Source organism: Hibiscus syriacus, unplaced genomic scaffold (genome assembly GCF_006381635.1).
Source record: "Hibiscus syriacus cultivar Baekdansim isolate YM2019G1 unplaced genomic scaffold, ASM638163v2 tig00110597_pilon, whole genome shotgun sequence".
Lineage (NCBI taxonomy): Eukaryota > Viridiplantae > Streptophyta > Magnoliopsida > Malvales > Malvaceae > Hibiscus > Hibiscus syriacus.
In genome coordinates, this window is record NW_024062795.1 from 3,471,497 (window position 1) to 3,592,279 (window position 120,783).

The following is a 120,783-nucleotide window of genomic DNA, read 5'->3' on the forward strand; positions in this document are numbered from 1 at the left end:
ATATCATATTTAGTAGTACAAATTAGGATTATAAAATTACTTAAATTTAAAATTTTAAATAATATCAATCATAAAATTAAAAAATATAATTATTCGCGTAATTGCACAAATACTCATCTCTTCAAAATTTTGAGAATATAATTGAAAGTCTCTGATCTCATCTAATTTAATGTGATTCACAAATTACAATAATTATTTAAACATGTCACCCATGTATAATCGCACTCAAATCTTTATCTTAGATACTCTTAAGGTTTAAAAATGATTGAAAAATAAAAGAACTAAATCCATAGTTTACACATGATACAGGGACTAGTAGAAGAATTTGACATTTCCAAACGTGAAAAGCGAGGCAGTAGGTACCCGTGCACTGTACTTTGTCTATTTCCTCTAACTAATGTTTAGTTTAGATACTCTTATGGTTCTATACTTTCCTTTATTTATGCTTTTACACCCTCTGCTTTTCCTTATTTGCATTTTATATTTATCTTGGATTGAACTTTTATTATAATTCAGACTATTCACATCTATAAATAATCTCTTAATATTGAAAATTATTTATTACAAAAACATAAAATATAAATAAAATTATATAAATATCACACGAACCAAGCGATCTCATTAGTTAAGAGATTTGTTTTTATCCCTTAAATACGCAGGAGTATGACTCTTCATTATTAAATGATTGACAGTCTTTGAACAAATATTATCTTGTGTTCATCCAGATTTATCAAACAAAATTATATAAGAATCGAATCGTACTTTATGTATTCATGTTGAATTAAACTTGTTTTATGACTTAAACTATTGTTTCTATTATTACATTACAACTAAATAAACTTTTTGAATAGATACAATTTGATGAACATTGAATCAGATTTCGTATTCATCTTGAATTGAATTTAAACTAATTAAATATAGGTAGATAATATCTTATTATCTAAATTATTTCTGACTTAAACATAAAAAATGTTATAATTACATTTGGTGGTGCAATTTATAACGCTACACATAAAGTTTGAGTGGTCAGCTTTTATTGTATTCAAAATTCATACAATAAATGAAATTCAAGAAGTAAACTCATATGAATAGAAGATTCAAGGACTTGAATTAGTCAAATACGTAGGATATATTTATGCTTGTTGTTGTTGTTGTAGGCCATAAGTAGATTATTTTTCAAACAAGATTGCCAACCAATGAAAATACATATAATATATTATTTTTGTCATATACAATATTTGAGTGTGTTGAAGTATTTTTGCGAAACATTCTATAATAAATTACTGGTAATAAAATATTAGAGAGCCCACACAGATTGTTTTTGCACCTAAGAAATGGCAGATAATTAATTAGTAAATGTAAGAGAAGATCATCAAATTCTAAGTTAAAAAATTTCCCCTTCAAATGTCAAAATTTTGATTTAATAATTTTAAAAATCGTGGTAGTATAAATTAATACAACAATAAAGTTACATTTTAATTTCTATTAAAATTTAAAGTTAAATTTTTGTCTCTCAAGAAATTTATAACTTTATACTGAGAATATTCAAAAACCTTGGATCTCCCTTATCAAGTGTACCAATATCTTATTGGCATAATTTTTTAATTAGAAAAATTAAAACTATCACGGATCTTATGTATTCATTTTATATAATTGGAAAATCTATATATATATAGAGAGAGAGGGGGGGAGAGGGGTGGCATGGTTCTCAAGCTTTTGAAGAAACAAAACCAATTAAATTTTTAAACAGTTTTTTTATCAAATTAAACTCTTAAATCAAAAATTTATATTAATTTAAATTGAATAATGAAAAAAAATGAAGTCCTTCGATCAAATTTCACCATCAAGTCTTAATACTTTTATTGAAATATTATTGTCACACGAAACAACGCCGCTATGTCATGTTAAATTTGTAGACATAGACGAAAGTAAGATTTCATGTTAGATGACGAATTTCTAAAATTTTAAGTTAAGAAAAACTTATAAGATTTTAGGGGGTAAAAATATATTTTCAATAGAAAATACAAAAAATATCTAAAATATACAGGAATTTAAAATTTTTAGGAGTAAACACCCTACTTGTTCTCTTTTAAATTTATCCATGATTTTAGATTTTTAAAGAAAATTTCTAAAAATATTATTAAAATTGTAGAATAGTCTAAATATTTTTAAATATTAATGAAGTTTTTAAAATTTCATTTGGTAGAATTGTGATGTGATTTATAATATTAATTGATTAAAAGTATTAGATTCAACAGTTAACCTTAATGAAAAATGATGAATCGATGAAACTTCAAAATATAAAACTTAATTGAATGTAAAGATAATGGAAAGATTTAATTAATTTTGTTAAAGCTTGAGGATTTTTCTTAAATCTAATTTTTAGGTTAAATTATTAAAATAATAATATTTTATTTTTTTTTATTAAAGGCGTGCTTATATCCCAACATCTTTTTAAAAAATTGTCTTTAAGGAAGCGCTTTTACTTCTGTGACAGGTTCAAGATGAGATTAGCATTTAGAGAAACAATTTATGTGACATGCTACGTAAGAAAAGACGTTGTCACGTAAATGTGTCTTCATTTTATGTGACATAAATGAACACTATTATGAGGATAAAAAAAATGGAAAAATAACTTCAGTGATCGAAAATATTTTATAATATACGATTGTAACCAATTTTTTATTTATTTGTAAAAATGACCAACAAATTCGTAACGCGATCTCAAATTCGCAACGCGAATTTGTAAATCGCAACACAGAAGTCAAATTCGCAAAGCGCGTTTATTTTTGCAACGCGAATTTTATTTTTGAATTCAAAACACAATATTAATTGAGAAACACAAATGTAAACATTATTATCGCAAATCATAACCTAAAACTCTAAATCACAACTCAATCTCATCTCCATCTCTCACTCTCTACGGCGACAACCGTCCCCATCTCCGACGAAATCCGTCCTCATCTCCGGCGAAATCCGTCTATCTCCATCTCTCAGAGCAACCCTCACAACCATTCACGATCATAAATGGAAAATCAACCACCGAGGGTTAGTTTAATCTCTTATTTTTATTTTGAAATTGTTGTATTATTATTAGATTTTTCTGATATTGATGATAAAATTTACTGGTAATTTCAATATATAATCTATAACCATTTCACTTAGATTGCTTAGTAAATTTATTCGGCTGCTGCTAATACTGCCCTGTGAAGTTATTATTTGTCTTTGTTTTGTCTTTTTGTTGAAGAAATGCAATTCATTCAAGTTTCAATTTGCAGAAGAATAGTTTTTGAAACTTAAATTCGCAACACGAAAATGAAAATCGCAACGCGATTTTAGTTTCGCGTTGCGATTTTTATTTTCGCGTTGCGATATTTGTGTTGCGATTTTCTAGTTTCGCGTTGCGATTTTAATTTTTTCGTTGAGATTTTCATTTTCGCGTTACGATTTTCATTTTCAGAAACTACTCTTATTCTGCAAATTGAAACTTGAATGAATTGCATTACTTTAACCAAAAAACGAAGACAAATACTAACTTCACAGTGTTGTGAATTTAAGTTTCAAGAAGAAACTACTACTCTTTATGTTGTCCTTGAACCTGCACTAAACTTATATGTTGTCCTTTTAAATGTTTATATAAGTGCTTACTTCTGGAATGTTATATGATGTTTTGTGAACTATGATGGAATAATGACTTGGGTGAATACCATGCTAGTTTGAAACATATTTGGCTTTGTTTCCACTGTTTAATATCATGTCTGTTTATTGTGTATAATTTGTAGTTTTTGGTATATCTAACTTTGTATATTTATTGTTTTTGTAGAATTTTTTTTCAGCTGCATTGACCTTAAGGAATAAATTAAGCATAGCCACTAAAATTGCGTCGACGCTTACACCTCTACAAAGATAATTGTTTGAGGATACTTGCTTCGGGCCATAGCTGAAAGTACAACATCCGGGTGGAGATGATATGTTGACACATTTGTTTCTTCAGACCATGACTAACGATCTACCCGAGATGATACAACGTGGTGATAAAGAGATATGGTTTTATTTTCCTCCGGCATATACTTGTTTTGGGCGGGAGGGGTTTTGCTTAATCACTGGTCTACGCTTCGGACACGATGATGTAACCCGGTACACTAGTCATATCTCCCGCCCATCATGGTTATCTCGGGTTTTTCCTGAGCTGGCAAAGTCGAAGCCGAGTTTACACGTCGACGACTTGAAGAGATTATTTGTTAAAGATGATTTTACTCGGATTGATGACCTTGATGTTGTCCGAGTATGCCATTTATTACTTTTGCATGTCAGCTTTTTAGGCAAAGAGGGCAAACAATCTATCTCTGATGACCTAATATTATTGGTAGAGTACCTAAATGAATGGAACCTGTTTCCGTGAGGTTCATATCTATGGAAAGTTACCTGGAAGAAGTTGTCGTCTACCTTTGAGGACCGAAAAAGTTTACGGGGCGATGGTTCTAAATATACTTTGACAGGATTTACTTGGGCCTTTAAGGTAATAATTTCTATATAATGTTTCCAAAATTATAATTAATTATTTAACAATTAATAATGTTTGTGTATTATATTATTGTTTGTAGATTTGGATATTTGAGGCTTTCCCCAGCATTCAGACATATGCGATAAAAAAAGTCAAATGATATTCCTAGGGCTATTACCTGGAAGAGGATCCGCATGTTAGATTGGGAAGAGTTACTCCCACATACGACGATGAATGATGTAAGTTAACACACAAATAATACAATATATAAACAAGTGATTACTAGTACACGTTTAACTTTGTTTGAGCTTTTATATTGTTAGGAGGCCAACTGTCCATTACAGAGGCTGACACCCACAGAGGCTGAGCTTGCCACTGATTGGTGGCAAGCTAGTAAGCGGTTTTTTGATGGGACAGATGATGAACACCCCCCACTTCGAGAGCCATCACCTGATCGGGCCGATTCTACAGCTCGACACCCGGAGCCATCACCTGATCGAGCCTCTTCTCCACCTCCACCATCACCTCATGATAGACGACCAGCAAAGAGACCACGGCATTTATCTCCCTATTCTCCATCTCCACGGGATGAGTTAGGGGAGTTACGTGATGAGGTCGGTACTTTGCGTCATGAGGTCGGTACTTTACGCGAAGACAATGGTGTATGGCGTGATGAGGTTCGGTCTTTACATGGGGAGGTGGATTTTTTACGCGATGACAATGGTGCGGTACGTGGTGAGGTATCTACTTTACGTGATGAGGTTGCCGCTCTACGCGAGATTATTTTATCTTTACAGAATGAGGTTCATACTCTACGCAATGAGGTAAATTTGTTTAATACTGTACTAAAAATACAAATAACCTTTTTTCGACATTATTTATTTATTTATTTACTGATTTATGTATTAATTTATTTTCAGCGGCCCGATAAGGTAGATGTTTTACGTCGAGTTTTTCTTGCACGACGGGGTTCACGCATTAGACGTCGTGCATGTGCCATTACGTCTCCGTTCACCCCACTAGTGCCAAGACTCCGTAAGAAGAAGCCCGATGCACCTATCATCGTTCAAAAGGTGACTCCTATCATTCAATATGCCCCTCTCATCATTGAAGAGGCCCCTCCCACCGTTCAAGAGGCCTCTGTCATCGTTCAAGAGGTCTCGCCCACCGTTCAAGAGCCCGATTCACATGGCGTCATATGTCGACATATTGATAAACCCCCTCCCGTGCCCGATATGATGGATGTGAGTTGGTTTTCGTATGTGTTACCGGCCAGTACCATTCCTCAGCATGAGAGGGAAACACTACCAGACACAATTACGGATAATACCCTTTGGGCTAAGACCGCAGTTGATTTTTATCTATATGAGCGGAGCAAGGGGTGTTATTATGACCTATGCAAACTCGATGATGTTATGCATTTGTTTCTTGATCAGTCTTGGTGGGGTATTTTATTAGGGGTTGAAGATAATGGCTATCTCGAAGGGGTGGTAAGTTTTATATTCTTCTTATATTGCATTTTGATTATTTTTTTAAATTATTAATAAATTCACTAATATATGTATATTTTTATAAAACATCATATTGATGCATGGGTGTCACATCTTCTAAAAATAAGGAAATTGAGGAAAATAAGAAATACTCGATTGACTATTATGCCGACGTCTTTTCACGTAGCTCACTTGAAAGATCCGAGAGATGCTTCATATATGTTGGGTAATGGAAAAGCTAAACTTTATCCTGCGTGGTGAGAGGTCGATAAGGTTAGTATTTATTTTTGAATATTTTAAAGGTTTTCATAAATTTTATTTGATGTGCGCAATTATTTATGATTGCAGGTGTTTATCCCTGTTTTGGAACGTCGTCATTGGCTTCTCGTCGAGCTTCAGCTCCCATCCCTGAAGACAATGGTATATGACAACATGTTGAATTACATACCATTGTCTGATTTGAGAGATATTATTTGTAAGGGATGGAGCGCTCATTTGGCGAAATACTTGGACGCGATTGATTATTGGACTAATCCTGGAAATAAGAAGCCAAAAAAGTTTAAAGTTACAATGATCAGAGACGATACCGCGCCACAACAAACGGAGGGAGCTAGAGGGGATTGTGGTCCTCTTGTATGCATGTGCTTGGAGCGTTTGACGACAGAAAGTAAACACCTTCTACCTCCCACATATAGAGATAGAGTTGCAGTAGGCTTATGGTTTCGGCATTTTATGGCTCGAGCGATATATGCGAGACGTTGCCTACCTACATCCGCGTACTGAAAGTTTGCATGAACAATTGGTAAGTTTTGAGCAAGTGTTGTTAACATATATACTCTTTGTTGGTTTGAAAATGTTTGGTTAAGTACCTAGAATTCAATAATTTGTTGTTTGTTGGTTTTAGATGTGTAGAAAGTATTGTTTGAGCAAATGTTTGGTTTCTGTAGGTTATTCCTGACGTGAGCTGCGTGAAATTGATATATTTGTGCATAAACAACTGTCTGGGGTACACTTTTTTTTCCTTGTTTAATTGAATTTTACATTGATTTGTTCTCTTTGTAAAAGTTGATTTGTTGAGGAAATAAGAATTATTTTTTGCTTGTTGATTTGTAAAAGTTGATTTGTTTAATTGATGTGTAAATAAGAATTATTTTTTACTTGTTTCATTGATTTGTAAAAGTTGATTTGTTTAAATTCAATCTGCATTATGTTGAAGGCAAAAAAGACTGTTGAAGGTACACTTTCGCAACACGAAAGTCAAATTCGCATTGCGATAGTCAAATTCACAACCTTAAAGTTAAATTCGCAACGCGAAAGTCAAATTCTCGTTGCGATTTTCGGTTTGCAATTTTGATTTTCGCGTTGCAAATTTAACTTTCGCAACAATCGCGACAAAAAAATCGCAACGTGAATTTGACTTTCGCGTTGCGAATTCAAGGAAAACACCTTCAAAAAGATAACAGACAACAATCTGATAAGTGATAACAACTGAACAAATCATAGCAATGTTCAAACTCAAGTTACTAATGAATGTCTAACTGAAAATGTATGCATTCACACATAAAATACACATAATACAAAGTTTGCATTTAAAAATCACCTAAGTTAATAAGTCCCAAAATGTGAAGCCGGTTGTGATTGGGATTTTGATTTTGATTGTAATTTTGAATTCCTTTTGCTTGGCACTATATGAGCTTTGGATTTTTATGAGGATCCATATTTTGGTAGAGGAAAAGATGATTGTGATGGCACTGGTGATCCACAGGTCAACCTTGTATGACCACTTTCCTTTTACCGACTACATGTCGATATCCTCTTCTCTTACCCTTAGACGGTATACGATCGTGATTTTTTGGTCGGCCAGGTAGCATGCTGTCCATGACTGGTGGCAAAACTGTTTGTAAGTCATTCGATATGTCACACTTAGAAGGATGTGAAATAGGGTAGACAATCTCGGCATAAGTCTGTCGATATACTTCTGTAGTGTAGAAATCTATAGCGCATGTGCTTGAATCATCTTGGTTTAGATGAAGAGAAACTTTTATAACATGGCCACACGGATAACCAGATGTTTGTCATTTCATACAACTACACGTTTTTGCATTTAGATCGACAAGCCCATTTAAGTTATTATTCAATACTTCAAACAAAGTGTTTGAACATGGTTCAACTCTCCATGACGTTGACTTCACAACACGTTTAGTGATATTTTTTTAGTCCATGGTGTAACACGACGTTCCAATGTTCCTGTAAATTTAAATAAATAATACTTAGTAAAATATATGATAAGTTACGAATTTAAAGAAATAATACATGCATGGTTTCTTTTCTTGTAGTACCACTGTTGAATAGAGGCTCAAAAAAACTCCATTAACATAGTAATGGGTAATTTCCGGGAATGACGACTTAGAGCGTTGATTGATTCTGCACTATTAGACGTCATGAAACCATATCTTGCTCCAAGTTGATCTACTCTTGACCATCTTTCAAACCCGACATCTTCTAGTGTTTGAGCACATTGAGACAAAACACGTCTTAAACAATTTATATGCTTATTAAAATCCACTTCCCGATAAGCTTTTACAGCCTTCCAGTATGTTCATTTGTGATTTTTTATACCAGCAGACCTTGATTTTAGATTTATGTACAAATGAACACCACAAAGTCCATGAAAAGCATCTGAGAAACACCTTCTAACATCGTTGTCAATTGAGTTTGCCCTATTGGATATGATTGTCAGATTGCTAATATGACCTATACAATCCCTAAGATGCCCCATAAACCATGTCCATGAATCAGAGGTTTCAGATTTGCCAACCCCGTAAGCTATTGGTAGCATCCCATTGTTAGCATCCATGGCTACTGCTAATAAGTTTACTCCAAGGTATCGACCTTTCAAATGTGCTCCGCCAACTATAATAACTGGGCGCATGCAAGTAATAAACGAACGAATCTACAAAATAATATACACAAGAAATATAATCATTTAAATGTGAAATGCATGTAACTAACAAAAATGAGTCAACAAAATTATATTGATTTACTAATCGCATCACCAATGGCGATAAACAACAACTCAAAGCGTTCATCTCTATCTGTTTTGATATGAGTTATCGACTCAGGATTTTTCAACTTTAAATTGTGATAATAAGCCGGCAGTTGGGCAAACGATGCTTCTAGAGACCCCCTCAACAATTCCAAGGCATAACATTTGGCTCTCCAAGCTTGAGAATATGAGATATTAATCTTGAACCGAGCATTCATGTCAGTCATAATTTCATGTCCCCGATATACTCTGTCATTCATAAACATTAACTCAGCCAGAAAACCACCAAACACCTTTTTGTTTATCTGTCTATGGTGAGGAAAAACTTGGGTTCTTGGACATGTATGTTTATCAATAAAAGTCCTAACTTGAAACATTTCGCAATCTTTTATCCTCTCTGCAATCATACGCCACGTACAGTTTTTTTCAATCATACACTTTGTTTCGAAACGATCTTTGCTTGATTTGTTAACTTTTAGTTGATAGTCATCTTCCACACATTTCATATATGAATCTATCTTCAAGTCTTCCTTTGTATCAAAACAATCATCTTTCTTGATACGAATAACTTTTGTATAACAATCAACTGCTATCTTTACCAACTCTTTTTCTGGTATCTGAAGTAATTCTGGCATATTCCAGTTATACACCCGTGGCATTTTCTTCTTTTTCTTTTCTTCGGGGACTTCTTATTATTCTTATTCTTCTTTAGGGTTATATGAATTACAGAATGGATGTTCAACATGTTCATTCACAGTTGTAACTTCCTCCTCATTATCATCAACAACATCTTCCTCGGCAGTGGCTGTTTCATCATCAAAATTTGGGTATTGACCAATATCAAAATCATTACACGCAGGGTCTGTTTCTTCTTCTGAAACATCATCAAAATCCGAGTATTGACCAAGATCAAAGTCCGGGTATTGACCAAGATCAAATTTCGAATATTGACTAGTACTCACAATTTTTTCTGTTGGCTCATAATCGTCTAACTGGTCAATACGAAAACCGGAATTTGGTGCTGAAAGTTGATTGGGATTTGGATTAGGAAAAGGTTGTGGGTTTTGAGATTGTGTTTGGTATTGGAAATGTGATGAAATACAATTTTCTTGGTGATGAAATTATGGTGGAACCATTAAATTTTGAGGTTGATAACAACGTTGTACATTGTGAGCACTATAAACTGGGGTTGAAGAACTGAGTTGATTACTACCCGCTACTGACCCAACTTCACTACTTCTAGGTTCAACAACATACAATGTAACATCATCTTGCGAAACACTAATGTAAGCAATGAATATTTCAACATCTTCATTGTCGGTTAACAAATAAACTTTACATTTTTTCTAATAAGATAGTCTAAATCCACTTAGAGACTCTAAATTCAATTTCTTTGCAACACGTAACATTAGAGTTTCATAAGTTAACTTTTTTAATGACAGTTTTAGTTGAAGATTCATGGGTAAAGACACATATTGTAAAACACCATGAACATTCTCCCATGACCCTCCAAAACACAATTTTATCCAAACATGATCAACATTAGATGATTTCATTCTACAAATTGTAAATTAATTTACTAAACAAACGAGCTATAAACTAGATATCAACACTAACTTAGAGAAAAAAACATACCTTTATTAAGTTGATAGTTGATAATTTGGGAGAGAAATCATTGAAAAATTGTATAGAAATAAAATTATGTAAAAAAAAAATTAGAGATGGGGAAGGATGTCGTTGGATATAGGAACGGATGTCGCCGGAGAGAGTGATAGATGGAGATGGAATGAGTTGTGATTTAGGGATTTAGGTTATGAGTTGCTGCTGCTGCGTAGTTATATACCCAAAACATTTGTGTTGCGAAACTAAAACCTGTTGCGAAATTAAATTCGTGTTGCGAATTCGAAAATCGAGTTGCGAATTTGAAATTCAGTGTTGCGAATTTGACTTCTTTGTTGCGATTTACAAATTCGCGTTGCGATTTTCCAAATTCGCAATGCGATTTACATAATCGCGTTGCGAATTTGGAAACTGGGTTGCGAAATAGGAGTTCGCGTTGCGAATTTGTTGGTCATTTTCGTAAATCCAAAAAAAGTTGGTTAAAATCGTATATTATAAGGGATTTTCGGTCACTGAGGTTATTTTCTCTAAAAAATTAGTGTTATTTTTTATATAAAAAAGAATAAAAGAGTGTTATTTTAATAATGTTGACCTAATTTTTATAACTAATTGTTATAATATTTATTTTTTATAAAATATTTGGGAACCAACATCCAATTAACAACTCCCACGTTTTTCATTATCGTCATCAGTGCAAAAGGGCCTAATTAAACACATTGTTTAGCTTAGAAGGCATAGCAAAAAGGCAATAATTGTGGCTTATAAACAATGATGAACCACGTACCACAAAACCAAACCTTATATGGGATTGGGACATTTTATAGTTATATTGTGGTTTTGATCCCCCTATCATGTACAAATTCGCAATTCCATCCCTGTATTTTAATTTGCCCATATCATTTTGTCAATACAAATAATTAACTATATTAATTCTCTCCATGTGCTTTAGTTTGTCTAAATCATTTAATCATGTTCGAAACTAATATTATTTTTTTAATAATATGAGATGATTACAAAGTAATATATGTTCATAATATTCTTTACCAATTGATAGAGTGCACATCCTGAAGACGCATCTGCTCGATCTCAATACCTTTAGAGAGAATAACATTCTTTTTTATCATTGAGATCACTTGATGAACTCGAAACTCATATTACTTTATATATTATAATATAATAATAGTATCGATTGAATTAAGTATATATTAATTATAACTATATACGTTATTGTAACTATAAATTCAAAAAAGTTAAACTTTTTCTCATCTCACGTTTTCTTTGATTAAATAAAAAAAATATGATATTTTTGTTGTAAGGTATGGCCATCAGCTTCAAGCATCTTTGCTTTGTTAATGAACCTTTTCGCCCTACCCGTAATTTGCATGATATATTAATATATTTTTGTAATTAGATTTAAATTAGATTATTTACAACATTGAAAACTCTGATTTTAAATTACACTATTTTCCTTTAAATTCTCTAATATTATATATCCTAAAATGAATTTCGTCATGGAAAATGAGGGCTTTGGAATATTCTCATATTTTTTTAATGGTGGTTATTGGTTAAGCTCTTTTTGGTACCTAACATTGATTAATAAATCTTTGGGGAGCAACAAGCAAATTTCCACGGCTGGCATGCAGCAATTATTCTAATCTTTAATCCAAAATATAATCCACCTTCGCCTAACAACTTTATTTTTAATTATATAATTCTAAATTAATTAGTCAAATTTTGATATTATTCAACTAATCCAAAATCATAGAACGAATTTTATAAGAAATTGCCAACCGACAATTCTAATCATATATTATATATATTATTTTTAAGTAAATACATATATTATTGTATTAAAAATTTAAATATCATACCTAAATATTTTAGGTGATTTATTGGTCTATATTTTATTTTGATTCACACTTTTTTTATAATACATGTATCTTATTCATCGTTAAATATATATATGTATATATATGCGTGTAATATTTAGATTTATTCTGATATAAAAAATCATACTCTAATTATTAGTCTCGTTGGAAGTGTACATTATTTGCATTTACAATTGTGATTATAATTATAAATGTTAAAATAAGCATAAATATCACTTCCAAATAAATAATAATAACTATAGATATTCTCATAATTATTTTTGAAGTTATAAATATATTATAGAATTATAGTTTGATCCTAGTGTTTTTTAAAAATGTTATTTTTTATTTTTGTTCATTACAAATTTATGTATGGTGAGATTTAAAATGATATAAAAACAAAAAATAATTTATATATATTGAAAGTCAAATTTAAATATTTAATGATTCCAAATTTTTACTTTTTGTTACCTTCATATATATAACATATTGAATACATATAATATATGTTGACGTTGATTCAATCAACTTAACAAGTGTAAACCACAACTTAATTTATCTTATTTTGAGAAGCAGGCAAACCATATAATCGACACGTTCAAGGTTTGATTGCATGGTTGGAGAGTAATCAACGATTAATAATTTAGTTTACTTTAATTTGGATAGATAATCATCAACGACGACCGGGGGAAGTGACCCTAAAGATCATGCTGGTGGGCCTCACAATAGACCCAAAGTCATAAATTGAATATGAGGTACTATATTGCATTTCTGATTATTTCTTTTTTACTGCTACTAAAACTCTTGGTTAAGAATTTGACATATATTTTTAATATTTTATTTATAAAATGTATATTTTGAAATATTTATAACTTAATAAATATACATTTAAATATTTAAAAGAAAACACTACTAGTTCTGCATGGATCACACTATGGGTTTCTTTAAAGTGTCATGGGAAGGCTCTTCACTATGAATATTAGTTGAGGGCTTGGTAGCCAATGGGACCTTTATTTAGGTTTAGAAAAAGTTTAATATATAAATTATCTCTTAATATATATATATATATATATATATATATATATATATATATATATATATATATATATATAATATAAATATATTACTTTACATATTTAAATTTAAAGGTTATTACAGATTTAACAAACACAAATCGTGGTTTCTTAATACACATCTTAATTTAATTTTGATAGAACTTATTAAGTGACAGAAGTGATAAAAGTAAATGTTGTTCTTTCTAGAGGACCCAAATTTGAACTGTTAGGTGTGTAGATTGTGTTTTTATTGTTAATAAAGTAAAAAATTATGAATATATGTTATCTTATAATTATATCAAACTATTAAAAAGTAATTTACTTTTAATAAAAATTTAAAAAATATATCCAAAATCAAACTAGAAATTTAACATAAACTCCGAATACCCTATTTTCATTACAAATGCATTTAAAAGGTTCAAAGGGTTGGACCAAGTCTATAAAAAAATCCGGCGGATCCAAAAGAGGCCAATAAATACATGGATCAAAACATCGTATTTCGGCCTTAAATTCGTACGGAGCCACAATCCTCGAAACCCAATCTAATTTGAGAAAATCGCCTCAGTGACCAAAAAAAAGTTATAATATACGATTTTAACCAACTTTTTTTGGATTTGCCAAAATGACCAACAAAATCGCAACGCGAAATAAAAATCGCAACGCGATCCCCAGAATCGCAAATCAGTTTCCAGAATCGCAAATCAGTTTCCAAAATCGCAACGCGATTCTTGAAAATCGCGATGCGATAGTACAAATTCGCATTGCGATTTTCCAAAATCGCAACGCGAATATGAAAAATCGCAACGCGAACACATAAATCGCAACGCGTATCCGTAAATCGCAACGTGTATCCGTAAATCGCAACGCGTATGGGTAAATCGCAATGCTTATCCGTATATCGCAACGCGTATCCGTAAATCGCAACGATAATACATAAAATCGCAACGCGTATCCGTAAATCGCAACGCGATATTTAAAGCGCCATTATAATCGCTACGCGTATTTTATTTTCAAATTACAAAAAGAATATTAAGACAAAATCCCGTAATCGCAACTCATAACCTAAAACCTAAAATCACAACTCAGTCCCATCTCCATCTCTCACTCTCTACGGCGAAGAAATCCGTCCCCATCTCCGAAGATTTCCGTCCCCATCTCCGGCGAAATCCCTCACAACCATTCACGGTCAGAAATCCCTCACAATATTCAGAAATGGAAAATCAACCTCCGAGGGTTAGTTTTTTTAATTATTTTTATTTTGAAATGTTTGCATTATTGTAGGTTTTTCATATTGAAACTGATGATAAGTTTACTGGTCATTTCAATAATAGATTAACCATTTCACTTAGATTTCATTTCGCGTTACGATTCTGTCGTTGCGATTTTCATTTCGCGTTGCTATTCTCTCGTTGCGATTTTCAAGTTAGTATTTGTCTTTGTCTTTGTTCTGTCTTTTGGTTGAAGTAATGCAATCCATTCAAGTTTCAATTTGCAGAAGAGTCGCAACGAGATAAATGAAAATCGCAACGAGAGAATGACTGTCGCAACGAGAGAATCGCAACGCGAAATGGAAATCGCAACGAGAGAATCGCAACGCGAAACCAAAATCGCATTGCGATTTTCATTTCGCGTTGCGATTCTCTCGTTGCGATTTTCATTTCGCGTTGCGATTCTCTCGTTGCGATTGTCATCTCGCGTTGCGATTCTCTCGTTGCGATTTTCATTTCAACCAAAAGACAAAACAGTGTTGCAAATTTTAGTTTAAAGAATAAACTACTACTTTTTATGTTTATTGTTTTTGGTATATCTTCACAGTGTAGTTTTTGGTATATCTAACTTGGTATGTTTATTGTTTTTGTAGAAATTTTTTTCGGCTCAATTGACCTTGAGAAATAAAGTCAGCCTGGCCACTACAATTGCAAAGAAGCTTTCACCTGCTCAAAGACAATTGTTTGAGGAAACCTGCTTCGGGCCATGGCTGAGAGTACAGCATCCGGGTGGAGATGCTAATTTGACCCATTTGTGGCTTCAGACCATGACATCAAATCTACCCGACAGTATACAACGTGGTGAGGAAGAGATATGGTTTCATTTTCCACCAGCGTATACTTGCTTTGGGCGGAAGGAGTTCTGCTTAATCACTGGTCTACGATTCGGACACGATGATGTAGGCCGGTACACTCGTCATATCGCCCGCCCATCATGGTTATCCCGGGTTTTTCCGGATGAGTCAATGGAGAAGCCGAACCTACATGTCGACGACCTGAAGAAATTATTTAATAAGAAAGCTGGTTTCACTCGGATGGAAGACGTCGATGTTGTCCGAGTATGCCTTCTACTACTTGTGTATGCCGGCTTTTTAGGCAGAGAGGCCAGACAACCTATTCATCGGGAGCTAATAATATTGGTAGAGGACCTGAATGCATGGAATCTGTTTCCGTGGGGTTCGTATATATGGAAAGCTACCTGGACTAAGTTGTCGTCTGCCTTTGATGACCGCAAAAGTTTGCGGGGCGATGGGTCCAAATACACTTTGTCAGGCTTTGTTTGGGCCTTTAAGGTAAGAATTTCTATATAATGTTTCTAAAATTATAATTAATTATTTAACAATTACTAATTTTGTTATTATATTGTTTGTAGATTTGGATATTCGAGGCTTTCCCCAGCATGCGTACATATGCAATAAAAACGTCAAATGATATTCCCAGGGCTATTTCCTGGAAGAGGAAAACTCTGTTGGATTGGGAAGACTTAATACCATATGCCACAATAAATAATGTAAGTTAACACAAATACTTTCATATAATATATAAACAAGTTATTAATAGTAGACGTTTAACTTTGTTTGAGTTTTTATATTTTAGGAGGCCAACATTCCATTACAAAGACTGACACCCACGGAGGAAGAGCTTGCCACTGATTGGTGGCAAGCTAGTCAGAATTTTTTTGATGGCACGGATGATGAGCAGCATCCACTTCCTCCAATTCGAGAGCCATCACCTCACCTAGAGCCATCACCCGATCGACCCGACTATACATCTCTAGAACGAGAGCCATCACCTATCCCGTCACATCATCGAGCCTCTTCTCCACCATCACCTCATGATAGGCGACCGGCAAAGATGCCACGACTCCTATCTCCCTGTTCTCCACCTCCACCTCAACGGGATGAGTCAAGGGAGTTACGTGATGAGGTCAATGCCTTGCGTGAGGAGATCGGTACTCTACGCGATAACGATGGTGCATGGCGTGTGGAGGTGTCAACTTTACGTGGTGAGGTTGCCGCTCTACGTGAGATGATAGTATCGTTGCAGAATGAGGTTCATACTCTACGCAACGAGGTAAGTTTAAGATTTTCCATATTTAACTTAATGATAAATTTACTCGTAATTTCACTTAGATTAGCCATTTCACTTAGATTGCTTAGTAAATTTGTTCGGTTGCTGCCAATTCTGCTAAACTGTGTATTTTTAACACTGTGAAATAGTATTTGTCTTTGTTTTGTCTTTTGGTTGAAAGTAAATTTGTTCGGTTGCTGCCAATTCTGCTAAACTGTGTATTCTTTAACACTGTGAAATATATTTGTCTTTGTTTTGTCTTTTGGTTGAAAGTAAATTTGTTCGGTTGCTGCCAATTCTGCTAAACTGTGTATTCTTTAACACTGTGAAATAGTATTTGTCTCTGTTTTGTCTTTTGGTTGAAAGTAAATTTGTTCGGTTGCTGCCAATTCTGCTAAACTGTGTATTCTTTAACACTGTGAAATAGTATTTGTCTTTGTTTTGTCTTTTGGTTGAAAGTAAATTTGTTCGGTTGCTGCCAATTCTGCTAAACTGTGTATTCTTTAACACTGTGAAATAGTATTTGTCTTTGTTTTGTCTTTTGGTTGAAAGTAATTTATCCATTCAAGTTTCAATTTGCAGAAGAAGAAATAGTTTACTTTCGCAACACGAAACTTAAAATCGCAACGCGAAACCAAAATCGCAACGCGAAATGAAAATCGCAACGACAGAATCGCAATGCGAAATGAAAATCGCAACGACAAGATCGCAACGCGAAACCAAAATCGCATTGCGATTTTCATTTCGCGTTGCGATTCTTTCGTTGCGATTTTCATTTCGCATTGCGATTCTGTCGTTGCGATTTTCATTTCGCGTTGCGATTTTGGTTTCGCGTTGCGATTTTAAGTTTCGTGTTGCGAAAGTAAACTATTTCTTCTTCTGCAAATTGAAACTTGAATGGATTGCATTACTTCAACCAATAGACAAATCAAATACTAACTTCAGGGTATTAGTTTGAAACATATTTTTCTTTGTTATCTGATGCATTTTGTGAACTATGATAGAATAATGACTTGGGTGAATACAATGCAAGTTTGAAACATATTTGTCTTTGTTTTCACTGTTTAAATATCATGTCTGTTTATTTACTGATTTTTGTATTTAATTATTTAGCGGCCCGATAGAGTGGATGCTTTACGTCGGGTTATGCTTGCACGACGGAGTTCACGCATCAGACAGCGTGCACGTGCTATTAAGTCTCCGTACACCCCAATAGTGCGAAGACACCGCAAGAAGAAGCCCGACTCGCCTGTCATCCCTCAAGAGTCCACTCCTATCGTTGAAGAGGCCCCCCATATCATTCCTCGAGAGTCCCCTCCCACCGTTCAAGAGGCAACTGTCATCGTTGAAGAGGTCCCTCCCACCATTCCAGAGCCCGATTCACATGGGGTAATATATCGAAGTATTGAGAAACCCCCACCGTTCCGGACATGATGGATGAGAGTTGGCTCTCGTATGAGTTACCGGCCATTACCATACCGGTATCTGAAGAGGAGAGGGAACAACTACCGGACACAATTTGGATAACACCCTTTGGGCTAAGACCGCAGTTGATTTTTATCTACATGAGCGGAGCAAGGGGTGTTTCACTGACATATGCAAGCTCACCGATGATATCTTTTTGTTGCTTGAACGGCCTTGGTGGGGCGTATTATTAGGGGTCGAAGACAATGGCTATTTCGATGGGGGGTAAGTCTTATATTTTTCTTATATTTCAATTTGATTAATTTTTTTTTTAAATTTATGTAAGTCACTAATATATGTCTTTTTTTGTAAAACAGCATATCGATGCGTGGGTGACACGTCTTCTAATAATAAGAAAACTTAAGAAAAATAAAAATATACGATATACAATAATGCCGACGTCTTTTCACGCCGTTCACTTGAAGAATGCACGAGATGAATCATTTGATTTGGGCAATGGACAAACTAAACTTTATCCTGCATGGTGGGAGGTCGATAAGGTTAGTATTTATTTTAGATTGAGTTTAAAGGTTTTATGAAATAAGTGCGCAAATGAATGAATTATTACTTATGATTGCAGGTGTTTATCCCTGTTTTGGAACGTAAACATTGGATTCTCGTCGAGCTTCAGCTCCCATCCCTTAAGACAATAGTGTATGACAGCATGATAAATTACATATCATTGGCTGATTTAAGAGATGTTATTAAGGGATGGAGCTCTCATTTGGCTAAATTCTTGGATGCGATCAATTATTGGACTCGTTCTGGAAACAAGAAGCCAAAGAAGCTCAATATTACAGTTATTAGAGACGAGACCGCGCCACAACAAACGAGCGGAGCCAGAGGAGATTGTGGTCCTCTCGTATGCTTGGCGTTGGAGCGTTTGACGACGGGAAGCATCAAGTATCTACCTCCCACCGATAGAGATAAAGCTGCAGTAGGCTTGTGGTTTCGGCATTATATGGCTAAATCGATATATACGAGACGCTGCCTACCTGCATCCGCGTTATAAAAATGTCCATAAACAATTGGTAAGTTTATATACTTATAAATGAAAATGTTTGGTTAAGTAATTAGAATTCAATAATTTGCGTAGAAAGTGTTGTTTGAACAAATGTTTGGTTTCTGCAGGTTAATCTCAGAAGTGAACTGCGTGAAAATGATGTCGAGCTGCAAAAGTTGATTCAATAGTTTAATTGATTGTTTTTTGATTGTTTAATTGATTTGTAAAAGTTGATTCAATTTTTGATTGTTTAATTGATTTGTAAAAGATGATTTGTAAAAGTTGATTTGTGTAATTGATGCGAACATAATTCTTATTCTTATTTGTGCTTGTTTAATTGATTGAAATGTAATGGTTGATTTTGTTGATTTCAATCTGCATTATGTTGAAGGCAAAAATGACTATCGCAATGCGAAATGAAAATCGCAATGCGAAATGAAAATCGCAACGAGAGAATCGCAATGCGAAATGAAAATCGCAATGCGGAAATGAAAATCGCAATGCGTTTATAATTTCGCATTGCGATTATCTCGTTGCGATTTTCATTTCGCATTGCGATTTTCATTTCGCATTGCGATTCTTTCGTTGCGATTTTCATTTCGCATTGCGATTTTCATTTCGCATTGCGATTTTCATTTCGTATTGCGATTTTAATTTCGCATTGCGATTATGTCTGTTCGATTTTCATTTCGCATTGCGATTTTCATTTCGCATTGCGATTCTCTCGTTGCGATTTTCATTTCGCATTGCGATTTTCATTTCGCATTGCGATTCTCACGTTGCGATTTTCATTTCCGCATTGCGATTTTCATGTTGGGATTTTCATTTCGCGTTGCGATTGTATTTTCCGTGTTGCGATAGTCAAATGCATGCCTAATAGTGATAACAACTGAATAACAAGAGTTGGTTAAGTCAAAATGGTTGGCCTGAGTCATTAATTCAACTGAAAATGTTAAAAGTTCACACATAAAATCCACATAATACAACGTTTGCATATGAGCTTTTGATGGCAACGTTTACATAATACACATAAAATGTTAAATGTTAAAACGTTTACATAATACAACTGAATAACAACGTTTACATAATACAAAGTTCACACCATATGAGCTTTGGATTTTGATGAGGATCCATATTTTGGTAGAGGAAAAGATGATTTTGATGGCACTGGTGATCCACATGTCAACCTTGTATGACCACTTTCCTTGCACCGACTACATGTCGATCTCTTCTTCTCTTCACCCTTAGACGGTATACGATCGTGACTTTTTGGTCGGCCAGGTAGCCTTCTGTCCATGGCTGGTGGCAAAACTGTTTGTAAGTCATCTGGTATGTCCCACTCAGAAGGATGTGGAATAGGGTAGACAATCTCGGCATAAGTCTGTCGATAAACTTCTGTAGTGTAGCAATCCATAGCGTATGCGCTTGAATCATCTTGGTTTAAATGAAGAGCAACTTTTATAACATGGCCACACGGATAACCAGATGTTTGCCATTTCATACAACTACACGTCTTTGCATTTAGATCGACTAGCCCATTTAAGTTATTATCCAGTACTTGAAACAAAGTGTTTGAACATGGTTCAACTCTCCATGACGTTGACTTCACAACACGTTTCGTTATCTTTTTTTCAGTCCATGGTGTAACACGATGTTCCAATGTTCCTGTAAATTTAAATAAACAATACTTAGTAAAATATATAAATATGATAAGTTACGAATTCAAAGAAATAATACCTGCATGGTTTCTTTTCTTGTAGTACCACTGTTGAATAGAGGCTCGAAAAAACTCCATTAACATAGTAATGGGTAATTTCCGGGAATGACGACTTAGAGCGTTGATTGATTCTGCACTATTAGACGTCATGAAACCATATCTTGCTCCAAGTTGATGTACTCTTGACCATCTTTCAAACCCGACATCTTCTAGTGTTTGAGCACACTGAGGCAAAACACGTCTTAAACAATTTATATGCTTATTGAAATCCACTTCCCGATAAGCTTTTACAGCCTTCCAGTATGTCCATTTGTGCTTTTTTATACCAGCAGACCTTGATTTTAGATTTCTATACAAATGAACACCACAAAGTCCATGAAACCATCTGGGAAACACCTTCTAACAGCGTTGTCAATTGAGTTTGCCCTATCGGATATGATTGTCAGATTGCTAATAGGACCTATGCAATCCCTAAGATGCCCCATAAACCATGTCCATGAATCAGAGGTTTCAGATTTGCCAACCCCGTAAGCTATTGGCAATATCCCATTGTTAGCATCCATGGCTACTGCTAATAAGTTTACTCCAAGGTATCGACCTTTCAAATGTGCTCCGTCAACTATAATAACTGGGCGCATGCAAGTAATAAACGAACGAATCTACAAAATAATATACACAAGAAATATAATCATTTAAATGTGAAATGCATGTAACTAACAAAAATGAGTCAACAAAATTATATTGATTTACTAACCGTAGCACCAATGGCGATAAACAGCAACTCAAAGCGTCCATCTCTATCTGTTTTGATATGAGTTACCGACCCAGGATTTTTCAGCTTTAAATTGTGACAATAAGCCGGCAGTTGGGCAAACGATGCTTCTGGCGACCCCCTCAACAATTCCAAGGCATAACATTTGGCTCTCCAAGCTTGAGAATATGATATACTAATCTTGAACCGAGCATTCATGTCAGTCATAATTTCATGTCCCCGATATACCCTGCCATTCAAAAACATTAACTCAGCCAGAAAACCACCCAACACCTTTTTGTTTGCCTGTCTATGGTGAGGAAAAACTTGGGTTCTTGAACATGTATGTTTATCAATAAAAGTCCTAACTTGAAACATTTTGCAATCTTTTATTCTCTTTGCAATCATACGCCACGTACAGTTTTTGTCAATCATACACCTTGTTTCGAAACGATCTTTGCTTGATTTGTTAACTTTTAGTTGATAGCCATCTTCCACACATTTCGTATATAAAGCTATCTTCAAGTCTTCCTTTGTATCAAAACAATCATCTTTCTTGATACGAAAACTTTTGTGTAACAATCAACTGCTTTCTTTATCAACTCTTCTTCCGGTATCTGAAGTAATTCTGGCATATTCCAGTTATACGCCCGTGGCATTTTCTTTTCTTCGGGGACTTTTTCTTCTTCTTTTTCTTCTTCAGGATTATATGAATTACAGAATGGATGTTCAACATGTTCATTCACAGTCGTAACTTCCTCCTCATTATCATCAACATTACATTCTTCGGCAACGGCTGTTTCATCATCAAAATTCGGGTATTGACCAATATCAATATCATTACACGCATGGTCTGTTTCTTCTTCTGAAACATCATCAAAATCCGTGTATTGACCAATATCAAAGTCCGGATATTGACCAAGACCAAATTTCGAATACTGACTAGTACTCACAATTTTTTCTGTTGGCTCATCATCGTCTAACTGGTCAATACGAAAACCGGAATTTGGTGCTGAAAGTTGATTGGGATTTGGATTAGAGAAAGGTTGTGGGTTTTGAGAAAAACTTAGTTGATTACTACCCGCTACTGACCCAACAATACTACTTCTAGGTTCAACAACATACAATGTAACATCATCTTGTGAAACACTAATGTAAGCAATGAATCGTTCAACATCTTCATTGTCGGTTAACAAATAAACTTTACCATTTCTCTGATAAGATAGCCTAAATCCACTTAGGGGCTCTAAATTCAATTTATTTGAAACACGTAGCATTAGAGTTTCATAAGTTAACTTTTGTAAAGACAATTTTAGTTGAAGATTTATGGGTAAAGGCATATATTGTAAAACACCATTAACATTATCCCATGACCCTCCAAAACACAAATCTATCCAAACATGATCAACATTAGATGATTTCATGGTTGTAACTAAACAAACGAGATGCGAAACTAAGACCTGTTGCCGGATGGGGAAGGATGTCGTTGGATATAGGAACGGATGTCGCCGGAGAGAGTGATAGATGGAGATGGAATGAGTTGCGATTTAGGGATTTAGTTTATGATTTCAGTGTTATATACCCAAAATTTCAGTGTTGTGATTTACAGATTCTCGTTGCGATTTACGGATTATCGTTGCGATTTACAGATTCTCGTTGCGATTTACGGATTATCGTTGCGATTTACGGATACGCGTTGCGATTTACGGATTATCGTTGCGATTTACGGATACGCGTTGCGATTTACGGATACGCATTGCGATTTACGGATACGCGTTGCGATTTACGGATACACGTTGCGGTTTACGGATACGCGTTGCGATTTACGGATACGCGTTGCGATATACGGATACGCATTGCGATTTACCCATACGCGTTGCGATTTACCCATACGCGTTGCGATTTACGGATACACGTTGCGATTTACGGATACGCGTTGCGATTTATGTGTTCGCGTTGCGATTTTCATATTCGCGTTGCGATTATGGAAAATCGCAATGCGAATTTGTACTATCGCATCGCGATTTTCAAGAATCGCGTTGCGATTCTGGAAACTGATTTGCGATTCTGGGGATCGCGTTGCGATTTTTATTTCGCGTTGCGATTTTGTTGGTCATTTTGGCAAATCCAAAAAAAGTTGGTTAAAATCGTATATTATAACTTTTTTTTGGTCACTGAGGCGATTTTCTCATCTAATTTTCATTTCAGACGCTTTTTGACCCGACCCGGATAAAATTGTAAACCCCGCACGCTTGTTACTTAGAGGAGAGGCTTACTGGATTTAGGTTGGAGAGTTTTTATTCCACTTCCCTTCGGCAGCCAGAGCGTACATCAATGGGGAAAAACAAGAGATCCGAGGAAAGACTCGAATCGGAACACTCACCTTCCACTGTCATCGTCACGAACTTGCCTTACTCTTTTACCAACTCTCTGGTATTTCCTTCTGGAAATTTAGCTCCACAACCATGTCTTAATAATGTTCATGTTTGTATATATAGAAATTTATGGTAGTAAAAGAGGAATATATTTTGTCCAGCTTGAAGAAACATTTAGCGATGTTGGTCCAATCAGGCGTTGCTTCATGGTTACGAAAAAGGGTACGATTTTGTTTTATTCTTTCATTATGATGTTAATAGTTGGTTCAGAAGTATACTGATATGTTCTTTATATTGTTCATAGGGTCAACTGAGCATCGTGGTTTCGCTTTTGTTCAATTGTAAGTTAATTGATGTTCAATTTTATCATTTTGTGGTGTTATTTTGTGTTGTTTTGGAACTTTAGAGCTTATGTTTGTGCTGAATCTTCTTGCTTCGTTTGGAGTTTAACTTCCTTTTTTTCGTTTTTTCTGCGTGTTTGCATCTCTTTTCGATAGTGCTGTTGCTGAAGATGCTAACTGTGCTATCGATCTGAAGAATGGTTATTCTGTTGGAGGTCGGAAAATTGGAGTTAAACATGCAATGCACCGTTCTCCATTGGAGCAACGACGGTCAAAGGCAACCCAAGGTTTTTTTTTTCAGAATAATTCTTGAATTGGATGCATATGTTATCTGTACTCTACTTACTGGCTGTCTCAGATGATGCGACTAAGTCAAAGAACGACAACGATGGTCTTACCTCAACTGTAGAAGAGCATGGTTCAGGCCAGCCGAAACTAGGTTACTAAAACTCTTGTATTAATCAGCTACGGTCATTTGTTTTTTATTCTCATTAGTGTCTTTTTTTTGTTGATGTTTGAATGCAAATATAGAGAAACCTGTGCAACCAAGAAAGCCAGCAACACTTAGTTCTGATGTAGCTGATAAAGAGAATTGTTCAGAGAAGCAGAGGTACTGAATTTGCTCGCAAATTTTGTAAATTTGGAATTAGATATGGACGTTTGAACATCATCATGGAGTTCTTCAAAGTTTCACCCATATCTTCTTTTTCCTTATAATATTAAGAACATGTTTACTTTTATGCCTGTTTAGTTTAATTCTTTTTTATCTAAATACACTTTTTGGTTTTTACTTGAAAAATATGATGTTCACTGCTTGACACATCAAGGAACGGCTTCTCTTTTCTTTTCTCTATGTTATGAAGGGTTGCTAGGACTGTTATATTTGGTGGTCTTCGTAATGCTGAGATGGCGGAAGATGTTCACCGACGTGCAAAGGAGATTGGCACTGTCTGTGCAGTAAGTTACCCTCTTCCAAAAGAAGAGCTTGAACAACATGGTAAGCAACAAGGTGTTCTTTGCTACAATTTAGTCAAATTATTCATTTTACCCCCTACAAAACCAGAAATAGGGAAAGCTCAGAAATAGAGTAATGTTAAATTTGACGAGCTCCTTGGATAATTTGATAGGGAACTGGAAAATTTCCTACTCTCTACATTGTTAGTAGGCATATTACTAGTTGAAATGGTTTATGATATAAGCAGGCTGGTTGTGACATCGGTTGTACTACACGCTTGCCATTTGTATGTGTATTGACCATTGTTGTAATGCCTCTCTGTGCATACTTTATATCCATTCGTCAAGAATCTATAATATTGCATTATCATGGTGCTTCCAATTTTTTGAGTAGTTGTACTTTGTTCAAAGTTATGACATTTGGTTTCTGAATTGAAATTGACTGATAATTCAAGTCTTTATTTGAGGATTACTTTAATTGTTGCGGAATAATTGCAAGCCATAAAATTAAAAATTCATTAGGTCTTTCACAAGATGGATGCAAAATGGACGCTTCAGCTGTGCTTTTCACAAGTGTCAAATTGGCTCATACTGCTGTGGCAATGTTGCACCAAAAAGAGATACATGGAAGCATTATTTGGGCACGCCAGCTGGGTGGTGAGGTAAAGTAACCATAGCAAAGCTGTTATGTTTTTATTTGTTTATATATAAATGATTGATTGATGATATTATTTATGTTGATCATTTTTTAGTTCATACTTTTTACTATTTATATCTGAGATATAATTATTTCTTTTTGGTACTTGTGACCTAGGGTTCTAAAACTCAAAAGTGGAAGCTAATTATCAGAAATCTTCCTTTCAAGGTTGCTTGATGCTAACAGTGTATTATGATTATCCCTATAATTGATTTTGCTGCCTGCAACCCAAAATCCTTTACTTCTAAAGTAGTTTATTCAACATTGTTGCAGGTTAAATTAAGTGAGATAAAGGACATGTTTTCAGCAGCAGGGTTTGTCTGGGATATCTTTATTCCACATAATTCTGAAACGGGGTATCTTCGCTTCATAGAAAATCATTTAAATTTGTCAATTAATTTTTTTTTTCTTTCATATTCACATAATGGTCCCCCCCTTTTCCAGGTTATCCAAGGGTTTTGCTTTTGTCAAATTCACTTCTAAACAGGACGCAGAAAATGTACTGCTTCTGGTTTATCCTTTTGTCCTAGATGTGAAGCTTTAGAGATTTTTTCTGATACATGTTTTAATTTCTTTTTCATTTTCAGGCCATTCAAAAGTTCAATGGGAATTTTTTTTGTAAAAGACCTATAGCTGTTGATTGGGCTGTTCCGAAGAAACTTTACAGTGCCAATGCTAATTCTGCTGTTGCTTCAGATGATGGTTTGTGTCTTTAACCAAGTTTTGTCTACTCATCAAAGATGTGTATCTTGTTTCTTCTGAGCCATTGGCTGTTTCACCCTGAGCTGAATGAGTGGCCTTAACCTTATGCATCAATCATCCATATCAATTATCAAATAAAGAAGCTATTTCTTATGTTTATAGTAGTCGAGAAGATAACCACATGTGATTAGAGATTTCTCGAAAAGTATTGAAATAGTGTCTTAACTTTTCTAGGAAGTTAACTGCATGCTTGCAATAAGTTTATTCTGCCATGTATGCTTTTATTACAGTTTCTTAATCAGGTAATGTATATTTCTGTTTTTGTATCACATGCAAGCAAGCGCACACACAAGCACGGTATACACAGTAGCAATATTTTATATATTTATGTTTAGCATGTAGTGATGTTCCTCGTATATATGTTATGCCTTTTGCTTCATGGCAATTGATGTGTTTTATTTCACCTCTTCTCATCTGTACTTGGCTTTTTATATGTCTTGTCATTTTCTTGATAAATTCTTTTGTAAAGTTTTTATGTTTTTACATTTAAAGTTTGCAATAGGATATCTATCTCAGTGGTATGGCTTTACAGGGCATCTCAATAAAAGAGACAAGGAAAGTGATACAGATAGTAGTAGCTTCGATATAGAAGATGAAGGTGTGGATAATGATAGTGATGATGGTATTGCTTCAAATGACTCGAGTATGTTGGAGACGGAAAGGACAACAATGGCAGTGGATTTTGATAAGGAAGTAGACATTGCAAGAAAAGTGCTGAATAACTTGGTGACATCCTCTTCTAAAGATTCTCTTCATCTCCAAGATGATGCTGTTCTGCCCAACGGGGAATACAATATGAATGTAGATGAAAACATTAAAGTGCAAGATAAGTTACCCGTTGAATCTGCAATAGAGTCAGATATGATTAAACCTGATAAATCTGGTAAAAAAATAGAAATGGATGGTGAAGATGATTTGGAGAGAACAATTTTCATAAGCAACCTTCCATTTGACATTGACAAAAAAGAAGTGAAAGAAAGGTTTTCTGCATTTGGGGAATTGCAGTCCTTTATTCCAGTCCTCCATCCAGTTACCAAGTAGTGACTCTAAATAGTTTGAAATTTACTTTCGTACCCTTTTAAATTAGTGTATACTTATTGTTCTTTTGCTCCCCTGACAGACGACCGAGAGGAACTGGTTTTCTTAAGTTTAAAACAATAGATGCTGCTGTTGCAGCAGTTTCAGCAGCAAATGCTGTATCTGGCTTGGGTATTTTTCTTAAAGGTAGGCAACTCAAAGTGTTGAAGGCTTTGGATCGAAAATCAGCACACAATAAAGAATTGGAGAAGGCCAAAGCTGATGAACATGACCAGCGTAACCTTTACTTGGCAAAGGTTGCTTTGCTTAACAATTAATTGAATTTCCATTAATTTACTGTGTTTGTAGTATAGTTTTGTCATTCTCATTTATATGTCCAAGTAGGAAGGACTTATAGTTGAGGGGACTCCAGCTGCTAAAGATGTTTCAGCCAGTGATATGGAAAAACGCAAAACGTAAGGGTTTCTTTTATTTGTTTCCCCTGATCTTAATAAGTTGAATACCGACACAAATTTCTTCTGCCTATCTGCTGCACAATGCAAATAGATGCTATTATCTTGACTGCTTAGTAGTTGAAAAATCATTGGTTTGACCAGGAATGATTTAAATGGATAGTGAAAATAAAATAGCAGTAAGCATAAAGTCGGGTAGATATTTTCTGAATGTTTCACATTTAATCTTATTATTTGAAAAAGAATGTCCGAGTATGTTGAGAAATCCTTGTCTTAGCTTTAACTTTCGAAAGCAACTTGATAAAATAGTTCTTGATGGTCCTCCTGATTCTCTTGTGAAATTTCTGGATGCCCTGCAGGTTGCATGAAAAAAAGATGACCAAGCTTCAATCTCCGAATTTCCATGTTTCAAGGACAAGAATTGTTATATATAATTTGCCAAAGTCAATGAAAGAAAATGAATTGAAGCAACTTTGTATCGATGCAGTTACCTCTCGAGCTACAAAGCAAATACCCGTAATACGACAGGTTAGATAAAGTTGTTAATCTGTTACTCTAGGTTATTTTTTATTTAATTATTTACTATAGTTGTCTGCAGATATAGTGTACTAGTTTTAGTCTTAAATCCGATATTCCTCGTGCTGTCAAGCAGATTAAGTTCTTGAAAACGGTCAAGAAGGGAAAGATTGTTGTTAAAAATCAGTCACGCGGGGTTGCCTTTGTTGAGTTTACAGAACATCAGCACGCACTTGTGGCCCTGAGGGTTCTTAACAATAATCCAGGTAATGCCCATCTTGTTATATTATCTCATTTATATGATGGCTGTAATTTAAATGCTATATTTGCCATTCCTTTATCAAAATCTTCCAAGGGGAAAAGGTTGCTCAACTATATTGTTCCTTTTCGATTTATATTGTAAAATTGACTCCGGTTGTTTGCAGAAACTTTTGGTCCTGAACATCGTCCGATAGTGGAGTTTGCCGTTGATAATGTGCAGACAATGAAGCTGAGGAAAGCAAAGTTACTAGCTCAGCGGCAAGATGGTAGTGACAATTTGAACAATGCACAGCAAAATGTAAAATCACAGTCATTTGTAGATCGTCCTAACAAATCCGGAAAACGGAAATCTAGAGACGAGTTAAGGACAGGGAAACATTCGGCGTTGAAGAAGGCTGAGATGGAAAACACAGTTTCCACTGGAGAAGGCCAAACTAGTAAGAAGCCAAAGCATAAACCTACTGGTGAAAAGCTAAAATCATCTTTGAAAGAAAACTTGGAAGGCTCCAATCAAAAGTTGAAAGGATCAAATCATAAACCCAAGGACCACAAAGCCGGCCGAAAGCTTGCTGTTGGAAGTTCCGAAAAGGTTGAAACAAATGTTAATCATACCCACAAATCAAAGTCGAAGGAGGCAGAAGCAGTTCCACAGCCGAAAGAGAGAACACAAGAAGGAAAGGCAAAGCGGGAGGAGGGAGAGACGAATTCGAAAAGAAAAAGGCCAAGAAGGAATAAAGATCCATCGGGGAGAGATGTGTTAGACAAACTTGATATGCTAATCGAACAATACAGATCTAAGTTCTCACAGCCAAAATCAGCACCCGAGGCCGAGAAACAAGGTTCTAAGAAGCTTAGAAGGTGGTTTCAAGCTTAATCCCATTAGCAGATTATATAACCAGTTTTGTAGCATATATTATCATATCCATCTTTTAGAAACAAGATGAGAATGTGCACTTTGTAGCAGTTTCATGATACTGTTGAAATATTTTCCATGTGAAAACATGTTATAGAGTTGTTTGTTCCGGAAACTGTTTTTCTCTTGAAATATATCCTCTTAAATGCCTGAAACGGCTAGGTCTTGAAAAAAGTAGCAGCTAAATAAATGTGTGCGGACAACTCAGTGAGCTGCACTTGGCCAAACCAGCTGCTCCTCATCCCTACATATTTTAGGGTTGGTAATAATTAAAAATGAATTTAAATATTTTGACGGATTCAGATATTTTAATTATCATTTTAAAAAACATTATGTATCTTCAAAATTCAAGTGGCTATGATGCTTAATGGCATGTCTATGTCTATCCCAAAAAGAAAAGAAAGATGAAGGTGACATACGCATTATGTCAAATGGGACTTGATACAGAGTAGGCCATTTCCCATTTCTACTAGATCATTGTATATGAGATTTTTACGCTTTTAGACTTTAGGGGCTGCAAATTTCCCAGCTTTTATTTTTCTTCCACATGTGTAATCCGTGGTCTCCCCATTACTTTCTCCCCAAGAATTACCTTGAATTGACTCTGCAATTTTATTTTTGAGGAAAGAACAGTTTCATTTAAATTTATAACATGATAAAAAATATATATATAAAATGTAATATCAATTACATTTGTTATAACATACTGTTATTAGAATTAACTGTTAAGGATGATCGGTCAAACTTATTATCATGTCAGGGTAAGACCAAACAAGAAATCAAGAGTAAAGGTAGAATTTATGTTTAGGGGGCATAGATTCGAATTATTAATTTGGGGATCCGGGTGTAATTTTATAATTATACTAAATTACAATGTTCACTAATTTTAAAGGATTACACATTTTTTTTGTAGAGGGGGCGAAGTCTCTGTCAGTCCATTGGCTATCATCTTTTGTCTTAAATTATTTTTGTCCTATTTTACCCTAAATTACTTTTTTGTTCTAATTTACTCTAAAAATTTTCGATACTCAATAATAAAGTATTAATTTGTTACATGTTATATTTTTATTACTCGTTTTTCTTATTTTAAGAAAATAATAGTACGGAAATACTAATTTAAGAGGTAAACTGAGATAAAAATATTTGAAGTAGAAAGTGAAACAAATGATTTTTAAAGACTAAAATGTGAATTAAATATTTTAAAAATATTTTTTTATTAATCCAAGGTAAGTATAAGGTAAATATATGTTTAATGATAATCATCAATCATTTGATGTTGAACGCTCACATTCCTAATATTCATAGTACTCGAATATGAGATTTCAAGAAATAACAACAATATCTTTACTACCGTAAACGTTTGATTCATGCATTTGAAAATATTAAAAGAAACTTAAGGGTGGGGTTAGAACTTAGAAGAATTCAAAGACAACTAAGGTTATTATGTGACCCACGTTTTCTTTGTAAAATATTTTAAAATTTATAAAAGCAATATAATGTAATAGAAGAAACAAATAAAAATTTGTTTCACTCTATATATTTATTACTTTCCTTATCTGATATTGCTTTCCAATAAAGGCATCCACAGCACGATGTTTTTATATATTTATGTTTAGCATGTAGTGGTGTTCCTCGTATGTATGCTATGCCTTTTGCTTCATGGTAATTGATGTGTTTTATTTCACCTCTTCTCATCTGTACTTGGCTTTTTACGTCTTGTCATTTTCTTGATAAATTCTTTAGTAAAGTTTTCATCTTTTACATTTAAAGTTTGCAGTAGGATATCTATCTCACTACTATTTGCAGGGCATCTCAATAAAAGAGACAAGGAAAGTGATACTGATAGTAGTGGCATCGATATGGAAGATAAAGGTGGGGATAATGATAGTGATGTTGGTATTGCTTCAAATGACTCGAGTAAGTCAGAGACGGAAAGAACAACGATGGAAGTGGGTTTTGATAAGGAAGTAGACATTGCAAGAAAAGTGCTGAATAATTTGGTGACATCCTCTTCAAAAGATTCTCTGCCTCTCCAAGATGATGCTGTTCTGCCCAACGAGGAAGACAATGTGGATGAAACTGTTGAAGTGCGCGCAAGATAAGTTACCCGTTGAATCTGCAATAGAGACAGATGTGATTGAACCTGAAAAATCTGGTAAAAAAAATAGAAACGGATGGTAAAGATGAACTGGAGAAGGCCAAAGCTGAGGAACATGACCAGCGTAACCTTTACTTCGCAAAGGTTGCTTTGCTTGACAATTAACTGAATTTCCATTAATTTAATGTGTTTGTAGTATGGTTTCATCATTCTCATTTATATGACCTAGTAGGAACTAGGAAGGACTTATAGTTGAGGGAACTCCAACTGCTAAAGATGTTTCAGCTAGTGATATGGTAAAACGCAAAATTTAAGGGTTTCTTTTATTCCCCCCCCTGATATTATAAGTCGGATACCGACACAAATTTCTTCTGCTTATCTGCTGCACAAGGCAAATGGGTGCTATCATCTTGATTTAAATGGATAGTAAAAATAAAAGAACAGTAGTCATAAAGTCTGGTAAATCTTTGGTTCTGCTGATTCTCTTGCGAAATTTCTGGATGCCCTGCAGGTTGCATGAAAGAAAGATGACCAACCTTCAATCTCCGAATTTCCATGTTTCAAGGACAAGAACCGTTATATGTAATTTGCCAAAGTCCATGACTGAATATGAATTGAAGCAACTTTGTATGGATGCAGTTACCTCACGAGCTACAAAGCAAAAACCCGTAATACGGTAGGTTAGATAAAGTTGTTAATCTGTTAATTAAGTGTTATTTTTTCCCCTTTTATTCTTTTCTGTAGTTGTCTGCATATACAGATTTACCAGTCTAGCTGTCAAGTAGATTAAGTTCTTGAAAACAGTGAAGAAGGGAAAGACCGTTAAAAACCTCTTACGCGGGGTTGCCTACGTGCCTTTGTTGAGTTTACGGAACATCAGCATGCATTTGTGGCTCTGAGGGTTCTAAACAATAATCCAGGTAACGCCCATCTTGTTATATTATCTCATTTATATGATGGCCGTATTGTCCCTTTTCGATTTATAATGTAAAATTGACGCCGGTTGTTTGCATAAACTTTTGGTCCTGAGCATCGTCCAATAGTGGAGTTTTTCGTCGATAATGTGCAGGCATTGAGCCTGAGGAAAACGAAGTTACTAGCTCTGCAGCAAGATGGTAGTGACAACTTGGACAATGCACAGAAAAATGTAAAGCCACATCCATTTTGAAGATCGTCCTAACAAATCCGGAAAACGGAAATCTGGAGACGATATGAAAGGGAAACATTTCAAGTTGAAAAAGTCTGAGATGGAAAACACAGTTGCCACTGGAGAAGGCCAAGCTAGTAAGAAGCCGAAGCATAAACCGACTTGTGAAAAGCTAAAACCATGTTTGAAGCCCAAGGACCACAAAGCTGGCCGAAAGTCTGCCGTCCGAAGTTCCGAAAAGGTTGAAACAAATGTTAATCATACCCGCAAATCAAAGTCGAAAGAGGCAGAATCAGTTTCACAGCCGCATGAGAGAACACAACAAAGAAAGGAAAAGCGGGAGGAGGGAGAGACAAATTCGAAAAGAAAAAGGCCATGAAGGAATAAAGATCAATCGGGGAGAGGTGTGGTAGACAAACTCGATAGGCTAATCGAACAATACAGATCTAAGTTTTCACAGCCCAAATCAACACCCGAGGCCGAAAAACAAGGTTCTAAGAAGTTTAGAAGGTGGTTCTCCCATTAGCCAGGTTATAAGCAGTTTTGCAGCTTATATTAATGTGCACTTTGTAGCAGTTTCATGATTTTCTGTTGCAATATTCTCTATGGTGAAAACATGTTATTGAGTTGTTTGTTCTGGAAACTGCTTTTCTCTTTGAAATATACTCTTAAATTCCTCAATTTTGAAACGGCTAGGTTTTGAAAAATATTAGCAACTAAATACATGTTTATGGACAACTCAGTGATCTGCATTAGGCCAAACCAGCTGCTCCTCATCCCTACATATTTTAGGGTTGTTAATAATTAAAATGAATTTAAACATTTTACAAATTCAGATATTTTAATTATTGTTTGGAAACATTATGTATCTTCAAACTCAATGTCATGTCCATGTCTATCCCAAAAATATAATAAAAAGAAAAGGAAGAGGACTATGACATACTCATTATGTCAAATGGGATTTAATATGAAGTAGGCCATTGCCCATTTCTACTATTATCATTGTCGATGGATTCTTTTACGCTTTTAGACTTTAGGGGCTGCAAATTTCCCAGCTTTTTTCTTCTTCCCTTTTGTGGTCTCCTTCTCCCCAAGAATGACATCGAATTGACTTTGCAATTTTATTTTTTATTTTTTTTTGGAAAGAACAGTTCCATTTAAATTTATAACATGATAAGAAAATATGAAATATAATATTAATTACATTTTTTATAATATACTGTCAAATATTATCGACCAACTTGTTATATTAGGTTATTTTACAGATCAATAATAAATAAAGATAAGGTCAAACAAGAAACCAAGAGTAAAGAGTAAATGTGATTTTTTGTTGAGAGAATAAGGAGTAAAGGTAGAGTTTATGTTTAGGGTCGTAGATTCAAATTATTAATTTGGGGATCTGGGTGTAATTTTATAATTATACTAAATTAAAATTTTCATTAATTTTAAAGGATTATAAAAAGATTACACATTTTTGGATAGGGGGCAAGGTCTCTGTCAGTCCCTTGGGCATTGGCTAATTTTTTTTATATAATTATTTTGTCCTCTTTTACCCGTTAACTAATATTTTTATTCTAATTAACTCTAAAAGTTTTCGACACTCAATAATAAAATATTACTATTAAATTTATCTCTTATTAACTTTTTAAAATATAAATATTTTAAACTGTAATTATGATTATTTTAAATATTCAAATAATTAGATTTTATAAAATATATATTTAGAAACTATTTGATTAAAGATCTTTAAAATATATTTTTTATACTTTTATCAATAATAAATTTTAAATAATAACGAGTCAAAATTAAAAAAAGATTAAAAAAGTCAATAAAAACAAATTTAATGAGATAAAGGGAGTATTAATATATTACATATTATGTTTTTATTAATTAATTTTCTTATTTTAAGAAAAATAGTACAGATTTTTTTCTTTTTTTGGATAAGTAGTTTTTGCTAATATTATCTAAGAAAGCAACACAAGCTGCTACAGACAAATACATATATAAGGAAATCACAACCTAAAGAATCCTCCAATTAATGCACAAATGCATATTAATCATTTCTTTATTGTCTATACAATGTCTATACAATGTATTACAAACTCTCTCTTTTATAAACTCAATAATATCATCAACCGAGCGTCTAACACCTCTAAACTGCCTTCAATTACATTCTGCCCAAATGCAGTATAGAAAATTCGTCCAAACCAGCCTGAGGTATTGAACAATAAACGATCTCTCCTTCAATTTATCCATAGCTCACAACAGGATGACATCCCAATGCATAAGCCTATAGGACAATCTACATACTTGCATGATATTCGACCACACCTTCCTCGTGTAAGAACAATCAGAAATTAGATGGTTCATCGACTCCATAGCATTGTCATATAAACAGCATGCATCGTTTGTTTTTATCTCACACCGAACTAATCTATCTTTAGTAGGTAACTTATCCAAAATGACCATACAAGTAATGATGGAATGCTTAGGAATATACTTAGGGATCCGTATGAGCTTTATTCCATGTCACCTTGTCTTTCTAGACCTTAATATTTTACTATATACAACTACTTTTAACAAGAGATCAATTAATTCCAACTGCAAACAAAGTTCCAACTTCGTCTCTTAGTTTCAATAATTTCCTAAAAATCCAATTGAAAAAGGCTTGTAATCGGCATGCTAGAAATCCACGTTCTTTAAAAATTATCTTTCACTCAAGTTACTTATAGATATTCCTCATTCGCAAGAATGTTTTTTACGAACAACAAACTACAAGTTTTATTCTAATACAAAGACTCTTTAAATTCAATCCCCTAAGGGTGGATTTAGAAGAATAATTTAAGATGTAAACTAAGATTAAAAAAAATTATTGAAGTAACAGGTAAACAAATGATTTTAAACCTTTTAAAAATATTAAAAGAAACTTGAGGGTGGGTTAGAAGAATTTAAAGACAGCTAAGATTATTATGTGACCCACGTTTTCTTTGTAAAATATTTTTAAATTTATAAAAAATAATATAAATTCTTCAAACGATCGATATAATTGGGAAGTGTGAGTTTTTAAATTGAGAAATAAAATAGAAAACTAATCCATTAAATGTCTTGATTTTGAAAAGGGTAAACTACACAAATGTTCACAAATGTTTGAGTATATTTTTGTTTTTTCCATTGAAGTTTTAAAAGTAACAAATTAATCACAAAAGTTATCGATTTGTAACAAATCAATCCCTCTACATTAACCACCGTTAAAGTGGGTAACGAAAAGCTTACCTGGCCCATTAATCACTTATTTGGATGGTTGACCACCACGTTGGAAAGATTGACCAACACTTCAAATGAATTAAATGTATATGACATATAGAAGAGTTAAAGGTCAAATAGAAAAAGATACATACCCGGGCCAATTTTATATGCCACCGGTGGTAGTAGCCGTACTGTTAGCAATCCAACGAAGGTCAAAAGTAGTCGGAAAATTATCAGACAAACAATCTCCGATAACCATTTCAGGAATTCCTTCTAAACTCTCGAAGAAATCATCACTCACTAGTCACTGCCGTGTCAGACAACCCCTTCATTCATAGAGGTTGTTGGAAATGAACTGTCGACGGGTTTAGACAAGGAAGGTTTGCTGGAATCACCGGCGGCGATCGTTTGTGGAGTGAAAGGCTTCTGATAGGAGCTAACAACGAGTGAAATCCGGTGTGTCGGAGCAAGGTGGTTGTGTTCACCCGTGTACGTGACTATGAAACGTTGGGTGGCAAGGATTATGTTGTGCTATCGCATAAAAATTGTGATGAGAACCGGTTTGAATGGCAGAAACATTGCGATGAGAAACTCCTTGATTAACCAAGAAACAGACCACGACACAAGTGATGTTATCTGCACTGCCTCTTTGGGATGCCTCTTGCATCAGTTTCTTTGCCGCTTGTTGAGGATCATGTATTGGCTTTACCATTGCCACAACCTCCTGATGTTAAATCCCTAACTATCCTAATCTCCCATCTCAATCGATGTGCCAAGTTCACAATATTACACTACACGTATGTCATTTATTTATTTACCTTTTAATGAAAATGAGTCTTGTGATGCTATTTAAGCTTAAATATTGTGTTATCTAACTGATGTTTGTTTCTTTGTAATGTTTTGATAGGCCTTTAGAGGTAAAGATGAAATATATGCCCAAGTGAGCCTTGACCAATGAACTCTTTAAGCTTCTCTAGTGTGATATATTTCTAAAACTCTTACTAATTTTCCACAATTTTTTATTAAAAAAATCCAATCTTCTTATGACCTTCCTATATGATGTTCTCATTCTCATGGATTTTCTTTCGACAAGGAAAATGATGTCTTTGATATTCTAGACTTCGGATCGAAGCCTAGCAACCATCCAAGTGAATTTTTCTGTAAAATTTTGACTGCAAGTGATAGAAGTACACATGGTGTTTTTTTTCAATGCCATGTAGAGCAACCAAGAAACTCTTTCCTCATTTGTGAGGTTTAGTAGGTTGACCATCAAAGCATGCTCTGACGCACTAGAATTCACTCGCTGGAAGCACCCACTAGAAGCCTTTCACTCCACAAACGATCCCTGCTGATGATTCCAACAAACCTTCCTCAGCTAGATACATCGACAATTTGTCTCCGACGACCTCCGTAGATGAAGGGATTGTGACGTTGTGGTTCAAAGTACAAAGGTGGACAAAATGGAGGATTTGGTTGAAGATGAGTTTGGGATGTCTGACAAAAGGTAGTGAGTGATGATTTCTTCGAGGGTTTAGAAGGAATTGCTGAAATGATCGTGGGAGATTGTTGGTCCGGATATTTTGATTACTTGGATGATTTCTTCGAAGGTTCAAAAGGAATTCCTTGAATTAATTTCAGTAAAAAAATAAAAATTTGTTCAAACATTAGTGACCTAGTTTACCTTTTTGAAAATTAATTTTACATCAACTTATTTATGATAGTTTCTTTCGGTTTTTATTAGGAATATATCTAAAGGTTCAGATTTTAAAATATATATATATATATATATATATATATATATATATATATATATATATATATATAGAAATCCAAACACTGAACAGTTTTCTTGGATGGAGTCAAAAACAAATTTCCCAAGTCAACATTAGTACCCCACGTTATACGGCAACACGATTAAGGGTAAGCAATCAACTCAAACTCAACAGATTTTGATATGAAATGATTTAATTGGATTAATTTTAATTTATTTTTCCTTTTTTAAAAGATTTTGATTTTAATAGGTTTGAGATAAAAAAAATTGATTCTCGATCTCAGATCATATTGTAATTATCTCTAATTTGTTTAGAGATAATTATAATAAAAATTTTCTATATATTATTATATTTTTAGTTAGGTTCTTATTTTACTTAATAAAAACAATTATCATATATATATATTTAAATAGAGTCAAATATAATTTTTTTACTTAAAATGGGTCAATTTTTGAATTGGATTAAATCTTCTTAAACTTTGATCATATTAAATAAGGTAAACTACATGAATAGTTATTAATATTGGAATAAATTTTTATTTTTCCATTGAAATTTTAAAAGTGACAAACTGATTGTTAACATGATCAATTTGTAACAATATGGTCACTCCACCATCATTCCTGTTAAATTGATGATGTGATAATGTTAATAAAAATTTTAATATTTAGTTTTATCTCTGAACTACTGCTAGTATATCAAATAAGTCATTGAACAATGATTTTATAGCTAATTTACCCTAAAAACTTTCTAATTTCTAATTTTTTTCAAATACCCCACCACGTCCACTATATTTATGTAAATCACGTTTCACTCAGCACCATCAATCTAATGTGGATGGCGTGGAGTAGTCATTTTGTTACAAATCAATAACGTTAATAATCAATTTGTTACTCTTGAAACTTAAGTGAGAAAAACGATAATTTATTTAAGTATTAGTGATCATTTTTATAATTTATTTGATTAAATATAAATAAAATATTTAATTTTCAAATCAAATTCAAATAGGTAAAAGATTTAACTGACTTTAATTCTCCATCCATAATCATACATACGAACAAAGAGGACGTTAGAGTTGTTTCAAAATGTTTGATAATGAGAGAGATTTTGTAATATAGAAGGCAAATGATTTGTGCTTAACTTCATGGTTATCCAAATGGCTTCTCTTAACATGGTAATAGGTTGCTCCCATGTTATGGCCTAACATGTCTCTCCGACCTATCATTTTGTTATGCTTATTTATATATAATATAATATTCAATTTCTATTTTTGATATAATTAAATATTTAATTATTTTAACAATATAATTATATATCTATTTTAAGTGATTAAGTATTTAACATATTTTTACAATTAAGTGTATATCTTCTTGAACCGTAAACTAAAATTTACACCATACTTTTATTATCGTACTGAATAGATAATTTAAAAAAATATCGTGTGGTAACCATTAAATTCTGAAAGGTTCCAAGAAAGCTTGCGTGGCTTTATCATAAATTATTTTCTTTCCAGAAACATATACGTGGCAACAATTCAGCGAAGCAGCTCAACTTTTGTAAAAATAGTATTGGTTGCACCGGATCCTCTCTCAGTTCTCCATACGAAAAACGTCACCGTCCACAAACGCTCCACCACTCCTCCATCTTGAAAATCTTGCAAATTTTACGTGGACCCTCATCTACCCTTCCCTTTTGCCCCTTCTTAAGTCAAGATCAACGCAGATTAAACCCCTGAGCACAACTTCAGGGTACCCAATCCAAAAACACCGAAACGTACCTTCGTCCTAAAGTAAAATTAAAAAAATAAAATTTCAATTTCTGTCGGCCCGCAATCTCTCTATTGTCCTTGTGCATGCCATTGTAGTCTGTATTGTATTTTCTCTGAAGCAATTGTCGTTTAGTTTCCTTTTGTTCTGTTCTCTCTCCTTCTTCTTCCATGGCCAAAGCTAGAGTTCCGAGGAGACCTCTAGAGTCTTACACAGTCAAACACATCAACAAGACAATTAAAGGTAAACAAAAGCAAAAGAAAAAAAGTGAGAAATTTAAGGTTTAAGGTAGGTTTGTTTTTTTCTCCCTTTTTCCCTAAAACTTGTGGTGGTGATTGGCAGCTGGGGATTGCGTGCTGATGAGACCAGCGGATCAGTCAAACCCGCAATACGTGGCAAGAATCGAGCGGATCGATGCTGACGCACGTGGTGGTAATGTGAAGGTGCTTGCCAGGTGGTACTACAGGCCGGAGGAGTCGATCGGAGGGCGGAGGCAGTTCCATGGATCTAAGGAGCTCTTTTTGTCCGATCATTACGATATGCAAAGCGCGGATACCATAGAAGGAAAGTGTACGGTCCATAGTTTCAAAAGCTATACCAGGCTTGAGGCCGTCGGAAATGATGATTTCTTCTGTCGTTTCGAATATAATTCCCGCACTGGTGCTTTCAATCCTGATCGCGTTGCTGTGTATGTCTTTTTTCTTCTTTATAAATGACTGATTTCTGAGTTCACGTGTGTTTCTTTTTTTTTCTCTCTCTCTCTCTCAAAATTTATACTTCCACGGCTTAATTGGCGTTTTTGTTAATGTATTTCTAATGATATTTTCATCCGTTAATTGCTTAATTAAGATTAGGTTAGTCAATATAAGTTGATTAATGTTGACTTGAATATTAGAAAAAAATATTGTATTTTTTATGCTTAATGTTCGATTTGATTCATGTGAATAACTAGCGCCTGGATTGCTTAAATTATGCATTTTGAAGCCTTAAGATCGAAAAATTTTAGTTGTTTCATAGCTTAATACTTTGATTAATTTATGTCCAGGAAAAATATGTTAGTTTTGCCTTGTGCTTTATTCGTATAGGGTTTACTCAGATTAACAATTTCATATGGTTTCTCATGATAACACATTATTTTTCAGTGTAATTACATTAGCATAGATTCAGTGTTCCTACTTAAAATTATTGAAATTGCGTTGATCTAAATGACAGACTTATTGGATGGAACTGGTTTGATCAAGTAAACATTTTTACTCAATTTTAAATAGTGTTTTGCAACTTTGGGTTTTAGATTATACTACTTTTTTTTACCTTTTCTAGTTTGTTACTGTAATGTGACAGTTATTGCAAGTGTGAGATGCCTTACAATCCAGATGACCTAATGGTTCAGTGTGAAGGTTGCAGTGACTGGTAAGTCAGTTGCTTGTGAAGCTAGTTGTATGAAATCTGTTATCATAGATTTTTTTCAAGGACATATAAAAGTTAAATAGAGTGGCAGATAGACTATTGTTTTAGTTGTCATTTATCAGTAGGTTTTTCTTGAAGAAGATCGGAACTGGTATTATTTAGCTGCCACTTCTGACTGGTGCATAAATGGTTAAGCAAGTTCTAAAGTTTGGCCCTGTAGTGGAATTATGATCCCTTCCTCACCTTTTCTGCTATAGAAGCAGAACGTAATGTGTGTATATATTTCAGTTTGTAGACATAAAAACATAAAAGGTGAGACAAATAGTTCTCTATCATAAGGTTATGTCAAGGTGCTGGCCCTAAGCTTGACATTGTTTTGATATAAATTGCGGTTAATCATGTTGATATAAATTGTTCGATGCATGATCTTTGCTTAGGTACAGCTTTCACTTGAATGGCTCTTGGATTTATTACATTGAATTATTGGCATTGAGTTGGTAGATTTTAAATTGAAAACCCAGATTGCATTGAAGTGGGGAAATTTGGAGTCGTTGCTGAACTCTAATTTGCGTCAGTTGATGTTCGTATTTTGGGTTATTAAGACATATACACTTTGTTGAAACATGTTGATGGACAGATTCTTGTTACATTTTTCACTTCATGTAGGTTCATAGGTTGAGCTTTGTGTTTGATCCTTGTTAGGAAATTTTAGATTTCTGGAGTATTACAAGCCAGTTCTGGAAAGACATTTTTGTCTGATTTACTTTCATATCTAATTTCAAAGGTTCATTTTTATTTTACTCGAACAAAATGCAACCGATTTATCAGGCATGCTTGCCATATTCAGCATACTACTTTTGATTCAGGTTTCATCCTGCTTGTATAGAAATGACAGCGGAGGAGGCTAAAAGACTCGACCACTTCTTTTGCGAAAGCTGTTCTTCTGAAGGTCAGAACAAATTGCAGAATTCCCATTCCACTTCCAGGCCCTCGGATACAAAGGTATTCTGGCTTCCTTGCGCTTCCATCCTTTTTCCGGTACTCCTTATCAATTATTCAGCACATGGCTTATATCTATTTTGAGATTGTAGGTGCTGTTATGGGTGCCTGTTTGTTTGTATGGTTTAAGTTTCTGTTTCAACCTTGCCGGTAGTATTACCATCTTTGTTGTCAGCTGGCATGTATTACTAATCTTGAACATCATCATTAACTCATTATATTTCAGGTGGATACAAAACGACTCCGGAGGTGAAAAAGAAAAGTACATAAAACCTAGCTTTTTTTAGTCCCGACACTCGTTTTCTCACTGTTAACCATGCAGTAGGCTTGGAGCAAGGACGGTACATGTGCATTGAAATCTATAGCCTCGTAAGTTCATAATCCTCGAGTCGACATTAACTGGTTTGAAAACATATGCCCTGTAGTTTGAGGGCCAGACAGTAGAAAGTCAACATTGTGTTTGGTTGTGTGTATTAAGATGTAGGTTTCCCTTCATATCTCTCTGGTTTATATTAGGGTTGTGGATAATCAAGAACTGTTTTTGTAAATTAAAAATGGAGCCATAGATTTTCTGGGTTTTGATAGGCATATCAAGTGCTGCTCTATTGGTTATTTGGTTGTCTTGTTCGCCTGCCTATTGCATTGTTATTCGGATTCTGAATTTTTACCAACTGAATTCATATGAAGAGGAATTCACAATTCACACAATGTAAGATTTATGATTAAATATGTTTAAGATTTCTTCTAAATTTATTAAAAAAATTATTTCGTTGTCGGAACTTTCGTGCGAGAACCGAATATCCTAATCAATTAGACTACAATTAATTTGTTAATGGCTTTGAAAATAATTATAAATATAGTTAAATAAAATTAGCCGTCAAAGTTTATTTCTTTTTTTAATGCGTTTCATTTTCGTCCTTAAAATTTGACGTCTTGAGTGATTGAATTAGATTGCTGTCCAACCATCCAATTTGATGCAAATTGCTTGGTTGGTAAGTACCAAGGGAAGGTTGCATTTGGTTTATAACACAAATCGGTTCTTGAAATTTTTTTAAGCCAATTTGAATCCTGAATTTACATATTATTATAGAAAGTTCAAGAGCCAGTGTAATTAAAATTATTAAACTCAGCAACTAATTTAATCCTAAAAATTTCTCGAGTCGATCAAACTTTTAAGTTTGAGGTCAAATTGATCCAAATAAAATTCAAGAGCTAATTTATTCGAAGTTGTCAAGCTCAAGATTAATTTGACCACAAAAATGATTATAAGGCCAATTTGACAAAAGCTGACCGTATGTCCGTATTCAAGAGCTCGCTTGTGTTTCAAGCCTTTAAATTTTAAGGTTCGGAATTTCCTCCCAGTTTTTAAGTAGTATTGTTCTCAAGTCCTTGGTATTAAAACTAGGAAAATTACATTTTGCCTCTTCGTATATTTCCAGTTTAAATATTTTTTAATATCTTGTCAGTTAATAAATTAAACTATGGTCTCTATCTTTTATTATTTTTTAAATTCGTCTTAATTCTAAAATTAAACTGATTAAATCTTCAAATAAATCGATGATTTAATATTTAGACTTCAAACTGATCCTAATATTAATGCATTTCTTTTTCATTATTAAAATTTATTTCTCGAGTTATTAAATTGAATATTTATATACGTGTATACTTAATTTAATGGTGGGTGCAAAGGAAGCGAAGATGCCAATGTGATTGGATGGTAGGAAAGAAGGAAAGGATCCTATGTCAATGCCAACACCAATAACGAAAGTTGATCAATTCATGTCTACCAAATTAAAGACAATAATATAAATAAGTTTTGATGATGTTTTCTTTATCTCCTGACAAACGATAAATTTGTAAAAATGGAAACACTGCAATGTAATTCTCATTGTGAGGTTGAGGTCTCATCAACTGGATGCCAGAATCTGTTGAAGAACCACATTGAATCAGCTTCAACTGCATATCCATCATGGTTACGATGCCAACTATAATAAGCATGAGTCCGGTTCTTGATATCGAAAATGGCGTGACCGAAGCTCGCTTCACGATATGCCGAATAGGCCGGCTGTGGCTCCGTCATGCTGCAAATACGAGAATAAACCCGAGCATTCGGCATCAAATCATTTTAACAATTATGTATGAAACAATCATATACTTGGGAGAAGACCAATCTTTACTTGGTTGCCAAGCCTTCGAGATTCCCTCCGTCGCCGATCGTAATGTATACCGGCGCGGATTGATCCCTCACAGGAGTGCATATGCCATTTACAACATTGTATGCAATGTTGGATACACGTTCCTGTAATATACATAAGTCAGTAATCAATCAACCCCAGAAAATAATAATATAGGTGAAAAGCTTACTGATCGTTCATAGGCGTGGACATGGCCGGCAAATACGACATCAACTTTGTACTGCACAAACCAAAGCTCGTACATTACTCTCATGGATTCTCCTTCCATGTAATGATAGTTGTAGCTGTTATACCATGGAGAATGCATGAGAACTATTAACCATGGTGTTTCACTCCTGTTAACTTTTGGCAGCTCAGCTTCAAGCCATTTGTACTGAGGAGTGTATTTACCTGCAGTAAAATTATTGATAAGTTACCGGATGAGTTCAGCATACACGTGTATAACTACACAGAAGATTTATATTTGATACCGTAGGCCGAATACGAAGACAAGACTATGATGTACGCCGAAGCTCTCTTTATCGAGTACCAAAAGGGAGCGGTACTGTTCGATGCCCGAAAAGGAACATGATACCGGTGAGTGTAAGGCTTAAAAGGCCTATTTTCACCCTGCAAGAGGAGCCATAGACATGTTGTTACCAAAGCACAAAGAAGTTGAAAATTCAAAATCGTCACGACACACCCGACTTATCAGCCCGTGTCGTGATGATAAAAAAAGGAATGCTTACGATTTCAGGGGCAAAGTCGATTTCGTGATTTCCTGCAGTCCATATCCATGGTTGGTATGCAACATTTCTCTCAACAAACCTTCCCCATGAATCCCATCTTACATTATCATGATTGGGATAGTTATCTGCATAAGAAAGATCTCCAACAAACAATACTGTCTGACCTTTCTGTGGATTTTGCTCATAATGAGTCAATGTGCTATTCGAATCAAAGGTCTGCCCCAGATCCCCTGCATAATGATTCCAATCTCATACATCAGCACATTAGCAATGACCATACATACATGCATACACATTAACCAAGCTTTAACGTACCAATGAGGCCAAATGTATATGGGACATTGGGACCAACTGCAGGAGGAGTTGTAAACCAGAATTTTCTCCTAGTATGATCCAAACCAACCTCATAGTAATATCTGGTGTTATACTGCAAATTGCAAAAAACATTCAACAACCAAATAAAAAGCTCAGAATCAAACATCAAATATCGAAGAATGCCGTCTACTACACAGAAACACACCGATACTACCAACTAAGAAGTTATAGTACTATATAGACCAGACTATGAATACAAATCTTACCTCTAGATTTCTGATGGTACAGTGATGAATATAACCAGAGGTGTAATTGAAGAACTTATAAGTATTGAATTTGCCTTCAGCCTTTTTCTTGTGCTTGGTGTTTTCACTCCAATAAAGAACAGCACTGGAACCTGGTTCATCCTCGGTCACCCATGAAACAATCACAGCTTTTCCATCATGATCTCCTTGTGTTATATGAACCTTAAAATGCAAACCCCAAATCCATATATAAAAAAAAACAAATCTTAAATATATATATATATATATACCAAATTCAAAAGAAAAAGAAAACCTGTTGAGGTGCATTATAGCCTGGGGGAACTCGGAAAACATCACTGTCGAGTGGCATATCCTCTGTTTTCTCCACTTTCCTAACGTAGACGCTGGTCTTTCCGCCATTACATAACACAGCTGAGTTCATAACCAAACCCAGAAGAATGGCAACAAAAGAAGAAAGAGATTTCATCTTTGATATCTTTATGTTTGTAAGCTGACACTGGTCTTGCTTTTTTATATGAATCGTTGACAATAAAACACGGCGAGAATATTCAGACTTATATACGAATATACAGATCAGATCGTATTAGAAGTCAACTCTTTGGACGCAATACGTAATTGGATGGGTGATGTGAAAACTAATTGTTTTTTTTTATAAAAATATGTACATTGAATGAGGAAAAAATAATATTATTAATATACTTTTGCATACATAAGAAGTATTAAAAGATAGTTATTCGTACATAATTGTGTACATAAATTTAATATTAGTTGCCGACCGTTGGTATTCTTTATTATCCTTTTATTTTCTTTTATTTTTTTCAATAAGTCTGTCTGTATGACACGTTTTGCTCTGTCTGTATGACACATTTTCCTATGCCTGCATAGCGCGTTTTTCGGTCGTTTAATCGTTGTTTTCATAAGTTGATTAGACATCGTCACGACTGATCAAGATGGCACTTATCTGATATATTGTTTATCTTTCTTGCTTTGGACCCTAAGATTGGATTTGAATACCCGTTATTCATTCGTGGATTGCTTTTCATGTCGCTCGAGTTTGATTTGTGGTTTGTTAGTGGTCTTTCAGTAGCTTCATCTGCTTTTGTGGTTTGTTTGTCAATACGATCAGATTTGTTTGTATATATATATCTTTGTTCGAATTTTCTTGGTTAGATTTTAATATTTTCTTGTATGATGCTTATGTGATCTTAAGTTGCTAGTTTTGTTTCAATTATTATAGGAAATTGTTCTAATTATGTGTTTAATTTACGATTATAATTGTAAATCTTTATTAATTTAGGATATTTTATATTTTGAATAAAATTAGTGATTTATCGGGGGAAAAGATAGTTATTCAAATTAAAATTGTTTTTTAAATTGAGTTGAACAATACTTTTGAAAAATTAAAATTTATAATGTTTGGCATTTTAGATAAAATTATTAAATTTGTTAAAATTAAAATAACTATATCCAATTAAATTTGTTTATTTTTTTATAGTATGAGATGATTACAATCTAGTATATGTTTATATTCTTTCTTAATCATTATTAGTGCATATACACCCCATAGATGTAATTTTAATCGATAATAATATTCTCTTTAACCATCGAAGTTAATCAAAGAGTTCTTATATGCATGATTTTTTTTAAAATAACAAAGAACAAATAATTTTTTAGATCCAAGTGTTTTTTAATTTTGGTAAAAATATTTTTTAAAAAGAAAATTTATAATTTTAATTTTTACTAAAATCTATTGTTAATCAAAATTTTAGTTTAACATAAATGTTTTGTTAGGATCTACTTACATATAGTGTAAATTTTTTAATTTTATATCTTTTTAGAATTATTGGATGAGGAAAAACTAGAGGTTGAGGTTAACTCGTTATTTTCTTTTTTAATAAGTATATTCTCATTTCCCACTGTTAGTCTCAACCTTTAATTGCCCTCATCCAACAATCCTAAAAATGTTTAAAACTAAAACAAATTACAAGTATAATTGGATTCTGCCCTAATTTTTTTTGACCGCACCACAAGCACATTTAAGTTAAGGGTAAAAGAAAAGTTTATAAATTTTAACCTTAATTCGAATATTCTATATTCTAATTTTAATGCTCAACTCAAAAATATTTATAATTTTCAAAAGTTTTAGTTAATCTTTAAAGCTTTTAATTATTTTACTGTGAATATTCATACTCTTATATATGTTGTGCTCGAATTCAGAACCTTAAAGAAAAAAATAATTTCTTAATCACTAAGATCACTTAAATTCATGTAATTGATTCATAAAGTTAGAAATGAAGTAGAGCATTTAGAAGTAAAATGGCATGTTGATAGTTTTCTTATTTTATGAAGTAGATCACTTAAATTCATGTAATTTGAATATTATACTTGGGGGTGTTTGGTTCAGGTAATCTGAGATTATCGGGGGAATGGAATATCATTCCCCCATTTGGTTGGCCAACATTTCCAGTCATCGGTAATCTTTTATTACCAACAGTGGATTTTTTTAGGTATATTACCGGAAATGTCATTACATCCATTCCCTTAGGTATTGTTGGATTACCGGCGTTTTGGACTAAAATGCCCTTTAAAATTTTTTTTCTTCAAAAATATCCTTCTTCTGTCGTTGAATAATAAAAATTCTATGAAGGTTTAATTACAAATTTATCCTTAAACTATTTTAGATTTACAAAAAAAAAAGTTTATAATTAGAATTTGATATTAAGTTCATGGGTTAAAATAAAATTTTACCATTTCATTAAACCTATTTATCTTTTCAATTTTGTAAAAAAAAAATTATATAAATTTTATGAATTTAAAATTTTTAAAGAAAATATATAAAATAATTATAGTAATATTATAGTATAATTCAACTTGTTAAAAAATAAATATATAATAAGGATAATTTAGTAAAATATACTTTCCAATAATCTTTTATTCTTTTAACCAAACACGGTAATTTTACATTCTTGCTAAACCAACCAAACACAAAATACAACATTCACAATAATCTTATTTTCTGGTAATCTTTTATTCCCATTGGTAATCTTACATTCTGTGAACCAAACGCACCATTATATGTAATCGTTTGCTAAGCATGGTACACAATTGTGGCATTCTTAATGGATAGAGCCGAAATTTGGACCATACCCCTATCTTCTATCCCAACCTTTCTTTGTTTTCGTCTTTTTGTATTTATATTAAAAAAACATTTGATATATAGTTTATGTGAATTTAATTCATCTAAATTCATTAGTTTTAATATTGTGTGTTTTATTTAAAATTTAGTAATTTAGACTTAATAATTTAAATTTTAAATGAATAAAATTGTATAAACTTTAATTCATGTATTAAAAAAATAACTCATACCCTAATACATTATTGTATAATATAAGAAAATGATAAGTCATCGTTTTATGATTATGTGTAGGGTTGTAAACGAGCTGAGTCGAGTTCGAGTATTGTTAAGCTCTACTCGAACTTGAAAAGTTTAAAATTACGCTCGACTCGACTTGAAAACTCGCAAGCTAAAAATTATTAAGCTCAGCTCGAAATCGAAATATAATATTGAAACTCGAATCAAACTCGAAAAGGCTCGAACTCACAAAAAAAAATTCAAGAGCTCGATTGAAGCTCGAGAGTCGAGACCAATTTTGAGCACGATTCAAGCTCAAACTCAAACTCGATTTTGAATCTACAAAAATCTTATATTACATTTAAAAATATAATTTTTAAAAATTTATAATTATCAATAATGTATTTTTAATAATATAATTTTAAAAAATCTAAAATTATAATATAACATTTTTTTCAAGTAGTTCGTGACCTTTTCAAGTCGAGTATTAAGTAGCTCGTTAAGAATTCGAGTCGAGTTCATTCGATTCGAGTGTTGATAAAGCTTTGATTGAATCGATCCCGAGTAGCTCGCGATCTGTCTCGTCTCATTTATAACCCTAATTATGTATTTTTGTATACAATAAAAAAGGACAAATAATTACACTAATAAAGTGATTTATATGATTAAAAGGATAATTATTATTTCTAAAATTCTCGAATTTGAGTATGATATTTATAAAATTATTTGAATGCTCATTATTAAAAAATTAAAACTTTTTCAAAAAATAATATCATATAATTACTATAGATTAATAAATAAATAATAAAAGAAAAGAAAGGGCAAATAATTAGCCTCGGCCATAACGCAACATGGCATCTTCTCCTGAGTGGGGCTTTCTCACTCCATTAAACTAAATTATTCATATATATTAAAAAATAGAACCAACATATTATAATACCATTGACAAAAAAAAACATATTATAACAATACCAAATAGAAAAATTAAAAAAATGTTTTCTGATCGGAAAACAATGAAAAGTAACATGAATTTAGCCTCGTATTCTATATCTTGTCTTTAGTTCGTTTTACATTACCGATAAAAACGTTCTCATTTTATAAATAAATTTAAAATATTATCACAATTTTTTTTATTATTATTATTATTTAGAAGTGATAAGGATATAATTATAAATAAAATCATAATTACAATCAATTATAATTGAAATACTCAAATTATTCATTTATTATAACATACAATTATACTATTAATTAATATATTCTAAAATTAGATCAAAATAAATCTATATAAGATTCATATATCATGATATTTGAATTAAAAAATAAAATATATCTAAAAAATCGAAGATTTAAATAATAGATATTGATCTATTTGACATCACGTGTATTGTTTATAAATATAATTTTAAAAGATTATAAAATTTTAATTTTAAACCAATACCCAAAAACTTAGTCTCCACAATGTTGATTTTGTTGTAATTCTAAAACTTAGAAGGGATTTTTGGTATTTAACGCTTGTACGTTCTATTGTTTTGACCGTATCCTCTTTTTAATAAAATTGATTTTCAGTTTTTTAAGAAAATTGAATTTGATCTTAATATTTTAAAAGGAGTATAATTGTTAATTTCTTTTTGTATAGATACAAACTATAACATCAATTTTTAACGTTGTTTGCATAGAATCTCACCTAACAATCTATGTATATTTTATGAATTATATCACACATGAATCAACGGCAGGAGTATTGGGATATGATGACATTTTTTTAGAATTTCAAATTTTCATATAATTTAATTATTTTCTATTGATAATCTAATTTCACATTCTTTAAAATTGTATAATTTTATACCCAAAATTTTTAAAATTTACATCTCTAACATAAAATCTAATATTCGTCGCTTTTGTAATACATTATATGTTGTCTGAAAATCATTAAAAATTTTAATATTTTACATACATCTTTTTATAAAAACAACTTACTTTTTTTAAAATGTTAAAATTTAAATTTTATTAAAAATAAAAATCAGTTAAATAAAATAATATATAAATATTACTCCTAAGAGCTAAATTTATTTCATGATAAATTTAAAAAAACAAATCCCACATTTCCAGAGTAGCTGATATTACTCCTAATTCAACTAATACAGCTTCAACCCTATTTTCGTGTAATCTAATTTCCATTTATTAACGCTTAAAGAACAGCCCAAAACCTAAAGAGCAACTGCCATTCAATCCCCCCATATTCCACGTGTCTTTTTAACATTGACCTTTGTTTCCGTATTTGAAGAAATTATTTCATACGCCTACTTCACAATGGTCTCAATCAGCACAAAATGTTTAAAATTGTAAAGTCTAAACCTTAGAATCCTAAACCTTAAATATTACATAAAATAAATAGAAAATTTACAGTCTGATTATAAAATATATATATATATATATATATATATTCATAAAAATATTTAGTTTATTAGATGTTACCGTCAACTAATGATATCACATGCAAATTAATACCTCAAGAACAAAAGCAACAGCAACTATTTCTTTAAAAAATGTAAATAGAAAAATAAAATAAATAAGAGTATTATAACATAGCTCAATGCCACATAAAAATACCAGCCCAACTAGCAGGCTACTTATTACTTCCAAGAACAAACTATTATGACCTGGAGGGTAAAAAAGCAGTGTTCATAGGGAAAATCTAATTCGACTTCTCATCATGCTTAAATAAAAAAAAAATCAACATAACTTCTTTACATAATATCCACCCTCAACGTCCATCGACATAAATATTTTTATTCGGTACAAGAACATCATTCATCTTCATCGTCGAGTAATGCAAACGCAAATGGATGGAACTTGTAACCGTCTCCCTCGTAGAATTTGTTCTGGAATTCGACCCAGTGAAGTCGCAAAGCATGTAGGAAAGCACTAAGGGTTTCCATAACTAGCAACACACCAACGGTTGCGAAAATAAAGACGATTATGCCGACAACGAGGATGATTACATTGTTAAACCTGTATGAAGCAAGAAGCGCATTATGCTTCTAGATCTGTAAACTCGCAGAATTCATAGAATGAAAAAGAAATGGAGTCATAAGAGAACTATATAATATCATAGGATAGAAGGTGCCTATATATCAGGGTTGAATTTGTATAAGCATGAAATATGAGCAAGACGTACCCCCAAGCAAGAAGAAGAACCTTCTCGTAGAACACAACTGACAACTCCGAGTGAGCAAGACTGCAGAAAAGAAGGAACAAACACAGGGCAGTTTGCAGTTAGGCTTTACCTAAATCAGACAATGTTCATACAAAAGGACATTTGTAGAAACGTGTCAAACTTAAATACTCAGTGGTTTATGCATTTCTACATGACAACATACACAAAACGGGGCTCATCAAAGAGATGATGTTATTTCAACCAGTATCAATTAAAATTTAAGTATCAATTAAAATTACTAATGACATACCTAAGGGCCCATAATCGAAGGTATGAGGCTGTATTTGAAACTGCGCCAAGCACAAATTCTATGGTATGTATGAGTTGATGCACAAAGACTTCACCAAACTCAAATTCCTCATGATCATGACCATGGGAATCATGATTTGCCTCCGAAAGGAGAGTTTCATCTGTGCTTTCGAGTGGTGCATAGGATTGACCTTGGTGCCTCTAAAAAATGGTGTATATAGAAAGTGATAGGAAACAGGGTGAAAATAAAACTTAAAATAGACTCAACAAGAAATTGAGAAAGATAAGTATAAATACATTTTCATGTTGCTTCTTTAGAAGAAAAGGCTTTGGTAATAGCATCCATGGCACAGAAACCAGGGCAAGTAACAATAGCACAATCTGGAAAGAAATGCACAACAATCTTAGGTTAGATGTAAATTAATCCAATGAATGCTATTAATTAATTTAAAAAAGAACAAAAAAGAACCTGAGCTGTTTTTTGGCCGGGAAAAAGCTGATTTTCACCCAATTCATCAGTAGGACTCAGGAACATGTATATCATTACGTGGTATAAATCAGCTTGTGAACCAGTGCACCATTTCACAATGATAAGGAGAGATAGATAGCCAAATAGACTGTTAAGAAATATCATTTGGGGAATAAATTGGAACCTGATCAAAACACGAGAAAAGACAACCTTTCAGTTAGATATGGCTTCAGAATCTCCAAAATATGCAGATGCTAAGATCTTGATTGGCATATCAGACTTACCAGATGTTCAGACTATTACTGAAGAATGTTGCATTGAAATAACTCAACATAATTCCAAGGTTCATTTGAGCCACCCCAAGAAGGATCGACATTTTCATCTTTAGAGAGTTCAGGAACGGCAACTCACTACGGCTGCCATGCCATGCTGGATCCACCCCAAAGGGGTAAGTGTCAAGAACCTTAATCAAGCCAACACTAGTAGCATCCCTGTAAAAAAAAGCAGTAAAAAAACTGTCATGGACTTATACCATAAAAGGAGGCTTCTATAACTTTTGGTATCATTACAAGTGTAAGTGAAATACCGGCAAGAGAGATCACGACAAGCATAAGCTGAGCGGCTAAATAATTCAAAGGGGACTGAGAAGAACTCATTATAAACCAAACCAGTATAAATTGAGAAGAGTGACATCATCAAAATAACATAACGACCCCCAAAAGTCATTTCTGTTATATCTCCAAGCTTCTGCAGTTTCCAAGAATAATAATTTACTTATGTAACATCCAGAGAGACAATAGATCAATAAATATAACAATCACAAACAAGTAAAACTAACAGGCCCTTCTATCTTGGAAATAACCCGTCAAACCAAAAGCTCAGAGAAGGCAATGTCATGTTACCACAAAATCTATGATGTGATGATGTTCACAGTACACGTCAATATGACCCTTACAGATCTCTGATGTCAATAAAATAAAGGAAAAAGCTCCATGCAATATAATCCCATGTGTGTTTATTTACCGTACTAGCAAAAACAAAATGAAATTAGGAGATCGTCAGCAACTTTAGTAGCCCAACTAAAACATAACCGGATCTTATTGCTTCAGTATTTAATCACTGACGAGACCCAGAAAGAAGTAGAAATTACATGGTAAGTGAAAAGGAAACTAACATGCAGAACTCTTAAACAAAACATTATACAAGTCTCAAAGAAGATTAAACTAGGAAATAATTTTGTCCAAATTCAACAGGACAAAGGGTTTTCCAAGTATGATTATCCTCGAGAGTTATTAATAAAAATACAGTTCATTCTTTTACAACTTGAAGAAAAAATGCAATGCAAGAGTAAATCTGTCCTCAAATATTTTTCATATCATATAAGCCATAAGGTTGTGTAAATTGAACTCTTGATAAAACCATCATGAGGGGTTTACCTGACTAGAAAGTTTCTTTTCCCTGACAATAAAAAATAACGTTGCAAGGAATAAGCATATTCCATGTCCCCAATCACCAAACATGACAGCAAAAAGAAAAGGGAATGTAATGATTGTGTAAACACCAGGATTTGCTTCTTGATACTTGGCCACCCTGCAACAAAATGCAACAAAAAAAATTGTATTTATGTTCTTTACTGGCAAGTTAGCACATGAACATTAATGCATAACATGCAGACAACACATACTCCCCAACAGGAAACCTGTGCAGGAACTCAATAATAAAGTGAACTTACGACGAGGAAATAAAAACTGATACGCAATAAGAATACAACATCAAAAAATATAGGTCAAATAACAAAGAAATTAATACTGAAGAATCTTTTCTTTGAGATCAATAGTAACCTTAAACAACTCTTCAGGATCTTCATAGGAGGAGCCACTTATACTAAGATCTCTATTTTCTGACTATGCAGATTGGAAATCAATAATTTATTAATCAAGTCATCCCTATAATCTTCTTAATATCAACAAGCTGCATTTGAAACCTTATCTCTTCCAAAAATCATTGCACCAAATAACAGAAAAATTGTAAGCTCCTAATGCCCTAGTCTGAAGGGCATCAATACTTGTATTTAAATAGTGGAAAGCAACGAATAAAAATGTATATATATAAGCAGATAATCAAAAGGCCACATCAATATGCAGAAAATGCCTATAAAGTGTGTGCATGTATATATCAATAAAAGCTAAGAACAAATAGGTATCATTTGTGATGGATATCTGGTTTTCTTTTCTTGTGAAACACAGGACCGGTTCAAACATTCTTGCTATGAACTTACCCATATGCGTCAACAATTTCCTGAAAAGCAGAAGTAAATTTATTTGTGCGGAAGTAGGTAGGTGGTGATTCTCTTGTATGCAAGACCTGGAAAATGGCTCCAACTTGAGAGTTGGAGTAAAATGCAGCCCGCTGCAGTGCCTCCTGAATCTGCAACAAAAAGGCTCAAAATCATACATAAGTAATCCACACACATGCACATAAATGTAAAGCACAAGAAGCAGAAAACTAATACCTGTTTTGTGGCAAAAACAGGACTCCATCCCTCAGCCACAAGACATTTCTTTGTAACATCAAGGCTAAGCATATTCAGAGTGTGATAAATTGATTTCTCCTTTTTCACCTTCAGGAGTTAAAGACAGAGAGTTTACTTACCGAACTTAGAACATCAGTTTGACTTCAAGAGTGCAATTGCATCTCATGTGCAAGAAGAAATATAAGCCAAATCTATGGAAAACTGAGGAAAGATAACCATCATGTAACATAATTTATAGTTTAAACAGACCTTAATGTTCCATTGTTCTAACTGATCTCCAATGGTCTGCAATAGATTGTCCCGGAGAAGCAATCCAGCATCTATGGTGGTTTTTAGCTCCGAAATTCTTCCAGAAACCTGCAATGCATAGTGATCATAGAGATTGGTCAGGTAAAAACATTCCTAGCAGTCGCAAACGAAATGCATAAAGATTCAAGTTTCCTTGATGCATTAAAGGAATTGATACAAGACCGCAAAGGAAGGAGAGGAGGGGTGTTCCTCATCAAGAAGTAAAGTTGAAAGTGGTCTGTGCAAGAGAAGATCTAGCATACATGCATATTCAGACAATATACTTAATAGAGAACCGGAAGGACAGGGGTGTCCTGGAGGAACAAATAAATAATGTGAAACAAGCAAGCAGCAGTCTGCCAAACCATCAAGAAAGTACACAGACATGACAGTTTAAATAAAATATAATAAATACCTCATTAACCATGAGACGGTCCTCAGCAAAAGGATAACGGTTAGCGCCAAAAGCTTCACATATCTTCAGAATTTTGTTTTTTGCCCTTTCTCCAGAGTAAAAAACCACAAATACATTTTTCTCCATCTGCAAATTAACATTCAAACCAAAGACAACAGAAAATGTTGTACAAGATTAGAGAAATGATCTACTATTCACAAGTCCGAAATTCATAAAACTAAGCTGACCTAAACAACACATATAAGCACAACCTGAGTGGACTGCACTATAAATCCTACACCAAGAGTGTTACTGTTCTCATAAACTAGAAAATTAAATCAATTTTAACTTGGCATTGAGATTGTATGTGATTACTCATGAATACATGCAACATAATCGTTGTTCAATAGTCATCCAGAACATAAAATCTAAGATCTTCAATAAATGGCACATTGTCTGCATAATAACTTTGTTTGACTCTCTTTCAGAAGTCCGAACATAAAACTTGTGGTCTTCAAATAAACGATGCATCAACATGATGAAGACTTAGCATGTCTGAGTAACATAAAAACGTAAGAAACATTCTTTCATCTGCATGTATGTGATATCCATCCACATTATCCGATGAAATTACTCTAAATATCTCATCCATTCCATTAAAACAATTTTCACCTTCTCTCCAGAAACAGGATCAGTGACAGGGTCCTCTACAGGAACTTGCTTGAGGAACACATTGCCCCTAGTTGCACGAAATAAAATCCTCTCGAATGCCATGGACTTTTCCCTAGGAACAAGACCAGTAATAAATCCCAATTTCACTTGCTTCGATAAATCTGTTGAGGTTTCCTGAAACAACGGGGAGATTTTTATAAGTGAAGGTATAACATTATAGATAGATAAGATAGTACATCATGCTCAAAGAAAGATGGTGATATACTTGTTCCTGCAGTAAAGGAGTTTCAATGGATTCGTCACCCATTTGCCGTGATCCCATTTCTCTCTGTTGAGTTGTAGCACTGTGTTGAGCAGAAGCACAAAATTCACCAGCCTAAACAGAAAAACAAGTTAGCAATTTATGCAATAATCGGAAAGCATCACAAGCTAAAAGCAAATGGAACTTTGAAAAGAGATATCCACTTGATTGTGGAGAGTGAAAAATATTTTTTTTAAATACTCGATGTACAAATGAGAGTAAGATAATTTCAAATTCAACTCCATTCAGTTTCCATAAAAAACTGAAATCAACTTTTAACAAAGATAACATGAAATAACAGTGTTCATCACTTTATTGACTCTATACGAATAGTAGCCCAGTGTCTCAACTCTGAATTGTTTTACTCATCCAAACATATATAGCCCTACTGCAAAAGTTAGCAACTTTTCAACAGCCATGTGTTTGTGTTTCTCATGATAAAAATATTAGTAGGAACTAGGAAGTGAACCATTACAAAATCACCTGATTAGGGCAGCAAGCAAGGCATACCTTTTGCAAAACAAGCTTATACTCAAGCAACTCATTATAACCACGTTGCAACTTTCCACAATTTGCATTCATCTCAATCAGCTCCGCCTCATGTTCTCCAAGTTTCACCTAAAAGTAACAATAGAAAATTTGAATTCAAGAAGAAGAAAAAATAGAAAAAGAAAGCATTTCTAAGCAATAGATATTGTACCTCTAAGTCATCCAAATCGATGCCAGTTTCTGCCCCAGGTTTTGTTGAAGTGGAGAAGCCTGCTTTTAGCATTTGCTCCTTGAAAAATCGTAACTTGCGTGCCATCTCTCCACATCTTTTAATCTTCATGAGAAAGAATTGTCAGAAAACAATGGCCAAAAACACAATAGGGAAGCACAAAAGAAAGGAGCAAGTTATAGAGAACAAAACATAACATCGCAACATTTAAATATCTATAGTAATTCAAATTAAATAGAAGGGCAGTAAAGTTAGCTGTTGCAAACAAACATCCATCATTTGAGATCCTATAAAACCAGCTGAAATCTTCTAGGACTTAATTGAAGGCCAGCATATGATATAAATCAGAAACCAACATTTTGGTTAGGTGAGGTAGCAGTTTTTCTTCAATAGATGTAATATTATTTATTGCCAACATTTTTCAGCCAGTGAAGCTGCTAATAGTATATAAATCCTGATACTAAGGTTCTTTAGAAGTAGAATGAGCAGCAACAGCATGCGTTGAAGTTCACACATGAATCACACTATTAAAAGTAAGTAAAGAAAATACCTGAGCAGCATAAGTTCGCTGAAATGGACTCTTGTCCGAATTGAGCTGTAAGATATCATCATAAAAAAATAAGTCTTAAATCTCCACCAACTGATCCATTAAATCCTAAAGAAATTGTAAAATAAAAACTAACTTTTCACGATCTAGTATTATATAAAAAAACAGCAGAAAAAGAAGGGAATCGATAGATAAAACAAAAGCCCTAGCATTAATAATCATAAAAAAACGATCGGCCGATCTCTATTCCAAAGAATTTCCAGCATATAGTTCAACTCCACGGTTTCTATGAACTTCGATCAAAGACTCAAACACCGAAAATAGAGTTCAATTCCGAAGTAGAACAAAAAAGGGAGTACAGATTCCTATAGAACTGAGCATATCAAAGAAATAGAATTAACAACGGTTGACAAGTAAAAAAAAACAGCGTACTGACGTCTTTGAATTGAAGGAGACCGAGGTCGCCGAGATAAGAGACGGTAAGGTGAGCGGACTCCATCGGAATAATGAGCTGGACCAATTGCATTGCCTCCGACCGGAACAGATCCATCGGAGGGCAACATCCTCCACGATCTGCCATTGAGTCCTACACCGTTTCGACTGAGTTGATTTTTGCGATCAGGCGAGAGCAGAGCGAGATGGATCTCTTTCGAGTATTTTTTTTGTTTGTTTTGGATTTGGATTTGTGGAGTTCAAATAATTCAGCGCGTAGTTAAAAACAAAAATACACGGCCACGGGGAAAGTGGGAGTAAGGAGACCGAGGGAGATTGTAAGAGATTTCGACCTTTACTCGCTCACCATCACAAGCTTCCACGTAAGATTTTTTTTTCCTTTTTTACCGTTCGAGTTATCTTAATATTCTTTTTCTTCATTTATTTTTAATTTTTCATATTTTTTATCTTCAAATTAATGCCAAACCATCTATTTTTCTTTTAAAAAAATCTCATTATAATTTTAATCCTTTCATCTCATGTGATGGCTAATTGGCTATAAATAAATTAAACTTGAATGAATAAGCACTATATATTTGATTTATATTCATTTCTCTAATGTTAAATAAATTATTTTTATATTATATTTGTTTAATTTTTTTTCATATACATTTATTTAAATTTATATGTATTTTTATCTAAAAATTTATATAAATCCTTATTCATTTATTTAATATTCATGATCCTAAACAAATATTTTAATAAATATGTTTATAAATAAATTAATAAATAAATCTATTATAAACAAAAACTAATTAAATATAATATATTTAAACTATTATATTTAAGATTCCATTAAGTGACCTGAATAAAGAGAAATTATTATGTTTTAAAATTCTAAGCTGAAGCAACTGTGTATTTAAAGTGTATGTATATTATCAATGAATAAAAAATATTTTAAACATAAAAAATATTATAATCACCTAATACTATTAAAAAATTTATATATTTAATAAATACACTGTTTCTTAATTTATCAAATTAATTTATTAGCTACCGTAAGCCCCGTTAAGTATTATGCATGAGCCATAAACCATTCAATAATTGGATAATCAAAACCACCTATATTAAACCTAACTTCTGGATTAGGGATTCATCACTTTAAAAACTTTGTTTTCTATTCAATTTAATCCACCTCATAAAGGTCTCTAGATATAACCAATGAATATTGGGGGGGGGGGGAATAACCTTTGCAATGGGTACCACTCCATTTTATCGTTAAACAACATTAATTTACGACTTTTTTCAACAAGAAAAAGGAAATGGAAATGCATAAGCCATGTATTACCAAAAGCTGCTAAGCATATGATACAATGTCACAATCACCTACTTAATGACATACATAACACTCGATTCATTCTCTTCTATCAAAGAATGTCTACCACAGGCTGAGTGAGTGATACCATAAAAGAGTACATGTCTTTTGCGGAGGGTATCTCGGAAGTCGCAAGGCAGCATTCACGGTTAGCATGTCGGTTTTGGTTTCTCTCGTAACTTCTCATCTTTATATTCTCTTCACACTGTCGCCATGAAGAACAACAAAACCCTCGCTGGCTAGAGTTGCAACTGCAGTTCTTAGCTGAATTGGACAATAAAAACGAATGAAAGAAAAAAACAAATGTGTTAATCAGTTTGAGCATGTTCATTTTAAATGGGAGTGAAAGGAAGAAAGAGGCTTGGATTGTCACATCATGAAGGTGGATTTCGCTGCCAGAGCTCTGCTTCTTCATTTCATCAAGTAACTGTAGGATTAACCAAGTAGGTGATCAAGCAGTTGATTTTCGGAACTATATGAAAGCTTCCAGATTTAAATCTACTGAACTAGCTTACCTCTAACAATCGTATTGATGGTCCCCCAAGGTGTAGCTTATCCATTATTATGTTGCGTGCTGCTGATAGCACACCGTCCCTCCTCATCCTTTCACTTGCAGAAACTCCCGTGGTTATAAGATCCATATCAATGGTTCCTTTAGAGAAAAAAAAGGGAAAAAAATGGAAGGGTTCATTAGATTGTTCTTATGGTGGGGAAATGAATTCGCAATAAAGAAGTATGGTTAAAACATTACCAGTGGAGTGATCAGTTGCTGATTGCTGCATAGCAACTTCCAAAAGCCGGAATGCTTCAGTTACATCTCTTATTTCAACCTTCAAATAACAGAATGGATTTTCATTATTCAGCTCATAATGAAGTCCTTATAGCTGCTAAGATAAACCAGAGATAACTAACCCATTCTGAGAAGCGAATACGAGCCAATGCTTCACTGAGACGTATTAGACTCTCAATTTGCCTTGGTGTTGCTGTGATGATCTGTTGACATATCAAAATACAGAAACAGGGTTAAAAAAATTTGTATGTCAAGATTATACTTGATCCAAGAATGCAAAATGTTGATAGCAATACAGGGTTCTATCTACCAATTACATGAAAGTCAATAATGAAGAGAATCGGGGGACATGAAAACTAAATGCATCATACATTTTTACTGCTGCCAGGGAAATTTCCTCTTTTCCTCATCTCAACATACCCTCGGGTTAGGTCTTCAGCAGCTTCATCAGATAATTTTGGGTTAATATTCTTACGAGCATAACTCACATATGATGTCAATGTAGCAAGATCTATGATATCATGCTCAACAATCTGCAAATTTTTTTGATAAGATTTGAAGGACTCATTAAAAACCACCTTATTGATTAATGGAGTTTGTGTAAACTCCTTAATCAGCGAAAGATAGAAAAGAGTGCCTTAGAACTTTATTAAATAAAGTAGGAATTACAACCTAGAGAAAGAAAACCCAATAACCCTTACAAGTAGCCACTCGAAAAATCAAAATACATAAAATTCAGCCTATACTAACCTTGCTAAGGCATCACCTTCCATATTAGCCGTCCTTGCAACCCATCTAACAATTCCCCCACAAAACCTAAGTTTTACAACTATATCTTTAACAATAAAAGCATACACAACTGGACAAGAATCAACTTTAATAATTCAGTCCACTGCAACCATGCTGTCACTCTCAACAATCAATCGAAAATTTTCCCACCCTTGGATAGATGAGACGAAAACAAATCCCCTTTGAATAGCCTTGAGTTCCTTCAAAGTTGGAGGACCCGGACCCTCTATCTCTTGAAAAGTTTCTAATATTGCACCAAGATGATCCCTTAAAATGCCTCCCAATCCACTTTTCTTCCAATCACTACTAGTGACAACATCCACATTCAGTTTAATGAAGCCTATAGAAGGAGGACACCAGGGAATAATAGAAGACTTCAGGAAGTTGTAGGACGAATGAAAATCCCCTAATGAAGGTTCCGAAATTAACGAGTCTTTAGGAATAGAGATATCCTTATACTTAGCTGGGAACCAAGATGCAAGCCTGGCTCTTGCTAAAAAGAATAATTCAATCTGATCCAACTTTCCCCCTTCAAAAACAATAAAATTTCTGGTTTTCCAAATGGTCCAAATAACAACCTCAGGAATGAATGACCATATAGCAGAATTTGGCTTCAACTCTTCCCAGCCTAATAGAAAAGTTTTAGCAACTTCATGAAGAACAGAACTAAAACTCGACAATTTTAAAAATTTATTCCATAATGCCCACACAACCGAACAAGAAAAGAATAAATGTGAGGAAGACTCTTCAAACTTTTTACAAAGAGGACATAAAACATCATCAATTCCTTGAACTCCTCTTCTTGCCAATTCTATTTTAACAGCAAGCTTTTGCTGCACAATTTGCCACAATAATGTTTCAACTCTTGGTGGTAGTAATCCTCTCCAAACAACCTTCTTCCATAATTGAACCTCTTCAGAACCAGTAACACACTTCTTAATACAAGAACTGACTGAAAACATATCATCCCCACTGCCTTTCCAAATCAAGCCATCACTAGATTCCTTAGACAAAGAAACAAAAGAAATAGTACTCATCAAATTACACCATTGTTCCATCTCCCAATCATTTAAATTTCTTCTAACTTGAACATCCCAAATCTAGCCCGATGGATGAAAATCTCCAAACTCACATAGTTTTCCTGATTTATTAGTAGCAATCAAGAACAATCTTGGAAAAATGACCTGTAACGGATAATCTGTTGCCCAAACGTCCTGCCAAAATTAAATGGGCCTTCCATTGCCAACTTGAAAGATACATAAGGAACGAAAATTAAAACCAAATGGATCTTGCTTGAAATAATTATTAACCACTGATCTCCACTGTCAAGAAGTACAAGCTAGGAGTTTACTGTCAAATAATAACCTAGAAGAATCAAAACTGTATTTAGAACAAATAAATCTCCTCCAAAAAAATTCCTCTCGTTTGCAAATCTCCAGGACCATTTCCCTAGCAAAGCTTTGTTCATGAAATTCAGATTACGTACTCCCAACCCTCCCTCATTCTTAGGTTTACATACTTCAGCCCATTTAACCCAATGAATTTTCTTCTTACCATTGCCACCTCCCCATAGAAAATTAGACATAATAGAATTGAGGACCTTAAGGATTGAAACTGGAATCTTAAACATTGACAGAAAATATGTGGGCAGTGAGCATAAGATAGATTTAATCAAAACCATTCTTCCAGCTAGTGATAAAGTCGATGCCTTCCAACCTGCTAATTTTGAATGAAAATTCTACACCATCGGTTCTCAAATAACTGAGGAATTCTTTGTTGCGCCTAGAGGCAAGCCTAGATAATTATAGGGAAAAATATCCACTGCACAACCAATTGAATCTGCCCAAGTTTGAACCTCCTCTAGAGATGTGTTTACTCCGAACAGTTTGTTCTTCTTGAGATTTAGTTGCAACCCTGACATAACCTCAAACACTCTAAGCACTCTCTTCACATTCATAATATGCATCTTCGAAACCCCACAAAAAATAATTAAATCATCGGCAAATTGTAAGTGTGTAAGGTTAAAAGACCCTTCCTCCTTACCTACTTTCAAACCAGAAGATAATCCTCTAAAACCGCCCTTAGGATTAGTAAATTCAACAATTCCCCTACTAGATTAAATAATAAGGGAGAGAGTGAACAACCCTGTCTTAGCCCCTTTGCCATTGGAAACTCCTCCGTTGAAACCCCATTAACCAACACTGAAATCAAAGTTATAGTAACACACCTCCTAATCCAACTGATCCAAGTAGAGCTAAATCCCATTTTTTCCATTACCTTGAATAAAATAGGCCAATCAATAGTATCGTAAGCCTTTTTGAAATCAACTTTTAATACGCAACCCTTTAGCCCTTTCTTTCTCCAATAATCTATACCCTCGTTTGCAATTAGAGAACAATCCAAAATTTGTCGACCGAGTATGAAAGCAAATTGAGTCGGGCTTATGATATCTCCTATACAACTTCTAAGCCTCCTTGAAAAACACTTGGTTAAAATTTTGTAAAATCCTCCCACTAAGCTTATGGGTCTAAAATCATCAAGGCACCCATTGTTAGTCCCTTTAGGAATAAGGGTGATAAAGGTATGATTAATACCATGCTCCCATTCTTTCCCCAAAGAGAATTTGTGAAAAAAATCCATAATGTTATCCTTTAGCACAAGCCAAAACCTTTTGAAGAAACCCAAATTCAATCTGTCTGGTCCCGGAGCTTTGTTACTATCACAAGACTTTAAAGTCTCCCACACTTCCTCCTCGGAAAAAACCTTCTCTAAAAGACCTCTTTGTTCGAAAGAGATAGTAGGAAAAGTCAACCTTATAGCTTCAACCTCCAATATAGACCTCTCATTGAAAATTTTAAAAAAGTGATTTTTTACAGCAGCTTTGGGTCCCGTGTAAAATTCCCATTCACTTTTAAAACAATCAATGCATTTTATTATCTCTCCTCACCGATACACAAGTATGAAAGTATCTTGTGTTTCGATCTCCATCATTCACCCACCTTTGTCTAGAATTTTGATGCCAAATCAACTCCTCAAATCTATGAAGTCTCCAAAATTCTCTTTTACACGCCTTTAACTCGTCAACAATCTCTTGAATCGAACTGTCATGCCTTTGTTGTGCTACCACCTCAAGCTTTTGAATTTTGTTTTCTAAATCAGAAATTGCAGCTCCCGAAAACTTGTTTTTCTTCCCTGTCCACTGTTTGATGGCTAATTTAGAGTTCTTAAAAATACCAAGAATTCTCAATTTTCTCTTGCGCTTCTTGCAATCTATAATTGTTTGACAAACCATATCCTCAAAACCATCTTCCTCCATCACATAACTGAAGAGTCTAAAAGGCTTATTTCCCCAATTAACACCATCATTTTGTAACAATACGACATTGTGATCTGAGATGGACTTAGGAATAAGAGACTGGATAATCTCAGGAAAAGAAGCCAAGAATTGTCCATCCACCAAGAATCTATCCAATCTAATAAAAGTGGAATCATCTTGGTTATTACTCCAAGTGAACCTTCCCCCCTCCATAGGCAGATTAATTAATCCTACAGACTGAATAAAATGAGAGAAAATCCTTATTGAAACTCTATTATGAGCTCTGCCCATCTTCTCATCTTTACACAAGTAGACATTGAAATCCCCTCTAACACAAACCTGCAAATTCTGTCCCGAAATGAACTGACTAAGTTCTTCAAAAAAGCTTTCTTTTTCCTTCTCCACAGAAGGCCCATACACATTAATGAGGACGCTTCTGAACTGATTAAATCTGAATTTTCCTGTAATCGCAATGAATCTTCTATTTATGCAATGATCTTCACTCTCAAAAACTTTATCATCCCAACAAAATAATAACCCCCTGAAGAACCAATAGCTGACGGTTCAATAACCCCTTGAAAACTATTTAACATGTTTCTTCTTAGAAAATACCTTTGTATCTTCTCTGCTTTAGTTTCTTGTAGCCAAAAAAAAGAAGGATGCGAGTTTGCAACTAATCTCTGCACCGCTCTCTGTTTTTCCTTTTTACCCAAACCCCTTAAATTTCATGTAATTATTGCTAAGTTTTCCTTCATGGATAATAACAGAACAATCTCAAAACCTCGATATGACTCTCAATTAGCCATATTACAACCTTTCTCTAAGTTAATTATTTTTTCCAAAAAAGCTTCATTCCCCTGCTTGAAGGAAACCCCCAAAATCTGACTAACTTGCCATGTAGCAATTGCTTCATCTAAGAGGTATGAGAAGACTGAAGAAGCTGCTATAGAAATACTGACTTGATCTATAGTTTCCCTAAACAATAATCTTTTAACTCTTCTACTTGTCAAGCGAGAATTGGAAAGAAAATGTTATTTATCCAAATCACATCCTCCATACTCTCCATCTAAACCTCCACCACCAGATTCCAGGACTGAATTTGGATCCTCACAATCTAGTAAATTAAGCCTTGATGTATTATAAATTTGCTGAATAAATGAGAAAAACTGATCTTCAACCATTTTTGAATCTGAAACAACCTCATTGGCAATATTTCCCTTATATTCATTCCCATGCCAGTAATTCCTCTCCCTACTTCTTCTATAAACTCTACTATAACATGGCATTCTCATCTTCTCTATAGGCACACTCTTGGAAGAATGCGAGCTTCTGTGCACTGTCAACGAACGACCTCTGGAATGGCCTTTTAATAATTCTAAATTAGAAACAAACACATTCCAAACATCAATGACCTTGGCAACATAAACAATCAATCCAACAACAGAGCTCCATCTTCCACTGGTGTAAATGCCACGAGGAGCAAGCTTGTGTATGTATTGGAGTAACTGGGACTTGTTGGTTCCAGGATCACCAACCAGAAGGATATTGATGTCACCACAGAAGCTAGCACCATATAGCAACTTAAGAGCATTCCCGCCAAAAAGCTACATTGAAGACAAATAACTAGTTATTACTATCTGAGCAAAAAATGAATGTCTAATGTCAAAGACGTACCTGGAAAAGAAGGCCTTTGTTCACATTATCAAGCTCCCAAATGTTGGGTACCAATGACCTAGTTAGTTTTTTATATATATCTAGTTGTTTTGATAACTCTTTCAACTTTTCCACCTGCAGTATTGAAAAAGGTTATGAGAAAAGTAGCCAATATAATTGAATTTTGCAAGAGAAGAATGGGTTATTTATTAGACCTTGTCTTCATCAAACTGGACATCATCATCGACCCTTTGTGAGCCCTTATCAGTTTCCATAGGGTCCACAGTCATCATTCTCGACTTATCAATTTTCTTTATGTGAAGACAATCAATGTGTGTATGCAAGCAAAGAAATTTTTGTAAACATATTTAAATACTTGGAGAGCTATAAACCTTACAAAAGCATAAGAGAAAACATGCCTTGAACAGTGATTTCACAGTTCTTTGTGTTGGCCCGACTCGGACACTCATAGCCCTATAAATGCCGGTGACCTAATGCAATAGACAAGAATACTGAGCAAACAAATAAAACAACCAGGCTATTTGTGATCACGCAACATAGTTCTTAAGTGTCTAACCTCAACCCTGTCACCAGGTTTTCTAGCATCCACTAGCTTATCATACATCAACAAGCTCACTATGTGTGGCGTCACTCCATCAGGGATCTCATCTAGTGTCTCCTGGAGCCTCACAATCTGCTTATCAGCAAACCTGATGTTTGGGACATAGAACCGATTAGTTTTGGTCTCATAATAACTCAAATAGGCATAAATGTTTGACCCTAAAGTAACCATAAAATCAAACCTACTTGTATAAGCATGATCAAATAAAAAATGAATTTAACAATGACTAAACACACCTATAAAAGAAGAAATTAACCTTTGAAAAAGGTCTTAACATCGATGCGACTAAGAAAATTCACTTATTGTAAAACCTACTAAACATTATACTGGTAGTTACCTGCATCTATTGTGAACCAACGTCATTGAGTTCTTGGCCATACACTCATGCTTCAAGCATGAAGTAGGCTCAGTTATTCGTCCTTATAGCACCATTGACCAGTAAACAAATACATTAGCAACATTACTCCAAAAACCAAACTTGTTAAAGGATCATCAGAAAGATCAATTACCTCTATCAACAACAACAGGATCAGAATGATAGCCGCAAACAATACACCTGAACATTGCTTCCCTAATCTCAGGAATTATTGAACTACATCTGATAACCATCCCTTTTAATGACACCATCTTCTCAATATCTAAACCAATAAAAAACCCAAATTAATACAACACACAGACACGCACAAATGCAAAATCTATGCAAAATAAAAGAGAACTGACCGGATGGGTTGAGATTTCTCATGGAAGTAGAACACTTCAGATTATGAGTCCAAACTTGCACATGTTTATCGAACAGAGGATTAATCAAACTAACGAGGTCCGTCAAGACGATATCAAAAATCGCTAAAACCTCGAGGGGATACCTCATCATTTTGTTATACAAATCACAATCATAATTAAAAACATCATGAGCATCAACGTCTATACATTCTCCTTCAACTTCAAGAACTCTATGTATCATTCTCGTATATTTCCCTTCTCCATAGATATCATTGTGTTGAAAACATTTTGATGTTTTGATATAACAAATTAAATTAAAAGAATTTTAATTTTGAAAAAGATTTTTTCTAAGCATATTCGATATATTAAATCGAATATCAAAATATTACTCAAAGTATTTCAAAGTTCATTTTAAATCCTTACTCAAGTGTAAAATTAAGTTTTAATCTTAAAATAATTTCAAAACGATTTTACAAAATATTTCGAACCATTTCAAAGCCAAAAATTCCAGATTGCTCAGAGGGAACCGATTCCCCCTAAGGGGGTACCGATTCCCCCTGAATGGTTTGGCTCCGAGAATTCCAGTATACTCGGAGGGAACCGATTCCCCCCACTGTTCAACGGTCGAAATATTTGAATTTTACACCTAGGGAACCGATTCCCCATTAGGGGTATCGATTCCACCCACACTCCAAGTAGAAATATTAATTGTTTTCACACTTAAACGGCTTCAAAAACTTCATTAATGATCCCAAACATTCAGAAGTGATTCAAGGTGTATTTAAGCAAGCTTAGAATCCATTAATCAAAAACAAGAAACATCAAGCAACTAGAATCAAGAGAGAATCAAAGAGAAAGTATCAAACCTCAAGTTTGAGCATTTCAAGCCTATCTTTCATTCAATATTCATTTTTCTTTCAAGAACACTTATTGTGCTCAATTGTATTCATTCTTGAGTGTTCTTTTCTTTGTTCTAGAATTGTGCAAACAATCTACCTTATGAGGATTTCCTTATAAGTTTGCAAATTTGTATTGTTCTCTTTGGGAGAGAGTGTTCTCAAGAATTTGGGGTATAATTCTTGAGGGTTTGTAAGATTACTCTTTGTCCTCAAAAGAAAGACAAATTAGTGAATTTTTGGAAAATCCTCAGTGTGAGTAGCTAAGGTAGTGGACGTAGACTTTGGTTGAGAAAGTCGAACCACTCTAAATCGCTATGCAAATTTCTTTCAATTTTCTGCAAAAGCTTCTACCATAATTTTAATTGCCAATTCACCCCCTCTTGCCCATATTCGTCAATCGATTAACTCAACAATTGGTATCAGAGCCTAACTTATTTAAAGGTTTAATCGCCTCTTGAGTCGATTCGGGAAGATTTACATCGATAATCAAAGTCATCAATGGCCTCTACTTCAAACTTCGACTCCGGTCTCAATTCGATGCCCGCCAATAAGCCTCATTTCTTCAATGGGTCTAACTATGCCTATTGGAAAAATAGGATGATGTACTTCATTCAAGCAAGTAACATGGGAGCATGGAATGTCGTAAAAGAATGATACATCAAGCCTCTCACTCATCCAAAATTATGGAGTGGGTGGAGTGAAGAAGAGACAAAAATGTTCCAGCTCAACTCCAAAGCCATCCATATCATATTTTGTGCTCTTGGACTAGATGAATACGTAAGAGTTTCATCTTGTACACCGTCAAAGAAATATGGGACAAACTTCAAGTCACTCATGAAGGTACCGATGAGGTAAAGAAATCTAAAATTAGTATTCTAACGCATAGTTATGAAAATTTTAGGATGAAACCAAATGAATATATCAAAGTTATGACGGATAGATTTTCAACGATTGTCAATGGTCTCAAATCATATGGAGAGATCATTTCAAATGAAAAGCTTATGAGGAAGTTAATCTACTCACTTCCAAAATCGTGGCAATCAAAGAAGATGGTAATCATCGAGTCTAAGGACCTAACGTCCTTAACTCTTGAAGAGCTAATCTGTTCACTCCTCACTCATGAAATGATGCTTGAAGATGAGGTGGACCTTGATAAGATTGAAGAGACCAAAGGAAAAGGAGAAGAAGAAAAACATTGGAGTTGCTCTCAAATCCACAAAAGATGAGAGTGATTCGGATGAAAATGACGATGATGAGGAAATGGCATTGTTTGCCAAACGGTTCAGAAAAATGATGAGACCTTACCGAGGGAGAAAATTCAAACGAAATGAAGGCCTAAAAATGAACCAAAATAGAAGGACCCGATCATTTGCTATGAATGCAAAAAGCCGGGGCATGTGAAAAATGATTGCCCACAATTGAATAGAAAGGTCAATCAAAGAATAAGCACAAGGCTCATGTGGCTACATGGAGCGATGAAGAAGGTTCCGATGAAGAAGAACAAGAAGTACCAAACTTGTGCTTGATGGCATTCGGGGAAGATTCTAAGGTAACCTCTAACTCATCTGATTTTGATGATATATCTTATGATGAGCTATTAGAGGAATATAATAGGTTGACTTCGGATTATGAGAAATTGTTTTTAAAATATAAAAATGATGTTTCAAAATTGAAAAATGAAAATAAACTCATATCCAAAACCAACAACGATCTTGAAAGTAAAATCAAAGATTTGCAAATCAAACTAGAAAAGTTTGAAAAGAAAAATTTGGATTTGCAAAATTTACTTTCAAAGGTCAATGATGATCATCAAAAGAAAATTGATGATCTTAAAGCTTTTTTTGATAAAGTTGGAACAAAACATTTTGGAAATGGAGAAAATTCAAAATCCAACTTTGTTAGAAAAAGTTTTAAAAACTACAATCATAGAGGTCCCCAAAGAATCTCTAATGGAAAAATTGTTAGAAGTATATGGGTTCCTAAAGAGCTCATTACTACTAAAGATAAGAATATCCTACACAAATGGATACATAAGGGGACTAGGATTTTGGAAACTAATGGATATGGACCCAAAAGAAATTGGGTACCAAAAATTAGAAATTAATCTATGTTTGTAGGAAAAGGAGTATTGCTACAAGGCACGGGAAACAAATCCAAATTCATGGTACCTTGATAGTGGATGCTCAAGACACATGACCGGAGACAAAAGCCGGTTCATTGAGCTTAACGCCAAAAATAGAGGAGAAGTGACTTTTGGTGATGATTCAAGAGGTCACATTGAAGGTATTGGTACTATTGGTAATACCTCTTCCATACAAATTAAGAATGTTTTATATGTGAATGGATTAAAACATAATCTCTTGAGTATTAGTCAATTATGTGATAAGGGATTCAATGTCATATTTGAAACTAATAGTTGTAAAGTCATTGACATTGCATCTAATAGGATTATGCTTGTTGGTCATAGAATAGGAAACATATACATGGTGCATTTAGACTCTATAGAAATGACTAATTTATGCCTAGTTACAAAGGATGAGCATGATAGTTGGTTATGGCATATGAGACTAGGGCATGCTAGCATGAGTGTTTTGCAACGGTTAGTTCAAGGAGAATTGGTTCGAGGGCTGCCTAAACTAAAATTTGATAATGATAAAATCTGTGATGCTTGTGCTAAAAGAAAACAAAAGCGAGTTTCTTTTAAATCCATTAATGACGTAACAACTAGTAGAGTATTAAAATTGATCCATATAGATCTTTTTGGGCCAACTAGGACTACTAGCTTGGGTGGAAAACAATATGCATTTGTCTTGGTAGATGACTATTCTAGATATACTTGGGTTCTATTTTTAAGTACTAAATATGAAACATTTCATCATATTTCCAAAAATAATCCAAAACGAAAAAGGTTACTCTATAACTAGTGTCAGGAGTGATCATGACACTGAATTTGAAAATCTTGGATTTATTGAGTTTTATAATTCTAATTGTATTAGCCATAATTTTTCAGCACCTAGAACCCCTCAACAAAATGGAGTTGTTGAGAGAAAAAATCGAACTTTAGAAGAAATGGCTAGAACCATGCTTTGTGAAAATAATTTGCCAAAATATTTTTGGGCGGAAGCCACAAATACCGCTTGTTATGTTGTAAATTGAGTAATGATTAGGCCAATTTTAAAGAAAACTCCATATGAAATTTTAAAAAATAAAAAGCCTAACATTAGCTATTTTCATCCTTTTGGATGTAAATGTTTGGTTTTGAACAACGGTAAAGAAAACCTTGGCAAATTTGATGCTAAAAGTGATGAATGAATTTTTCTGGGTTATTCCTTAAATTCTAAAGCTTATCGAGTATTTAATAAAAGAAATTTAGTTGTAGAAGAGTCTATACATGTTATTTTCGATGATAATCCCCTTCCGAGGAAGGATTCTTGTGTGAATGATGATGTAGGTATTATAAATACAAATGAAGTTAGACATGACGTTGAAGAACCATCATCAAAGGAAGAAACAAAAGATGAGGAAACTCATGATCCTCTTGAGAATCTAACCATTGAAGAAAGGGAAGTATCTTATCCAAGAGAGTACAATTATGTCAAGGATGGTGAGATTATAGGTGATCCATCCAAAGGGGTAACAACTCGATCTTCTCTTAGAAATATTTGTAATTATGTTGCGTTTATTTCATGCATAGAGCCTAAGAATATTAAAGAAGCATTAAAAGGTGAACATTGGATTATGGCTATGCAAGAAGAATTAAATCAATTTGAGAGAAGTAAAGTATGTACATTAGTTGAAAGGCCTAGTAATAAATCTACTGTAGGTACTAGATAGGTATTTAGGAATAAGCTTGATGAGAGTGGTAATATAGTGAGAAAAAAGGTTAGACTTGTTGCTCAAGGGTATACTCAAGAAGAGGGCATAGACTATGATGAAACATACGCTCCCGTAGCTAGGATGTAAGCAATTAGAATGTTATTAACATTTTCATGTTTTCATGAATTTAAACTATATCAAATGGATGTTAAAAGTGCATTTTTAAATGGTTTTATAAAAGAAGAAGTGTATGTGGAACAACCTCCAGGTTTTGAAGATTCAAAATTTCTGGATCATGTTCTTAAATTGACAAAAGCATTTTATGGATTAAAATAAGCTCCTAGAGCTTGGTATGAAAGACTGTTAAATTTTTTAATTAAAAAAGGTTTTTCAAAAGGGAAGGTTGACACTACATTGTTTTTAAAGCATAAAGGTAAAGATTTATTAGTAGTTCAAATTTATGTTGATGATATAATATTTGGTTCTACTAATGATGTTCTTTGCCAAGAATTTTCTAAGCTAATGCAAAACAAATTCGAAATGAGCATGATGGGGAGCTCTCATTTTTCTTGGGACTCCAAATCAAGCAAAGAAAAGATGGCATCTTCATCAATCAAGCTAAGTACGTCAAAGATATGCTCAAGAAGTTTGGACTGGAAAATTAGAAACCTCATGACACTCCAATGAGCTCTTCTACAAAGCTTGACTTGGATGAAGGAGGTAAATGTGTAGATGTTAAATTATATAGGTCAATGATTGGATCTCTACTTTATCTAACTGCAAGTTGACCGGACATTATGTTTAGTGTTTGCTTATGTGCTAGATTTCAATCATGCCCTAAGGAATCACATTTACTAGCTGTTAAGAGAATCTTTAGATACCTTAAGGACACTCCTAGTTTAGGACTTTGGTATCCTAGAGACTCTAGCTTTAGCTTTCATGCCTTTTCTGATGCGGATTATGGAGGATGCAAATTAGATAGGAAAAGCACCTCTGGTACTTGCCAATTCCTTGGAAATATGATGATTTCTTGGTTTTCAAAGAAACAAAATTGTGTTGCATTATCTACCACTGAAGCCGAATACATTTCAGCTGGTAGTTGTTGTGCACAAGTTTTATGGATGAAACAACAACTTTTTGATTATGGAATTGAAGTAGGTACCATTCCTATCAAGTGTGACAATACTAGTGCTATTTGTCTCACTAAAAATCTCATCCAACACTCTAGAACTAAGCACTTTGAAATAAGACATCACTTCATTAGAGACCATGTCACTAAGGAAGATATAGTTCTAGAATTTGTTGATACTTTGCATCAATTAGCGGATATCTTTACAAAACCTTTAGATAAGGAACGTTTTTGGACACTTATGAGAGAATTAGGTTTAACTGACCTATCTTCACTCAGTGTTTAAAATAATTTTAGCACTTTTAAGACTAAATGAAAAATGCTTATAATAGTAATTTCTGATTACATTCATTTCTATTAGTTAGGGGGAGTTTATGATTTTTGATGAAAAATTAACTTTATGTTCAAATGTAGTTTAAGGATTAATTTGATTGATTGAACATAATTAATTTTTGATATATGAGTTGCCAATACCACTAGAGAAGATTAATTTAGCATTTTTAGTGTTTAAAATATAGATTTTTAAATTATAGGGCAGAGGGAATCGATACCCCCCTGGGGTTCTGGTTTTTACGGGCAGAACACCCTAATTTTTCCTCAAACCCTCAATATTTCTTCATTCACACCGTTCTCTTCCCCTCTCTCTCCTTATCTCCTCTTTGCTTCATAACATCGAATTTTAGTCAGAATTTCATCATATTTCAAATCCTAAACCTGCTAGCATCATTAAAATCGTTCAAACAACATCAAAATCCACTCAATCTCATCTTTCAAGGTAAATTTTTCTAAACTTTCTATTTCATTGATTTTGAACATATGACTAGTTTCAAATAGTTCTAGATAGAAATAGTGATCGGGCATTGATTGTTTAGTGATTAGAAACTTGATTTTACAACTAATTTCATCAAAAACACAAGAATTTTCCAAAATTCTTTGAAATTTTTTAAATAAAAAAAATGTTTTTCAAATTATTGTGTTTTGATTGAATTATGTTGCTGTTATGAAAACTTCACATATACTGATTTTCAATACCTTATTTTTCAATAGTTTTAAAAAATTTACCCATTAGGTTTGGTTTAGGGAACCTTGAAATATTGAGAACTCAATTGAGTTTTGGGATTAATTGAATTGCATACATGTGTTTTCTAAATTGCAGGTTATCCATTCTATTCTGATTTCCTAAACAATGTCCAATCCTAAACGTGCTAGGTCATCATCTAGTCGCTCAAACCGTCAACCAAATCCACCTCCAAATCCTCCTCATATTCCTGAAATTCTAATTCCTAATCCTAATCCCATTGATCCTAATATGACTATCCAAAACTTGTGCTTCAATTATCCTGGTCCTAGAAATCATCATTTTTGGTATTATCAATATTTTGACTCTTACAAAATTAGAGAAGAACGTATCCCTTCTCGTCAAGCTATGATAGATATCAATTTTAGATATCTTCCTCTTTTAGAAGAGTGGAAATTTGATAAACTTTGTGACCTTGAACCTATAGTTTACCATCAACTTGTTTGCATATTCTATTCTAATGCCGTGTGTGTTAAAAACCGAGCTCAAACCAAAACCATAGCAGTTCGTTCCTATCTCCTAGGATAATTCATCCATCTTGACTCGACTTACATAGCTAATGAATTAGGATTAGATAATGATGGTATATCAAATGAAAAACAACTTTTAGGTTCTCAGTATAAAAGAATGGATAGTGCGAGTGTCTTAGATCTTCATGATCGTTTTCTTCATCTAATGATTTCTTGGTGGTTTCGACCATCCGGAGACCGTTACTCTACTCTTCGTGCTTTAGATATTTGGTGGTTACATTGTTTCCAAAACAGTATTAAAATAAATCTTCTTGGGATTATTTTTGCTGAAATAAACTTAGTGCCAAATAAGAAACTTTGTTCCTCTCTAGTTTATGGTTGCATTATAAGTAATCTATTTTCTAAAGCCGGGCTTAGAGTAGGTCTAGATGTCGCCTTTCCTCTCAAGAAACAAATTAATCTTCTTTCCTTAACGAGAGCGGGATGGATAAAGAATAAGGACACCAGTGAATGGGTTTGATCTTCTGAAAATACTCTGGGAGCTAGCTCTTCTCAAGCTCCTCCAGTAGATGACGACGATCCCGAGCTTGAACAATTAATGCGAGATATCGATGAAGCCGAAGATGATCCTGAGCAGCCCGAGGAGCAAGCACAACAAACTAATCAAATGCCTCCATATTTTCAATCTTTTATAGAGACATTCGATTTCTGATATGCTACCATAGATTCGCGCTTTTCTTCTATAGAGTCTCATTTATCCACAATGGGAGCTCAACAATTGGAAATTCTTTGGGAGATGCGTGCAAACAATGAAGCAACCAACGCTCGTATTAATGAACTCACTCATGAAATGGCCGCTATACGAGCTCGTTTTCCTCCTCCCGATCCTCCTACGGATGCTTGATTCTGTGTTTTGCTTTAGTACTTTGAACTTAAAGCTTATTGTTTAAACATTTTGAATGTTTTTGGATTGTTTTCTTTTTGTTGTTGGATATTTGAACTTATGGATTATAGATGTTTGAACTTATATATTTGGTGTGGTTAAATTTCTTCATTATTGCATCATTTACATCATGTTAGATATATGACCAATTTTCCATGTCACATTGTTTATGAATATTGATTATGAAACTAATGGCTAACGTTTCTCTTGATTGTGATCTTAGCAGCTTAAACTATATATATATAATCAATTGGCTAAATGATTTCAAAACCTTGTTTAAATTCTTTTACAAATCTTTTTGATTTAACAAAAAGAGGGAGAAATGTTATTAAATTAAAAGTGAAGTTTTTGAAGAGGAGTAGTGTTAAAGTAAGGGGGAGTAGTATTTTTCAAAATCAAAATTCATTTTGAAATTAGAAAATCTTAAAATGTTTTGTTATATCAAAAAGGGGGAGATTGTTGAAAACATTTTGATGTTTCGATATAACAAATTAAATTAAAAGAATTTTAATTTTTAAAAAGATTTTTTCTAAGCATATTTGATATATTAAATCGAATATCAAAATATTATTCAAAGTATTTCAAAGTTCATTTTAAATCCTTACTCAAGTGTAAAATTAAGTTTTAATCTTAAAATAATTTCAAAACGATTTTACAAAATATTTCGAACCATTTCAAAGCCAAAAATTCCAGATTGCTCAGAGGGAACCGATTCCCCCCCAAGGGGGTACCGATTCCCCCTGAATGGTTTGGCTCCGAGAATTCCAGTATGCTCGGAGGGAACCGATTTCCCCCCCAAGGGGTACCGATTCCCCCCACTGTTCAACGGTCGAAATATTTGAATTTTACACCTATGGAACCTATTCCCCATTAGGGGTACCGATCCCCCCACGCTCCAAGCAGAAATATTAATTGTTTTCACACTTAAATGGCTCCAAAAGCTTCATTAATGATCCCCAACGTTCAGAAGTGATTCAAGGTGTATTTAAGCAAGCTTAGAAGCCATTGATCAAAAACAAGAAACATCAAGCAACTAGAATCAAGAGAGAATCAAAGAGAAAGCATCAAACCTCAAGTTTGAGCATTTCAAGCCTATCTTTCATTCAATATTCATTTTGCTTTCAAGAACACTTATTGTGCTCAATTGTATTCATTCTTGAGTGTTCTTTTCTTTGTTCTAGAATTGTGCAAACAATCTACCTTGTGAGGATTTCCTTGTAAGTTTACAAATTTGTATTGTTCTTTTTGGGAGAGAGTGTTCTCAAGAATTAGGGGTATAATTCTTGAGGGTTTGTAAGGTTACTCTTTGTCCTCAAAAGAAAGACAAATTAATGAATTTGTGGAAAATCCTTAGTGTGGATAGCTAAGGTAGTGGACGTAAACTTTGGTTGAGAAAGTCAAACCACTCTAAATCGTTGTGCAAATTTCTTTCAATTTTCTGCAAAAGCTTCTACCAAAATTTTAATTGCCAATTCACCGCCCTCTTGGCCATATTCGTCAATCGATTAACTCAACACATTGCTTAATTCTTGTGGGTCTCTGAAATGTTTGATGAACATTTGAATTGCATTTTTCACATCATGGACGCTAATATTCGTACCCCAAACGAAGGTAGGAGTGACCTCCTCCATATCGTCACCACCATCTGAAGATGGCGGCGGGAAATCGTCCGTGGAGGATGGAGTGGTAGCAGCAGGAGGAGTCGGGTTGTAGCGGATGCACGGCAGCCACGCTTGGTGGATCGGGATGGAGTTGGAGTAAATGCTGAGTTAGCAAAACGAGAAGGGTTTGGAGGTGGGGTTGCGGCGGCAGCGGAAGGAGTGGGGGCTTGACGACGGCCACGTCGGCGGCGATGAGTTGGTGAAGAGGTGTTAGGGATAGGACTTGAAAAGGAATCATCAGCAGAGGAAGGACCTGAAACAATTATTAAGATTTAAAAAAATAATAACCTACCAAATTAGAGTTTAAATATAGGAAAATAATCAAGGCGTCGAAGAGAGAAAGAGTATTACCGTTGTTGAAATTAGCGGGAGAAGAATCTGAAGCCATGTCTAAGAGAAGAAGAAGAGAGGCAAAAACTACGGGGGCAGATTTCTCTGAGACTGAAGTGAGGAAAAAAGAATGGTATTGCATGCTCCTTGGGTAAAGGATACCTTATTTGGCGGGAAATGTAGATTATTTTCGCGCCATATTTGGTGTCGACTTATGGTCTTACGTTTGGGGTTTTTTGCAACACTCGAGGTTACAGGTCGTTGCTACTGAGCTGGACTTCATAGCCCATTATATATATTATGAATGAAAAATATAAAATATATTTAAAATTATTAATTATATTCAATAATTTTCTTTTAAAAACTAGGTTCAATAATTTAATAATAATATTTTATTTATAATATATATATTTAAAATGTATAATAAAAAAATAAAATATGAAGTCTCATCTAATGATTAAAAAACATTAAAAATTAAAAATCCTAAATATAATTAAAAGCTATGTAATTACTAGACACTAAAAATATATATATATAAGACATAAAAATAAAATTTAGAAGGTTAAAATCCCCTCTTTACTCTTTTTATTTTATTCTAAAAGCTCTTAAAAATGAATGTTACAATGATAAAATCTCCATGTTACTTATTTGGTAAATTATGTACTTAGTCATACAGCTTTTATCACATTTTTATTTTAGTTACCTAACTTTATAAACTTATGATTTTATCATTCAAATTTCATTTTTTGTGACCCATCATTTAGTTGTCCAATGATAGTAGGAAAACGTTATGTTTTGGGTAATTTTTGTTTATGAAATTGACCTGACGTTTCACACTTCTTTCCCATGGCGAACAACATTCTCCATCAACATTTGACTATTGTTAATCATTGTTTGTGACATGGTTGGTACTAAAACATCCCTTTCCCCTTCCTTCTTTTTTATAAGCTTGATTTTTCTCGAAATAGACAAAAATCATATAAAAATTTCAATGTTAACTTGGTTTGATTTACACTATCCATCGTATGACCATCATAAAATTGAGATATATCATTTTTAACCTCATTCTCAACCTCTTTATTTTTTAGATTCAAAAGAAAATATCCTGACATTAGTGAAAAAAAAGGGATTCAAAAATTTTAGATCTTAAAGAAAAGCTTCAAGGTTTTTTTTAATAAATTGACACAACAAAATTTAAACAACATTAGACACTTAATGACTATGTGATAAAAAAGAATGAAGTTCAAAAGTTGATAATAAAATAATAAGCTTTTAAAGTTAGGTGACCAAAATATAAATAAAGATAAAGTTGAGTGACAAAGAACATATTTTATTATTTTTGATGTCGCTTTTTTTAATGACCTAAACTAAATTATACATGCACTCACAAAAGAGGGGGGGGGGGGGATCCTCAGGAGCTTAGCTCATGATTTGTTGCTATACATAGCTATGGGCGATTCAAGTGTCAAAATTTGATTGAATTAATCAACTAAAGATGCGCCCAGCTCCAAACTAAGTTATATATATATATATTTGTAATTTAATGGGTAAAATAAAAAAACAGTCTCTCGACTACGTGTTGTTGCTTTATTTAGTCCCTTGACTATTGAAGTTACAAAATGATCTTCCGACTATAGGGCACTATTTTGTTGAGTCATTGATTATCAAAAGTTATAAAATAGTCATTTGACTATTTATATATTCCAAAATCATTTTTTTTGTTTACAAAAATTAGCGATCGTCTGAGGTGGACATTAACCTGCTGATCATTGGATATGATAAAATCTAATCCTAGAATTATTTGAGTTGTATTTTGTGGATTGAGTCTCTATTTATATTATGTCATCAAGTCAGTGCTTGAAACACTATGATATCGAGCTAGTGTTTGAAAGCAACGCAGTGCCGGTAGACATTATTAAAATATAATTTTATCATATCTCGATTAGTAGGTTAACGTCCAGTTCATACAGCTGTAAATTTTTAACAAAAATGATGAGTTTGAAATATATCAATAGTTGTGTGATCATTTAATAACTTTTAATAATCGGATGACTCAACAAAATAATATGTACTTATAGTAAGGGATCAATATATAACTTTAATAGTCGATGAATTTAAGAAAAGTAGCATCTTATAGTCGAAGTATCATCTATGTAGTTTACCCAAATTTCATTCATGTGTTTTAAATATATTACGACTGATTTAGACTTATTTGATATACTTATACTTCAATAACCCGAAGTTTACATATCAATTTATACTTTGAACAATAGCGTTTTTTTTGCGCAATTAATCCTGATGAATCTCATATACTGAGCAACAACAAGTGATCAGCTACTATGACCAAACAGTAAGGGTTTTCTACAAGATTTTTTTCCCTTTTCCCCTCGAATACAAAGAGTTAATAAGGTTTTGGACGAAGGAAAAATTGGGCACCAGCTGACACGAAAGCATTATAGGGAGATGCATATGCAAAAGGAACAAGTGTTTCTGCAGTAACCAAAGCAGTCGCAGTTTCTGTTCTTGTAGTAGCAGCAGCCATTGTTAGAGCCGCTGCAGAACCGATTTCATTTGCCTGCTGTTGCTGCTTATGTCCCTTGAGAAGAGCATTCCCCTAGTTCTTGATGAGGGTCATGATCATAGAGAATACCCTTAAACACATGACCGCCAATATTCACACTTGTCAGATAACCATACTGATCACCTCCATCTTCACTGGAGCTTACTCGAACACATCGAAACGTCGCCTGAGAAGTCACTTTAGTTGGAAAATCCCTCCCTTCTAGCCCTAAACAAGGACACCCAATAAAAAAAACTCTTCACAATATTAAAAGAGATAAAAGGGCTGCTAGGGTTCCAATATTCATCAACACAAAAGATGATATATAGTACCTGAAGAAGGATTTTGTCTTTGTCTTTTAGGGTTCCTTCTATAGGCAGGAACCCAAGTGCTTGTGACATGAGTTTGACATTCAAATCCTTTGCTTCTGCAGCAAGTCCGGCACCTCATGAACCCACAATCTCTCTTAGCTTTGTTGCCACACTCTTGACACCTCGTGCTGCCACCAAACCCTGCTTGCCTCGACATCATCATCGTTGTCGTCAATTCATTCAAACTGTTGGGTGGTGTTTTATACATCTTGAAGAGGTGTGCGTTCATGGGAGTTTCGGTCATGGTTTTCTGAGTTCATAGGTAATCTAATTCCCTGGGATTTCTTATATTTCTTTTTTCGGTGTAAAGCCGTGAACCTGAGCAAAGGAATCGGCGAACGAGAAGGAAAATTGATGAAGACGATGGTATGTAATCGGTATATTCAGATAGGTTCCCAAGGCTACAATGGAAGTGTTCATGTATATACAGGCAAAACTAGCTACTCTAGAAGGCTCGAACTGCCACTAACAGACTGCTATCCATTCAAGTTTTTAACAGATTAATTATATTTAAAACATCAATTTTGTCTACGTAATTGTTTTATCACTTTTTGATATTTTATTATTTTCGTAAAGTTTTATATATATATTTTTTATGATTTTGATACTTAATGACATGGAACCATATATAATTATTTTATTGGTCAGTTTATTAGTTAATGATTAAAATTAATTAAAAGTAAAAACTTTGATCGAAAAGTTCAATTAATTCGTGTCCTTAGACTCCTACTATTTTCAAGTGTCCTTTGGAAATTTGTGTCATCGAAGAGAAATATGAGATTTAGTCTTTTGCTTTGGTGTAGAAATAAGTTTGTTTGGACGATCCATGACACAATCCATTTTAAACAAGTTATTGAAGTTATTCTTTAATATTGAAATATTAGCTGATTACTGAGGATTTCTTTCGAATAAAATTTAAAAGTTTATATATTAAGATGTTTTTTATTTTATAAAATGACTCAATGTCACTTAGTTGAATAATACATCTTAACTAGATGGTGAGAACTCAAGATACATTTACTTTAACGAAAATAACACAATTAATAAAATTTTATATAGATCAAATATAAGACTTTTTAATAATTTCAATATTTCATTGATTAATTGCAATCGAAATCAACTTAGGATTCTTAATTTATGATGATATTTATTGTTTATTTAAAATATTTTGATATAGCCAAAATTTATTTATTATTTATCTTATTCAATCTTTTAGATTAAATTAAAAATGAAATTATGTAAAAGTATTCCTGTATTTACCTCTAGCACTATGTCTAGATAAATTTTAGGATCTTTCTAATCTATAAATAAGCTCTCCTAGTTTGACTCTTGTCCTATTGTTGATGTTGAACTAAGTATAAGAAAGGAATCATCCTATGAATACGACGTCATTTGTGAGCAGCAAGGAGAACTTGTGAGTTATATTTAAAAAGAAACTTGTTCATAGAAATCTTTAAAACACATCTCCTCCAAAACAACTCTACTTTGATAAAATTCATTTTTTTTTTGAGGAGATATGGAAAATAAGTTACCTTAATTGAATAAAATCGAGAGTAAAGAGACTAAAAAAGATAAAAATCAAATTAATTATCCAAATTTAGTAAGAAAAAAAACTTAAGATAAAATTAAAAAGATTTTTAAAAGGAAAAAATAGTGCTTGTTTTTGGACTATTCATAACATTAATTTGTTTAGTAGTGTTGTTCTTTTCTTATAAAAATTTATAGATCCATTACGAGGATTAGTTGATTAGAAATGATTTTTGGAACGAAATCCGAGCATTTATAGGTTAAGATGTCGTTTTATAAAATGATTGGTTGTTACTTAGCTTCCTAACACAACTTAGAGTGCTTCAATCAGACATTACTCTAGATACATTCAATTAGTAAAGAGATCACGATCAAAAAAGTATATACGAGTTCAGTACGTGATTTTTTTAATAATTATAACTTTTAAATATTTTTATTAGTTATTTGTAATTAAATTCAGTCCAAGATGCTTAAGATGTATTTTGAATAGTTTAGGATTATAACAAAATTATTTTTATCTTTATCATTATATCTAGTTGAATTTTAGAATTTTCCTAGCCTATAAATAGGCTCCTTTCATTCGTAATATACACATCATTCATAAATATCAATTTTTAGTTTCAAAAGTCTCTTTGAGAGCTTTAAAAAAAAATAACCCAAAAAGTTAAGTGAGTAAAACATATTTTTAAATATTGATCAAACTAAGCCTTGTTCCCTCCAACTTTTAGGTTAAATCCTAAAGGGATACATGTCTTTTTGAAGTTAAACAAATTAATCTCTCATGATATTTAATCCTAATTTCGTCCTTAAAAATTTATAGCCATCCCTTCCATCAATATTATATTCAAAATTTAAACATACGTTCTCTTATTAGAAATTCAATATATCTTATCATAATTTTCAACTTATGTGGTTGATCAAATAATAATAGTGTGTATCCCATTTCTTTCATTTTCATTTTCATATTCATATTCATAGATATATATATATATATATATATATGGGTGTCGGTAGCCTTCCAGTTTCTTCCATTTGTCCTTGGCTATTGTATCTTACAAAACATCCTGTTTTTCGACCTTTCGGCTCTCCTTAAAGTCCCCTATTGATTGCTTTTTACTTAAAAGTATCGTTGCCCTAAACGACAAGTCTATATGGGGGGTCAGTATCCTTCTTAATTTATACTTCATAGATTTCGATGGGTTATTTGTCCTTTGTCCGAAATATGCGCCGGGGGGACATAAAAATCTTACACGTGTAATAGTGCAAATACCACCCTGTAACTTTTTGGGTAAATTACATATTCGGTCACTTGCCTATTACTTAGTTTTTGTTTTATTCACTTAATATTTTTTTAAATCATACCTAATGTTAGGTTTTGATTATATTTTGGTTACTTATCGTTAAAAAATTAATGATGTTGATGTGTTATTTTTTCATTATTTTCTAATATTGATTTGGTATTATCTTATGATGATATGTCAACATTACTGTTAATTTTTTAACGATAGGTGATCAAACTGAAACTAAATAATATAAGGGTAACCAGATGAGTAATTTATAAAATTACAGTTAAGTTTATCTTATTAATACAAAATACGTCATGTCGAATGCGTTTTAGAATATATTTATGGAATAGTGTTGTATTATTAAGACTTGTGTCCAATGTTATTGGATGTTGGGTTTAGATAATTAAAATAAATTTTTGAACAGGGAAGATCTGAGAGAGCAATTGTTCTCTCACACGTTTTGTCGGGGATTTGGGAAGTGACAGTCGTGGAAGAAACAGCCTTTGCTTTGCTGTTGTTAGAATAACGTTTCTGATGTTCAGTGATAGCAATCAACACGAAGAAGAAAAACAATTCCTTCTCAATTTATTACAAAAGTCTTTGCTAAGAAATTACCTATCCTTGAACCGACTTTTAAGGATATAGCAACCTACGACATTGGAGATCAACAAATTAAATATTATTTATCACGAGTTATAAAATATTATTAACTTTTTTATTAGTATGAAAAATGATTAGAAGATAATATATGTTTAAATTATTTTAATTAATTGATAATGCACACATCCTACAGACGTGATTACTCGAATTTATAATCTCTAAAAAGAACAATATTTACTTTACTACTGAGGCCACTTGGTTAAGTCAAAAAGTATTATGAACAAGGAACGATGGTTACGTGAACCATGATGCTAATATGATCAGCCGGATAATGAATGAGCAGAATTCAAACTTGAATTCTTTATCTAGTAACATCCTTCGATGATTTACATGATAGATACGTCTCGAGATATAAACTTCAACTCCCTCTTGTTTACTTCTGTCAGGGGTGTATTTAAGCATAGGTATATTTAGAGAATAACCTATTTCATGTAAATGAGTAATCAAATAAAAACAACAACTTAAGTTAAAAAATTATATTGATCAAATTGATATATTTTTCTAGATTCATCTCAAATATATATTTTAAAATTAAAAAAAAATACAAATTATGTTAGATACAAGTTTTATTATATTTATGTTAACACATTTAATGAAACTTTCTTAAATTTAACAGTTACTTCTATCTTGCATGAATTTAAACCTCCTAAACATATTTATTTATAGGGATAACTTCTTGCATATAAAAAGAAACTTGCATAGAAATAAATTTACTCAAACTAAGTTTTCTACTATTTATCAGTGTGTGAAGAAAAAATTAAAATTTTATACGGATTGAATTTCTTTGTTTACCATGCAGATTTTATTTTTAACCTCTATTTAAAATGAGTTTCTTTCTATGCATTTCAAGTCCGATAAAAAATAATTTAGATCACATACGTTTTTGTTTATGAGGTGGAGAACGCAAATAGAGCCAAAAGACAAGTTATTATAGAATAATAGAAAAGGTGATGAAAATGACAAGCAATGTAGGGTGATGCGAATGAATCTTAAAGGCAGCCCCCTCTTAAACGCAGTATGGGAGCTTCTACGTGCAATGATTTTGAATCCATTTTCATGACCTAAATTTGGAATGGGTACAGTGAGCATCATATAATAATCTTTTTACAAATCAAGGATATAATGGCCTTTACATAATATCAACAAATCAAGGAAATTTGAATGGAACAAAAACAATAGTAGTTTTTAAAAAGTTATGTTTGGGTTTTAATTAAAAAAATAAGTGTTTAAATTATTATTTTTTAAGTGTTTAATTTTTTTATCAAAAATAAATGTTTAATATTTTCATTTTGTTTCATTTCAAGGTCAGTTATCTTATGAATATATGACGTGTGAAATCTGTTCATCGTCTTTCTTTCTCTTTTTCAATTTTCTAGGGAAATAAATTAAAAAACGAAATAAAGTATTCAAAAATTAATTATTTCTTTTAGAAATAGAACAATCCTAAATTCTAAACACTTCGATTGTGATAACCTATTTATTTTTGATACATCAATTAGATTTATCCAACCATCCTAAATTCATAAAATTTATCTAACAATACTTCAAAGCAAAAACGTATCCATAAGAAAGTGAAATAAAAACTCTAACCATAAAAATATATCTCAAAACACATCAATTTTGCAAGTAATAATTACACAAATATTTATTTTGATAAAAAAATAAATATATAAATAAAAAAGTAGATACTGTTTTTTTTAATTGGATGAATGTGCTATTTCTGCATTTGGGTCGCAGGGACAACATGAAGAATAGTGGCTCTCTTACACGTCTTATTGGCTTTTGTCGGGTTCTGAGAAATGACAATTGCGGGTGGAGACTGCCTTTGTTGTTGTCAAGAATATGGAAAAAGTTCCGGAATGTTGAATGATGGCAATCAACACGAAGAATAAAATTCTTCAGCCCACGTTAGTACATAAATTCTATATGTACTGACTATCCTTAAACCAACAATTAAGGATCTATCAGCCTATAACTTCACCTTTGGTCGATGTAGTAAACCAATAATTATCTACCCTTAACTTCATATTTTATTCGATTATTAATCTATTGGAATTTTTATGGGTTGAATTAAAAAAATTATAATTATTACATTGAGATGAGTAAGGTAATGGGGTGAGCACCAACAAAGCCAAAAGACAATCTGTTTGAGAGTTACAGAAACGGTAATGAAAATGACGAGCAATGTAGAGTGATATGAAAGAAAGTAGTAGAATTTGTATGTGAAAACTTGAAACGCTTTATATAACGAGAAATGCAAAATTTTATGTTAGTGGAATGGATTTATAATTATTCTAAGAGGTAAAAATGTATTAAATTATTTAAATTATATAAAAAATAAAATTTTTAAGAAACAATTACCTCAATCACCCCTTCAATCCATCCTTTTAACTTTATCATATTTCTTTTTATATTTTTCCCAAGCTTCAAATGTTGAAGGCAGTCCCACCTATTAAACGCCTTATTCCGAATTTCTATTTGGAATGACTTTAAAGTCAATATTTCCTTGTCTAATAATTCTCATATAACCCATCAAGCAATCCTAGTAGTGAAAGGTAATGATGTTCTCCTTAAAAATTTTAAATTCGATCAATAATCTGCAAAGTGTATACGTTATCAATTGGTTAAAGAAATTTTAGATAGATACTAACACATTATAATCACCCATACTATTAAAATAATTCTGATAGACAACTCAATCAAAATGCATTAGGCTCCACCTTTAACTTACCTTTGAATTTCGCGAAATTAATGATGAACTCACTGGTTATAATTCATGAACCAGTTGGGGTACTGAGACAACGGGTGGACCATTATCTTGCCTCCTTCCGGTCTTAAAGATTTTGGATTTGGCCCCAATCTTGGCTAAACGTTTACTGGAATTGCTCGACACCTGGCAGATAGCAGCACAGCTTGTAATTTGATGGCCCTCCCCAGGATAATTATATATAGAGAGAGAGAGTTCCAATTTCACTGTAAAAGTATATAATTTTATATTAATTTAAAATTATTGAATGAATGTAAATAGATGTTTGAGATTAAAAGTTAAAATTAAAAGACTTTTATGGATAATATGAATATAAGCTTCTAATCTCAACTATCTAGTTATATTTATGCAATATTTCTAAATTAATATAAAATTAAAGATTTTTACAGTTTAAATGAATCCTACCTCTATATATAAGTGGAGTGTTTGGAACATGGTTATTAAAATTGGACCGGACCGGTCGGTTCAACCGGTTAAACCGTGAATCGGTGGCCTGTTCGGTCCGGTTACCTCACAAAATCGATCTGGCAATAAACCGGCCGAAAACCGGTAAAACTAGTTTGAACCGCCGGTTCATTTTTTTTCTTTTTTTTAAAAAAAAATTAAACCAAAAAACGTCGTTTGTTCAACATGTCAAGTCAAATTCGAGTATTGTTGAGCTCGACTCAAACTCGAAAACTTTAAAAGTAAGCTCAACTCGACTCAAAAACTCACGAGCTAAAAATTATCAAGTTCAACTCGAACTCGAAATATAATATTAAAACTTGAACTCGAAAAGACTCGAACTCAAAAAAAAAATTAGAAGTTCGATTGAAGCCTAAAATTTGAGCTCAATTGAAGCGAAAGAATAGTTCGCTCTGTGCTCACCAAAAGGCTCCATGATTTTGAATGTCAAATTACCTCTATTATTTATAAAAGTAAGTTGAGATGCTCTTCTATGTTTCTTAGCCATGTGAGATTGTTTTGTTATCATATTTTTACTCTTTAAACTTTTGTGATGCTCTTCTATTATTCTTAGCCATGTGAGATTTTTTTTTATAAAAAAATAAACCAAATGACATCATTTGTTATGATTTTTTTTAGCCTCAATCTTATTTTTTATTATAGTTATATAATTATATTTAATATTTAATATGTTTTACCTTAAATATTTTATTGTAGTTGATTTGAATCATTTTGTTTCACTTGATTTTATGGTTTTTAATTTATATATGTTATTAATTGTTATATTTTTATACCTTTTAATATTGTAAACTTAAAAAAAGTGTTACATATATATTAATATTGCTTTGAATATTATGTAAAATTAAAAAAAATTATATAAAATCCGATTCAAACGTGATTGAACCAAGTTAAACTAGTAAATCAATACCTTCACCGATTTTCGGTCCGATTTTAAAAACATTAGTTTGGAAGGGCGTCGATTGGATTGTGGAACCTTATCTCAAGGACATGAGAGCCTGTAGACAATATTAAGACTTCAAGGTTGGTTGCGTTTTTCGGCCATAAGATTGGTTGGTTGCCTTGAGTGGATTGCGTCAATTAATGGGTGTACGGAGTTTGTGTTTGACTATGATATAAAACAGAACAAGGAACATGAACTAAAAATGAATGAACCCATCGACGAAATATGACAAAACAGAGGACTTTTACCGGGTTGGTTCCTATCCTATTTAACTAATGCCTTGATTCCTAAAATAGGAAGAAGGAAAAAGGGATAACGAAACATTTAAGTCTTTTAGGTTCAATTGCATAGACTGCGGATATCGCGCAAAAGGATTCTTACCAAGAGGCAAGTAGGCCTATTCGTGGATCAATTGCCTCACCCATCCTAGTAAGCCCAACTAGTACAGGCCGAACCTTGAACAACATGTTTTCAGTTTTCAGCAAGTTTGATCTGGTCTGAATTCAAATTAAATACAAATAATCATTTAATAATTAAAGATTATTATTTCATGCATGAATAGTAGGAAAAAGATATTCCACAAACATGCCTAAATGTCATTTAACATATCTAAATAATCCTAGGCTCTAAATAATATTTTCAAGTGCATGAAATATTTTTTTTAAAATTAATTATAAAATATATCTTCAAACTAGGGGTGTTCATGGTCGACTAACCATACCGTTAAGTCTAAACGATCGGTTAACCGTTACAACGGTTATTAAATTTTGTTAACCATAACCTAACTATTAAGAAATAGTTATCTGCTAACGGTTAACCATTATTAACGATTCAATTATAGATTAAGCAACCTATTGCAATATTTTTCAAACATAACATAATTTAAATTTTTTTAAATTTCTTAAAACTTACGACGATAGAAACATATATATTTGTAATAGTCTTATTTATTTGTAAATGTATTTTATTTTATAGAAATATATATTATGAGGTATATTCATTTTTTTCACAGTTTAAAATCTTACGTGTATATTTTTATTTTATAATTTAAAATTATATATTTGTTCCATACATGTTTGATTTAATGTGCTCTTATATAATATAAAAATGATAACTTTAAAATATGAGGAATAATTTTGATTTTATTTGTAATTCTATTCTCTGAAAAATATTATTGATTAATTACAATTTATTAACGATTAACCGATGGTTAACCATTTACCAAAATTCATTAAACATAACCGTAACCGTTAACTGATATTTTCAGCGATTCGATTAAGCGAAACCATTAAACCTTAACAATTCTATTAATTAACCTATAAAATGTAACGGTTACATCGGTTAATGATTACGATTAACGGTAACAAATTAATTTGAACATCCCTACTTTAAACGTTTTATAATATAAACAATAAAAATAAGCTAGACTAAATTCAGGCTTGGGCATGAAAAGTTGGAACCAAACTACAACCCACCAGCCCAATGGACAGGTCTAGTGGCAACCAATCTAAGTCCATAGCGTAATGAAAATCATATCGTGCATAAATCAACCCAACCTATGACATGAATATAAATCATTCAGCAAGGCCCCCATCACTATTCTATTATTTTCCGTCATGAAACAACAAAAAACCAAGAATAGCCTCAAAGTGACAAATTCCATATTCATTCTTACATATGAAAAATATCATACTGAACTCTATTCAGAGGAATATATATCAAACAAAAGGGCACAGGATTGGAAATAGCACAAACAAAATAACTTGGTTCCCCAACTTTTTCTTCAGTAATCTGACCTTTAACATGAATATATCTATTGGTCTATTTTAAAAATAAAATGATGAGCAAGAGAAAGTTCAAAAGAAATACCAGTTTTCTGCAGCTTCATCATCATCATCGTATCTGCGAAGGAGAACATAGCAATCCTGAAGCATCTGCCCCAATCACTGCAAGATCACACACCGTGCACAATTGCCCTTCCTGGCTAGGCACAAAGCGAGCAGTGCAATACGGGCAAGATACATCCTTCTGTCCTCTGTAAATTGGCACATAAGTTGCCCCACATGTCACAAATGGGTTTCTGAAATCGTAGTTCAGCTGGGCAGCATCCGTCATATTCCTCTCAGCTGCTTGAAGCACTTGCCTAGCAGCCTTTGCTTGATTCTCATTTGTGGGGCTTGTTTCTAGTAGTCGCCTGGCAAAGTTACCGGCTGTAGCCCAGTTCTTTGCCTTGGAGCAGACAACCATTGCATTTTGCAGAGCAAGTCTTAGGTGAGGCATTTGAAGGTTACAGTGGGTGAAGTATGCAGCAAGCTCCTGTTGTCGCACTGGATTGTCTTTCATTTCTCTTCGTTTAAGCTCCATTTGCAGACCGAGAACATACTCCTTAGAAATAATAATTAACTCCTTTACTTCGTCAACTTCCCTCCTTGACTCCACAACAATCAGTGGAATTGTGTGAAGAATGCTGAGGAAGAGCCGAAGAGCCTCGGTAAATTTCCCAGCTGTAGTGGCCTTGTAACCAGCCTTCAGCTTCTCATCCAACTGAGAAAAATTGAAAACAAGGGCAGGTGGACACCTCACATTAGGACTAGCAGACTCATTCCATCCCCTCTCAATCGCCAAGGACACCACTGGTGCAGATGAAAATGCACGAAGATAGCTATGGCTACCTGTGTGAAGATCAAGAAACATGGATTTCAAAGGAGCAAAGTTTTTTATGCCAAGTTGCCTGCTCAGCAACCGCATTGCTGTATCAAAATTACCAGCTGCTGCATGTTCAGCGGCAAGAGATGATTTCTGAATCCAAATCTGACTTACAGGCATACCAGGAGTTGGTGCCACAAAAATAGAAGATCGAGCACCACCAGAAACCTTTGGGGTGTCTATCTCAGGAGGAAGTTCCAAATCTTCAAGGTCCCATCCACCCTCTTCCTCTTCATTTTCTTCAGTCACTTCCCCATACACCAAAATTTCAGTAACATCCCCATTCTGTAAGCCATCAACATCAACCACATCAAGATCTTCACCCCAATCGCCTCTTGCATCCTCTTCCTCTTCATCCACAGCACCCCTGCCAATACTATCTAATCCACCATCAAATATGCCTTTCATGACTCTCAGAAGAGGCCAGTCACCACCACACATAACCGGGACCGGAGGCATCAACAAGGAAGGTTCTTTCCCCTCTGGCAAAGGAGGGACATCATCGCCCAACTCAGATGCTAACCTTTCTGCAACATCCTGTAGCCCATGAATTGATGCTGTAATATAAGCAAGAGGCAAGTGACCAGCATTCTCCAAGATCTTAACACGTTCCCGGATATCACCAAGATACAGAGCATTGTGAAATTGACCCATAACGTCATTCTTAACTTCGGCAATTTTCAGCATCTTGGACAACTTTTCCAGGTTACCATTTATGAGATAAAGAAAAGACAACCTCTCAAAGTTCTTTGTCCTCTGGTAGGCATATTCAACTATACCAGCATTGCCTTGGCGAAGGGCCTCCACACCCAACCTATACCAATGATCTTTGTCATCAATCTCCTTAGCGGATGCAACAGCAATTTGAATGTTCCCACTCTCTATAGCCAACTTAAAGCGTGTTTTCTCATCTTTGACAAAATGAAGTGCCACTTCAGGGAACCCCTTCTGTTGCAGATAAGCAATCATGGCCTCACCGCAAAGCTGGGAGTTTCTTATCATAGTCATAACGTGATCATATCTCTTCTGAAGCAGAGAAAGCTTGAAAATGTATTCTGTAGAATCAATGACTATAATCTTATTCTTCCCATCACGATCTAGGCAAAATATTGTATTTCCAGAAACCTTGGTTATGTAAATTGGAACGTCAAGCGTTCGAATTATTCCACAATCCCCATTGGGAAGGCAGTACTTTATATGGTTTAGGGTGGTGTAAATAAAAACACCATTGTCATCCCAGGCTCCACTCTTAACACGTATTGTCTCATGGAGAGTGCACTGGTGCACAAGCTTCTTGTTAGTAATGACAATGGTATGCTTGCTGAGCAAAGCAACACTCTCCATGTCATTAGACCAAACAACATACCTCACAAAAGGGGTTTGAAGATCACCAAGAACAAGCCTCTGCTGGAGATCAAATATAACTACTCTATCCTCTGACCTACACAACAAATTACCAGTTCCAGCATAAAATATCACATCCGTAGGCACTGGGAGGCCACTCTTTTTAACCACTTCATTTTTAAGATTCTTGATTAATACTTGGTTGTTTCCTTTGTCAAGGACAGCAAACCGGTTTCGAGCCACAAATATAGCAGAACTACCCAGACCTTTCTTTGCCTCCTGCAAACTGTCACCCCGACCAATGTTGTCTTTTGGTATCACATACAACTCATAAGATCCTCCATCCACATCCGAGCATATAAGAACAGCATTTTCTGTAGGACTGTAAGAAAGTGTTCTTGGACTTTGATTCAGAGTTGTGGAACCAGGCCGACGAATTGTAAGTGCCTGTGATTCTCTCTGAGTTGAAAAGTCATAATACTTAAGAAACCGATCATTGGAATAAAACAGTGAATCACCACTCACTGCAAAAGCGGGACGCTCTCTCTCTAGCTTAAATACAATCATGCCACTGTCGTGTCCAGCTGCTAAAACATTCATATCAGGATGAATAGCAAGTATCCAGAATCTGTCATGCTCTCGACGGAAAGTTTGAAGTCCAGTTCGCTTTGTTCCATCCCACACACGAATGCTTTTATCCTCGGAATTAGATATAATAATGTCTTGTTTGGAATGGAACATAACACATGAAACATTGTTCATGTGTCCTCTCAAGGTATCTACTTCCCAAGCCTTTGTATCTGCAAAAAAAAAAAAAAAAACAATATACTCAACTCCACAACAATCAAGGGGATTAAATTCCCTGCTACAAAAATATATATATTATAAGAGTTGAGGTAGCCTGGCTAAAATATCAAATGCATTGTAACATACATCAAACTTAAGAAAATAAACAATATAACCAACTCCACAATAATCAAGGGGTTTAAATTCCCTGCTAGGGAAAACATATATCAGAAGAGTTGGGGTAGCTTGGCTAAAATATCAAAGGCCATGTACCATACATCAAATGTAAGAAAATAAAATAATTAGACAAGTTTTTATAAAGAATTTAACAGGTCAACTAGTGTACTTAACGAAAAGCTCCAATCAATATGTCTAACAAATGAAATATAAATTGGAGAAGAATGCATGGCTTTCAATTAATTACCATTCATACGCCACAATTTGACTTGGCGATCATCTGCTCCAGAGAGTATCAAAGGTAGGGTGGGATGAAATGCAGCCCAATTTACTCCTCGGTCATGACCTTCCAATACGTACTTAACTATTGCATCAACACCACCAAAAAGATCCGAGTTCATCTGACTCAGCCGTAAAATGTCATCAACTGGGGAGGCAGTCTTCTTTTTCAAGGAACCAATATCCCAAACTCGAACAGTCTGATCAAGAGAGGCCGACACAACAAGGTCTTCTTTAGGATGGAATGACGCACACATAACATAATGATTATGACCAGTCAAGACTGAGATGCAAGTTCGTGACTGCCAGTTCCAAATGCGAATAGTCTGATCATCACTGGCACTCACAATCCATGGATGCTCATGATGAAATTGCACAGTACGAATATAATCAAGATGTCCAAGAAGTGTGAAAAGACATCTATGCAACTTGTAGTTCCAGACTTTAATCTTGTAGTCATCCCCTTTTTATAAAAAAAAATGAAAAAAAAACATCAATTCTTGTATAATTTCTATTGCACAAGAACCACATGCTTTGAAAAAGAAAATCATAATACAAATGAAAAAAATTTGAGCCAATAATAGTGTTGGCTGACCAGTGCCAGGTTATTTTTCCCCAAGTTGACCAATTCCAGAAAGATTAAATTAATAAACTCAACAACATCACCTTGGAGCAATAAAAATATATGCGGTGTCAAATAAAACATTTCATTTATCACCTTAATTTTTTTTAAAAACAACAGAAACAGATCTGTGCTTTCGAAGTACCACATAGAATACATAAAACCACTGAATAATGTATACCATATATGCATTCACCCAAACACAGACGTATCCTACATAATTCTATCTATAATTCAGCTAACATTCATTTGCTTAAACCATCAGATGTAAAAGGTATAAACCAAGTCCAACCACATGACTAAGCCTAGATCTGGCATGTCTAGGCATCAGATTCCTTAAATTTCATGTGGATTTAAGATTAAAAGAGCTCCAAAACTTAAGCTAATCCAATCCTAAGTAACCACTACAATTTAAAAGTTCACATCTAAATCCACACATCACTAATGTAACCATATCAAAATGATTTATTAAGCAGAGATCAAAATCGAGGTTAAAGGAAATGAAATCTGAACCTCCAGAGACAAACAAAGGCTGAGACATGTGGAAATGGACGCCGCGAACAGGGCCATCATGTTCGTCGAACCGATCAATCAGAGTGCCCATTCGATAGTCCCATAACTGGATAACACCACTGTGGAGACTAGCTAAGATCCACGGCCTCTTAGAGTGGAAACTCAGCCCTTTCACTCTATTACTCTTCGTCTCGAACTTCGTCAACATCTTTCTTTTTTATTCTTTTTTCCTCTCTGACTGTCAATTCTCTGCGAAATCGAACCAAATCGAAGGTCAGAAAAAAGATTAACAGCGTGAACAGAACAAGAAGAGGATTTAGGAATTAAACAAAGATTTGAAAAGAAATTACCTTCAGATCTGATGCAACGTCCAATGTTAAGAACAAAAAGAAAAAAAAAACGGAAGCGTCTTTGAATTTTTTGGAGTTTATACGAGAAAGAGAAGTTCTTCGATTCTCTCTTGCTCGTTCTTTTTTATGATCTGAGCGACTTGTTTTTTTTATTGTTTACTTTGTACTTCGTAAAGTCGTCTTTCCTTTCCATTTTACAGGTTTCCAACGACGTCGTCTCAGCGGAGGTAAAAACATAATGCAGTTTTTAATGGCGGTAGGCTGAATCACACACACTAGGCCGTGCAGCGTTTGGTAACGATGGAGAATGATTTTTGGGCCAATTAATGGATAATTGGTTCCTTTATTATTCAAACTACATCAGAATTCAATATAAACTTTGAAAAAGAAAACTCAATCCAGATATGAGTATTTTAGGGATGATATTTTGATTCAATTTTAATGATTTTCGATCTAATTTAGCTTGATAGAATTAGTTTTTTTAATTTAAAAATAAGTTTAGATTAAATCAGATCAAATTTAAATAGAGAGGTATGCTTTTCAGACCGGACTGAATTGATAAAAATTTGATCAGACTCATTTCGATCCCTAAATATTATATACCAGAGATTCAAATAACGATCAAATAATAGAATAATGGTTGTTATATAACGACAACATGAATATCTAAAACTATTATTATAAAATATAATGATATTAAAAAGAACCACATCAATAACGATAGATCACAACTGCAATTTAAATTCCTATTATCAACGTGGAATTAATTCATATTACTACTACACTATATTCCAGCCTGAACATGATTGATTATTGATCTTATCGACTCGATCTATACAATTACCTCCTTTAGTGGCAGAAGCACCACTGACTTTCTTCTAAGCTCCCTCTATTTGCGCTTTCTTCTAATCTTCTTCAATTTAATCTCCTGCAGTGAGCAACTCTTAATGAAGTCGATCCTTTGTTTCCTTGGAGACTGAAGTGTAAGTAGCTCCCACATCAGTAGGCAAGGAAGAAGCTATGTCAGGTTCGGTATTCAATTTCGAATCAGATTGAGACCTCATAAGTCATAACATTAATTTCAACACATACAATATATAAATTGAAAGTCCAAATTTTAAAATTAAGATCTCAAATCAAATGTAAATATTAAAATTTCGAAGTCCGTTGAGATAAACGACTCAATTGTCAAGTCTCATTTGAAAAATTATTCACGCACCAAGACTAAGGGTCCTTTTACAAGAACACGACGGTTGGCGGTGGCTCTTTCCTCAAGGCTTAATAAGCTCTATCTTGAATTAAAGGCCCTAACAAAATTAAGTACTTGTAATAATATTACAGTGATAAATTATAATTATTTAATAAATTTTAAAAGTTATTTTGTTAATTTTAAAAGACGAATAATTAAAACAAATATTTAAGTACACTTCATACCTCTGTATACTAAAAGAAGTGTGGAGTGGGAGATGAGTTCGACTCTGTGTAATGAAGGGTGGTGTTTTGTTTGATAAAAGAAATTGGTTTATTATATCCTTACCAGCAAGGTATTTTAACTCGCCTAAATTCTATCTATTCCCTACAGGAGTCCAAGCTAAGTAGAGAAATGATGGTCTTCAATGCCAACTACAACTCTTTGTGAATTAAGCATCCACCCACGCCTTCTAATCTTCTGTTCTTCCTCCTGTAAGCTTGTAAATTGCTTCATAAACTAATTATATACGTATTCAGCGTAAAATAAAAAAGATATAATGTCAAAATCATTCTCTAAATAGTTATTTTGGTTCCTATTTTTTTTAGAACCTAACATTTTCATTTTAAGATAAAAATATTTTATTTTGGAGCTTTAATCGTTTGTTAATTAATATTTTCATCTACGGCCTTTTAACCCTAAAATAAACTTTGGGAGACTAAAATACACCCAAAAAAAAAAAAGGAGTCGTCAAGATTACTTAATCAAAAGTAAGAGATATTTTTAACATTATATTAAATCTTGCAGGAGAGACGAGCGTTTCTTTTTTGTTCAAGAAGACGGCAATATTCTGTAGAGAATGTGACCTTTCAATTCATAGAGCCAATGAAAATACCCAGAAACATAACAGGTTCCTTCTCACGGGTGTTGAGCTCTCTTCTTCACTTCCTTTGAGTCCATCTTCATCATCCTCTAATGCTGCAACCATTGACTCCGATACTAAAAGCTCTTCATCCGTTTTTCAGTCCCTAATAACGAAAACTTGGGTTCGACTTCCATTGGCTTCTACTTCAACGACTTACATGGTTGAAGATAATGCTTCGATTTCAACAAGCAGTGTTTAGGGGTACATGATGGAGACGTTACCAGGCTGGCATGTGGATGATTTTCCTGAGCCTTCATCTGCTGGTGTAGATGGTTTCTTTAAGGTTTACATATTGAATCGATTATAAAGAAGACAGTTTTTAGCTTTTGATTGACCCTTTTTTTAAAGAATGTTTATATGATTTCACGCAGACTTTGGACCAATTATTACCTGTAAAGGGAGACAAAACAATATGGCTCCATTTCATCATCTGAGAATAACTTCGGTACTTGAGGTTTCTAATCTTCAGCTGTCTCTTTATATTCCTCGAAATTATTCTGTAGACCGAATCAACAGGTTTATATAATTCTGTAGAACTGTTGTAAATTTTATATTTTTCTTATATTAATGGTATAAATATAATTATTAATTATTAAATAACGAATAAATTCAATTTCAAATTACTAAACCTCTAGATACCATTATTTTTTTCATTTTGCTTTGAAAGTTATAGTCCTAAAAAAATAAAAATAAAAAATAACGAAAAAGGAAAATTACTTCATAAGAAGCGCTCGTTGTTTCTGTACATTTATCAATTGAAAATCGAAAGTTCAAAAAGACCGATCACAACCTTTAGCTAAAACAGAAACATATCATCTTGTTTTTTAAATTTTTGGATATGGTGATTTTACCTTTTCTTATACTTTTCTTAAATCTTTTTAACCTTTAAACACTTATTTTTACAGCCATTCAATAGAGAAAAACTGATGATATTCAACTACCTTTTTTAAACAGCTACACACAGACAATCTAATGAAAGAATTGCAACCGCTTCACATTGAAAATATCAAACAGGTGATCACGAACTCCTGCAAATGGTTCAAAAGCTGAGTGTCAACATTTCATGATCAGAAAATAGAAAAAGATCCAGTGTGAGATACTGAAAAAAGAAATAGGAGAAATTTACGACCTTCATAAGGAGGGTTGAAATAGTTGTATCAAGAAGGGAATGCAAAAAGTCTGTCTGATATCTTTGTGCGACAAATAGGACACTCGGAACAAGCGAGCGAACAAGATTTACATACTGCAATATCAAAGCATATGCATTTTCAACAAAGCAGTTGATCAACGTGCGGGATATCATTTATGGCATAGAAAGTGACTTACAACAAAAATGCCGACAAGGGAGAAGAATTGCTGCGGTTGGTGACTCAAAACATACTTTACACATATGGGAATTGGCATCTCCCAGGGATTTGAACTCTTTTTCCTTCATCTCTTGCATTCGGGCCTGTAAGTATTGAAGACATTAAGTTGAAGTGGTCTACGTAAAACCATTAACATCCAGAAATGATGTAATATTGTTCAATAATGAATCAACCACAAGCTCCTAAGCCTATCAAGATTAGTAAATATTGTTTGATAATGCACGTTATAGTTTCAGAATTCTGAATCGCACGGTATGACTGAGTGTAGTTCAAAAAGACAAACACACATGCTTTATATCAGATTATCTTAAACAGTAACAAACCTTCAGCCGAACAACCAGGGGTTCTTCCTTGGGTATTTCATTGGCTGGTTTTGATGACACTTCTGAAACTTGTCGCTCTTTGAGGACATTGTTACTGTCAGTGTTGTTTGCTTTTGGATCTTCGGCATTAGTCATGCCATTGGTATGTTGCTTATCTGTATTACTCTCAGGATTAGCCGCTACCTCTTTCTTCAACTTAGCAACAAGAACCCACATGTTTGCTAAATCATTCTCCAGAGTTTCCTCCCTCTTCTTTGCTTGTTCAACCCTTTTTCTGTATTCTTCTTCTATGAATTCCTTCTCAGTTAGTGCAGCTTCAAGAGCTTCCTCCCGTTGTTTCCTAGCCTGCAGTTCCATCTTTAGATCATTGAGATCAAGATTCCATGACTCAAAACCATCACCAGCTGCTCCAGAAAGGCCGTTTGAGATGCCAGAGAGTCTCCCCTTTCTTCCAGCTCTCGTGCTGTCACTATACTTGCGGTTGAAACCATTGACAGTCTGGTTAGCGGAGCCTCTAATGTTTGCCAACTCTCGAGCAGCCAATAATTCCTTCTCCAGTTTTGCATTCTGTACCGAGAGCTTGGTCACCTCACCAGCCAAATTTTTTAACTCAACAGCAGCAGCAGACGCCAATTCTTTGGCATATGAAGCTTCTTCAATTAGTTTTTGGTTTTGAACCCGCAACCCACTGTTCTCCTCTGAAAGCTGCACCAGTTCTACTTTTAGTTTTTCATTCTCGGTCTCCTGCATATATAAGCACAACTCAGTCTAGGATCAGTTCAAAGGTGCAAGGAAGACAAAGGACCATGCTAAAGACAATTAAATCTTTTCTTTTAACAGGAAGAAGCATGTTGGTAATATTTCATAAAATCATATAAGAATAGGAAATATTACTACATGAAAATAAAGCAGCTGAAGCCCAATTGGACAGTCCCAGCAATATTTATTTACCTGATATTGAACCTTTTTTCTTAACTCGTCAGAATATTCTTCGGGTATTCCCAGTTCAGAGGACAATGGTAATTTGTCGCCGGAGAGAGATGCCGACCGCTGCTCCAGAAGCTTCACCTTCTTCTGCAATTTCTCATTCTCAGAACACTGCCAACAACCAAAACCATAAATCAAAACAGTTGCATAATTATATAAATGGAGAAACCACCAAGAGGTATAATATAATGATCGACCAAGTGCTACCCTAAAATTTATATTAGAGTCATTTTGTGAATGTAGGAAAAAAGACATCAAGCCCAAAACTTTCACCTTGTCCTGCAATTGTTCTTGGAGGATACGATTATCTGCTGATTTTATCTGTATCATGGAGAAGAATCAACATGATTACACAATGAAAATAAAGAATCACTCTCAAGCCTTAGTCAATGGGGGAACAGTGCCCTTCAAATTCCATAAATCAGAAAAATCAAATCACTCACCTCCAGCTCAAAACTCTTTTCGTTACACTGGGTCATCAATCTCATAACTGTCTGTTGCAACAAGAAGCATTTAGAATTAATTAAGCCAAGGCCAATGGCATTAAGGCCCAAACAAAGGAACATAGTTTGAATATATTACTGAAAACAATAATATAATAAACAGGATGAGAAAACTACCTGCTGCATATCCACGAATGATGCATTAGCAATTGAAGCTTCACCACTCTCAATTATACGCTGCTCTAACACCCTCATTTGCCTCCTCTTTTCCTGAATCTCTCTTTCCAAATTTTGAATCTAATGTAGAAAAACACTAAAGATTTTGAGAAAAACATCCAAATTTAGCATTGAAGATACTGGAAATACTAGAACCGAAAAGTTTCTTCTAAAAAACACTCACTTCGTATTATTAGCAATTTACCATTAAATTAATCTTAGAGATCCAGATAATATTAAAAGTTATCAGCAGACTCTAGAGTAAGTACAATTTTTCCCTTTTTTGCCATAGAAAAAATAAGATGCACCTAGAATACCAACAACAACAACCCCCCGGCACACACACGCACACACAACATTTCATCCAGCTACAGGAACGTCCCTTGGTACTCCCTCTGAATTAACATGTGAAAAAAATGTAAGACAGGAAAAGAGTACCTGATTTTTTGAGCTCTCAGGATCATTTACAGACTGGTCCACGAGGCGTTTCAGGGTACTGGTGCTAAATGCAATCTCTCCAGCAAGCATCTTAACTTGCTCAACAAGAAGGTCCATCTGATCTGATGTCATCCCACCCTAAAACCACAGAAGAGTTTCCTTTCATCATGAGATAATTACCAATTGGGGAAAGTAGAAAGATTGAACCAATGAAGAAGGCAGTTCGGGTTTGCAATTGAAAGAAATCAAAAATGGAGAATGGTATATTATTATATCATAATTTGCAAGAATCTTCACGCAAAATTGTTTGTGTAGATGGCCAGGGATGCCAAATTTCAGCTACAGCTAGATAAATTAGAAAAAGGAATAGAATAGGATACTTTCTGCCCCTTACTGAAATGATGCTGCTATACCAAAGAATAAATGTCTAAAAGGGTAACCCTGAAGAAGATTGAAAAGGAATCTGCCTAATGATTTTCACAAGTTATATTGCCTAACGTTAGCAAGATCTGTTTACAGCCCATTCATATATATTACATTCCCCCCAAAAATTTATCTAATAGATCTAAAGGCAGATCTTTTAGGAGGGTTGCCCTAAACAAAAACAAAAGAGACTTAAAACCATTATAAAAACATTTTTTCCTGAAAAGGAAAAAGACAGAAAACTGAAATTTCAGCATTAATTAAGAGGATCCAAGTACACCCAAATGTCAAGTTAGAACAAGACAACTTCAATAAGGAAAACACAAGGATCTTTGGTGTAGAAATAAATTAAACTGAAGCTTACCGCCGGCAGTTTAGTGCCACTAATAAGATCACCCGTTTGAGTTGTGTCAGTGACAGTACTGCTGGTTGGTGAGAGTTCATGATTCCTCCTGCTGGAGGATCTTTGGTGTTTAAACTCATTAGTTGAATCAGAAGCAAGTGCCTCAAGCGAAGATAGTGTATCTTTCTTATTCTCACTATCTATGAGTAAGGCACCATCACCCTGTACATCCACTTTCTGATCAAGGAAAAGTGCCAAAAATTAACATCATAATCATGTTTATAGAAGGAACTAAGACCTCAAAAAGTTCTCATGACCAGATAATCCAGTCAGTCAGTAAAGAAAAGCAGACAGGGACAGCTGTAAAATCACTAGAAGAGATATAGATTTAGAGAAACAGATGCATGGTTGAAGTATCAACGCTCAAAATTTCCAGCTAATAGAACATACTTCGTTCCATCTTTATCATCATCTTAGGCCATTGTCCTTTTCTGTGAAATAGATATAGATATGCATCCCCGTTTAAGGATATAGATACAGATATACATATACACACGTGTATGCATGCTCTTTTGTGCACTCTTTCTTCATCCACCATCAGTATAAAAGAATCAAATTTTTGTTTGACCTAATTTATAATAAAAACTTACATTATCCTCACAAACAGAATTACTACGTTGATGGGTTGGTAAATCGCTCAAACATCCAGGAATGGAATTTTTGGAAGAAACAAGTATAAGCTTGGTAAGCCTTTGGATTCTGCTCATCAAAGCAGCTTTGGCTTCCTCTTCTTCCTCTAATCTTGACTGCATTTTCACCTGACCTTCCTCCAGCTATTCCATGCAACACAGCATGAACAATACAGTAAATAGTTGGTGCCATTACATATTTACATGGAACAATATGACAATGTTAAGGAAAATGGCAAACCTGTTGCTTTAAGATCATAAGTTCTTCATGATTAACACCAACAAGCATTCCCTGCCTTAGCTGATCAAGTTCTTGTTTAAGGACTGAAATTTCTTTCTGATACTTCTTAATCAATGATTTTTCATCAATAATCTGGAAATGATTTAATTTGTAAGTCGCATAAGATTGGATCTTACATATACATGTGTGTAAAGATATGTATGTATATATATGTAGCATAAGATTGGATCTTGTATGTATGTACGTATGAATAGCAAAAAGATATAAAGCATAGGCTATATAAACCTTATTCCGAGAAGCGTAGATTTCCACACGCTTTGCCCTGCTTGCAAACTTCAAGGTATTATGAGTTTCCTCCATATTACTAGATGCAGGCGTAACTGTGCAAATAAGCTGTAATTAAAAGAAAACAATTGCACAATAGATTAATATATTTTGACGCATATTGGTAAGGATATATAATTGCATACAAAAATTACATAATGAGATTAGAGAAATAATTGGAAGATGGAAAGAAATGACTTTTTGGTTGGAAGGAGGTGAAATCTAATAAACCTAAATAACTAGCACAAATGTACAAATAAGATGATCAACTCACCGAAACATGTCCGTGTCCACTTAATGAAGATTGCAGAAGGCGGGTAAGCTTGGAGTCTCGATATGGAACATGGGATGCTTTTCCTTCACTTAACTTTCCAATTACCTTCACATTGAAACCAGAGGATCTATTTATAAAACTAAAAACAGTAGTCAAAGATACCAAGCACTGAAAACAAGACTGCAATGACCTATACGACCAGAAACTGTCATCCACTACAGAATGTTGTTGTCATTAGCAACTAACTGAGACTTGGAGAAAATAAATTTGAACTCTTCATTTTCCCTCCAACTAAACAGAAATTAAAATCCTACAGAGTAGTTTAAGGGACATACACAAGGCTTTCTGTATTTTTCCCTCAGAATACACAGCAGGTGGCGGCATGGAGAAGTAATAAACATTCATCAATACTTATACAAAAGCTTATACAAGGACCTACTGTTCCAAGAGTCAGAAGACTTTTGTTTATGTAAGATCCTTCCTTTCTCCTTAACCCAGTTGTCTCAGTTTTTGAACTCTCAGACCCAGCTAAATCAATCAAATTCTGAACAAAGGAACAAAGAAATTAACAAGTCAAGCCATTTATCAGAAATCAGAAAGGAACATTCTTTCTTGAAAAATGGAAAATGACTTAAATCATACAAGTTGAGAGAAGACCACTCCATCATATTCATCTCCGTGAGCGCTACTCTCAATCATCTGCAAATTTGTCATCAGTTAAAAAAAAGGGGCATATACAACATAGGTATCCATTGTGGTGAAACAATAAAAACCAGACATCCAAACTCCCTAAGACAAACTAAATAATGAATAAACCAGTTTTGAGTTTTTTGACAGGAAAATGATGAGTTACTAAATCAGAAATGTTTACCAGTGTGAATATGGTGTGACTTCGGCTACTGAACAGATTGAAGTTATTTGAACCAACATGACGGTGCTCTGCCCACAAACACTCACATTGGAACTTAGTACAAAACCCTCACAAATAGAGGATTCATTTCATATAGCAGGCGGAAAAAGGAAAGAAAACAACAAAAGGAACCAAAGAAAGCACCTTCCCCTGCAGCAATAAAAGAAAGGGCATGTCCTGGAGACAAAACCACTTCTTCTTTTATGCCCTCCACATAAGTTCCCTGGAAAAGTGATGCCAACATAAGCAAAAGTAAGAAACTGATTTACAGTGATTGCAAGCATTTAAATCAGCAACTTCATTAAATCATTTCAGATAATCTCAACCCGAAGCCACTCAGAAAGAAAATGCATTTATGAGAAGATCCATTAGACGGATATTACAAGTGAAGTATAGTGTGTATCAGTGTTTCTCGTGACTTTTTGAGAGAATGAGACTGAAGTCATAAACCAAACACAAGGCAAAACTTTGAAAAAGACCTGAGCATCTTCTCTAACGCGCAAATTTTGACCAGTTGGATCAAGTAAGTCGTTTATCACCTGATATAAGGAGCACAACAATACAAAATCTTATTAAAAGAGTTCTAACGTGAATGGAAAGGAACAGAATCCTGATACTGAACCAAATAGGTTATAGAATTAATAGTTGGACAATACCAATATACCATTCTCACTAAAGTAACATCATAAAATAAATAGAAGTAACAGATGTGAAACCTGAAGGAACAAATTCTAACTTCAGGGGCCATTTGATAAATATAATCATAAGCTTAAAACTGCAACTCACCTCATTGTAGATTTCAAGATATGATACACGAAGTAAGAATTCTCGCCCTGGAGTCTGGATCATAAGCATAGTTGGTCAACACTTGACAAAAAGGAATGGGAAAAAAATGGCATTGATCTCACAGTTCTGTAGTTAGGCCTAATAAATAATGTCAGAACACTTACATCTTGTATAATACTGAACACTTCCTTTATTGCCAATGGTATAATGCCAGGAGCAGTTTGATCCCCCTGTGCAAATTATCAAAGAAACAAGTCAAAAGTAAGATGACTGAAATAATTTATAGTTATGTGATTGGATAACAAACATAAGACTCATAATGAAAAACATGGTTCAGTTCATTAGTACTTATATTTAGGTAAAGATGTTATTATCAATGAACAACTTTCCTGAAACATTACCATGCTACATATGTTATTACAAACTTTTAGGACAGATAAATTTAGAAAACTGGAGTTGAGGTCTAGGTTCTCAAGTTGTTAAGCACAGTGATGAAAGAACCGCATTGAGTAGATGCTTTCAAGAAATTCAAATGCAATGCTTATGTCAAGAAATAAACAGTGCAAATTCACAATGTGTAACATCTATACAATTTGCAACTGATTATTTGTTATTGTTAAGTGGTGTTATCACATAGCTGTTAAGTATTGAGGTTCCAGGGGTCTTATACTAAAGCTGGGCCCACCACCTATAACCAATTGTTTATAGATAGGATGCTTAACATGATATAAGAGTCCAAGATTTGTTATGTTGTTCTTCATTCCCCATTTGAGGTTGATAACCCATGGTGAGGTTGTCCACGTCAAGGAAGTGTTGACTGGTGCTATCCCATATTTAGTGCCCAGTGGCTTTAGGTTGTATACTTTAAAAGGTACTTTTTGTGGAGGAAATTGCATATTACAGTTATCTATTTTGGTGTTACCTTCAGCAGCTGCCCGATCAAGAAAATTCAATAAAATGGAATATAAACTTGTAACTTTGCTACTGATATAAAACTATATGTACTATAATCAACAAAGATATCAGCAACAAAAATGACACAGCGAGACTATAATAATTCTTATATGACACTCCAATTAAAAGTAGGAAAATAATATATAAAAGAAATTTGATCCGAAGCTTACATGCATGGTGTGTGTCTTCCCACTACTTGTAACACCATAAGCAAAAACAGTTCCTAAAATTTCAACAAGCCAAAATTAGCTTCAATTAGAAACATAATACAGTTTCAACATTGACACAAATCAACAAAATCGAGCAACATGGAAATAAATGACCTCCAATCAATTAATCTTTAGGCTTTTTTGTTATAGCACTAAGGTAAAGAACTTGATATTTAATTCAATTTTCATACCATTAACACCTTCCATTGCAGCCTTCACTACAGGTTTTGCAGCTATTTCATAAACCTCTTGAGAAGTTGTATGAGGTCCAAATACTCTGTCTGTAAAAAAGAAGGGAAAAAAAGGTCAGTAACTTGCATATGCAATTCACATCAGTACAATGCTTAAACCTCGTATTTGTGCTAAATCAGTTTAAACAAAATTATCAAATCTTTATTAATTAAACATTGTTTTAGCTACTATAACACCACCAAATCGCCCAACAAAATAATGGAAACCAAATTATTAAATCGCAATACTTCTCAAAGAGATAGAAAATCACTTTAGAAGTTGACACTAAAAAGTGGGGGGAAGTACTATCAGCAATAAGTTTCAATCGTAAAGGTGAAAAGCAATTAGAAAATCACCAAATGCGTAAGCTGTAGCGGGATTATACTCATGTCTAACAATCTTATCCCCGTCCGCATACCACGCGATGTCGTCCCCTCTCTGAAATTCCCTTTGACTATAGCCAGTCAAAACAAAAACGAGTAAATATTTTTTTTAAATACTTTAGCTGAACATATAAAACAATGAAAGGCAATACAATAGAAAAAAAATCATTTACATAGATCTAGTTACAAGCTACACTCAGATCTACACTTACTTCAATGGCCGAAACCGAATCGTAACTGAAATACTATCCGCCGATATCCGCCCTTCCACTTGCTCGCCAACTATCTCCTCCGATGCGTAATCCACTGGTGTGCGAGCATTGTAACCGCTTGAACCCTGGCACATCGAATCATACCTGGACAGACTCGGCGTCATGGATCGAGAACCGTATCCACCTCCCGAATTGAAAAACGAAGACGCCGAGGACGAGCACGTACGAGGCATTAGTTTGTTACTCATAAAAGAAGTTGAAGAAGTGGATGAGAACGGACTCGAAGGTTTCCGATACGAAAACGGCGAACTACTCCTTGCTCGAGAAGAAGACGCCATCTTAGAGAGAGAGTGTGTGTGTGTTATTACGCGTGGACTCACTGAGTCAGTAACTCGGTATAGAGAATGCGTAAGAATATGAAAAATTGAGAAGAACGATAGAATGTGTCAGTAAGCTCACATGGCTTGACACACAAAAGCGAAGAGCATTTCTTTGTTGTTTTTTTCTAGAATAAAAACTTTATTTAACGCTTTATTGCTTGCAAAGAAAGTAGAAGCAGGAAGGCGGAGAAGAATTGCAGAGAAACGAAAATTTTAAAAAGGAAATAGAAAAAGAGTTGAAGAGACATGAACGATTTCAATCCGAAGGACCCACTGGTGGGAGAAAGAGGAAGATGGATTTGTTTGTTTTTACTTTTTATGTAAATTTCTAGTTTTTTGAATTTTAGAAATTTGAAATTATTGTTATTTTTAACGTGGAGGTTGACGGTAGATGGGAGTTTAATGGAACCTTGCGGTTTTAGTTGAGAGATTTTGAATAAAAAGTAAATGGCTAAAAATGAGCGGGAATAACCGTGAGGCGGGGATTAGGACAAATAGGGGAAGATGGCTAATGAGGAGTGAGACAGAGCTAATTATTACGTGTTTTTGTTAACTTCTAAGAAAAAAAATTACAAATAGTCGTTCAATTATAAAGTATTAATTTATTGAATCTTTTCATTATTAAAAATTATCTTTTAATTATAATGTAAAATTTTATTGAGTATCATTACTATTAAAAGTTATAAAATGATATTTTCGATTAAAATTTATAATTGTCTGAGTTAGACTTAATATGCTGATTAAGATATGATAAAATCATATTTTAATTATATTTACTAGCATCGTTATTGTTTTTAAGCATTAATTCGATTACATAATATTTTAAGTATTAACTCAACAGTATAATGTAAACAAAGACTATATTCAAAAATTACAGCTAAAACAGTTTTAGGATCATATTTTTATCATATCTTAGTGAGCATGAACTTCCAACTTAATCGATCGTCCAATTTTTAGTGGAGAATGACGAGTTTCAAACATATAAATAGTTAAATGGTTATTTTATAATTTTAATAGTCATATAACTCAATAAAGCAAAATCTTAGAGTGCATTTGGTTCACGGAATATAAGATTACTAGTGAAAATAAAAGATTATCAGGAAATAAGATTACTGGGAATGTTGTATTTTGTGTTTGGTTAGTTTAAAAGGAATATAAGATTACTGTAACACCCCAACCCGTACCCGACCCGAATACGAGTTCGAGATGTCACATTGACTTTTAAAAATGATTTCATTTCAAAATAATTGAGCATTTTAATTTATATTAAGAAAATACGACCATATATGGTTCACTTGTGCTTGTTATAAAATTTTGAGTTCAAAAAAATACGTATTTGTAAACAGTAAAATATTGTATGAATAGTGAATAGTGAATAGTACGATGAACAGTGGGGGTATCGATTTTCTGTAGAAGGGAATCGGTTCCCCTCTAAGATACTGGAAAATTTTGTTTAAACTCGCGGTTACTGTTCATGCTACAGTAACTGCTACAGTAATTTCCAAAAATTACATATTAACCTTTCATCACTATAAAAATTCCCATCTATGCTTCCAAATTTATTTAACAAAATAAATTGAATATTATTAATTACATATACTCATTAAAACATTACAAAACTCATTCGTATGACTTTTCAAAACCGATTAGAACTTATCAGATTTAATCATTTATTTACATGTCAACCACTATCGTTATTACAAAATACAAATTATACATTTCTTTTCTGATCTGATCTATGGAAATGAGAAACTGACCTGTCTTGAGTAACTTTTATCAACCGTCATCTTCTCATAACCTACGCGTGAAACAATCACATGCTAAGTCGTTGACTTAGTGAGGCATATAAAATATATAAGAAAACCATATAACATTTCATATAATAAAATGCATACATATTCATATACCATCATCATCATAATCTCTATTTATCATATGATTTTGTACTTATCATTTCTCATTTGATCATCACTAATTTCTTTATATACTATATCAGCATATAATATAAACTTCAAATCTCACTATTGCATAAATAATTACCAATCTCATATAACAAATACATTTCACTTAGGAATGCACATAATATCACATATGAATCTTGTAAATACTTTCAATGTCTTTTATAGGCCCATGTACATTACTGAGAACTTAAGGTATGCGAGTACTGTGAGGTTGTGCACTATGCTGTCACCACAGCTCGTATAAATTTGCACCGTAGTGCCACGTAGAATTTTGTCCCGAAGGACCGCGTAGAAATGCACCGAAGTGCCACGTAGAATTGCACCGTAGTTCCATATAATATGTCCCTAAGGACCTCATATAAACTCCTTAAGAATCATATATATATATGCTAAGGATCAAACATGTGTCTCAAAAGACCTCATACATGCTCCAAAGAATACATATACGTCCCGAAGGACCACGTAGAATTTGTCCCGAATGACCGCGTAGACCCTCTACTCTTGGCATGCCAACTATACCTCTAGATCTCATGACACATATCATGGGCATTATTCTTTATATTATTTCATATATTCACATAAACACATAATTCACTTACACGTAGAACATTTCCATGTGATTCACATTCACATGTGCATATAATCACGTAGTTTACTTTCATGTAATACATGTCACTTTTCATATGAATTCATATTCATATATCACATAGCTTATACTTTGTTCTTATGTCTTCTCATAGACATATATTCTTTCTCACGTAGTCACATAGATTCATATCATATTACCTGTATTATTTCTCATGTATTCATGTAAACATGCATGTCTTATTTTGTTCACATATGTTCATATATACATCATATAATCCTTTCCTAAAGTTCATACTCTATTTTCCCATATGGCATATCACATAAATCACATAGCACATATAAGCACATATCATTTCATATAATCAAGTATACATACCTTTTATGTCATTCACATCCTTATAATCAATAATCCATACACAACAACTATTGAAAATAAACTTATCACAAGTCCAATTCCTTATAATCCTATAAACTAAAATGCACTCATAAGAATCATACCAATCATATTAACATTTTAGGAGTCACTTATTACCATAGTAACTCCGTCACTGGCTCATCGCGAGCCAATGTTTTCCGATAGCATAAGTACAATTAAATTGCACTCACCTTAGCCTTGCTTGCTTTGATTCAATCCTAATCATTTGATTATTCCAGAACTTGTTTAGGCTCAATATCTACATAAATATAACATTTCAAAACAACTATCAGAAGCCTAAACCTTAAATTTGATGTTAATAACTTAAGCCGGTTCAATGAACCAAAAATTCAATTTTTCATTTAGGGGGAATCGATTCCCCCCCCAGGGGGTATTGGTTCCCTCAGCATAATCTGGAAATTTTATCCAGAAATTTACTGTTCAAATCTGAAAATCACCAATTCTTCACTAGATTTTCTCATACAAAGTTCCTTTTATACCACCAACTTAACTACAACCATTTTAACTAACTTCTATCAATTCCACACTTTATTATTTCCAATACTTCATTCAAATTCTTACAACTAAGAATCATACCCAAATTTCAAACATGATATTAATCAATTCTAACACTCCATATTCCTTAATTAACTTATTGACAAGTCAAAAATCTTATTCAAACTTCAAAAACTCATCCATATCAAAATTTCATCTAAAAACCCATTTTTCAAATCCATCTCTAAAACACATATCTTGTTGTTTTAATGTCATATAAGCTTTCCTTTAGCTTGTATAACATCCAAACTTCCATTTCCAAACTAAAAATCAAAGAAACGACCAAGGTTTAGATTCTTACCTTAAGCTTGTGTCTTCACGTTGAGAGAAGAAGATGAAGAAGATAAGTCTCAAAGCTTATCTCTTCAATTCATTCATATAGGTATTATAATACCCTCAATTATTATTTTATTCTTTTATTTACTCAATAACCCTTTTACCCTTATTATAATTCCATATTTACTATCATACCCAACACACAAAATTCTTCCATAAATCACTAGACTTATCACTTGATTCTAATTCACCAACTAAATTTATAAACTCTTACAATTTAGTCACTTACCCGTTAATTGGGATGTTACAATTACCGTGTTTGGTTAGAAGAATAAAAGATTATTAGAATGTATATTTGACCAAATTGTCATTATTATATATTTGTTTTTTTTAACAAGTTGGAAAATATTTATATATTTTCTTTAAAAAATTTAAATTCATAAAATTTATATATTTTTTTTTTACAAAAATAAAAATATAAAAAGGTTTAATGAAATGGTAAAATTTTATTTTAACCCCTGAACTTCATATAAAATTTTAATTATAGATTTTTTTCTTGTAAATCTAAAATAATTTAAGGATAAATTTGTAATTTAACCTTCATAAAATTTTTATTATTTAATGACATAATAAGGATATTTTTTTAAAAAAATTATGGGCATTTTAGTTCAAATCGCTGATAATCCAACAATACCTAAGGAAATGGAGGTAATGACATTCCCGGTAATATACCACAAAAAATCCACTATTGGTAATGTAAGATTATCGGGAATGACATTCCCGTCCAACCAAACGGGGGAATGTGGATTTCATTCCCATACGAATATCACATTCCCCCAAACAAACACACCAAGATGAGTTTGGTTCACGGAATGTAAGATTACTAGTGGGAATAAAAGATTACCAGATAATAGGATTACTGAGAATGTTGTATTTTATGTTTGGTTGGTTTAGCAGGAATGTAAGATTATCATGTTTGGTTAAAGGAATAAAATATTATTAGAATGTATATTTAACCAAATTGTCCTTATTATGTATTTGTTTTTTTAACAAGTTGAATTTTTTTTACATATTTTCTTTAAAAAAAATTTAATTCATAAAATTTATATATTTTTTACAAAATTAAAAATATAAAAGGTTTAATTAAAGGGTAAAATTTATTTTAACCCAAAACTTTATATAAAATTTTAATTATAGATTTTTTTTTGTAAATCTAAAATAGTTTAAGGATAAATTTGTAATTTAACATTCGTAGAATTTTTATTATTCAATGACAGAATAAAGATATTTTTGAAAGGAAATTTTTTTAAGGGCATTTTAGTCTAAAATGCCGATAATCCAACAATACCTAAGAAAAAGGAGGTAATGACATTTCTGGTAATATACAAAAAAAAAAGTAATGCTCAATTTCAAGGGATCATTATGACTTTACCTTTTTTTAATAAGTTAACTTATAAATTTAAATTAATATTATCTAGTGTTTTAAATTTATATTAATAAAAAAAAGTGGATAATCGATGATAATTTGATTTTATTTATGAAATTAAAATTTTATATTACCATTATATTAAATAATTATTTTTATCATGTTCTTTACACCTTGAATTGATTACGGGTTGAATAATTAATTTTATGTAAGTAGTAATAGTTTCTAGTCATTTAATTTGAAATTTATAAAATCATGAATGGTTAAAAATACTCTGTAATAATATTAATTATCATCTTAAAAATATTTTAATTGTAATCTATAATAACTGTGGATTGAATAATTAATTTTATGTAAGTAGTATTAGTTTTATATAACTCATATTTAGATTTTGTAGAAACAAATATAATTATTGGATATTATAAAATTAAATAAAAGTCAGATATTGAGAAAATGAAAATAGTGATTGTTACAGTACAACCATATTCACCGTTAAATCAAGATCACCACCGTTCATCTAGTAAAGTATTTCTCATGGCATTTAATGGTCATTTGAGATCAATAAATTAACACTCCAATTAGACTGTGCATTTAATTATGACAAATTTTTAAATCGTGATAGTTTGTACTTATTGAAGTGTTTTATTGCTGATTAAGTATGACAATAATTGTTGCTTCTTAATGCGCTACTTTACTTTTTGAACTTTATTTTGTTTTTCGTTTTTAAAACATATTTTTCCTAATTTTTTAATATATAAATTTTAAATAATGATAAATTAAATTAAAAATTAATCATAAAAAGCTAATAAATAACAACTTTAATAGGATAGAACTAGTACTGTTTCTTAATGTACATTTAATACATAAAATATACTTTTAGGTAAACAACACCACATGTCATTATAACATGAGTAAATTTATAATTAGGCCAATGTATTTCAAACATTAACAATTAGATCACTTTTTTTTTCTTTTTTCTTTTTAACAATTAGACTACTTTATTATTAAGTGTGTGATGTACGTAAGCATATAATTACAATCATGTCAATTTATTTATCGATTATGATAATCATATCACTATATTTATTAATAATAACACTCATGTCACTCAAATATTATTAAAAATTTAATGTTTATTACACACTTAACTATAAACTCTTATATTGTTTCAATAAATAAAAAAAACAGTGATATAATTGTGTCTTTTTAAATACAATAATTTGATTCTAAACTTATACATAATACAATGATCTTATATTGTCACGACTTTTAAATTTTTAGTACAAATTACACAAATGATCATCTGATTATAAGGTATTATTTTATTGAGTCTATTGACTATTAAAAGTTACAAATAGTCATTTGACTATATAGTATTGTTTTGTTGAGTCTCTTGACTATTAAAAGTTACAAAATAGTCACCCGACTATTTATATGTTTCAAACTCGTCATTTTTCGATTAAAATTGACAGACGTATAAACTGAACGTTAACATGCTCCTTAAGATGTGATAGTCGTTTGAGATTATGAGATTATATTTTAGTATATCTAAGTCGATAAATTAATGTCCAACTCAGACTGTCGTCAAATTTTTAAGAGAAAACGACGAGTTTATAACATATGAATTATCGGGTGATCATTTTGTAACTTTTAATAGTCTGAGAAATCAACAAAATAATGTCTTACAGTTGAAGGACCTTTTGTAACTTTTAAGTGAAACTCAACAAAACAACACCCTATACTCAGAATATCATTTTTGTACTCTATCCTATTTTTTTATTAAGTGTTTGACACTTAAATTCAAATACGTGACCTCTAAAAAACTTTTAAATCCATAAAAAATTAAAAAAATCTAACTATATTTATATCAAAATTTTGTTTTGAAATCCGAATAAGATAACGAGAACTAAATCAAATTGAAAAATATAAATGGTCATCTCTCTAATAATTTAATGATATCATGGTTTGGATACCTCTTAAATATCTAACACCCGCTTACTTAACTCGCACTTCTTTCATTTCCTTTTCCGATATAACTTAAATGTCTTGTAAACAATCACAAAACATATTATTTTTAGTAAATCAAAGTTTTATAATAATAGCGAGCATTCCACACAGTATATCCCACTCGTGGCTCCAATAATACGGCTTCGAAAGCCCTGGCCTGGATTTATTATGTTCCGGTAAATCAATTCTCAGTTTGTTTTTCTTCTCTAGGAGGACCTCTGTGTCATGCAACTGATAGCAAATGTTTCTAAATGTTTTCAAATATAATATGTTATTTAAAGTAAGCTATACTTATGGTCCTTGAACTTTTAATACTCTTTCACTTTAGTCACTGAACTTTTTAAAATTGCATCAAAGTATTGTTCTAAAGATAAAAGCTCTAAAATTCCAAATTTGTAGCTGTCGCTAAGGCCAAATTTTTTATGATCGGAGCGATCTTTGATCAATCATAATATTGTGAAGGATTCGTTTTGCAAGAAGATTAACATAGTTTGATTTCAAGTTGATCTGACGATTGACGATTGACAATGACAAATAAAAAAGTTTTAACTTTTAGTTCCGAATAGATTTTACTTGGGATTTAATAAAGTTGAAAGGTTTTCGATGAGTTTGAACAAAATGAAAGAATAAAAATAGTTTTGTATTTTTTTTTCAATAGGAAAAACTACCAAACGATAACAAAATTGAAAAAAAAATGAGGAGACGGTCCAATAGAAATTAAAAGGTGAAACTTTTTGATATGTCAATGTTAATTGTGATATCAACTTGAAATCAAACTATGATAACATTTCCATTAACATTTTTTTTGACAGCAACTAATAACGATGACTGTGATGAAAACAAAATATGGTATTGAATCAATAATTTGGAAAGTTTAGTGATTATAATATAAATTTTAAAAGTTTGCTAACCAAAAGTAAGGTATCATAAAAATTCAGTGACCAAAAAGGTAATTACCTTATTATTTATGATCTCAATCCCCCCCCACCCACACGTGTGTGTGTGTGTATATATAACAAAACTCCCCTCGTTTAACCACAACCCATTTGTTACCCAAATTTTAAAATCAGAATCCTTTATTTATACGTTTTTTCTTTGTCCAATTCTAGTGCATGTATGCTAACGAACTTTCATTACCAACCACTTCATCCGTAAGCTGTGGTCCTAGAAGAACTAAAATCATGTATTCTATTTTCTTCGATTTCATTATGTCCCCATTTGCGGTTTTTCTTATCACACTACCACCATGAATGATTTCATAATTAAGTTAATTGAGGGTGTTTTGATGGAGCGATCGGTCGGAACTCCAATAATCAGTACTGTATTCTCGAAACAGTATTATTATAGAACGTTCAAAGTTTTATTTTATTTTATTTTCTTTTAATTTTATTGGGTCTTAAGGAGCACCTCATAGAAAGAGGGTACAAACAAAAATTGTGTCAAAATGTATATTATAGAAAGTACTGTACACCCGACATAATCTTCGATTGTACGCTCTCCGTTCTAGACGTTCTCTGAAAATTAAAGAGATAAAATCTCAAGTATTTCATAATAATATTATTCCGGAAATATAATACTTGATTGTTAAGAGTTCCGACATAATCAATAGATCCTAATATTTTTTTTCATTAGACAAATTCGTCTTAAATTAACTCTTCCTCTAACAAAATTAAATTATCCTCATCTCATATACATAATTAAAACAACAATGATTGTTTGTTTGTTCGCAAGAAAAGAGAAAAAAGACAAGGGTTTGATGAGTATTGCTTCAAAATCAAATTTGTGATGCAATGTTTAAGAGAAACTCGAAGACATGAACTATGACAACAATCAAAGCCACAGACTTAAACACGAGATTAACAATTGAAAAATAAAGGAATAGAATGAATAGAAGCCGTGGCGGGTGAATATATGTCTATTATGCAATTTGATTTTTCTTCAGTTAAATATTTATTTTATTGATATTGTTTATTTTAAATTTTATTTGTGTTTATTAAAATTAAAAATTATATATATATTATATATATATATATATATATATATATATATATACTTTTAAAAATGTTTTTGAAAAATAAAACTAAAAACTGAATTTTATGGTGAAGGCTAAACGGACATGATTGCTCTTCAGCTGGACCCCTCCCTTTCCTTTTAAGACGCACCCGAATTTACTCAAATTTATACACAGTCATGAATATTATTGAACCATAAAAATGGTGAAGGTGAAAAAGACATAGATGTGGGTCCAAAATTAACACCGGGCTGGGTTCTTTGAACATGTCAACTTGCAAAGCAGAAACTATGTAGAGAGGTTAAACTAGTACATTCATTCATTCATGATTTGGGTTGCAATCAAAATACGAAAAAATGTTCGAATTGGATAAATACTAGATCCGTCAATGATTGGTAATCCTCACGCACTCCTCATATTCAAACCATTACCAAAACTTAACACAAACTAAATTAAATAAGGTGATGACAACGAAGGTATATGTGTAAAGGTACAAATGGATCGAACGTAAACGAATAAGAATATGTTTGTACTTTTACGAGTATTTTTGTTTAATATGCGTAAACATGTTCGTTTATATGTTTGCAAACATGTTAATTTTCGTTCGCGTACATGTTCATTTGTAAAGTTAAAAACTGATAAAACTACATCACTAGTGCTTACACTCTTTAAACTTTATAGTTTAAACTCCAAAATTCATCAAGTGCTCAATTTAGTCCATACATTCACCAATATTTAAAATGTAAAAAATCAAAAGTAAATAAGCTTCTAAACGAGCTTATTCATTAATATAAACAAGCGAGTCGAGCTCATAAATGAACTTGTTCGTGAACACAAATGAACAAACATACTTATGTTCGTGTTTGTTCGTTTATTAAATGAACATAGAAATTTTGTTTATACTCATTTATTTAACTTAACAAACGAACATTATGCAAATGATTCACAAATAATTTACCGTATGCTCTGTTTATTTACACTCCTATACCATAACCCCACTACTCAATGAGAGAAAGAAATAAGATTATATTTAAAGTTTTTTAAAATCTTTTTTTATCTATCGTGAGATTCTTCGGATTACCAATAATAGATTTATTCTCTGATGAAAACCAAAAAACAATAATGTTAAATACTTTATAAGAGAATTTTATTATTGTTTTTGATTCTACGCAGTTCAAGGAGATTAGTCTTAAATTATTAAATTAAACAAACGTGAGATACCCATAGTACAAACTTTTTTATACTAGAAGTGCAAGCAAAGAATAAAGAAGTGGGTGCGAGGGTGTGAGGTTATGATTTCCTTTGAACAGACTCGCATGTGCAATGCGACCTCTTTTAGCTTGGCATTTGGGCTTCATTGGGAAGGGTGGTCCTCTTGGTGTGGAAATGTAACTTTTTACGTGCTGGCATTGTGAGACAGAAGAACCCCAATAGCTGTCACCTTTTCTCTCTTTGCTTTGAGTTGCTAACAATGGTGGCTGCCTCACATGCTACACTTCACCTGTCTCGTTTCACATGTGGGCCTTGCCTTCCACTTTGATATTTTTCATCAATTTTAACTCCTAGGGTCACAAGGATCATTTCCCAATCAATTTTGTCACCACGAATTGTGACATCTATTTAGTTTAGTGTGATTTAGGGACGAATATAAAAATTTATGTTAATAAGAAGAATTTATAAAAATTTAATAGGGAGACAAACTTATATTATTTCATGGGAACGAAATATATTTTTAACAAAAGATATAAAAAATATATGAAATATATAATAATTTAAATTTTTTAAGGAAACAATCACTCCCATCTACACCTCTTAGCCCATCCTTGATTTGTTGCTTGAAGTGGCTAAGAATCAACCGCCTTACAACTTTTCTTTTTTCGTTTTGTATGTTATTGATTGACGTGTGTGTGTATATGTTATTGATTGTTTGGAATCAAGTAATTAGAAGAACAAATGACCAAAACATATAGCTTAATGCAAAACAATACTAGAAACAACCAATCCTAGCTTATATCTCTAAATAAAGACATTCTACAAAGCTATAAAGTGTATTGCACTAAACAACGATTTTACTTTATATCGTACAAAATTATGGTATTACCTGTCATTTGAGTACATAATCGAGTCTATAAAAGTATATTATATATATAATCTTCCTAATTCAATATAATGTCAATATTTGAATTTTTATTTTTTTTTAAAATTTAACGTCTCGTCCCACAGACCGACAAATAATTGATAATGGATAGACACAATATAAATATAGATATATGTATATATTAAAAGATTTTATATTAGTTTCCTTGAACATTTTTTGCTTTTAAATTAAATAATACGATAATGGGCCAAGTCTTGTTTGCACGAGCCTTTTTCAATTAAAGGGTCCAACTTGAACCACAATCAATCGATCATATCCCAACGGTATTCAATAATTTTCCCTTATCCGTTACAAGTTCAAAAGAGCAAAAACAGGGCAGCCAACACAACAAAGGTGCCAATTGCCAAAACATGCTTGGTTCAGTTCGCCATTCCACCCTGCTAACTGCTCGAAGATGTTCCCCTTCATCTCCGTTCTCTCGTCGCTTCCATTTGGACTTCTAAAACTACGCTTATGATCGAATTCGACGGGTGAGTATCTAAACAAGCAGTATATTACTTGCTGATCCATGTGACATTTTCCTCTTTAATATCTACAATGCTATTGCAGCAAGCTGATTGGTTGTTGTGGCTATGATCAAGGCGTTTGCTGGCAAATAGTAGCAATGGTAGAACTTAAACTCTAAAATGCACCTTTCATTTGGCATTATGTTTTAGGCAAAGGCATACATCCTGTTGAAGGATCTAGGCACGACTTACTCGAACAAGTGTTCACCGCCGGAGGCTGTTCGAGAAACGAAAAATAGACAAAGATTCGAGAAAGTGTACTCGTTTTACCCGTGAGCCGAGCAACTCAAACCGAGGCTGCCTAAGGAGCTGCGTTATTGGCATTGAAGGGTGCCCAATAGATACAATTTGCCCAGTGAGAGCATGTGTATAGAGTCATTATTTTTTGTGAAGTTCATGATTATGTGCTCATT

At 33.3% G+C, this 120,783-nt stretch overlaps 8 protein-coding genes and 1 pseudogene across 14 annotated transcripts; 3 read left to right on the forward strand and 6 right to left on the reverse strand.

Annotated features, from left to right (window-relative positions):
• Window positions 1-24,142: 24,142 nt before the first annotated feature.
• LOC120134536 (RNA-binding protein 28-like) lies at window positions 24,143-30,205 on the forward strand. Of its 2 annotated transcripts, none has more exons than XM_039150964.1 (18): window positions 24,143-24,289; window positions 24,393-24,453; window positions 24,536-24,572; window positions 24,729-24,859; window positions 24,931-25,011; window positions 25,104-25,182; window positions 25,436-25,569; window positions 26,049-26,188; window positions 26,341-26,391; window positions 26,497-26,579; window positions 26,668-26,722; window positions 26,811-26,925; window positions 27,518-28,022; window positions 28,106-28,319; window positions 28,408-28,478; window positions 28,835-29,003; window positions 29,128-29,257; window positions 29,417-30,205. In XM_039150964.1, exons 1-18 carry the CDS (start codon window positions 24,191-24,193, stop codon window positions 30,124-30,126), a joined length of 2,865 nt encoding a protein of 954 aa, XP_039006895.1. In that variant the 5' UTR covers window positions 24,143-24,190; the 3' UTR covers window positions 30,127-30,205. The 2 variants fall into 2 exon arrangements, with proteins under 2 accessions (XP_039006895.1, XP_039006896.1); XM_039150965.1 differs by having other exon boundaries at window positions 26,061-26,188.
• Window positions 30,206-40,188: 9,983 nt separating this feature from the next.
• On the forward strand, window positions 40,189-43,182 carry LOC120134540 (chromatin remodeling protein SHL-like). Of its 2 annotated transcripts, XM_039150969.1 has the most exons (5): window positions 40,195-40,434; window positions 40,534-40,879; window positions 41,533-41,601; window positions 42,465-42,600; window positions 42,824-43,182. In XM_039150969.1, exons 1-5 carry the CDS (start codon window positions 40,362-40,364, stop codon window positions 42,848-42,850), a joined length of 651 nt encoding a protein of 216 aa, XP_039006900.1. In that variant the 5' UTR covers window positions 40,195-40,361; the 3' UTR covers window positions 42,851-43,182. The 2 variants fall into 2 exon arrangements, with proteins under 2 accessions (XP_039006899.1, XP_039006900.1); XM_039150968.1 differs by lacking the exon at window positions 42,824-43,182 and having other exon boundaries at window positions 40,189-40,434; window positions 42,465-42,801.
• Window positions 43,183-44,456: 1,274 nt separating this feature from the next.
• LOC120134538 (purple acid phosphatase 2-like) lies at window positions 44,457-46,570 on the reverse strand. Its single transcript, XM_039150967.1, has 8 exons — window positions 46,394-46,570; window positions 46,102-46,302; window positions 45,836-45,947; window positions 45,521-45,750; window positions 45,263-45,401; window positions 44,962-45,182; window positions 44,775-44,896; window positions 44,457-44,678 (listed from the first exon to the last, which is right to left on the reverse strand). The coding sequence occupies exons 1-8, from the start codon at window positions 46,565-46,567 to the stop codon at window positions 44,483-44,485; spliced, it is 1,395 nt and encodes a 464-aa protein (XP_039006898.1). The 5' UTR covers window positions 46,568-46,570; the 3' UTR covers window positions 44,457-44,482.
• Window positions 46,571-51,969: 5,399 nt separating this feature from the next.
• On the reverse strand, window positions 51,970-59,424 carry LOC120134537 (V-type proton ATPase subunit a3-like). The gene is made up of 18 exons (XM_039150966.1): window positions 59,281-59,424; window positions 58,848-58,892; window positions 58,280-58,402; window positions 58,090-58,197; window positions 57,544-57,654; window positions 57,279-57,452; window positions 56,628-56,753; window positions 56,174-56,281; window positions 55,904-56,011; window positions 55,670-55,818; window positions 54,828-54,981; window positions 53,978-54,138; window positions 53,676-53,882; window positions 53,392-53,575; window positions 53,220-53,303; window positions 52,924-53,123; window positions 52,635-52,694; window positions 51,970-52,468 (listed from the first exon to the last, which is right to left on the reverse strand). Exons 1-18 carry the CDS (start codon window positions 59,422-59,424, stop codon window positions 52,264-52,266), a joined length of 2,451 nt encoding a protein of 816 aa, XP_039006897.1. The 3' UTR covers window positions 51,970-52,263.
• Window positions 59,425-60,717: 1,293 nt separating this feature from the next.
• Window positions 60,718-78,967, reverse strand: LOC120133923. Its single transcript, XM_039150414.1, is given in 20 exon segments — window positions 60,718-60,751; window positions 60,803-60,915; window positions 61,025-61,078; window positions 61,167-61,303; window positions 61,403-61,481; window positions 61,564-61,644; window positions 61,813-61,974; window positions 62,341-63,234; window positions 65,178-66,087; window positions 66,606-67,150; window positions 67,221-67,334; window positions 67,415-67,535; window positions 67,617-67,690; window positions 67,777-67,909; window positions 68,159-68,240; window positions 68,331-68,459; window positions 68,542-68,816; window positions 78,398-78,585; window positions 78,588-78,790; window positions 78,889-78,967. Coding segments are annotated over 19 exon segments (4,293 nt in total). The 5' UTR covers window positions 78,926-78,967; the 3' UTR covers window positions 60,718-60,751; window positions 60,803-60,840.
• Window positions 78,968-81,268: 2,301 nt separating this feature from the next.
• On the reverse strand, window positions 81,269-82,042 carry LOC120133924 (protein SHI RELATED SEQUENCE 1-like). The gene is made up of 3 exons (XM_039150415.1): window positions 81,760-82,042; window positions 81,528-81,655; window positions 81,269-81,481 (listed from the first exon to the last, which is right to left on the reverse strand). Exons 1-3 carry the CDS (start codon window positions 82,040-82,042, stop codon window positions 81,269-81,271), a joined length of 624 nt encoding a protein of 207 aa, XP_039006346.1.
• Window positions 82,043-91,071: 9,029 nt separating this feature from the next.
• LOC120134094 (coatomer subunit alpha-1) lies at window positions 91,072-96,316 on the reverse strand. The gene is made up of 4 exons (XM_039150569.1): window positions 96,221-96,316; window positions 95,871-96,119; window positions 94,704-95,198; window positions 91,072-94,293 (listed from the first exon to the last, which is right to left on the reverse strand). The coding sequence occupies exons 2-4, from the start codon at window positions 96,076-96,078 to the stop codon at window positions 91,337-91,339; spliced, it is 3,660 nt and encodes a 1,219-aa protein (XP_039006500.1). The 5' UTR covers window positions 96,079-96,119; window positions 96,221-96,316; the 3' UTR covers window positions 91,072-91,336.
• Window positions 96,317-96,470: 154 nt separating this feature from the next.
• Window positions 96,471-98,768, forward strand: LOC120133927 (annotated as a pseudogene).
• Window positions 98,769-99,034: 266 nt separating this feature from the next.
• On the reverse strand, window positions 99,035-108,674 carry LOC120134095 (kinesin-like protein KIN-7D, mitochondrial). Of its 5 annotated transcripts, XM_039150574.1 has the most exons (26): window positions 108,088-108,674; window positions 107,849-107,946; window positions 107,453-107,542; window positions 107,223-107,275; window positions 106,263-106,328; window positions 106,099-106,152; window positions 105,792-105,851; window positions 105,457-105,535; window positions 105,274-105,341; window positions 105,045-105,101; window positions 104,842-104,946; window positions 104,403-104,507; window positions 104,090-104,197; window positions 103,805-103,936; window positions 103,525-103,707; window positions 102,896-103,111; window positions 102,109-102,246; window positions 101,632-101,751; window positions 101,455-101,505; window positions 101,285-101,332; window positions 100,976-101,122; window positions 100,710-100,768; window positions 100,025-100,661; window positions 99,661-99,784; window positions 99,464-99,577; window positions 99,036-99,362 (listed from the first exon to the last, which is right to left on the reverse strand). In XM_039150574.1, the coding sequence occupies exons 1-25, from the start codon at window positions 108,423-108,425 to the stop codon at window positions 99,492-99,494; spliced, it is 3,222 nt and encodes a 1,073-aa protein (XP_039006505.1). In that variant the 5' UTR covers window positions 108,426-108,674; the 3' UTR covers window positions 99,036-99,362; window positions 99,464-99,491. The 5 variants fall into 5 exon arrangements, with proteins under 5 accessions (XP_039006503.1, XP_039006502.1, XP_039006505.1 ...); XM_039150572.1 differs by having other exon boundaries at window positions 99,035-99,359; window positions 100,025-100,768; window positions 108,088-108,425; XM_039150571.1 differs by having other exon boundaries at window positions 99,035-99,365; window positions 99,462-99,577; window positions 100,025-100,768; window positions 108,088-108,425.
• Window positions 108,675-120,783: the final 12,109 nt, after the last annotated feature.

Bases quoted from the DNA above. Each gene is read 5' to 3' on its own strand.
- LOC120134094 (XM_039150569.1), bottom strand. From the start codon at position 96,078: ATGTTGACGAAGTTCGAGACGAAGAGTAATAGAGTGAAAGGGCTGAGT. The intron at 95,199-95,870 runs GTTCAGATTTCA...TTTTATAAAAAG, and splicing joins GCCTTTGTTTGTCTCTGGAG to GGGATGACTACAAGATTAAA. The intron at 94,294-94,703 runs GTAATTAATTGA...TTTTTTTTGCAG, and splicing joins CAAATTGTGGCGTATGAATG to ATACAAAGGCTTGGGAAGTA.
- LOC120134536 (XM_039150964.1), top strand. From the start codon at position 24,191: ATGGGGAAAAACAAGAGATCCGAGGAAAGACTCGAATCGGAACACTCA. The intron at 24,454-24,535 runs GTACGATTTTGT...TATTGTTCATAG, and splicing joins CTTCATGGTTACGAAAAAGG to GGTCAACTGAGCATCGTGGT. The intron at 28,479-28,834 runs GTAAGGGTTTCT...GATGCCCTGCAG, and splicing joins GATATGGAAAAACGCAAAAC to GTTGCATGAAAAAAAGATGA.
- LOC120133924 (XM_039150415.1), bottom strand. From the start codon at position 82,042: ATGACCGAAACTCCCATGAACGCACACCTCTTCAAGATGTATAAAACA. The intron at 81,656-81,759 runs GTACTATATATC...GTCCTTGTTTAG, and splicing joins AAGACAAAATCCTTCTTCAG to GGCTAGAAGGGAGGGATTTT. The intron at 81,482-81,527 runs GTGTTTAAGGGT...ATCAAGAACTAG, and splicing joins GTGTGAATATTGGCGGTCAT to GGGAATGCTCTTCTCAAGGG.
- LOC120134095 (XM_039150572.1), bottom strand. From the start codon at position 108,425: ATGGCGTCTTCTTCTCGAGCAAGGAGTAGTTCGCCGTTTTCGTATCGG. The intron at 107,947-108,087 runs GTAAGTGTAGAT...GACTGGCTATAG, and splicing joins ATTCGGTTTCGGCCATTGAA to TCAAAGGGAATTTCAGAGAG. The intron at 103,112-103,524 runs GTAAGTTTTTAT...TTCCTTGATCAG, and splicing joins ATTCTGTTTGTGAGGATAAT to AAAGTGGATGTACAGGGTGA.
- LOC120134537 (XM_039150966.1), bottom strand. From the start codon at position 59,424: ATGGCAGATCGTGGAGGATGTTGCCCTCCGATGGATCTGTTCCGGTCG. The intron at 57,655-58,089 runs GTATGCCTTGCT...TTTTCTGTTTAG, and splicing joins ATAAGCTTGTTTTGCAAAAG to GCTGGTGAATTTTGTGCTTC. The intron at 57,453-57,543 runs GTATATCACCAT...CCGTTGTTTCAG, and splicing joins CTCCTTTACTGCAGGAACAA to GAAACCTCAACAGATTTATC.
- LOC120134540 (XM_039150968.1), top strand. From the start codon at position 40,362: ATGGCCAAAGCTAGAGTTCCGAGGAGACCTCTAGAGTCTTACACAGTC. The intron at 40,880-41,532 runs GTATGTCTTTTT...GTAATGTGACAG, and splicing joins AATCCTGATCGCGTTGCTGT to TTATTGCAAGTGTGAGATGC. The intron at 41,602-42,464 runs GTAAGTCAGTTG...CTTTTGATTCAG, and splicing joins TGTGAAGGTTGCAGTGACTG to GTTTCATCCTGCTTGTATAG.
- LOC120134538 (XM_039150967.1), bottom strand. From the start codon at position 46,567: ATGAAATCTCTTTCTTCTTTTGTTGCCATTCTTCTGGGTTTGGTTATG. The intron at 45,402-45,520 runs GTAAGCATTCCT...CTCCTCTTGCAG, and splicing joins TCGACTTTGCCCCTGAAATC to GGTGAAAATAGGCCTTTTAA. The intron at 45,183-45,262 runs GTATCAAATATA...ATTTTACTGCAG, and splicing joins GTCTTCGTATTCGGCCTACG to GTAAATACACTCCTCAGTAC.